Source organism: Amblyomma maculatum, chromosome 2, assembly GCF_055883805.1.
Source record: "Amblyomma maculatum isolate TAMU_Amacu chromosome 2, ASM5588380v1, whole genome shotgun sequence".
Lineage (NCBI taxonomy): Eukaryota > Metazoa > Arthropoda > Arachnida > Ixodida > Ixodidae > Amblyomma > Amblyomma maculatum.
Genome location: NC_139345.1, coordinates 50,963,574 through 51,107,752, shown reverse-complemented (window position 1 = coordinate 51,107,752; position 144,179 = coordinate 50,963,574). Strand labels below are relative to the sequence as shown.

At 46.1% G+C, this 144,179-nt stretch overlaps 2 protein-coding genes and 2 non-coding genes across 4 annotated transcripts; 2 read left to right on the top strand and 2 right to left on the bottom strand.

Annotated features, from left to right (window-relative positions):
- Nucleotides 1-49,149: 49,149 nt before the first annotated feature.
- Nucleotides 49,150-95,992, bottom strand: LOC146198606 (lysosomal alpha-glucosidase-like). The gene is made up of 23 exons (XM_084594109.1): nt 95,715-95,992; nt 81,182-81,568; nt 78,834-78,982; nt 76,345-76,531; nt 73,914-74,089; nt 72,100-72,268; nt 69,192-69,288; nt 68,944-69,056; nt 67,826-67,951; nt 66,500-66,748; nt 64,307-64,420; nt 63,246-63,330; nt 61,902-62,031; nt 58,875-59,046; nt 57,831-57,947; nt 56,780-56,928; nt 55,217-55,301; nt 53,546-53,602; nt 53,279-53,421; nt 51,986-52,074; nt 51,818-51,867; nt 51,495-51,668; nt 49,150-51,009 (listed from the first exon to the last, which is right to left on the bottom strand). The coding sequence occupies exons 1-23, from the start codon at nt 95,847-95,849 to the stop codon at nt 50,941-50,943; spliced, it is 3,222 nt and encodes a 1,073-aa protein (XP_084450235.1). The 5' UTR covers nt 95,850-95,992; the 3' UTR covers nt 49,150-50,940.
- Nucleotides 95,993-125,198: 29,206 nt separating this feature from the next.
- On the bottom strand, nt 125,199-125,280 carry TRNAS-GCU (transfer RNA serine (anticodon GCU)). Its single transcript has one exon. It is a non-coding gene; the product is annotated as a tRNA-Ser (tRNA).
- A 183-nt stretch (nt 125,281-125,463) lies between these two features.
- TRNAS-GCU (transfer RNA serine (anticodon GCU)) lies at nt 125,464-125,545 on the top strand. The gene has a single exon. It is a non-coding gene; the product is annotated as a tRNA-Ser (tRNA).
- A 398-nt stretch (nt 125,546-125,943) lies between these two features.
- LOC146198603 (nucleolar MIF4G domain-containing protein 1-like) lies at nt 125,944-142,800 on the top strand. Its single transcript, XM_084594107.1, has 15 exons — nt 125,944-126,265; nt 126,982-127,122; nt 127,464-127,608; nt 130,285-131,233; nt 131,551-131,621; nt 131,692-131,820; nt 132,976-133,100; nt 134,470-134,563; nt 135,155-135,254; nt 135,854-135,981; nt 136,402-136,512; nt 137,741-137,865; nt 139,381-139,545; nt 140,942-141,073; nt 142,494-142,800. Exons 1-15 carry the CDS (start codon nt 126,110-126,112, stop codon nt 142,773-142,775), a joined length of 2,853 nt encoding a protein of 950 aa, XP_084450233.1. The 5' UTR covers nt 125,944-126,109; the 3' UTR covers nt 142,776-142,800.
- Nucleotides 142,801-144,179: the final 1,379 nt, after the last annotated feature.

The following is a 144,179-nucleotide window of genomic DNA, read 5'->3' as shown; positions in this document are numbered from 1 at the left end:
CGGCTCCCTTTTCTCTATTTCCACTTTCACTCCCACCTACATTCCCTTACGGCGCGGTTCAGGTGTCCACAAAGCAAGTGTGACAGATACTGCGCCTTTCCCTTCCTGTGAACCAACCAACCACAAGAAAAGCATCATATTTTAATGTAGTTTGCGTATATACAGCTAGTTTGATAGTCCGGATCTCCAGCCATTTGGCCCTTGGCTTTCCAGGGAAGCCTGGCCCGGATCTGGCCCGCCCTCATTTTTCAACATATTGCTAGAAATACGGATTGATTTATATTGATGTATAGGAAGGGAAAGGCGCAGTAACTGTCGCACTCGTTTTCTGTGGACACCTCAACCGCGTCGTAATTGACGGGTGGAAGTGGTGAGTGAAAATGAAAAGAGAGAAATAGGAGCCGTAATGGAGGGCTGTGGAGTAATTTCGACCACCTGGGGATCTTTAACGTGCGCTGACATCGCACAGCACACGGACGCCACTTTGTTTCGCCTCCATCGAAACGCAGCCGCCGAGGTCAAGAAATACGGACACTTAATTACTAACTGAAACGGCTCAGCGGCCTCAGAAAAACATTTAATTCACTTTTGCTCTGGATTGAAAATATTCCCAACCCGATTTCCGGCAAGTCTTACTTGCGGTGTGTGCATGACGTTGCCAGGGTGAATATTCTGTCAGTGGTTTGTCCTCCCTATGAAGATTGCGCTCCCACCTTTTCCTAAGTCGTCTCTAGGAGCGGCGAACAAAGAGACGCCTCAGGAGCGCCCGGGTAGTAACCGCTCCGACAGGCCGGCGCAAAGCAATGAGCGTCCGTCTTCCTCTTTGACATCGTGCACTTCAGTACGAACAACATAACACTACAATCAGACCGACAGCACACAAGAGACGGCGTATTAATGAGAAAGCATTACTTCGCTATGATCACAGATTTCTGTCCGCAGACCGCGTCCGCAGACCGCGTCTGCAGGACGCGTACGCAGGCCGAGTCCTCGAGCAGGCCGCGTCCACAAGCAGGCCACGTACGCAGGTCGCGTCCGCAGGCCTCGTCTAGCCGTCTAACCACATCGAAACGCAGAGTGACCGTCCGCAGCGCGTGGTCCGAGAGCCGTTCCGACTGCCCTTAGCAGCACGGAGGCAGCGGTGCGGGGCTAGTGAAAGGCGCGGCAGCGCCCCTTGCGGGTAGCGAGCAGTTTTGCTTCAGCCGTTCCGTTGGCGCGCGCCTCCGTTCGCGCCACTAGATTAGAATTCTGGTTCACTAAGTGGTGGCTACGGAGACAGACGTAAAGAACGGAGGAAGAGGGTACGCACTCAGTTCGCTTTCATTGACGAGAAAATCGTTGCATTGCTTCTGGCTAGTGGTTACGGAGACAGACCCAAACAACGAAGGAAGACGGTATGCATTCATTTATTTTGTTAACGAGGCAATCGTTACGTTACTTCTGGCTGGCGGCTACGGATACAGAGACACAAAGAACGAATGAAGCGGGTATGCCTCAATTTCTTGTTCGTTAACGAGACAATCGTTGCGTTCCTTCTGGCGTTTTGTGCACAACACAGACTGAGCAGCGCTCGCTTTCGCATTTTCAGATTGAATCATCCTGTTGCAATTTACGGCGGAAGCTGTGTTTATTCCTATAATGGCTGAGAAGAGCTTGTTTATCGATGGACTACAACCAGTGGCAGCCACAAGAAACTCGACGGACGTGCCAGGCAACTCGACGCCATGCGATCAGCTCAAGTCGCAATGGACAAAAGAAAAGGAAGGCAAGCTAATCAAGCTTTATTACTACAACAGGTGCTTGTGGGACCCGCGGCATCCCGACTATGGCGACGAACAGAAGCGCCGGTGCGCACTGGATGTCATCGCCAATTCCATGGGACGCGAGTTCGAAGGTAAGGTCGAGGCAGTGGATTATCTTTTACCAATTTTATTTGTCTGGCGTTTAACACAGGGTGGTTGATGTTAGACCAAGGTACCATAAACAACCCTTACCGTTTCGCCTTGGCTTACCGTGATTTGGTATTATTCGTTTCTAGTTTATCTACGACTTGTCTGCTGTGGTCGGTTTTTTGCGCCGAGAAAACGATGGAGTAACTTGCATATCAGGTGCACACCTTTATCGTACGCCGATGAGGTACAGGCGTGAGGAAAAGTGATATAGAACACTCAGCCGGTGGCGGAGCTTGTGAAAACTGCATCCAAACTTATTCTAGCTACAGCTAAGATAGAGACAATAGTGGCGGTGCCTCATTTTCTCCACATGCATGTCCCAATGTCGCTTTTCCTTACGCTGTCGCCAAATGGCATTTCGATACAGTTTTCCAAACTCTGTCACTGTCTGAGTGATACCACTTTTGCTCACGGCTGTACCTGAATGCAGGAGGGAACGAAAAAAGGGACAAAAATCACTCGGAAGTGCTAAGCTGCTTCACCAGGTTCATGTATTGCGAATGATCCTAAATGTCCCCACTTTTAGGGCGAAACCCTTTCTAGGTTAATGAAAAATCCCGTGCGCGAGGGTTGTGCGCGAGATCAGTAATATTTCGCTAGGCACCGCGAGAAGCGTTCTTGTTTAGCGTTCTGCCATCAGTAATCCCACATTTGAACGCGCGCCAAGCAACGCCATGCGACAGGAGCGATGGTGTACCGTTCAAACACACCGGAGGAAGTGTGACAGATACTGCATCTTCCCTTTCCTGTAAACCAATTATAATTGTGTACCACTGCAACGAACTCCAATGAAAGGCAAACGATGAGAGGCAAATGATAGGAGAGGAAGGGTAGGCGCTTTCGACATTCTCTTCTTAGCAGACAAATAAGAGACCCTGTAAATTTTATTGCGAAAGCAATATTACGCCAGGTTTCAAGCCTTCAGCGTAGCATGGTCCGGTGGTCACCACTGACGTCATACCAGCGCGAGAGCTGGGCTACAGTGGCTAGAATAGCTGGGCTACCAAGTCGGCTCCAGCGTAGCGTGGTCCGGTAGTTACGCCGGGCGTTTAGCGCTTCTCCCACTAGGTGCACTGTAGTCTAACAGGTGGTGTGACGTCATAAGCGAGGCGAAGATGGGTTACCAAGTCTGCTCTTCACCGTATACCGTGGCTCGTAGACACGCCGGGCGTTTAGCGCTTCTCCCACTAGGTGCGTTGTGGTCTAGAGAGAGAGAAAGAGAGAGAAGGCAGAGAGGCTAACCAGAAAAGCTTCCGGTTTGCTACCCTGCACTGGGGAAGGGGAATGAGGAGTTTAAAGGAGAAAGATAGAAAAGAATGATAGGAAAGGTAAGGCGGCGAGGAGCACAGTCACAGTTTCGCTGTGGTCTAACAACAAGTCAAGGGGCTTTAACAACAAGTGGTAGGGAGAATCGAATCCCGGCCTCGGCGGCAGCTTTTCGATGGAGGCGAAAAGCAAGGCGCCCGTGTGCTGTGCGATGTCAGTGCACGTTAAAGAACCCCAGGAGGAGGAGGAGGAAACAACTTTATTTAACGCATTGCATTAAGCGTTAAGAATGTCCTGGGCCAGGGTCACCAAGGCCAACTAACTGATCCTGCAGCTGGTCAGAGGCTAACCAAGCCCGCCACGTTGGGGGAGGAGGGTGTGGAAAGTGAGGAGATTGGAGGGCGACAGGGCATGAAAAGATGCAATGCTCCAAGTTTGCATAGTGTTCTGGGCAATTTGGGCATGCAGGGGAACGTATGATTCTGTATAGAAAAGATCGGGCAGGAGTAAGCAGTGTATTTAGTTGTATGCGTCTAAGAATGCGGATTTGCGTGGTAATGAGAGATTTATCAGGAAGAGGAAGTGTACGGAGTGTTTCTCTAATGTTGTCGTAGTGAACGCTGATTTCTTTTTTGTAGTGAAGAGTAGTGTCCCACGTTGGTGGATAAGGCCAGGGAATCCCAGGCGCCCGGTGTTGAAGTTCGCGGGCGAGGCGATGCACTACCTCATTGCCTGGGATTCCAGCGTGACCAGGAATCCACCTCAGTGTTACAGTGTGGGGACGTAGTTTGGTAAGAGCTCTGTGTAGATCATCGTGTAGTCCTTCAGGAATGCGACCCGTGTGAATGACACGTGTAGCTTGTATTGAATCAGTGTATATGGTATATCCTGAAGGGTTAGGGGGTGCTTGTGCGAGGTCTTGAATACTGGTAACTATTGGTAGGGTCTCGAGAGTCGCTGTAGGAGGAGGATCTATGTAAGGACCGAGGGTATGCGTCACTACATCGCTACAGCTCTGAATTGAGCAAGCAGCCGCTCCGACGTTAGTTCGTGATGCATCTGTGTAGATGATCGTGGAATCTGAGGGTGAACATGGTTGGAAACGCGAGCGGAACGTCTGCCTGTGTTAGTGTCGGGTGCAACGTTTCTTGGAATGGGAATTATTCTGAGGTTATCCGGGAGCGCCCCAGGTGGTCGAAATTACCAGAGTCCTCCACTACGGCGTCTCTCATAGCCTGAGTTGCTTTGGGACGTTAAACCCCACAAACCCACCAACCAACCTCGATGCAAACGCCCTCCTAACAAGTGGTAGGGTGCCTCAATGCGCGCGCCCCCCTCCGCTGCTCCGGAGGGTGGGGCATTCCTAGAAATGGTCAGTGCCGCCACTTCGCCTCCATATTTGAGCCCGCGCAAGTGTATCCCGCATTTGCGGCCGCTGTCACGCGGCGTTCCGTGGCGCGCGTTCAAGTTTGAGATTGCAGATGGCAGGAACGCTAGAAAAGATGAGACTTCTGGAGGAAAGGCGCTGTATCTCACACTTCCTCCGAGAAGTGTGCGTTTGAGTGGTACGCCATCGCTCCTGTCGCGTGGCGTTCCTTGGTGCGCGTTCAAGATTGGGATTGCAGATAACAGGAACGCTCCTGAAGCACTATGAGAAGGGTGGGTCAAAATGTGGCGGAGTTTTCTCCACCCTTCGAGGGCGCGAGGGCGTGCGCATCGAGGGACCCTAATAAATGGTGTCTTCCATTGGAGACACTTCGCCTCTATTACTTTCAAAATCCCCTAGGCTTAACTACAGCTAAGCCACTAAGCTTTTTTTTTTCCCCCGCCGGGGTGGCACAGTGGTTACGGCGCTCGACTACTGTTCCCAAGTGTGCGGGATCGAATTCCGGCCTCGGCGGCCGCTTTTCGTTGGAGGCGAAAAGCAAGGCGCCCGTGTGCTGTGCGATGTCACTGCACGTTAAAGAACCCCAGGTGGTCGAAATTACCAGAGCCCTCCACTACGGCGTCTCTCATAGCCTGAGTCGCTTTGGGACGTTCATCATCATCATCATCATCAGCCTGACTATACCCACTGCAGGGCGAAAGCCTCTCCCATATTTCTCCACTTAACCCGGTTCTGTGCTAGCTGCATCCACTTGACCCCTGCGAACTTCTTAACCTCATCCGCCCACCTAACTTTCTGCCGCCCCCTGCTACGCTTTCTTTCCCTTGGAATCCAGTTTGTTACCCTAAGCGACCATCGGTTATCCTCTCTTCGCACTACATGTCCTGCCCATGCCCATTTCTTCTTAATTTCCACTAGAATGTCGGTAACTTGAGTTATTTCTCTGACCCAATCTGCACGCTTCCTATCTCTTAATGTTACCCCTACCATTTTTCGTTCCATAGCCCTCTGGGTTGTCCTCAACTTAAGTAGAACTCTCTTGGTTAACCTCCACGTTTCAGCCCCATAGGTGAGTACAGGTAAAATGCAACTGTTGTATACTTTCCTCTTGAGTGATACCGGTAAGCTGCTAGTCATAATCTGCGAGTGCTTGCCAAATGCGCTCCATCCCAATCTTATTCTACTTGTTATTTCCTTTTCATGGTCCGGATCTGCGGTTACTACCTGTCCTAAGTAGACAGGTACTACTACTTCCAGTACTTCGCTAACTAATGTAAACTGCTGCTCCTTCCCGAGGCTGTTGAACATTACCTTAGTCTTCTGCATATTGATTTTCAAGCCTACCTTTCTACTTTTCTTATCTAGGTCATCGATCATTATTTGCAGTTCATCCCCCGAGTTGCTTAGCAAGGCAATGTCATCAGCAAATCGCAGATTACTGAGGTATTCTCCATCTACCCTTATCCCTAACTGCTCCCATTCCAAGTCTCTGAATACTTCCCCTAAGCAAGCTGTGAATAGTACTGGGGAGATTGTGTCTCCTTGCCTAACACCTTTCTTTATGGGAATTTTGTTACTTTCTTTATGCAAAACTATGGTTGCTGTGCAGCCACGATATATATCTTCCAGCACTTTCACGTATGGCTCGTCTACCCCCTGATTTCGCAATGCCTGCATCACCGCCGAGGTTTCAACTGAGTCAAATGCTTTTTCGTAATCAATGAATGCTATGTATATATAAGGGCTGGTTATATTCCGGGCATTTTTCTATCACCTGATTGATGGTATGGATATGATCGATAGTAGAGTACCGTCTCCGAATGCCTGCTTGATCCTTTGCTTGATTGCATTCTAAGGTTGTCCTGATTCTATTAGCGATTACCTTAGTAAATACCTTATACGTAACAAACAGTAAGCTGATTGGACTGTAATTTTTAAGGTCTTTAGGGTCCCCTTTCTTATGAATGAGGATAATTTTTGCATTCTTCCATGGTTCCGGTACCGTCGATGACACCAGGCACTGCGTATACAGGGTGGCCAGTTTTTCTAGCACGATATCCCCCCCGTCCTTCAGCAAATCTATAGTTATCTGATCCTCTCCAGCTGATTTCCCCCTTTTCATAGTTTCTAATGCTTTCTTGACCTCGTCCTTCGTCACTGGTGGAACGTCTGACTGTTTTTCCCTACCGCCAATCTCATCACGGCCCTGATTACTTTGGTTACTGTAGAGATTCTGTATAGAACTCCTCGGCTACTTTGACTATCTTGTCCATATTCGTGATGACGTTGCTCGCCTTGTCCCTTATCGCATACATCTGGTTTTCGCCTATTCCCAATTTCTTCTTTACCGCTTTAAGGCTTCCCCCGTTCTTTACAGCATGCTCAATGTTCTCCATGTTATACTTACTTATATCGGCCACCTTGCGCTTATTGATTAGCTTTGATATCTCGGCCAATTCGATCTGGTCTGTTGGATTGGAAGCTTTCACACTCTGGCGTTTCTTAATCAAATCTTTCGTCTCCTTAGACAGCTTACCGGTATCCTCTCTAACTATCCTACCGCCTACTTCTACCGCGCACTCAGTAATGATATCTCTGAAATTATTGTTCATTGCTTCTAGGGTAATGTCGCCATTACCCTAGAAGCTGACAGCGCGAAATGCTGATAGCGCGAACTCGGAGCAACCTCTGAAGAAAGTGTTCTCCTTCGTTTTCGGCGCCGCAGTTCACGCTTGTGTGCGAGTTTCTCATCGCAGCGTATTACGTTATGGTATGCAAGCCACCACTTTTCGAATATGCAGAGCAAATTATGACCAGCGATGTATACAGGCGTACGGCACACCAGGGCGTAGACTCATCTCTTCCCGCAGTGCCAGAATTGGAGGAGAAGATACAAAGGCTGCGCGACCAGAAATCCAGGGATCTCAACAAGGAAAAAGGGAGATGTTACAAGCGGTTCGACGACTACCGCTGGACCCACCAGGAGCGTATGAATTTTCCGCAAAGCGACGTCACTGATGGCGACGGCGCGCAGGCCCCATTCGCCGCGCCACCTCAGGTGAGTCGTGTTAGCCATGTCGGGCACCTTACTGCTTCGTTTATTAATGCGAACTCATTTCTTGCCTGGTGAGTGACCTCTTCATAGCATGTCACCTAATAGTGTAATTATTATTCGTTAATATAAAAAAATCATGTCAACTCCACGACTCGAAGCACCATTCATTCGTGTCCCCACCGAGCGCTAAGCCCTAGTCAGCACCGACTGTTTTCCATATTACCCGCCCGGGGTGGCTCAGTGGGTACGACGCTTTGCCAATGAAACGACCAAGGTTCGAACCTGACCGCGGGCGAGAGCGTTTCGATGGAGATGAAACGGAAATGCGCCCTTATATGTTGCGCGACGTCAACGCATAGTCGACATTATTCCGCAGCCCTTCAACGCGGCACTCCTTTTTTATCTTCTCTGAATCCCACCTTCCTCCCTAGCTTTATGGCGCGGTTTAGGAGTCGACAGAGAAATGCGACAGATACTGCCTCAACTTTCCTCTAAACCAGTTTAAGTTTTTTACGTCCCAAACATGCGTTTCCACATCATGCAAAAACTTCCTCAATGCAACCAAATTATCGAATCGGCTCAACCATTCGGGCGGTTCAAGGCGAGTGCTGAGAACGTCCCGAACATATGTCACACTCTCAATGAAATCTTCATATGTAGGGAGAACATTTTAATCGGCGTGAATGACCTCCATTCTTGTCCTCAAAATACCATTGAGACTCAGAACTATTATCATGTCGTTGGTACCCCAACGTCATTTTCTATCGGTAGATTTTTTTTTTAATTTTTTTTTTTACTGCAAGATGTCGCTAACGTGACTGTCGTGACTGTATTCGAACTTCTGCGAACGTGTCCATAACTCTCCATATCTAGCATAAGGACACTGCAGTGTTAATTGACGAAAAGAAAGTATAAAAATGATGAATAGAATAAAAGCAAAGTAAGTACAGTAATAAAGCAAGCTTCGCACGCTTTAGCCATCCGCCGCAGCCAAGTCACTACTGCCACTTTGGTCTTGCCTCGCCGGCGCGTTTGGTAAGCTTCTCGGCAACGGACTAGTATGCCGTCTCGATGTTCGGTGGTTTCGGCACCCTGCCTAGCACGGCTGCGACCTGTCTTTATCGAGATGGAATATGTGAATCGTGGATTTGCCTAGGTTATAATGAAAGCGATGAAGTTCAGTGCTCAGCGCGAAACTATTTGCAGTTGGAACTTGATGAAGACGATGACGACGTTTACTGCTTGGCGCGAGAGTGGTTGCAGGAGTTGTCGACAGAAATGCCATGCTTTTCAATTGGTCGAAATGGTCGTGATTTCACAGTGCGCGAATTTCAAGCGTGACCTATTGTACTTTGGCTAGTAACCATGCGAACTAATTGAAGGGATGGCATAGTTAGGCTCCAAATAAGCGTGACAGAGTTTAGTTATTTAACTAATTATTTAGCCTAATTAACCTAAGACGAATTAATTGTTCATATATGTGGACATAGTCAAGTGAGGATGTACTAACAATTGAGCCTTGAGATAGTCAATTACAATTAGCTAATTAGCATGCTCGAATTTCAAACGGGGCCAGTTATACTTTGGCTAGTAACCATCCAACCAATTAAAGGGATGGTAAGTGATGCTCCAAGTAAGTGGGACTGAGTTTAGTTAATAAGTTTATTAGCCAATTAGCCTAATGAATGTTTTTTTAAATGTGAACATAGTCAGGCGATGGTGTACTTTCAATTGGGCGAAGTGATAGTCAATTACACTAAATAACTAATTTGCACAATAGTGCTAATTAGGCAATTATTGCAAGTTTGCGCTTGCAGAACAGGCACTAAGGTTTACTGATAAGTGTGCCTTTTACTGGTAATTGACTGAAGTACAATACATCAATTAGCTAATTAGTGTGCTTGTGCTAATTAGGCGATTGGTTATAGGCAATTAAACTTTACACTTTCAGAATTGGGACTTTGGTTTGCGGGTAATTACGTCTTACTATCGAACGGCACCCGACTCTAATTACGGTTTCAGCCTTGAAGCACTTCAGTGAGCCAAGGTGCTCCCTGAATTTTATACGAGGCGTGATCGGCTGGACACGAAGAAGACGATGATGTTTGCAGCACAGCGCGAGATGAAACAGTGCGTGGCGCATGACTATGTTGCGCCATATGTGGAACCCATGGGGCGCTAGTTCCATGAATAACGGGGAATAGTGTGAAACTCACATATGAACGCAGTAGAGTTGACGCTCTAAAATGCATGTCACAAGCTGCCTCATATATAGAGCGGAAGTTACGGGATCTCCCCGCTTCTCCGAGCATGCTTCGGCATGATTCTCCGGGGCAGCGACCGGCAAGCGCGCTTCCTTGACAATGAGCCGCAGCGCAACCAGTCGAGAGCATAAAAAGGCAGACCGCAGCACGCCCGCGGCAAGTCTCTCGAGCAACTCTCGCGGCTCCTCGTTCTGGGAGTCTTTCACCGAGCCAGCGATCAACTCGTTTCTCCGCATCGTGTACGGCCGCCGCTACCGATCAATTCTGCGACTACGACGCCTCATCGAACAATAAAGCCGTGAGAATTCCTTTTTGCCACAGACTTGTTTAAACCTTGATCTGGCTTTGTATTTTTTCGCTATGTTTTCTGTGTAACTCTTGCCTTCACTTATTCTATCTGGAATACTTGCTTTGTTATCTTTATAGTCTTCTTTTATCGCACTCTTTTGTTCATTGTCGGGTCTTTTCCCTCTTGTCATTTACCGAGTCATCTTGTATCACTATCGGGTCGTGTCGTTAATTTTTTTTTTTTGTTCTATTATTATGCAGTTCAATTTGGACTACTATCTAAAAATATCCAATTGTTTGAAAAAGAAATGGACTTTCTTGAACTTATTCCTCAATCACGCACCGGCACATGCACTTCACTGGTTGGCCTAACATTTACCTGTGTTCTCAAACCTCAAAGAGGGACGGCGGGTAATGGGGATCCCGCGCCTTTGTTGACCGTAAAGGCGGGGGTTTGTGACAATGCGAAAATAGCGAGGCTCCTAGCGTTGCAACAGCAGCAACGTCCGAGCTCAGGCTTTCGCGCTTCTGCAGTGCAGGTTCCACAGAATCCTCTACACTTTTGTCATTGCAAGCTAGAGGCAATGAACAGAGACGAGGGGGACGGAGTTCGATTAGATAATGTGTAATTATCGCTAATCTGATGTGTTACGTTTGCGTTTCATTACCCTCCTCCCGTGCCTGGGCCAGTTGAACCTGCAGTCTTGTCAAATAAATCGAAAACATCATTACCTGGTTGGCTATACCTTACCCGCGGGAGAGGTATCAATTAAAGGAGCGAAAAAGAAAAGAAGTACTTTGGTATGGGCTGGTTAGTCCATAGATTCTGAGGACGGCGCGAAAGAGACGATGATAAAGAAGGAACACGAAAACAATAAGACAGGCGCCTGTCCTGTTGTATTCATGTTCCTTCTTTGTCTTCGTGCCTTTCGCGCCCTCCCCAGAATCAACACCAAAAAAAGCCTTCTAGTTCATCCTGCAAGAGGAACGTGCACACGCTGCTTGGCCTTTTGTGTTCCGTATGAACATAATGTGCGCAGTTTGCATAGGGATAGCTTGACCTTCGCTGTGAAAAAAAGAATGGCAATAATAGCATGCACTAGAAGCCTTATACAAAAAACGCAGGATAAAAAGAATTACAGGGGTGCACTTTGTCTTCTCATGTACGGAAATGCGAAAGCAATGCAAGTCCCGTACCTAGTTCCGTTAGGAGCTCTTTCTGCATTTCGTTGCTTTTCCAATGTATCATTTTTCTCTTTTTACTTCATACTTTTTTGATTTTGTCATTTTACTAGTTAATCTTTCATCTTTCCTTTTTTTTTTCTGAAAACCACCTAGTTGTTTTTGTTGACGTTATTTTTATTTTATGTTTTGTTTGCTACCGCTGTCCTTGAAGCTTACTATACCGATATTGACCTACTGCTGTTGTCGTAGAACATTGGCGGGAAAGTTGCAGGGATACGCTCACTGGGCTCCCCCATTTTCTGCGTAGTCGAACTGTTGCTTTGGTGCCTCCGCGATGCATCCCCTGTGCAGACTATATAGTCCGCACAGGGGATGCATCGAGACTACATAGTCTGCACAGTCCCGTACCTAGTGCAGACTATATAGTCTGCACTAGGTTCGGGACTCGCATTGCTTTCGCATTTCCGTACGTAAGAAGACAAAGTGCACCCCTGTAATTCTTTTTATCCTGCGTTTTTTGTTTAAGGCTTCTAGTGCACGCCATTATTACCATTCTTTTTTTCACAGCGAAGGTCAAGCTATCTCCGTGCAAACTGCGCACATTGTGTTCATACCGAACACAAAAGGCCAAGGAGCGTGAGCGTGTGCACGTTCCTCTTGCAGGATGAACTAGAGGGCTTTTTTTATGTTGCTTCTGAGGAGGGCGCGAAAGGTACGAAGACAAAGAGGGAACATGAAACCAACAGGACAGGCGCCTATCTTGTTGTTTTCATGTTCCTTTTTTATCTTCGTCCCTTTCGTGCCGTCCTCAGAATCATCCCTGAGCTCATTTACCTGCGGGAGATACGCATGCAGTCAGGGCGGGACATGTCCTACTTGGGTCAGGCGAATAGTATCTCTATACGTGACTTACCACTCAGATTTGGCTGCCGGCTGCTGACCCTGCGATGCAGGCTGTGGCGTCCATATTTCGATGGAGTTGAAATGTAAGGATGCTCGTTTGCTTTGCGATGTCATTGCGCCAAAGAGGACACTAGGTTGTCTTAATAGTTCAAGCTTCGCTTCCAGAGGGCAAACCCTATACATACCACAACATACAACGCCATATCATTCTATACCATATGCAGTACCATGCCATGCCGTATAATGTACCAACCGTGAGAAGGTGCCTACGGTCATGTTCTTGGCTTAAACTTGGAACAGAGTTCCGCAGTGGATGTCTCGATACTTCTTGTATTGTATAGGTAAGAGTACATGACAAGAAAGCTAAGCACGGTTGCTGTTCAGGACAAGCAATTTCACGTGCACCTTTCTCAAGATGCTGTCAGTGTGTTCAGCAGCTCACAATGGCGAGAAGTGAGAGAGAAACAACTTTTATGGCCAGAAAAGTGTGATCATTAAGGCATGTCGGCCTGTTGTAGTCCCCAGTTCGCAGGTGGCGCTTGTCTCGTGTCGAGAGGTACCAAACCCTTCTGACGTACTAAGCTGCGGTTGTAGAGGAAACATCACTGATTCCGTAGAGCAAGCATCACTGCTTGGAATCTTATAACTGGATGTCTTACTTCACGTGTTACAAAGTATACATGTCCGTTAGCCGTTATACCTAACGAATCAATATCTTCTTCTCCTGTGTCAATATACCAGTGCTATTAAATTACGCAAACATATACTATAGTTTTCTTCTGAACGAAGCGTACGTTGTCTGTAGCGGGTATTTGGTATGAGTGAATATTTTCTCGGGCCAATGCCACGTCTTTTAAATGTCGTTTGGCGGAGGAGAGCCCTACAAAGAACACTGCAATCGATATTTAAATGATTTTGCTTTTCACTTTAGTGAAACATTCTTCTCAGCAACGCTGTTCGCCTACCCATCCGTGTCAAAACAACTACGGCGTGCACTATATAGACAGAAATTTCGGCCTCCATGTAGTTTGAATTGCCGCGTACCACAGGCGAATGCCGCCATCGGCGGTTGAGAATCGATGTCTTGTATCGGTGGCATGCAGGCCAAATCTTCATGATAGGCACAACTTGGGTAGTCAGCTAATTACCCTGGTGTCGTGGATGTATAGGAGGCGCTACCGACTGCGCGTGACGGGCGCCCCAGTTTTGCCCATGGTGAAGTGGCGGGCTTTATCTATCACCCGGAGCCGAACCCCTCGTCGCAAGTGCCGCCGCCGCCATTCTGCTCTCGGCCTGCATCGTGGTACGTGCCGCAGTGGGAGTCAAATCAGGTAGGTGATTGTGCTGATTTCTCTAGAACTTTCAGCCCCTTCTGACTTCACTGATATCCTGCACAACCGTGACTGGTCAGGGGATTTCTTTCCTAGAAGAACTACTAGCAATGCATTTGTTCAGTCGTCGAGGTTCTGCCCGTGAATGACTGTGTTAAGTTCGGTTTGCGAAACCATAACCTCCGAGGTCACTGGGGGGACCTCAGAGGCTATGGCGAAGCGTGCGTACTGCCACCGAGTACTGCCTGGTTGGTGGCGCACAGCTGACCTGAAAGACGGCGACGTTTCGCTCTCTTCATTTGAGCATGTTTATTTGGATTTTGCTTTTCTCTGTGCCGGTATTAAACTCTTGGTCTTGTCTGCCAGGCGTTAGGTACTAATGCGTATGTGAAAAAAATACCCAGTTTACTAAGCATTCGATCCTTGGCAATGCAGTTTTAGTTAGTTAGTTAGTTAGTTAGTTAGTTAGTTAGTTAGTTAGTTAGTTAGTTAGTTAGTTATTTAGTTACTAGGTTAGTTAGATGCGTTTGTAAAAATATCCAGTTCTCAAAGCTTTCGACCCTAATACAGTTTTAGTTTGATTGTTAGTAGGTTGATTAGTTAGTAGGTTGGTTATTTAGTTAGTTAGTTAATTAGTTAGTTATAACTGTTAGTTAGTTAGTCAGTCAGTTAGTTAGTTAGTTAGTTAGTTAGTTAGTTAGTTAGTTAGTTAGTTAGTTAGTTAGTTAGTTAGTTAGTTAGTTAGTTAGTTAGTTAGTTAGTTAGTTAGTTATAGTTAGTTAGTTAGTTAGTTAGTTAGTTAGTTAGTTAGTTAGTTAGTTAGTTAGTTAGTTAGTTAGTTAGTAATACTGTTGGCCTGAGGCAGCTGCAATGGTTACTAAATTCGCTACATCAGTTGATCACCATATTCACGAAAGAATGCACTTTTGTAGCAACATCGCCGTACTTCCGCTGTCCGAAGAACGACATTGATGACATGATGATTTTGTGGCCAATCCTTCTTGTGGGTATGCGCCATTTTATGAGGACAACCACAACAACAAGTTAACAACTGACATTGATGCAGGAGCCGGAGCACAAGGCAAATGGCATACGTCCTGAGGCTGAGCACCTTTGTCCACATATTAAACCTTGCACATGCCGTTCCGAGACATGCACAGCAAATACGTCAGTACACAATAACACTTGGTCCACGAGTTAGGAGGCACAAACTTGCACTCTCTTTCTGTAAGCCTGAGCAGATGGGCAGATTGTGAGGCTGACTTGTGAAACTATAGCCCTTGACATTGACGCCTAAGCCGATTAACACGACCTACTCGCCTACACTAGGGTCCAAACGGATTGCGTGAGGTTGCTCTTTGCCACTCTCTCGCATCAAAGGTATTCTATATATCGCCGGAACAATCAGAGGCCTATCAAACTGCAACCGAACGTGGTCATCTATGGCATCTCTGAGCCGTTTCTTTTTATATTTCGCAGGTTTTCTGTGGAACGCAGAAAAAAGATCGCGTAAGGTACATCGTATGGAAAACAGTTTATTCTGCGGTTTCTAAAAGGCTCTATAACTTGACTATCACATTTTGGTTCTTTGGGTTATGCTTAAAAAGCTGACGTAATTAGACCCTGGTGAAGTAATCCCTGAGATAAAAAAAAAATGTATCCTGAGTAACTACAGCCTAGTGCCAGCGTTATTTCCCCGGTTCTATTCGCGCCCGAAGTGCCTTTCGTATTAAAAACCCTGTCCCAAGTTATGTGGAAAAACCTGTTCGCCTGAGAACTTGAGCATTTTTGCTTTTTTAGAGTTCTCGTACAGTCATGGGTGCGCGCATCTCATTTCTGATGATTGGGAAATCAAAGCCGTAACGGGTAAGCCTGGGAGGAATATGCAGCCAATTTTTGCGACACTTAAGATCTAGTTTATGTGTATGACATAAGAGCCCCAATACCTTCTCTTTTCCGGCGTTCCTTGCGGACCATCGTTCGCGTCCAGTCATTTCCCTTCTCGCTTACCCAGCGGTCTTTTATTAGTACCTCTGCTCTAGGCGTACTCACTCGCGTAAGATGCCCAATTATGGGAAAGACCATCGGACATAGGTATAGATATTTGCTTTAATCAAGCTGACAGAACATGCCTCCTGGGCCAAGATGGAACGTGTCCATTCGGGATCAACGGGTCCTGGCAGCCTGTATTCCAACATAATTCTAAGATCTCCAGGGCAATGCCTGAGTTGGTACCACTTGCCAGGTCAGGCATTTATTTTTTCTCGTGATGTCAAATCATCCTACACCCAGTGACTGCACAGCCATGTTACCTGCCAACCCATTAGATCTTCATCTTATAAAGCCGACGCTGGGGAGTTTAACGTTATCGGGTTAGAACTCATTAGCATTGACGATGGAAGCTGCCGCATCGGGGCGAAAATGTTCTGAGCCCTATCCCCAGTGAGAATACGCTATATGCTTAATGAGCTAGTACGTAAGGCGGGCTGCTCTTAATAGCGGGAAACATTGGAGTCTATATGCTGCGTTTTAATTAAGTTGGGGTACATTGCGCGTATGCGGGGTTTCGGACGTGCGTCGAATTTCTATCAACCTCAGTTGTGCCGAATTGATCTGCGTAGCAGACGAGTGGTTTATGTGGCATCTGACCAAGAAATCGTTCTTCGCGGTCGATGAAAACCATAACACGTGTCTTTCCATTACCCACATGCAGTAATGCTTCCCTAGTAGCAAGTTCCGCCTTGTTGCTTCAAGCAGTACGCACTGTTTGCTGTACCAGGACTGCGACAATATGCGCGGGGCCGCTGGTTGAGATTCGATGCTTCACAGTTGAAGGCACGCCAACCTACTGCTTCGGGCAAAACATCGCGCGGGACATCAGGGCTGATGATACGATTTATCATAGACGCAGGAGGTCATCAGCAGTGTGCGTAGTGGACACCCAGGCGCTCCGGGTGATGAAGGAAGAGCCGCTGCTGTTCCGGAGCACGGCACCTCGTCACACTTTCCAGTGTACTCGAGCCTGGCGCAGCAGTTCCTCTCAGGACCTAAGTTGTCGTACGTGCAAAGATGGCTGACCAGGCAGGTAGGTGTTCGTGCTAAAAGCACCGAATCACGTCCTACTCACTTTCTGTGCTCCTAATCACATGCGCTGTCGTCACCTCAGCTTTCTAGCGATTGATCTGATCAAAACTGCTCAAGTTGGCATTGCCGAAAGAGGCCGTTTATTTCGTTCCCGATCCCGCATTCCGCTGCCTCATATTTTTCTCGAGCGTGCCGGTGGCTGATGGTCGTAGGCAGGTGACGTGACTGAGCACTGTATCTAAATTTGGTTTGCATGACCTATCGAGACCTCATATAATGGCTGAGTTGGCAGGAGGCGCCAAATTTGACGTCGCATTTACAGCGTAGCTCTACTGTGACCATTCTCGAAGGTCATTCATCTGCGCAAACTAGACGCTGCTCATGCGTCAGTTTTTCCCGGTCTTCGCCGTAGCTGCATGGCGCGCTTTCGCCTTCGGCTCGCCTCCAGCCAAACCGCGGGCGACGTCAGTGACCTGCACCGAATGACGTGCACCGTGCTCTCCTCCGCCTCGCCACCACATGAGAGCTACTTAGAGGTGTATATAAGCTGCTTAACTACAGCTCGCTTCCTCAAACGAGCCACGAATGGGGCGGTGCCTAGGAAGTCGATGCGCACTTTGTTGCAAGTGTCAGGCTGAATCCTGAATCTGGATGTTCATTCCCAGAGCAAGGCCTACACAGAATAGGCTCGTTAACCAGAGTCAGCTAAGTTGAGCCACGCGTTTTTAAGGCGGGAGCCTTGCTTAGCTCATGGTGAAAATATCGCGTGGGTGAGATCGGTCCGCGAAATTCTGCAGGATTCTGCCTGAGATACAACACCTCGCCGAGATGTTTTTTCGTGCTCTCACAATGTAAAACATTTCCAAAAGAACTCTCAGCCATATTTGACAAGACAGCATAACTAAAATTATTTCTACGACTTTAATGTTTCAATCTGCGATAGCCAGTCAGGTGCTAATTAAGTCTCACCGCTCGGCTGACAAAACCTCTAGTAATGGTACGGTATCGCAGTTGGACATAGCATAATCATAACACAAGAATTCATAAAAGATATGCTTAATGTTTACAGCCTGCAAACGCGATATAAACTGTCAATATTGCAGTAAAGAAAGATTTTTGAGAGCAAGATATACGCTATCCATTATGTAGGGCTGCTTTAGATAAGTAACGATTTATTATAAACCTCAAATTATTGCTGCAATCGCTACATAATTTGTTTTGAATATTCACTTTGTAATGCACTTTTGTAACAACTTCGTTTGCATTCCGCTGCAGAGAAGAATGCCTTAGCCGCACGAGGCACTGCCGAAAACGATGCGCATACGTGGGCGAATTTGACTGACATGTAGAACAATGCACACTGTTTTACATCGAACATACACCATTCCATCCAATATTACTCCTAGGAGAGAATGCACTAGTTGATATGTCCTGTGTTTTAGTTACTTGGACCTTCTACCAAACAAGCACAAAATACCATGTGCTTGGCCCATGACAGTCTGAGTTGCGTATGCGCCATAAAACCCAACACAATACACAGCTCAAAAATTACTGCGCGACAGTGAAGAGCGTTTACACGAATTTATTCGGTTCAGGGTTATTCAGATGAGGATTTTATTTCTGACACGGTCGCAGGAGCCTGAGCGCAGGCCACATGACGTACGTCCGGAGGCTGGCGAAGGAACACGCAGCAGCCTCTCATTGCCGGAGCAGTCGGAGGTCGCCGAAGGGACTCTGGGAGCGACACCGCAGTTGTTTTCAATGCGCACGCAGCCCTACATGGAGAGGTTGGAATCCATACAGGCAAGGGGTCATGCTGAAAAGCTCTGAAAATTCCTGCTCGTTCTGTTGGCTTCGTGGAGACAGCCTCCAAGCTTCGGCTTACTGCGAGGTGCTGCTCCCTAATAAATTTTAGGACTGACAGCTCCTGAGAGTATAGATTTTTTGTTTTGTAGTGCAGCTAACATTTAGGCGATTAACTATTGTGTATAATTAAGCATGCTACAGGAATTCCCATTCTCGCATTAAGCCAAGTAGCAGTTGATACTTTAGCGGGCTGATATACTTATCGCGTTCGCTAGCATTGCAAAAATAAAGCGGATATCTCTTTATATAGTCAATATAAAGCCGGAACCGCATGGAGCGTTTTTCGCGAGCGAAAAACGCGACGCGCTAGCACCTGCACGATAAAAATGGAGCGGCGCTGTTGCGCCGCGTTTTCCGGGTTATGTTGTTTGTATAGTTTCGGTCGCGACGCGACGCTTTTCCACTTTGGTGATTAGGGCCTTGTTAAAGGTTGTCTGGTCCATTTTGGCCAAAATAACACGTGGCTACACGTTGATTGGTAGACGCCGGCTGTGACTTCAGTGGACGCGCCGCGCGGGGCGTTTTTTTTCTACTCCGCGTAGAACCAGATTTCGTGGTGGGCACGCGTCAGAACGACGCGCGCGTCCCACCATCCGCGCCGCAATCGCGCCCTGAATTGCGCCATGCTGTTCCAGCTTAAGCGATTTTAAAATGAAAGGAATGAGCGCCCTTCTCCACATATGAAACCTTGCAAATGCAGTTACGAGACATGCACAACAAAGGCTTTCGTCAGTGGACAATAACGCCTGTTCCTCGAGTGAGGTGAGACAGACTTGCGCTCCCTTTTTATGAGCCTGAGCAGACTGCCGGATTGCGAGGCTGGCTTGCGCAACTATAGCGCTTGACATTGACGCCTGCGCCTGTATAACACGTCCTACTCGCCTACACATGGGTCCAAACGGATCGCCTTCTCTGCCACTCTCTCGCAACAAAGTAATTCTATATATATAGTCTGCACAGTCGATCTGCACCTGTCTGCACCTATCGAACTGAAACCGAACTTGGTCATCCATGGCATCTTTGAGCCGTTTCTTTATATATTTTATTTGGAACGCAGTAAAAAGACCGCATAAGGTATGCAAAACAGTTTATTCTGAGATTTCTGAAAGACCTCTATAACTTGATTGTCACATTTCGGGTCTATGAACTATGCTCAGAAGTAATTAAACGTAATTAATACCCGAGTACAAGAGAAAAAAAATCCTGAGTAACTACTACCTAGTGCCAACGTTATGACTCCGGTTCCATTCGCGCCTGAAGTGCCTTTCATATTAAAAACATTGTCCCAAGTGATGTGGAAAAACCTGTGGACTTGAGAGCTTGAGAATTTTTTATGCTTTTTAGTGTTCTTGTACAGTCGTGGGTGAACGCATCTCCCTTCTGATCATTGGAGAATCAAAACAGTAAATGGTAAGCCTGGGAGGAATATGCAGCCAATTTTCGCGACACTTAAGCTCTAGTTTAAGTGTATGACCAAAGAACGCTAATGCCTCCTGTTTGCCGGCTTCCCTTGCGGACCGATCGTTCGCGTCAGTCACTTCCCTTCTCGCGTACCCAGTGGTCTTTTATTAGTACCCCTGTTCTAGAAGTACTCACTCTCGTAAGATACCCTATTTATTCAAAGACCATCGGACATAGATATATATCTACACTTTAATCAAGCTGGTTGACCGTGCCTCCTGGGCCAAGGAGGAACATGTCCACTCGGGATCAACGGGTCCTGGCAGCCTGTATTACCAACCTAATTCTAAGATCTCAAAGGCAATGCCTGAGTTGGTACTGCTTGCCAGGTCGGTCATTTGTTTCCCTTGATGTCAAATCATCCTACGCCCAGTGAATTCACAGCCATGTTACCTGCCAACCCGTTAGATCTTCGTTTCATAACGCCGACGTCGTTTAACGTTATCGCGTTAAAACTCCTTAGATATTGACGATGGCAGCTACCGCATCGGGGCGGATGTGTGTGTTCTGAGCCCTATCCCCCGTGAGAATACACTGTATGTTTAGTGAGCTAATACGCAAGGCGGGCTGCTCTGAATAGCGGGAGAAGTTAGAGTCTATATGCTGCGTTTTAATTCAGTTGGGGTACATTGCGCGTATGCGGGGTTTCAGACGTGCCTCGAATTTCTATGAACCTCAGTTGTGCTGAACTGATCTGCGATGCAGACGAGTGGTTTATGTGGTATTTGACCAAGAAACGTTTCTTCACGGTCGATAAAACCATAACTCGTGTTTTTCCATTACCCACGTGCAGTAATGCTTCCCCAGTGGCAAGTTCCGCTTTGTTGCTTCACGCAGTAGGCACGGAAAACGACCGTGTGGTTGCTGTCTGCTGTACCTGCAGGACCGCGACAATATGCGCGGGGTCGCTGGTTGAGATTCGATGCCTCATGGTGGAGGGCGCGGCAACCTACAGCTTCGGGCAAACTATCGCGCGGGACATCAGGGCTGACGATACGATTTATCATAGACGCAGGAGGTCAACAGCCGTGTGCATCGTGGACACCCAGGCGCTCCGGGTCATGAAGGAAGAGCCGCTGCTGTTCCGGAGCACGGCACTTCGTCACACTTCCCAGTGTACTCGAGCCTGCCGCAGCAGTTCCTCTCAAGACCCAAGTTGTCGTACGTGCAAAGATGGCTGACCAGGCAGGTAGGTGATCGTACTGAAAGCACCGAAACGTCATATTCACTTTCTATGCTCCTAATCGCATACGCGTCACCTCAGCTTTCTAGCGATTGCTCTGATCAAAACTTCTCAAGTGGGCAGTTGCCGAAAGTGGTCATTTATTTCGTTTCCGATCCCGCATTTCGCTGCCTCTTATTTTTCTCGAGCGTTCTGGAGGCTGATGGTAGTAGGCAGGTGACGTGACTGATCACTGTATCTAAGTTTGGTTTGTGTGACCTCTTGAGATCTCATATAATGACCGAGGTGGAAGGAAGCGCCAAATTTGACAGCGCATTTACAGCGTAGCTCTGCTGTTACAATTCACGAAGGTCATTCATCTGCGCAAACTAGGTGCTGTGCATGCACCATTTTAATATGGGCCTCTCCACAGCTCCATGGCGCGCTTGCGCCTTCGGCTCGCCTCCAGCCAAACCGCGAGTGACGTCAACCTCGCAATGAAATGAGCTCCACCTGCAGCGTGCTCTCCTCTGCCTGCCACCGCGCGCATGATAGCTGCTTAGAGGTGTATATAAGCTGCCTTGCTCAGTCGGGTCACGATTGCTGCGGTGCCTAGGAAGTCGATGTATATGCACACTTGCAAGTGCCGGGCTGAATCGTAAATCTGGCTGCTTAATCCCAGCGCGAGGCCTACGCAGAATAGGCTCGTTAGCCAGATTCAGCCAAGTTGAACCACGCGTTCTTAAGGCGGAAGCCTTGCTTGGCTTATGGTGAAAAACTCGCTTGGCGAGATCGTCCCGCGAAATTCCGCTGGATTTCGCGAGGGATGCTACGCCACGCCGAGATTTTTTTATTGCACTCACTATATAAAATATTTCCAAAAGAACTCTCAGCCGTATTTGATAAGACAGCATAACTAAATTTCTTTCAATGTCTTAATGTTTCAATTTGCTGAAGCCAGTCAGGTGGTGGATCCAGAAGTTTGTTAATTTCGAAATAGCTTGAAATGGCTTGCTTCAGGTATTATCTTTGTGACCGTGTGTAAAGGTCTGCTTGACGCACCACCATCCTCCTTTTCCATTACTGTGCAAGTAAAAAGCCTTTATGAGGTCTTAAATAAGACCGTCCTTATATTCAATAGTGAGATACCTGATAGCATAAGTGTTCATCATAAAATCTTGAGTCCTTTTCCCAGAAAAGAAACTGCGTACCAGCCGTCCAAGAAAACATGCTGAGTAGTTTCATCTCTTTGCGTAGTAGACAGCGGATACCCCTAGGCACAAACGTTCATTTCTTTTGCAAGCACGCTTTAGCCGCTAAAGTCATGTTGTATAGTCTGAAAAAGTGGTTTTGCTACAGGTGTAATGCCCATTTTTAAATCCGGTTGAGAAAATCTTCACATAGGCCTGCACAGTACATGGTCATATGCAGCGGTGGAGAGAACTGTGAGTCACATATATCGCTTCTAAGTTCTTTTCCGTGTCACGTGACCAAACAAATCGAATGGAAATCGTGTACTAAGAAGACGGCAAGCTTGTATAACTTATCTCAAATATCCGTGCACGAATAGCTCCTTGAATACAATATGATGTATACAAGCTCACATGCAAAACAATACCCAGTCTCAACTGAATAACAGCTTGTAGGAAAAGGTCCTTCGCATCCGTAAAGAAGAAAAAGCGGTTATCCGCCGCACTAATCAAGGCCAGGAACAAAGACCTCACAGCGTACGCTTCGAACCAGATTGGTTCGATTTGCCCTTTCCCAAGAGGGAACCCCGCAAACACCCATTCAATCTTTTGTACTTTTAGACAGGAACAGTGTAGAATTCGCATCAAGTACCACAGCTTGCTTGCTAACCACGAGAAGATTGCAAATTGTAGCACGTCCAAACAATGAGAGATTCAATCCGCAAAACCTATAGCGCTTTTTTTTTTTTCATTTCTGTAGCCTTATTTAGCGAATAAGGTTCACTCTCCGAAAAATTGAAGAGACATACCTAACTACTTAGGTGTAGTTTTGGTTCACGATACATTGTCGAAGAGACTCGGTGTCTGAGGCCATTCGCCATTTGCAATTCCCGAACACTTTCTCTAATTGCCGACAATACCGCTTAATTCACAGGTAGATTTCAGTTTTCCAACAACTTACAAAATGTTTTCGTAATTGAAGCAGAAAAGAACTGCATCCACTTAAGCCAGAGCACAAACCTACTCTTTGTGAATTCGATTTCCTCTAAGACATTGGTGGTCGATGATACTTAAACAGAAAGGTTAAAAATGGATGCAAAACAACAGTGGTGAAAGACGCACAAACCGTTCCACTCGAATTCTGTTCCCAGCCTCTCTCTTCACTCTACCGCGTGTTGTACATCCACCATAAGCCATTTCCACTTCTTTACAAACATGACGCTTGTCTATAGACCAACACCGTGTTTACAAACAAAGGGGGCGCTCGCGGCGTCGCAGCCGATTGGGGGTGAAAAATAGGATTAGCGCCCATAGGAATACATGGAACCGAAATATTTCTAAGCAGTTTTCTCATTTCACGGGGCACCTGTGATGTCGTTATTCGGTACAAATCAACTATGAACATCCTAGAACAGATCATGAGAGTATGAAATCTCATTACCGAGGCGAAGTACTTTTAAAACACCGCGAAACATGTTGGGGTGCGAGTTAGGAGGGCGACCCGTAGAAATACATGTAAACACAACTTACCGGAATATTTTTCTCGTTTCGCAAAGCATCAGACGTGGTGGCTGGTCGTTAAACGTTTACTAGCACTTTGAAGAAGTGTGTGATAAAGTATGGTGCGTCATTACGGAGGCAGTCTACTTTTAAAACTCCCCGAATAGCCTGTGTTATGAATCCAGACACCGCCAAAAGGCAAACTGGGTGTAGCGAATCGCGCAGGTTTGCTTACAGTCTGATATGCTGCCGCATAGGGTAAATAAGTTTGATAATATACTGTCGCTCCAGGGATACGTGCTAGACAGAATTGTATTTAAAAAGCAGTTGTCAAACGCCATACGACAATATGAACCGAACGAGATTCGCGCATTGCAGCAGACGACAGCGTAGCTGCCATACCCGTCTGCTAGCGACAGCGGGTGGTACATGGTCGTCTGCAACTGTGCGCGGTCAGTTTATCATGCTGTGAGCGGTCGCGCAAGTCGCCAGACTTGCATTACTTGCAAGAGAATTTAGTGTATCATGCAACATGACGTCGGGGCGTCGTACAAGACGTTCACCAAAAAATGAGAAGGGTTCAACGCTGCTGAACCGAGCGACATGCTGCGGTAAGTTGTGTTTACATGTATTTCTACGGGTCGCCCTCTCAACTCGCACCCCGATACGTTTCGCGGTGTTTTAAAAATACTTCGCCTCAGTAATGAGATTTCACACTTCCACGATCTATTCCAAGGCGTTCATGGTTGCTCTGCACCGAATAACGACATCACAGATGACCCGCGAAATTAGAAAACGTCTTTGCAATATTTCGCTTCCATGTATTCCTCTAAGCCTATTTTTCACCCCCAGTCGGACCACACTGGCGATAGAAGCGCTACCGCATCGTGCTTACGTCACAGATCGGTGTTGGTCTATATTTGGGGACAACTTTCTGTGGCAATGGAGCCAAAGCTAGGGGGGCGGGGCTTTCCTAACTGTGTTACTACGCCAAGGAGTTCCGAGTACGTGACCTCGTCTGCGGTCTCAGCACTGCGCACGACGTACGCTGTCAAAAGCAGAAAAACAGACGCTCGTTACGAACGCGCGTCTGCCAAAAAGAGACGCGCCTTACGAACGCGCGCAGAGTGGCAGACGCATCCCATCCGGCCCCGCGTACGCTGCTTGTGCTTTGCAAGATTGTCGACAGACCGCGCAGCCATCGACATGAACGGTGCGTAATAAACTCCCGCTGTACTTGGTAGTACTGTAGTATAAGCCTGATACAATAATAAGGTTAGTAGTTCCGCAATGATATAACGTTCCAGAGCATCACTTGCGAAATTTCTGTAGCTACTATATTCTTGTGCGGAGCGAGCTGGTGCGTTTCGGCTTCGTAGCTTCTACCACATTGCCACAGTCTCCGAGTATAGTGCTCCTGCCGTCTCCGTGCAAACGTAGGAGCAAGATCACGACACCTTTAGATCAGTCTGCAGGAGGGAGAGTGTCGCATGCCATCTGCCGCTAGGTACAAATATCAAACAGTACAACGATCGCGGGCCATCGCCGCCGAGTGAAGCTACTCACCTTGAATCCGGCAACGAATAACGCGCTCTGGCACTGTGTGATCGGTCGGGTTCTGGCAAATAAACGCTACAGTAATAACCAACCCCAAAGGGTTTCACCTTATACCTTTTAAACGGTCTTTAGTGGCTCTAGAAGTTTCTTCCCTCATCTCTCTCAATTCTCCTCTCTTCACAAGAGGCGGCGGTAGTGGCTCAGCTATAGGGCCATTTGGCAGTGAAAGGGGGGGGGGGGGGGGGGTCATTGTCGGAAGTAGAGTTACTGAGTCTTGTAAGTGGAACAGCCAAGTCGCCAGCAACTGGTGGCTTGTGCCGACTTAGCACGGTTTACGGTACCCAATTTTACACCGTGGTTCATGCTGGGCAGCACTTCCTCCCAGGATTCAAACGAGGGAGCTTCTAGGAGAGCCATGGGAGGAGGTTGCTCCGAGAAATCCATAGATTATGGTTAAGGTCTGCCTTTCCCCTGCATCTAGTGTAGCATAACCTTACGCTGGTCGGACATAAACGTGCGTAAACCACACGGTTAAGGAAGCAGTTTGTCTGTAGTTTCGTCAAGAAGATTTCTTGCCGCCTTGTTAGGGATTTGTGTCGGGATGGGTATACTCTCCTAGAGAGTTCGAAGTGTTGTGTAAAGTCGCTTTATCTGATCTATCCCTCCATCTCGAGTTGCTCGGCATCAAGTCTCACCGCTCGGCTGACAAAACCTCTGGTTATGGTACGTTAACACAAATTTACTTTCCCAAATAATAACAAAATAATTCATAAAAGGTATGCTCAATTTTTTACGGAATGTAAACTTAATTTACGTGGTCAATATTTCAGTAAATTCAGATTCTTGAAAATAAGACGTACGCTGTCCATTATGGAGGGCTGCTTTTGATAAGTAACGATTTATTGCAATCCTCAAATTGTTACTATATTCGCTACATAATTTTGAATAGCTGAGAACAATGCTTTAGCCACTCGAGAAACTGCCGAAAACAATGTGCATACGTGGGCGAGTTTGCCTCACATGTAGAAAACTCAGAACGCAAGAAAAAACTTCACACTATTTTACATCGAACATAGACGTTCCATCCCGTATTACTCCTAGGAGAGAACGCACTTGTTGATATGTCCTGCGTTTTTAGTTTCTTAGAATAAACAGTGTTCCTAAACATGCTATGCTATTCCAACATTTTAATCCTCAACCAAGAAAACGCAATACACCATGGGCCTGGCGCATGGTAGCCTGAGTTGCGTATGTGCCATAAAACCCAACACTAGACACGACCCCGCCGGGGTGGCGCAGTTGTTACGGCCGCTCGACTACTGTTCCCAAGGACGCGGGATCGAATCCCGGGCTCGACGGCCGCTTTTCGATGGAGGCGAAAAGCAAGGCGCCCGTGTGCTGTGCGATGTCAGTGCACGTTAAAGAACTCCAGGTGGTCGAAATTACCAGAATCCTCCACTACGGCCTCTCTCATAGCCTGAGTCGCTTTGGGACGTTAAACCCCAGAAACCAAACCAAACCAACTCAACACACAACACAAAAATTACTGCGCGACACTGAAGAGCGTTAACACGAATTTATTTGGTTCAGGGTTATTCAGATGAGGATTTTATTTCTGAACCGGTCGCAGGAGCCTGAGCGCAGGGCACATGACGTACGTTCGGAGGCTGGCGAAGGAACACACAGCAGCCTCTCTTTGCCCGAGCAGTCGGAGGTCGCCGAAGAGACTCTGGGAGCGTCACCGCAGTTGTTTTCAATGCGCACGCAGCCCTACGTGGAGAGGATGGAATCCATACAGGCAAGTGGTCACGCCGAAAATATATGACAATTCCTGCCCGTTTTGTTGGCTTCGTGGAGACAGCCTCCAAGCTTCGGCTTACTGCGAGGTGCTGCTCCCTAAAAACTTTAGGAGTCGCGGCTCCTGAGAGTATGTAGTTTTTTTTTGTGTTGTAGTGCAGCTAACATTTAGACAATTAACTATTGTGTATAATAAGGCATGCTACAGGAATTCCCATCCTCGCATCACGCCAAGTAGCAATTGATACGTTAGCGGGCTGGTATGCTTATTGCGCTCGCGAGCATCACAATAATAAAGCAGGAATTTCTTGCTATAGTCAATATAAGCGCTTTTAAAATGTAAAAGGTGAGCGCCTTTCTCCACATATGAAACCTTGCACATGCCGTTCCGAGACATGCACAGCAAAGGCTTGCGTCAGTGGGCAATAACGCTTGTTCCTCGAGTGATGTGGGACAAACTTGCGCTACCTCTCTGCGAACCTGAGCAGATGGGCGGATTGTGAAGCTGACTTGTACAACTATCTGGATGTTGACGCCCAAGCCTGTTAACACGACTGACTCGCCTACTGTAGTAGTTAGCCGCATCCGTCAAAAAAAGACACCACTGAACACACTCAGACAGGAGCCTTTATAACAGGGACGTCACCTCTCCTTAAGGGGCAACTCCGGGGGTTTTTTGACAATCGAATATTCTAGTAAACTTTTTACTGTGGATTCTCCTCTTCGTCCTGACGCATTTGACAAAATTTGGGCGCCGTACGATAATCCGTTTGCGCGCAACACGGTTTTAAAATATGCCGTTTTCATGGCTTAAGTTGAGAGTATTTCTGCGGAAAAAACTGAGTTTCTGACGTCACAAGCAGTATACCGGCGTTACTGCCCACTTCCCGCGTGATTATGAAATTGTGAGGCTTATATTACACTACCTCAGACATTTAATGCAGTGTGTCATGATTTCCATACTTTATTTTCACCATCCAGCGCACGTACGAGGGTTTTTCTAATACTGAGTGTGACGTCACCATTTCGTCAACTGGGGCGTCATTTCTGGCCGTGAAAGCAGTTTCGGTTTCGATTCGTTGTTTTTTTTTTTAAATATACTTCTAATCGGAAAACGGTTTTTTGTGTTGGAGTCAGGATGTGCCGAGGAATGTAATTCAACCAAAAACACAAAATGATGTAAAAAACAGCGGAGTTGCCCTTTAACCTGGGGACTAGAGCACAACCATTCCAGTGGCGACGAGAGAAACGGCTAACGCAAAACAACTCCAGAGTACAGAGTTCGGACTAGTGGCCTAGTGCGTAGGCGCGTTCACAGTGTCTCGTTCCACTCACGGTTCGAAGGCAGCACCGAGATCAAGCGAAGACGCTGGTCCGGAGCACAGCTGGCCAGGTATCCGCAGATCATGCAGTCGAAGGAGCGTGCGTGCTGGCGGCAAACCGAACTCGTCGCGTCCTTTGAACTCGCTGAGACGATGAACAGTGAGATAGCGGACCGAAGCCGTTACATAGATGCACTGAACACCAAGGTAACACCCTCGGAGTTCGAACCGTAGCACCTGCCACGCTAATTCACTACGCGCACACCACGTCGTCTTCATCGCCACACCTGCCGCTGCAGCAGCGCCGTCACCGCACTGCACTGGGGTCCAAGCGGATCGCGTCAGATTTCTCTCTTCCCCAGTGGTGAGTTCCGGCTTCTACCCTGCTGCTTCACGCAGTAGGCACGGAAAAGCGATAGTGTGTTGATGCCTGCTGTACCAGGACCGCGGCAATGTGCGAGGGGTCGACGGTTGAGATTCGATGCCTCACAGATACAGCTTCGGGCAAGTCTTAAGGCGAGACTTCAGAGCTGATAATATGACTTGTCCCAGATGCAGGAGGTGAACAGCAGTGTTTGTGGTGGGCGCCCTGGCGCTCCGTGTAATGAAGAAGGAACCCCTGCCGTTCCTGAGCAAGGCACCTCGTCGCAGTTCCCAGCGTATTCGAGCCTGCCGCAGCAGTTCTTCTCAAGACCTCAACCGTCGTACGCGCAGAGATGGCTGACCAGGCAGGTAGGTGCTCGTGATAAAAGCTCTGAAACATCCTGCCCACTATTTGTCCTTGTAATCGAATGCGCTGCCGTCACCTCAGGTTTCTAATGATTGATGTGATCAAAAAAGCACAAGTTGCAGTAGCCGAAAGCGGCCATTTACTTCGTCAGTAATAAAAAACCGTGCTCCTAGATTTCGCCAATGTTTGTCTCGTCTTCTCCCAGACCTTCCCGATGCCAGATGGTAGTAGGCAGGCGAGGTGTCCGAACACTATATCTAAATGTGGTTTGTGTGACCTCTCGCATATAATGGCCGAATTGGCAGGAGGCGCGGATTTTGGCAGCACATTTACAACGTAGCTCTACTGTAACCAATCTCTACGGTCATTCATCTGCGCAAACTAGGTGCTTTGCATGTGCCAGTTTCATATGGTCCGCTCCACAGCTGCATAGTGCGCTTGCGCCTTCGGCTCGCCTCCAGCCAAACCGCGAGTGACCTCAGCCTCGCAATGAGAAGACCACCACCAGCACCGTACTCATCCGCCATGCTACCACATGAGAGCTGCTCAGAGGTGTATATAAGCTGCTTAACTGCAGCTCGCTTCCTCAGTTTAACCATGAATGGTCCGGTGCCTGGGCCGTCGATGTATATACACTCAGTCTGCAAGTGTCAGGCTGAATCGTAAATCTTGCCTCTTATTCCCAGAGCGAGGCCTACACAGAATAGGATCGTTAACTAGGTTCAGCCAAGTTGAACCATGCGTTGTTTAAGGCGAAAACCTTGCTTGGTTCACGGTGAAAATCTCGCGTGGATGAGATCAGTACGTGATATTCGGCGGCATTCCGCAGGATCCCGTGGAATATCGGCGGTGTTCTGTCTAACCTTTAAGAAATTATCCTACACCGAGAATTGAACCCCTACCACTCCGATCATCAACCAAGCGCGTTAACTGTCCTCGCCACGCCGAGCATTTTGTATTGCGCTCGCAATATAAAATATTTGCAAAACCCTCAGCCGTATTTGGCAACACAGCATAACTAAATTTATTTCTATGTCTAATGTTTCAATCTGGGAGAGCCAGTTGGGTGCTGGATCCATAAGTTTGATAATTTTGCAATAGCTTGAAGTGGCTTGCCTAAAGTATTCTCTTACTGGTCGTGCGTAAAACTGCATGATTTCTATGCAGGCCCAACCCCTTTATAACGTCTTAAGAAATACGGGCCTTGTGTTCAATAGGGAGATACGTGATACTGCAGGGTTAACCGGAAAATCTTAAGTCCTTTAGAGCACGTCCCAGAAAAACACTGTGCCAGCCGTCCAAGACAACATTCTCAGCAGTTTTATCTTTTTTGCATATTAGACAGTGTACTCCCCTAGGCACAAATGTTCAATTCTCTTGCAAGCAGTTTATAGCCGGAAAATTCCCGCTATATAGTCTGAAAAAACATGTTTTGGCGTCAAGAGTAAAGCCCATTTTTTAAGCTCGTTTTAGTGCATCTTGACATAGGCCTGTACTTTACATGGTCCTACACAATGGTGGAGGGAGCAGTTAGTCATATCACTCCTAAGATTTTTTTTCCGGTGTCACATGACTAATGATATCGAATTGAAATCGTGTATGAAGAAGACGACAAGCTTGTATAACTTCTCTCAAATACCGACTAATAGCTGCTTGAATACAGTTGGATGTACCAACATGTTCTCAAATTCAGACAAGGATCAGCCCAGTCTCAACGGAACAACAAACGTAAAAATAGGTCCTCAGCATCTCCAAACAAGAAAACGCGGTTACCTGCAGCACAAATAGGTGGCATGAACCAGGTCATTCAGTTTAGGTGGCATTTGACCGAGAAATCTTTCCTCGCGGTCGATCAAAGCCATAACTCGTGTCTTTCCATTACCCACGTACAGTAATGCTTCCGCAGTGGCAAGTTCCGCCTTGTTGCTTCGTGCAGTAGGCACGGAAAACGACCATGTGGTTGCTGTCTGCTGTACCAGGACCGCGACAATATGCGCGGGGTTGCTGGTTGAGATTCGATGCCTCCCAGTTGAGGGCACGGCAACCTACAGCTTCGGGCAAAGCATCGCGTGGGACATCAGGGCTGATGATACGATTTATCATAGACGCAGGAGGTCAACAGCAGTGTGCATCGTGGACACACAGGCGCTCCGCGTTATGAAGGAAGAGCCGCTGCTGTTCTGGAACACGGCACTTCGTCACACTTCCCGGTGTACTCGACCCTGCCGCAGCAGTTCCTCTCAAGACCTAATCTGTCGTACGTGCAAAGATGGCTGACCAGGCAGGTAGGTGCTCGTGCTAAAAGCACCGAAACACGTCCTACTCACTTTCTGTGCTCCTATGCGCCGTCGTCCCCTCAGCTTTCTAGCTATTTCCTGATCAAAACTGCACAAGTTGCAGTTGCCGAAAGTGGCCATTTATTTCGTTCCCGATTCCGCATTTCGCTGCCTCTTATTTTTCTCGAGCGTGCCGGTGGCTGATGGTAGGTGACGTGACTGAGCACTGTATCTAAATTTGGTTTGTGTGACCTCTCGAGACCTCATATAATGGCCGAGTTGGCAGGAGGCGCCAAATTTGACAGCGCATTTACAGCGTAGCTCTACTTTGACCATTCTCGAAGGCCATTCATCTGAGCTAACTAGACGCTGCGCATGCGCCAGTTTTCCCGGTCTTCGCCACAGCTGCATGGCGCGCTTTCGCCTTCGGCTCGCCTCCAGCCAAACCGCGGGTGACGTCAGTGACCTACACCGAGTGACGTGCACCGTGCTCTCCTCCGCCTCGCCACCACATGAGAGCTACTTAGAGGTGTATATAAGCTGCTTAACTACCGCTCGCTTCCTCAAACGAGCCATGAATGGGGTGGTGCCTAGGAAGTCGATGCGCACTTTGTTGCGAGTGTCAGGCTGAATCGTAAATCTGGATGCTCATTCCCAGAGCAAGGCCTACACAGGATAGGCTCGTTAACCAGAGTCAACCAAGTTGAACCACGCATTTTTAAGGCGGAAGCCTTGCTTGGCTCATGGTGAAAATATCGCGTGGGTGAGATCGGTCCGCGAAATTCCGCGGTATTCCGCCTAGGATACAACACCTCGCCGAGATTTTTTTTATGCTCTCACAATGTAAAACATTTCCAAAAGAACTCGCAGCCATATTTGACAAGACAGCATAACTAAAATTATTTCTACGACTTTAATGTTTCAATCTGCGATAGCCAGTTAGGTGCTGGATGCACAAGTTTGATAATTTTGTAATAGCTCGCAGTGGCTTGCTTAAAGTATTGCCTTACTGGCCTTGCGGAAAGGTCTACATAACGCACCGCGATCCTCGTTTTCCATTACTATACAGGTACAAATCCTTTATAATGTCTTAAGGAATACAGTCCTTATGTTCAATAGTGAGTCACATGATAGCATAAGGGTTCAGTAGAAAATCTTATGAAACCTTTAAAGGACGTCCCAGAAAAAAACTGCGTCCCAGTCGTCCAAGAAAACATGCTCAATAGTTTCTTTTTTTCGTACTAGACAGCGGACACCCCTAGGCACAAATCTGCACATCTTTAGCAAGCACGCTTTTGTCGGGAAAATCGTTCTGTATAGTCAGAAAAAGTGGTTTTGCTACAGGAATAATATGTATATTTAAGCCCGTTTTGGAAAATCTTGACATAGGCCTGCTCAGTACATGGCCATATGCAATGGTAGAGAGAACAGTGAGTCACATATATCGCTTCTGAAGAAATCGAATGGAAATCGTGTATGAAGAAGACGACAAGCTTATATAACTTCTCTGCAACATCCGCGAATAGCTCTTTGAATACAATATAATGTGATAAGTTCACAAATTCGGGCAAAACAATACCTAGCCTCAACTGAATAACACCACTTAGAAAAAGGTACTTAGCATCCATAAGGAAGAAAAAGTGGTTATCTGCCACACTAATAAATACCAGGAACCAAGACCTCCACCGCGTACGCTTCGAAACAGGTTGATTCGACTTGCCTTTGCCAAGAGGACCCCACACAAACACTGAAAAAACGCCATCCAATTTTTGCACATTTAGACGGGAACAGTGTAGACGTCTCGTCACATACATCTTACTTGCTGACCAAGAAAAGCTTCGAAATAGAGACAAGATCTCAAAGTTCCCACGTGGGAGACCTAGACCTAGTCGCGTTAAACCCTGCCGGAAGCCAAATGAAGTCATTCCTCGCACTCCTGTGGCACGTCCAAACGTTAAGAGGTTCAATCCACCAAATCCTGCTCTCTTTTTTCCTTTAATCTTTCGCCTCATTTCGGTAATAAGGCTTACTGTCATCTTAAAATTCAAGAAGGATTCCTAACGACTTATGTGCACTCGTTGTACCTTTTACATTGTAGAAGACACTCGGAAACCAAGGCCATTCACAATTAGCATATCCCAAACACTTTCTCCAACTGACCGCACTACTGCTTGCTTCGCAGAAAGATTTACCTTTTCCAACAACTTCCAAAATGTTTTCTTTAATGAAGCAGGAAACAACACCACCAGCGTATGCCAGAGCACTAACCTCTTCTTCATGCAGTCGAAATCCTGTAAGACAGTGGTTGTCGATGATACTTAAGCATAAAGGTTAAAAATTGATGCAAAACAACAATTGTGGAAGAGGGCGCCCTTAGCGCACAGAACGTTATCCAGAATCCTGTTCCAAACCGCTCCTTCACAATATGACGTTTTGTACATTCACTATAAGCCATTTTCACTTCATTGTAAATTATCTTTCCAGCATTGACATATTATAGCAAAGAGAGAAGAATATTGTGAGGGGCACAGTCAAATGCTTTTAAGTGAGAAACATATCTTAGTTCTTGTCTAGCGTTCCTGCGGTCTCCATGGCTTTCATCCCGGCCTCATGTTGATGATATTGACGATGCTGATGTATTAGTGGCTGGCCCCTTTACAACGGGTGGCCACAAACAAGGTGCCTTGGCCAAAAAAATAATGTTACAAAAAGAAAAAAAAAAAAAAACAAGACAGAAAGAATAATGTATAGAAAACAATGTCGGAACGCTGTGTCTGTTTTGACTCCCAGCATGAGGCTCGGTGGTCACAGGGGTCCACCACTCAGTCGCTGCTTGGTACTAGCCATTATTACATTGGTCTCTTGCTGGTTGCGGTCGCACACGCGGACACCGTGGTGGACACAACGAGGGAGCGGGGCGCACGCCATCTGCCGCCAGCTATGAAGACTCCTTGTCTAGCATTCCTGCCGTCTCCGACCAGCGTAGGGACACGACAATGACGCCTTTACTCCGGCCTCCTGGAGGGAGAGTGGCGCACACCATCTGCCGCCAGCTACTAAGACCAAGCGGCGCAACGAGAGCGCGCCATCGCCGCCGAGTGGGGTTACTCACCTCTAATCCAGCAAGGAAGAAGTCGCTCTGCTGCACAGTGTGTTCGGTCGCGTTCTGTCAAATGAACACTGCAGGAGAGCCAGCCGCAAAGGCTCATACTATAGCCCTCTTCAGGGGTCCTAAGTTCTTCGAGATTTTCTTCCCTTATCTCTCAGTTCCCCTCTGTCCACAAGAGGCAGCAGTGATGACTGGGTTATAAAGGCAGCTTACAGAGAGAGAGAGAGGAAAAACTTTATTGTCGGAAGTAGAGTGACTGGGTCTTCTTAGTGGAAGAGCCATGTGTGCCGTCAGCTGATGGCTTTCGGCGACTTCAGCGCGGTTTACGGTGCCCAATTGTAAATCGTGGTCGAAACGCATAGGAAAAAAACACTTCACACTGTTTTACATCGAACATATACCGTTACATCCCGTATATTACTCCTAGGAGAGAATGCACTTGTTGATATGTCCTGCGTTTTTTAATTTCTTTGAATAAACAGTGTTCCTAAAAATGCTATCTATCCCAACATTTTAATCATCAACAAAAAAAAAAAACACCATGTGCTTGGCGCTTGGTAGCCTGAGTTGCTTATGCGCAATAAAACCCAACACGAGATGAAAGTCGCTGCGCGACAGCGCAGAACGTTGACACGCATTTATTCTGTTCGGCCTTACTCGGATGATGATTTTATTTATGACACTGACTCAGGAGCCGGAGCGCAACGTATATGGCATACGTCCTGAGGCTGCCGAAGGAACAAACAACTTCTCATTGCCGGAGCACTCGGTGGTCGCCGAAGAGCCTGCGGGAGGGTCGCCGCAGATGTGTTCCATGCGCACGCAGCCCGACATCGAGAGGTTGGAGTCCGAACAGGCAGGTGGTCATGCTAAAATGCTGTGATAGTTCCTCCCCGTTCTATTGGCTATGTGGGTGGAGACAGTTTTGTGACTTCGGCTTACTTAAAAGTGCTGCTTCCTACAAAGTCTATATTAGTGACGGCTCCTGATAGTAAGATTTTTCGTTTTATACTGCAGCTAAGATTTAGGCGATTAACTATTGTGTATAGTTAAGCTTGCTACAGCAATATACACCCCCGCATTCAGTCAAGTACCAGCTGAAGTGTTAGCGGGCTGGTATAACAATCACGTTCGCGAGCATCGCAAGAACAAGGCAGCAATCTCTTGCTGTCACCAATATAAGCACTTTTGAAATGAAACAGTTGAGAGCTTTTATCCAGGAACCTTTGCACATGCCTTTCCGAGAGACGCGCAGCAGTGGCTTACCCACAATCAATAATCGGCCTATCAAACTGCAGCCAAACTTGTCATCAATCCGCTTTCTTTGGAACGCAAAAAAGAGATCGCTTAAGCTATACGTCGTATAGAAAACCATTTATTCTGAGGTTTCTCAAGGTGCTCTATAACTTTGACTGTCACATTTGGGGCATACATATTATACTTAACATTTGAGGTAATTGCAGTTACTCCCTGAGTTAGAGGGAAAAAGATATACTGAGTAACTACAGGCTAGTGCCAACGTTATGTATCCGTCTCCATGCGCGTCCGAAGTTGCTTTCATGTTGAAAACCTCGTCCCACGTTATGTGGAAAAACTTCTTGATCTGAGAGCTCGAGCATATAGCTTGGTGCCTTGCTAGTGTTCTCGTAGAGTCGTGGGTAAGCGCATGTGCTTCTTTTAGATGATTGCGGACCTGAAGCAGTAATGAGTAAGCCTGGGAAGAATGTACGACCAAATTTCGCGTGGCACTAAAGTTCTGGTTATGTGTGACACAAGAGCGCCAATCCCTCCCGTTTGCCGGTTTCGCTCGCGGACCCTTGTTCGCGTACATTCACTTCCCTTCTCGCTTAGCCAGTGGTCTATTACTAGTGTCACTGTTGTTCTCTACGCATCGCTCATGTAAGATACCCAATTATGTGAAAGACCATGGGACATAGATCTAAATCTCCGCTTTAAACAAGCTGTGTGAGCGTGCCTCCTATGCCATAGGAGCAACATGTTCACTCGGGATCAACGGGTCCTGGCAGGTTGTATTCCAAAATAACTCTGAGATCTCAAACACAATACCCGAGTTGGTGCCGCTTGTCAGTTCGGGCATGCAATTTTTTCATGTGGCATCAAATCATCCTACGGCCAGTCAATGCCCGACCATGTTATGTGCCAGCCTGTTAGATATTTCTCTTATAAAGCCGACGCTGAGACATTTAACGTTTAAAACTACTTAGATATTGACAATGACAGCTGCCGCATTGGAGCCAATGTGTTTATATGCTGCGTTTTCATATAGTGGGGTACATTGTGCCCAAGCGGTATTCGTGACATGCCTCGCATTTATATTAGCCTCAGCCGTGCCGAATGGATCTGCCTAGCAGGCGAGTGTTTTAGGTGGCACTGAACCGAGCTGTACTTCTTCAGGGTCGACCAAATCCAGAACTTGGTGTCTTTCCATTACCCACGCGCAGTTTTGCTTCCCCAGTGGAAAATTTCGGCTTCTGCCTTACAGCTTCACGCAGTAGGCACGGAAAAACGACCGTACGGTTGATGTCTGCTGTGCCAGGCACTGCGGCAATATGCGAATGGATAACGGTTGACATTCGATGCCTCACAGTGGAGGCCGCGGCAGTCTACTGATTCAGGCAAGGCTTCGTGCGAAACATCAGGATTGATATTGCGACTTGTCCCAGATGCAGGAGAACAGCAGTGTGCGTGGTGGACACCCAGGCGCTCCGGGTCATGAAGGAAGAGCCGCTGCTGTTCCGGAGCACGGCACTTTGTCAAGCTTTCCAGTGTACTCAAGCCTGCCGCAGCAGTACCTCTCAAGACCTAAGCTGTCGTACGTGCAGAGCTGGCTGGCCAGGCAGGTATGTGGCCGTGCTGAAAGCACTGAAACGTCCTGCTTAACTCTTCCGCTCTTATTCGAATGTGCTGCAGTCATCTCACCTTTCTGTCGAATGCTCTGATAAAAAAAGAAGCAGTTGCAGTTACCAAAAGTGGCCTTTTATTTTGTTATTACTAAGACCCCCCCCCCCCCCCCTCCCGCATTTCGCCAATGCTTCTTTCGTCGTTTTCTCGAGAATGCCGTTGGAAAATGGTAGTAGGTATAGGTGATGTGACCAAGCACTATCTAAATGTGGTTTGTGCGACCTCTCGATACCTCTTGTATGTAATGGCCAAATTGACAGGAGGCGTTATGCAGCATATTTACAGCGTAGTTCTATTGTTACCATTTTTGGTCCAAGCCCATTACTCTGGAGGTCATTGCTGTCCAATAGCTACACATTCGAATCGCTGCAGATAAGCATGAAAATCGTCACGTCGTTCATCAAACAAAGGAAGTAATTTTTCAGGATTGAGAACTGGAGGATCTAGGCGCACCCGAGACTCGGCACCAGTTTTCCCATCAGTGCAGACTCCATCCTATAGCCTAAGCTTTAACCCCCCCCCCCCCCCCTCCCCCCTAACACCTCTTTCTCTCGTTCATCACCTTCCTTTCTATTTCGGCGACATGCTTCTTCATTTTTGTGGCTTCGCGAATCGTTTCTCGTTCTACTTGCTCGTTCAGCTCGCAGCGCTGTTCCCTCATTCTTGATCCAAGCGCGAAGTTCTAAGCCCGGCAATTCAAACTGAGTCCCGATAACCGCCAACTTTCCTAGCGCCATTTGCACCACTCACGGCGGTGCGAATTGCTCCGATCTGGCACGACTGGAAAGGATGTTTGCCCGATCCTGGCAGGCTCGCCAGATTGGGATGGAATTAAAAGCGTTATTGTCGGCAGGGGCGAGCAGTGTTCAGCTGTGACGTATAAATTGCAGAGTGATCGCTTTCCGCAAGACGCTTCCCACATCTCTATGTTCGGCTTAAGCAGTTCTGACGGTGACTGAACTGAAATGCAGAGCAATGCAGAAGCGTACGCTGTCACGAAGCGGGGGCTGAAAAGAATGTAGCAGCATCGACGCGTTCGTGTGCTCATCAACCGTGTAGACAAACATGGAGGCGCCATGAGCTGACGCCGCAACGCAGGGACAGGCTTGATTCAAAATGAACGCGCTTTCAACAGACCGCCGGCTTCAGGCGGGGTTCTGCGCGCGCGTGTGTGTGGCATCCTTGAAGAGGAAGAAGGATGCGGAAGCCTTAGAGAACGGAGAACTCTTGTCAAATCTCGTTTAGTGTCATGATGTCCACGTTTCGGTGCTCGGATGAAGGGCAATTGGTGCCTGGATTTTCGCTCTCGATGTTGGCACGACGTCACCTCAATATCGCCGAAAACCGGAGCTTAAAACCTCACGGAACCCACGAAAGCAACCCGCCAAATCCCTCGTGATTTCCGCGGAACCTCATTTGTGAGTCATAGTCTAAATTATCGCACCAAAGGACGGTCGTGAGCAGTCCCCATAGCCTGACGCACTTTTGGAAATTAAGCCTCAAGAACCGAAAGACTGCCGGGAGAACGTTTTGCACGATTCATATGCTGCCGTGAGGTTTTCTGAGCAAACAGCTGTTAAGTGATGATGCTCGAAAGACGGATTTCCGCTAAGTGAATCGATGCATCTGAAGTTTGTTTACCTTTGGTACTTCTTGAATTTCAACACTTCTGTCAGTAATGGCGAATCGAGAACTTTTTTTCTCATGGCGGTTAAGGTCCAAAACCAATTTTTAATATGTGTGGGGTGCGCTCATTTATCGCAGCTGCAACAAATTATTGTGTGCTGGCGATATACTGCAGCGGCAGCATCGCGAGCGCACGATAATTTGGTTTTCTTTACCCGTTTAAAGCCGGCGCTTTTACTGACTGCTCACTTCAATTTCTTTTTCGTTTTCAAGAATTTCGCGCCCACAGCCAATATATTCCTATTGAGGCAATACGTCACAAATGGGTGAAGACATCGGCTGATTGGCTTAACAATGATCATTGCAAACTGTATCTTCATAGCATGTGCCTCAGCTGGGGAGGTCAGGTTACTTAATGATTCCTTCCTGTCATGAACCCAGGAGTCCCAATACAGCGCCCCGATCGGATATCAGAGGGCTGCCGATTTGGATAGTAGGAACGTCATCCTTGGCCTGCCGACACCCGTAGAAGTCAGGCAGCCGACGCAATCGCGACAGCAGCAGCGGACGCAACAGTTTCTGCCCTTATCTCGACCACCGGATGCACGGAACTGGGAAGCTTGCAAACAGGTATGTGTTCTTACCGAGCGCCCGTTGACTGTCTATTTAACTCCCTTTTTGAAGGGATAGTGTTAAAAGGCCCGTTTCTATATATATATATATATATATATATATATATATATATATATATATATATATAATATGACGTTGGCGTCGTCCCGGGCACGCCGTTGACGTGGCCGGTTGCTGATTGGCCTGCAGGCTGCGTGACGTCACAAGACCACACAATATGACCGAGTTGGCAGGAGCTATGGGAACCGACCATTCCGACACTCTTGGATTCCGATTTACACTCTAGAGCACGCAGGTGCATTTGTGAGGCTTGGCTAAAGCGTGAATTTATAGCTATGACTGGTACGCTTTCACAAAACTCTTTCTTACAGATGTGTGCTATGGCTATTTGTAAGATAGTATAGACCCATAATAAAGGATTGGCGTTTAAGAAAGTAAATTGTAGGGGCTTAATCATGGCTTGAGCCTACAGATAGAGGGAAGGCTGTAAGTGTTGCAGCCATAGCGTCTATAACACCGCCTTTTCAATTTGCGCGTTTTTCTCATAATTTTTATTTGAATTAAAATTGGTGAAATGAAGGCGTCATATACTTTTGTGTGGACACTACAAAAGGTCAAGATCACGTTTTCATATCTTTTCTTGCAAATTGTGCATTGGTTTATAAGAAAAGAAATTCGCAGTATATGTTAGACTTCCCGTGGACACCTTTTCGGCTATCTGGAGGCCTTTAACGTGCGCTGACGTCGCACAGTACAGGGGTACCTCTCCGTTTAATTTAGGTTTTGGGCAAAGGAAGGAAAGTATACCTTTTTTTATGAAGATAAGGGGGGGGGGGGGGGGTGATCACGGGACATTGACATCCACTCCTAATTAAGTCACGGTCACTTGAAGGTCAAATTTAGTGCTACGGGAAGACCGGTTCTACCTAACGTAATGAAGCTTTCGCCTCAAAATTGTCAGGCTTATTTGCAACCTTTTCTTAGGCTGTCTGGCGCCAGTATTTCCCACCCAAGTCCGTGACAAGTGTTCCTGCTACTCACAGGAACATTTCCGGGAAGCATTGAAACACAAATTTACTTTGAATTTACTGCAAAAAAAAAAAAAAAACAAAAAAAAACAGTAGTTTGGACCTAGAATGTTTCTCTTCGTAGCACAGCACGTAGTACTTTCCTTGCCAAAATTTTGCGGCTCTTTGGGCGGGTGTTATGCAGAGAAGGCTGAAGAATTGTGAGCTGGCATCATCAAGACTTAAAGGCTGACATATCCGTCTATGCATATTTATATAAATATATATATTTCTTTATGACATATAAAGATTCTGTCACACCTGACAAGAAAATAATCAGCTAGCGGCAACTGAAAATTTGCTCATAATTGGACAGTAGTTAGCGGTCTAGTGACGCATATATATACTGATCGAGCTGAAGTCGGCGCTTTCAAAGACGCCTTCTGACTCTTCGCTCCGCATCCCTTGCCGGTAAATGGCGCGATGGTTTGTCTGAGGGACCTGGCGGGAATTACGCGCCCTGTTTCGCTAGCTCGACCGCCACCACAGTGCGGTTTAAAATCTTAAGCGTCGCCGCCTATTGCGAAAAAAGCATATTAGGTAAACCCCGAAAGTTAGTGTGTCGAACTGTTTTTCTAAATGGCAATACGTGTTCTAGCTCGCAGAAATTCGAAATTGTCCAGTCTGAAAAATCTACATACATTTTTCTATGTTGAAGACAGAATTTCTGTGTGATTTTTGACAGTTAACCTGTGTGGCAACAGAAATTTACGTAGTAACATCCGAATTTTTTGGTTACAAAAGAAAATTACTGCAGAAAAACCACTGGCAGGTACTACAGAACTACAGAAGATGCCGACCTTAAGGACAGAAATTTTAGTAAACGTCAGGACTACAGAATATTTTGTCGTATTTTTGAAATGGTTCTAGTTTTCTTGACCAGCGCATACAAAATCTTCAGCGACCATCGGTTATCCTCTCTTCGCACTACATGTCCTGCCCATGTCCATTTCTTCTTCTTAATTTCCACTAGAATGTCGGTAACTTGAGTTATTTCTCTGACCCACTCTGCACGCTTCCTATCTCTTAATGGTGCCCCTACCATTTTTCGTTCCATAGCCCTCTGGGTTGTCCTCAACTTAAGTAGAACTCTCTTGGTTAGCCTCCACGTTTCAGCTCCATAGGTGAGTACAGGCAAGATGAAACTGTTGTATACTTTCCTCTTGAGCGATACCGGTAAGCTGCTAGTCATAATCTGCGAGTGCTTGCCAAATGCGCTCCATCCCAATCTTATCCTTCTGTTATTTCCTTTTCATGGTCCGGATCTGCGGTTACTACTTGTCCTAAGTAGACATATTCGCCTACTACTTCGCTACCTAATGTAAACTGCTGTTCCCTTCCCGAGGCTGTTGAACATTACTTTAGTCTTCTGCATATTGATTTTCAAGCCTACCTTTCTACTTTTCCTGTCTAGGTCATCAATCATTATTTGCAGTTCATCCCCCGAGTTGCTTAGCAAGGCAATGTCGCTGAGTCGCTGAGGGAGCAAACTGGATTTCAAGGGAAGGAAAGCGTAGCAGGGGGCGGCAGAAAGTTAGGTGGGCGGATGAGATTAGGAAGTTCGCAGGGGTTAAGTGGATGCAGCTAGCTTCTCCACTTAACAGAACCGGGTTAAGTGGAGAAATATGGGAGAGGCCTTCGCCCTGCAGTGGGTATAGTCAGGTTGGTGATGATGATGATGATGATGATGATGATGATGATGATGATGATACAAAATCTTATCCGTATTTTGTACTAGCCTAGAAGCAGCTCACTCTTTTGCTCGAAGATACGTCAACCAAGCAGGGACTGCCACCGCCTGGGGAGATGCTCGCGAGTGCATATCGTATCACGAAATCTCTATCCATTACCGTGATCAATGAACCATCTACCAAAAAACAGCGCGAACAAACGGGACGAAAGGAAGAAACCACAGGAACAAGCGCTGACTCTCAACTAAAGTTCAATCGCAGGAAACACATTTATATAAGGAACAGAAACAATAAAACATCAAAACCAGAAAGCACGTGTTACTATGTGATATCCAGATATGCAATCTCACAGTCACGCAGGAGCAGGGAAGGTTTGCTGACACACAAGCATTCTTTCTTAGCCATATTATACGCCTCGATGATTTCCCTGGTCAACTGGTCGGGATGTTTGTACAATAGTGATTGTTTTCATCTAGTCCTCGCGATAATGCAGTGCTCCTCGCCCTAACTAAAAAAACTCTTTGCAGCTCCCTCGCCACTGCCAGTTGCGTGGGAACGTGTTCCCTTTCAACGACGGCAGCCAGTACCAGACCAACGTTCCTGTCGTGCCCACGATACCCGCCAAGACAAAACCTGACCTCGCCCAGAGCAACAAGCGTTTTCCCCAAGACCATGAGGACCCGGTGCAGCATGGCACCAAGCAGGCGGCTCCTCCGTGCTCGGACCCGATTGCGTCTACTTCTTCGCCGCAGTCAACGGATCCAGACAGTGCCGGCACTGCAATGTTTTCTCCCAGTACTACCCCAAAACCGGACACGATGCGCACGCAGACAGAGCCGTCGGACAGCACTTCGGCACTCGCAGTGCCTGACGCAAAGAGGGCCGACGATCAGAAACCGCAGGGACAGCGGAAGAAAAAAGGCAAGCGCGTGAGGATGAGAACCGTCCATGCCTGCCCGTACCGCGGATGCGACGTACGCCACACCAGGCGCAGGCACTTCGAGGCGCACCTGCGCTCGCACACGGGCGAGAGGCCGTACGAGTGCGGCTGGAGGGGCTGCGACTGGAAGTTCGCTCGATCCGACGCGCTCACGCGCCATTACCGCAAACATACCAGGGACAACAAACGGGGGACAAACCGCACCTGTTCCAGCAGTGCGGGTGCTCCTGCCGCCGATACGACAACTTGACGACGCACCGGAAGAAACAAGCCCGATGAGCCGCCCTTGTGGACCTTTTTCCCCCGCACCGAGCAGAAAAGTTCGTGGAAAAAAAGAACTCAGCTTGAACAGGTTGCATCACTGTGAGCGTCTCCTAGGATTGCTATTCTTGGTTGAACCCGCTAGCTTTCTTTCCCTCGAATTTTGTAAGAACTGGAATTTGATTGTGATTTTTGTTTATGCAACGTACCGTTGCTGTAGTTCCTAGATTCTCTCAACAGATATCGAAAGTTGGCAGCCCTGACGATGTTTGCTGATAAGGCCGCAATGCATCTATATTAGCATTGTCATCTTCAGAATGAGCGAAAGCGGAAATAGTCTTCTCTCCGTATCGTCTGCTTGCATGCTCTACTGTTAACGAATAATGATGCCATCGGTGTCGCGGTTAAGAAAACTTCCTTTTTCGGTTTGGCATTGCTGAAGATGTCTTCTTTTTGCGTCACATTCTGATCAAGGGCGAGTTTTGGCTTGGGGATGATTTTTCCTAGTTGCCGCTTCTTCAGGGGCCGTTTCTTCCGGGGACGTTCCGGGGCCATATCTTCCGGTGACCTTGTCTCAACTAATATGCATGAACAAGCGTTGCAGACAGAAGTCTCGCGCAAACACTGTTCTCCAAATGATATGGACTCCAAAACATTCTCAAACTAGGCATGCTTGTAAGACTTTGTTTTGTGGCTAATTTCGCTCAATTTACGTTTGTTTTGTCTCTGATATGTTTTTATTCTTTTTGTTGGTATTATTTCACCGCTTAAGCCCGATCTGTTTAAGACAAGCCGTGGCCAACTGCCTGGATAAATAAAATATATAATGAAAAACATCGTCTGCTTGCGTATTCTTCAAACCCAGTAAGTGAACAGACGCGTGCTTCTCAAATTACGTTGCGTCGTGTACGATAATGCTTCTTGTTTTCAATACTTATGCAATATTGGCGTGTTCAGTATCTAATCGAGCTCCAACCCCAGATCTGGTCACTGACGGTGTATCACCTAGTGGTCGTTTCTAGCAGCTCGTGGGCTTGTTCGAGGCAGTAGCGGCTATTCCTATGGAGGGTAAATGCAAAAACGCACCTAAATGCGCTGTGCGATGTCGGCGCACGTTAGAATAATTACAGGTGGAGATAGCTAGAGAAGTCAGACAAAATTTGGTGATTCCCCCGCTGCCAAAAAACATGCACCCGGAATATAACAAAGACAGGAGGAAAAAACGAGCCGAAGCATTAGAAATTAGATTCGGCGAAATTTCGGAACATGAAGTGGCCTATGTAGACGATACGTATGTAGACGCAGATGATATCACGGTATGGAGCACTCACCATGATCTCACTCAAGAGGCCGCCCTTCAGTCAGCATTGGACGTAACCTCTGATTACGCATCCTTCATTGGCCTTCAACTTTCTGTGTGTAAAACTTCATACACGTCAGTCGCCAACCGCTGGGGACGCCGTAAACTTGCCTCAAATCCAATTCGTCTCTCTCTATCAGGCACCCCAATACAAGAAAGTTCGAGCCTGAAAATTCTGGGCTTAACAATTCACCAATCAGGATCAGCGACTGCTTGGCTCTCTCAGGCAAAAAAGCAAGCACTTCAAACTATAAGTTTAATAAGAAGAATTGCACCTAAAACGGGTGGCGCTGGCTCGTCTGTTGCACGCCAGTTAGTGAGGGCGGTTCTGCAGCCCCGTATTGTTTATCAGGCCCAGTTCCAGCATCTTACAAGGGCACAATGGGATCGCCTTGAAACCGTAAATCGAGAAGCTATGAGGACCATAACATGCCTCCCACGAATCACACCGGTCGTAGCGTTACAGGAGAATGCGCAGCTCAACACCATCGATGAACTGGTGCAGCAGCGTCGTGATGCTCGCAGACTCAAGGCCACTTTGTCACATTCCACGCAAGCACTGAGGGCGTATGCAACGTCGCACATTATTATTCAGCCACCTGCGCCAGTTCTCCCTCCCTGGAAATTTATACAGTTAGGAGACAAGCCAACTGGCATCCGCAGACCGACGTCTGCCAACTCTGCATCGTTGCTACGCCAGAGATTTGAAGAGCAAGATACTAAACTGCCTCAAGATTCCATAGTAGCGTACGTAGATGGAAGCCTGCAAGGCTGTGAAGCCAAAACGGCAATCTACTGTCCACGGAGACCTAGCCTGAATCAGACGACTACGTTTCAGCTTTCGGAACCACTTACATCTTTCTGCTCTGAGCTTGTGGCAGTTCAGGAGGCACTCTGCTCCGTGGCTTCTATAACCATGCTCCCTACAGACCACGTTGTCATCCGCGCTGACGCACTTCAAGCAGTACGTCTGCTCCGACGTGTCAGCCGCTGCCCTAAAATTTGCCAGGACATCCACCAGCTTGAGGCGCGCATCCCACAATCAATACGCATTGAGTGGGTCCCACGGGATCTGCTGCCTTCCCAAAGTCAAGCTGATTTTGCAACCCGCCTCGTGAACCAAGACGCATCAATCCCACGGCTTCTCGAAGTCGACGACGCTACCCACCTTTTGTCAAGAAAGGAGCACCTCCGGCGCCGCACACGTGCACTTATCCCTCCGTGTGCGATATCCCTTCCCCGCGGTCTCACCCGTGCAGAGGAGGTTGCGCTTAGGAGGATCCGGGTCGGTGTTGCCCTTACACCAGCAGTTACCAGGACGTGGTCATACTTCCAACACTTATATCCTCGCCCAGGATGCCCGATCTGTAACAACGAAGATGTCGAGGCCGACATCCACCACTTGCTGTGGGACTGCCCAGCACTCAAGCCAACACGAATCCGGCACCTGAGCATAGCTGGCCTTTCAGCAACCAATCCTGCCTCATACGTCACTTGGACGCAGGGACCTCATCATCGCTCACTTCTGGACTTCATAAAATCAGCCAACCTTTATCCATTCATTTAATCATTTATTCATCCTTCATCTCATAACCTACTGATGCCCTGAGGCAATAAATATCGACTAAAAAAAAACTGCGATCGCGTTAGCTTGCGTCGGAACGGAAGCGAAGTTTGTCATCAGTGACAGCAAAACTGCCATACAAAATTTCAGCAAGGGCAGGATCTCGCCCTTAGCAGCCAGAATCCTAGGCCAGAAAAAGTTTGATAGGAAAATTGAAATAATTTGGACTTGCTCACGAAGCCGTCCCCGGCAACGAGGCGGCCCATAAGCTGGCTCGAGATCTCTACCGCCGAGCCGCTACAGGGCCACTTGATGACCGAGAAAGCGGAGAGCGCTTGCTAAAATATGGGGAGATCACGCAGCACTACAGATTGGATCGTAGACTGGTACCCCCACCAGACCCGAAATTAAACAGCAGACAAGCAGTGGCGTGGAGGCGACTGCAAACTTATACATATCCGCACCCGGTTATGGCGAACCACATGTTCCCTGAGGCTAGGAGTGACAAGTGCAATCTTTGTGGGGCGAGAGGGACCCTCGACCACATAATATGGGAATGCCCGTATTCTCCCAGGAGGACGAACAATATAGGCTGTAGAGACACCTGGGAGACCCTGCTGCGCAGCTCGGACCCTGAGCTCCATTTCCTACTCGTCCAACTGGCTGAAGAGGCTGCTGGGACCCAAAACCTCCCGGCCTGCCTTGAGGCGGCGGCACCCGCCCCTTGACCTGCGTGTCGGGGGGTGGGTAGATCACCTTATCTGTTGGACATTAAAGTTTAGTCCATCCATCCATCCAACCGGTTTAAATTAATCCAATACCCTCCAGTACGTCGTTCTTCGTAGCATATTTGTCGCTTCGGCTCGTTAAAGCCCTGAATATATTTTCATAATACACGAGTTATATGCGCAAGCGCATAATCGAGAGGTTCAACGCTTCTTCTGGTCGTGGTCCTCGGTACAAGACCCCTCTAGAGACGGCGATAGCTCGGGCGCACTGCGTCTGCCGTTGCTGGTCGTCAGTCTTCGAGCCGTGCAGAGTGGCCACACAGGAATCGGGTATAGAATCAAAGATGGGGTCTGCTGTACCCAGAAAGCAGCGCTCTTATATTTTGTACGATGGGGGTCACGGGCACGTGTCTGCTCAGTGTAACGGACTTTTTTTTCCTTTTTTTGCGAAAGGCACTTAAATATAGAGAAACAAGAGAGAGAGAGAGAGAGAGAGAGAGAGAGAGAGAGAGAGAGAGAGAGAGAGAAAGAGAGTTTGTGGACGCCTCTCGAGTAGTTGGGGTTGTGACGAAAAATCAGCTGCTTCCGTGATAACTTCTAACGCCTGAGGATACCACTGACGTGCGCTGCCATCGTACAAAACACGGGCGCCTTAAGAGTTTCTTCATCGAAAAGCGGCCGCCGGTGTCGTCTATAGCCCGAATTACCGCGGCGGGTACATTTAGAGAGGGAAATGGAATGCAAGTAAAATACGAGTTGGGGCGTCCTTTTAGGTGTTTCTTTTTTTGTTTTTTTTTTTTTTTGCTTGTTCGTTGAATTTTCTTTGTTGAAAAGAACTTTATGTGCTAGCTAATCTATGCAGTTCTGTTTATATATGATTAACGGGAGTTTGAGAGTGAATTTTTTACCCTTCACCTTCGTTTTTGTGTCCTATTTCTGTATGAGGGTCCTCAAGAATGAGTGCTGTCAGATCGAAGATCAAGCACCAGCGACGAAGCAGAAAGCAGTTATAAGTCATAAATCCTTTATTCGCTCGGCCTCTTTGGTGAATGACTTAGCGCTTCATGTTCTGTCCTTGTCGCACGCACGCTACATTTTTTCCGGAATAGCGGTGACTCGCTTGTTTCATCACAGATAACAAATACCACGCAAGCTGCAAATATTTCATTTGTTCATCTCAACCCCCTCCAAGCTGCTTCGCACTATAACTTCCTACAAGCTAGAATGCATGTTCTGCGCTTTTAAATATGGAGCAGCTTGTATTAGCAAGTAAAACAGCGTTTAAGAGAGGACATTCTGTACAAGACGGTAACAACTAATGCCCTAAACAGATGCATAGCATGCTTCGGCGGACATTACTCGTAAATATATGGTCGATAAACTTTAAAATAGCTAGTTAAGACTGCCAAATTAGAGGTAAATACTTCGAGAAGGCGAGCCAGTAATTTCCTTCTAGGCAATTAATCAGAAGCTGCTTCTGGCGAATCGGAGGCTTTCTCTGGCAAAAAAATTGCGCGTTTGAGAGGGATTCAATTACAAAAATCATCCCCTTGAACTGTGCGGGGAAAATTGTCTTCCCTTTCTTACCATGGGGGAATGTTTTTTTCATGTTGTTTCTCCAATGCCTTGGAAGCTGAAGAAAGAGTCATCTTTTTCGCCGCTTTTGCTCATGGTTTAAAGCTGCTAATGCGTCGTACGTTCACTGCACGCAACGAAGGACCTACGTTATAAATCACATAGGATTGTGGTAAACAGTCGCGAAATATCTACCTGGGACGAAACCAGATCCTTATTGTTATAATTGCACTGTTCAAATCGTCCTTTAAACAATTCAGCACTCACCATCAGATTGAGGAAGCAAATCTGAAAGTGTACAGGAACCGTCTGCGTTTAGATTGTTGATATCAAGACATGCACATATCAATAAAATGCACTGTATATCTTCGGCGTAATCTTTTCCCAACCCAAAGCTGCGTTGTTGTTTTTTTTTCACACATTTTCCTTTTGAAACATCCAACTTAGCCCGCTAGGCAAATTGTACTAATGACAGCTAACGACAGTGTCGATAACAGGGATTTAGTTTGCCGAATACGTACTAATCTCTCTAACCTCTCACTCCTCCGTGTAGAGGGTTTCATATTATTTGCGTACGCTATCGGTAAATGTTCGAGAAAGAACATGTGGAAGCGTAGCACCTGTCAAGTTGAAGGCCAACAGAAGTACATTAAGGTATTCGCCGGCAGTCACCGCGTGAGTGGAGAGGGTTCACGTAAAGCTTTCGTAAGTACTTTGACGCATCTCCAGTAACGTCCGATACACGCAACGGAACCATGACACCTTTTGATGAGGTGATCGATGCAGTCCTCGTGAGGATCAAAAACACTGCAAAAGCTCTTCCCCTGCCCCCATTTCTTCTCTCAGAGTACAGGGAAGTTAACAAGAAATAAGTGTATTTGCAAACTTGTCTGGCGTATCTGTCAACTACTCTTTCCGAATATTCATCTTTCTATACTGCAATCCATCGTCCTGCTACATCTAACCTTAAACATTCGTTCGTGTACACTCGTTCGTGTACACTGCCCGTCACCGACGTGCCCTTTGGTAAAAGCTTAAGGCCTAAGGCCCCTCATATGTGCCTCTATTTATTCACATATACTCATAAAGCTGTAAGCTACCGCAATATGTGAAAGGCCACCAGGCGTAGGTATAAACTCCGCTGTAACGAAGCCGCAAGAACGTGCTTGAGCGGCAAGGAGCAACGTGTTTCAATTTCTATCTCACCCCATTCCAATTTCTTCTCAGCGCAAACCGCTTACTTTCCACAATGATATGTAATGACGTTTTATTCATGCTGCTACTTTGTAATCGCATTCTAAAACATGCTTTAATCTCTCTTCGATTCAGTCGCTTCATGTGTGACGCCCAACCAACGGCACCAGCGCAGGGGCTACCAGGTTCTCCGCTCAACAAAGGCTTCATCGCTATCGCATTAAATAAAAAGGCCATCCTTCCTTACTGTCTAAGAGGGCCGCTAACGAAACATGGCAAAGTGTGATGATCCGATAGTCTTGTGATGATTAAGAACTCATAAGGAACAGACAGACAATCCGGGACATCACGCAAGAATATCCACAGCACTACACTCCTCTGACTCGTTTAAGTCTATATCGTTCACAATTAAGAACCACGCTGTCTTGTAGCAGCGACGACGAGCTCTAGCCGCCCACGTTGGCACACTCCTCACAGCACTTGAAGTTGACTTAGAACAATCATGGCGCGCCCGTCCTCCTGGTGTCGCCAGAGGAGCCGACGGCGCACCACGCAGACCTCGCAGCACCGCGGAGCGCTGCGGGCCGTTCACTCCTGCTGCGGCGTCACGGGCCGCTTCACCCTTATCTCTCAACGGACACGGTCGCCACGTGTTTGGTCAGCCGCAACGGAGCCGAAGAGCTTTGGGCCGTCGTCAGGACATAAACCATCGCACTGTGGTATTTTTCCTCAGAGGCATAAGGATCTGCTTCAAGTCCATGACCTGTGATACAGGAAAAGAGCGGAAAAAAAAAAGTACTGAGTATCAGCTCGGCGATCGCTTTCACATGTCAAGGGGTGGTTCTTGTATCGGTGTTTACGAATCGAACTATGACGAGATGTAGGTAACGAGCACACAAAGTAACAGAAAACTGAACAAGGGTTAGGGGGGGGGGGGGGGGGGGGGGGGGGGGGACAGTGAGCAACTTTTTGATGACTTAGAGGCAGGGAGGGAGCAGGGGTTTCTAAAACCACATATTCAAGGGCGTAACTGTATTGTATTATATTATATTATATTATATTATATTATATTATATTATATTATATTATATTATATTATATTATATTATATTATATTATATTATATTATATTATATTATATTATATTATATTATATTATATTATATTATATTATATTATATTATATTATATTATATTATATTATATTATATTATATTATATTATATTATATTATATTATATTCCATACCTTGTTGTTGTGGTGCCAGCGGTACTGCCTGCGCGAAAGCTGGTAGTAGCCGTCCAACTCGACTCTTGTGGGCCTCCGGCGGATGCCCAGCACACGTACTGACATAATGGCCAGTTCGTCGAACGCCGAGTTGAATAGCTTCTTATACTGGTAGCTGCAGATCTCCAAAGTGTTCTGCGAGGGTGTCAGAAGTTTACGCGAAAAGGAAAATAGATGTGACTCATGCCCTCAAATGTAAGTTTGCGTTATTACCTGCATAAGGGCTGAAAAACAAAAACAAAAAACAGGACACTTCCCACACAGGCGCCCCAATAGGAACTTACATTGGCCGCACGGAATTTCAAGTAAACGTACTCCTCCAGGAGCTGTGCATCTGCGGAAAAAATAAGCAAAAAAATATATATCAATAGGAATGATTAGCTCGAAGGAGCATAGTGCGCTACGTTAATCGCGTATGATGATTTAAGCGAGCTGCATGCAAAGCGGATTACCCAGAGTCTCGCCGTCATCCCAGTAGAGGTCACCGACCGCTTCGCCAGAGGCATTTAGAGCAACTAGGAGCTTCATCGGATTCCTGCGGCTGAAGAGTTTTAAAAAGCATATTTTGTCACTCAAAGAAAATCATTCTCCGGTTCACAGGATATGACGAGCGGTTTCTCCACAGCAGCTGATAACGCGGAAGAACTGACTTCTGTGGAGAAAGGTCCACTCATATCTCTGTTTTCTGCCTGGTTTGTTTTGCACACGGGTTTTCATTTTTTTTTCTCGCTTGTTATACTATGAAACTTTCGTCGGTACCAAATCCAAGTGAAGCCACTATTTCAACAGGGAACATTCTTGTGCAAGTTGGTTCATTGTTATGGGAAGGTAGTTGAAAAAAAAAAAAAAGACAATCACGAGAGAAGACAGGACGGGGGTACGCTCGTTCCGTCCTGTCGTCGTGCCTCGTCTTTTTTGCTAACAACATTCACATAACGAAGCCGCTATTACCACATTTGCTGACCGAAAGTGCTCAATTTGACATAGGTAGCGCTAAGTAAGACGAAAACCTTACGCCATTTTAAAAGCAACAAATTACTGCATAATCCCAGCATTCTTTTCATATTCCAAAACTTAATCGAACCATTAATTTTGAAACAGCGTGTTCTAATGTCACAGAATTTAAATTCAGATATTCTACAGAAGTTTTTGACGTGCCAGAGCCAAAAACGAGGCATCTTTTCGTTTCTAAGAATTCGGGAGCTACGTTTCGAGGTACCAGTGGAGCCATGTGCCCATCGATTTACTAATCTGTATAAAATATTCGCCGGCCTTGTGTTTGGTTCATATACCAGGTAAAATACTTGGAAACACGGTCTGGATCTCAGCCTTTGCATTGACGGGTCAATGATTCATTCCACACTCAAACGATTGAATCACATTCATGTGGCAAAGCCCACTTGTGGGCTTTAAGGGGCAGTAGATGCATAAAATAATACCTCAGGCAAGAAATTATGCTACACTGCTAGAACACGAAAGCGAACTCCGGTAGCTCCACCAGAGTTTCGTTTGGACACAGAGTGACTCTGTCGCTGAGACTGCAGGAAGTAAAGATCCTTACTTCTTCCGTTTGCACTATCACTCAACGAGAGGAATGTGACGTAATTTTTTCATGACGTAGAATATATTGTGCTCTCGCCGAATAAGAGAAATAAATTCCCAACTGACAAAGGGAATAAAAGAGGTTCGATCCGAGCACGGCGTTCTTCTGTTCCCTTGTTAGAGCACCCAGCAATAGTGTGTACCTGACGGCGGTGGAGTTGGCGTGACCCTGCATGGGTATAACGAAGCCACCTCGGACGTGCAAGTTGCATGGCCGGTCAGGGTCAAGCAGCGGTGAATACACCGGAAGCCACTGGCCGCTATCGTAACTGGAGAACTCTCGGCCCTGCGGCGCAGCCATCGCACGCAGAAAGAAATAAAGTTGAAACGAATACATTCACATAATATGAAATGTTGCCGTTTTCCCCAAATTATACTATTGAGAAGAAAGGGCGAGCGTGGCTCCTTACCGTGTGATAGTCGTACCACACTCCTGCAGGGAAGTAGCCTTCCACTGACAGAACGCCCTGGACAGCAAGAAAGAGGAAGACGCTCAAATTTTTTCCAAAGATAGCAGGAAAGTACAGTGTGTTGAGCAAACGGCCTGCCGGCCCATTTGCACAAGAACTTTCAGTTAAACCCAATAGAATTCTGGGGCGGACCTGTGGTGAATTCCGGGAGACGCCTCGATTTATACAATGCATTTCTTGTTTCTTCCATGCTTGAAAAGCGGAGATCAATGCGTTTTTCAACAAAAAAAGTTTCCGCTTCAAAAAAACGCTCGATGTACCTGATTTATCAACTAGCACTGATTAAGCAGTCAGCTGTATCTACAGTTGAAACCTCGGCGGTGATGCAGGCATTGCGAAATCAGGGGGTAGACGAGCCGTACGGGAAAGTGCTGGAAGATATATATAGTGGCTGCACAGCAACCATAGTTCTGCATTAAGAAAGTAACAAAATTCCCATAAAGAAAGGTGTTAGGCAAGGAGACACAATCTCCCCAGTACTATTCACAGCTTGTTTAGAGGAAGTATTCAGAGACTTGGAATGGGAGCAGTTAGGGATAAGGGTAGATGGAGAATACCTCAGTAATCTGCGATTTGCTGATGATATTGCCTTGCTAAGCAACTCGGGGGATGAACTGCAAATAATGATTGATGACCTAGACAGAAAAAGTAGAAAGGTAGGATTGAAAATCAATATGCAGAAGACTAAGGTAATGTTCAACAGCCTCGGGAAGGAACAGCAGTTTACATTAGGTAGCGAAATACTGGAAGTAGTAGGCGAATATGTCTACTTAGGACAGGTAGTAACCGCAGATCCGGACCATGAAAAGGAAATAACAAGAAGAATAAGATTGGGATGGAGCGCATTTGGCAAGCACTCGCAGATTATGACTAGCAGCTTACCGGTATCGCTCAAGAGGAAAGTATACAACAGTTGCATCTTGCCTGTACTCACCTATGGGGCTGAAACGTGGAGGCTAACCAAGAGAGTTCTACTTAAGTTGAGGACAACCCAGAGGGCTATGGAACGAAAAATGGTAGGGGTAACATTAAGAGATAGAAAGCGCGCAGAGTGGGTCAGAGAAATAACTCAAGTTACTGACATTCTAGTGGAAATTAAGAAGAAGAAATGGACATGGGCGGGGCATGTAGTGCGAAGAGAGGATAACCGATTGTCGCTGAGGGTAACAAACTGGATTCCAAGGGAAGGAAAGCGTAACAGGGGGCGGCAGAAAGTTAGGTGGGCGGATGAGATTAGGAAGTTCGCAGGGGTCAAGTGGATGCAGCTAGCACAGAACCGGGTTAAGTGGAGAAATATGGGAGAGGCCTTCGCCCTGCAGTGGGTATAATCAGGCTGATGATGATGATGATGATGATGATGATGATGATGATGATGATGATGATGATGATGATGATGATGATGTATCTACCAACTGCACGTTTGTGAATCTTAAACGCTTCCACAGTACTGATCTATGATAGAAAAGGGGAAGGGGATACGGGGGGGGGGGGGGGGGGGGTCTGTGTGCTAACTTTGGTAGGCGCTCCATTATTTTGCAGGTACCTTCTTGGGAAGCGTGTCAAGTGACGCGGCATCATAGGGAGGAAAAAAGCTGAAAATGTCGCAGTTACCGGTTCAAGAACAGGAGTTATCAAAAGTGCTTCGCCCCACATGAACTGCTTGTCAATTTCATAGGCCTTCGTATCGTTGGTGAACCTGCAAGAAACAGACAGATAGAAAAAAAAACATAGGTAAAAACGACGTCAGACGAAGTATTTATGCTGGCTCTCGATATTATTGACTTCGACAGAAAAAATCAAATAATTGAGGGTATGTAGCCATTGTGCTCATTCTCAAATATACATGCACATTTAGTTTTTGTGAATTTCTCTCGCATTTCGCATAGTACCCCCTTTTGCAGCTTTCGTGAGGAAAGCCTCACATCCCCCGTAAACATTCCTTGGTCGCGGAAAGAGGCCACGTCCCATATTGGAAAGTATAAGGATAGCTAGAATGATCGGCCGATTTAAATTCAATTGTATCTGTGTTGCGGCGTATGGGGAGCTCTTTTCTGTTTCCTGAGCATCCGTTTTTCGGTACCGCTACGAAAAAATATTGTCGCTGGGGTAAAAGACCGCTATTTTTCAATATTGTGCTTCACCAAGGCAGCAGAGTAAACTATATATATACGGTTTTTTTTTTATTTGTTTGAAATTCATATCAAAGACGTTGTGCTTGGTCGCGTCGGTGGATACGTCTTGCTGCAGGAACGAATGAAAGCGCACAGATACTGACAAAACATATGACCAAAGCGGCATGCTAACCAATGAAACGGCGCAAGGAGACGAACACAGAAATAAAAAGGCGCTCTTTTTATTCCTCTTCTTTTCCTGTGTTCGTCTCCTTGCGCCGTTTGATTGGTTAGTATGAACCAAGCAGCCCTTCAGCAAGTAATCCTACAAAGCGGCATGGCTACATTGGATATAACACGGTATACTAACCCTAACACAATATAGGTCAACCCCACCGGAGTGGCGCAGTGGTTACGGCGCTCGACTACTGTTCCCAAGGGCGCGGGATCGGATCCCGGCCTCGGCGGCCGCTTTTCGATGAAGGCGAAAAGCAAGGCGCCCGTGTGCTGTGCGATGTCAGTGCACGTTAAAGAACCCCAGGTGGTCCAAATTTCCGGAGCCCTCCACTACGGCGTCTCTCATAGCCTGAGTTGCTTTGGGACGTTAAACCCCACAAACCAACCAACAATATAGGTCAAATATTGTAACCACTTTTTGTACGACGATCCCTGCAAATAAAGTGAACACCGAGCGAGTGACACAAAGGAATGTAATTAAATTCCTATTTACATGAGTAATGTTCGTAATAAAACAAGCATTCGCAGCTGCAATTGTAATAAAAGTGTGCCAAACCTTTTACTGTAATTAGCATCATAGCGCAAACAGCTATGAAACGCATGCAGTAACACAGTTGTGCTGCACTGCAAATTTCGTTTTTATATCACCCAAGGGTATGTTACGTAAGTGGACCTGCTAGCTGTCAGGAACGTTTCTTGGACTCAAAAAACGTTATGCACGGAAACTGAAAGCGTTTTTCTCGCTCGCATCCGCCGCGGCATTTTAGCTCATTTCGATTACAGGACTAGGTTCCGTATACGGTTAGTGGATAAGAATCGCCCTCACACGTGAAAGAGCGGCCTGGCCACCGTGGTGCCCTTGGTGTGGGCGTGGTGGAAGAGGGTGTACAGGAAAGGCAGCAGCTCGTAGCGGAGCTTCAGTGCATTGCGCACCACGGCTTGGAACTCCTCGCTGAATGCCGATGGGTCTTGAGCCTGCGTTCAGTAAATGACGAAATAAGACCAAGCAGCCGTGGTCTATGCTAAAGTGAATGATATTCGGGGCAGAAAGGAGCGCATGTTTTTGCATAGCAAGTACAGATAATATAGTGCATCTGACGTCATCTATCACCTACTGCTCCACGGCTCTGAGTGACGCAGACGTGGAAGCCGCAGCATGTATTGTACCTCAATTAATATTTGTCTGTCGGTCAAATGGCACGATTACCCGGCGTTGATCCGACATGGCCACCGAATATGTGAGGATTTTATTTCTTGTTTTTCTTTTATTAACGGGGGGAAGGGGGGGGGGGGGGGGGGGGTTGGAAGAGGTGAAGCCGACTTCATGCCGTGAAAGTGCATCGTCTCATTTTCATAGCCTGTAGTAGGCGCTCCTCGTTCGCTCTGCCGGTTGTGGAGCCAACGCCGCCGCCGACGCTCAGCCCACGAACTGGCGCTTTTAAGTGATTTTACAGTGAAGGAGGCACCACTTGTACACTGTAGGTGTGTCCGGTATCGTGTCGTTGAAAATTACTGCTGCAAAAGGCTGTTTTCATTAAGGAGGAATCGAAATTAGATTAAAAATACATAATTTTACAAGACAGAAATTTTGTGCTCTTGCCACGAGAATCGTTTAAAAAAATTAAATAAAACTGCCGCCCTTCCACTCCTGCCCTTACACCCAACTCTGGAAGGAGACCCTACTCACCTGCTTCGACCTTAAATTCCAAAAGGTGATGGCAAAAAATCAGCATGGCAGCAACGGAAGCTACGGGATCCAACTAGTGTTTGTGACGGGAAGGGCACTAAGCCTGAACCCTAGAGCAACTTCCATGTAACTCCTTCTTTTCAGAGGCAATAAAACATTTTGCCACCAGCTGCTATGGAGGAAGACTCACATTGCTTTCAATGGCGTTGTAGTTTCGGACTAGAGGGTAGAAGACACCCAGCTGCATCCAGCGCAAACAGAGCTCTTCTTGGGCATCGTCGTAGAAACCACATATGTCGGCGCCTACCTGGTGGAAAAGGCGGCTTGAATTATTACGCTGTTACCAAGGCGCAAGACGCTTAAGATCACATATATAATGAGCCCTGCCGGAACGAAAAGCCAGTAGGTATACAAATGCGCTGATGTACTTCTTAATCCTGCCATGGGCCTATTGTGGTTACAGAGAGCTCTGTGGACGGGCCGGTGCAGAAATAAGTACTGCAAACGAAAGCAACTCATTTCGACTTACAGCGTGAGCTTTCTGGTGGGGATTAAATACATATACAGTATTCTTTTTTTTATACCATATGCACAAACAGGATATATTTAGGTAGTATTTGTGCTTGCATTCGTTCGGTGGAGTGAATTCACCCTCAAGAAAAAAGATCTTAGAATAAATTTTCGCCCCCTATCATAACATCCCTGTGGTCTCGATGTTACATTTTCATGGCTGCCATCTTGCACATTATGTAATGCCTGCCTGAAATCGAGAGATGCAGTTTTTTATACAAGTATTCGCTATTGCCGAAACTTTGCAATTATAGAAAATGAAAGCATGATTCAGCATGAGCGTTTTTGCTAGCTTAAAACAAGATGACCGTGCGAAGCCAAATCTTTCGTGTACGTAGCGAGCAGCTTTCACTTCGACGATCGTGCCATATGTTTTCGAGGCCGGAACATACACCGCCCCTGCAGTGCACACAAATGCATGCACGCAGGTAACAAGCGCTGAAGTGCAAGGCAAAAAAAAAAAAATCCACTGAAGCAAAACACTTTCCGCCCTATACAAAAATATCGCAGCAGTTCTTTGGGTAAACACTCCTGCGAATGAACGCCCGTCTAAAGCGTTTAAAACTTGCGTGCTTAAGTGCACGCGCTGTCAGAGAGTAAATAACGTCAAAAGTATTATACGTTGTCATAGAAGTCACCGGAGAAGTCAATTTGTTCTCCTCACCAGCGGTATGCCGAAAAGGCCGAACTCGAGCATGGAGACGATGGAGTGGGCCATGTCTGGCCAGCGGCTGGCGTTGTCCCCCAACCAATGGCCCACGAAGCGGCCGCTGCCCACGAACGTCGAGCGAGACATGACTAGGCTGCGCCGGCCACCGGACAGCGTTTTCAGGGCACTGCACGAAAACATTGTAGCGGAAAAACAATAAAGAAAACGTTTCGTTATAACTTCGCTGTCTTCTCTTATTGGCAGTTCAGGGACCACATTTTCACTTTTTTTTTATTTGTTCCTCAACTATTGGCATCTGCCTCAGGTAGTGCACACGCCCATGATGTCGCGTTTTCGTATAACACTTCCCATCTCCATGCCGCACTGCAGATCGCGTCGATTGTGACGAAACTGGCGGAGCATTACGACTCGTTTGAGCGCCCGCGAATTTCATCGGTGCTAATCGCGGCCTTGGGAAATAAACTGGGTGGCGCTTGTGCGATGGATTGGCGCCGTACAGCCTTTCTCAAAAGTTTAGAGCCCAGGAGTTTGCTTCTAGACCGTATAGTATCGTTCCTTTAGCAATCATGCTAGCCTACCCGTTGGAGATGGTATAGGGAGATTTGGAATGCTCGGGAGATTTGGAATGCTCTAAATGCATTACGAGACACATGATGTGCCACGGAAGCAATCCCTTCGGACTGTAAACTCTTGACAGCGAATTTTATATAAAGACTGGAACCAAAAAGAGGTGAAAATAATATGGGCGCCGGCACACTCGGGGAACAAAGGAAACGAGTTGGCTCACAGTATAGCTCGAGGTTATGTCAGCTGAGCAGTGAGCCAGGTTGATTCCCCCAATTTCTCGAGAGATGCGCTAATCTCATTTCATGACTACACTAATCACTTTAAACTAAAAAGGCGGATATATCCTCCACCAGACAAGAAACTAGACAAAAGGCAGGAATTAATCTGGCGTCGGCTCCAGACGCGTGCCTTCTTCAGTCCTTCGAAATTAGCGCACATGTACCCAGCACAATACAATCCAAATTGTAAACACTGCAGCGAAATAGCAGGATATTATCACATATTATGGAGCTGCAAAAAAGCGCCGCCACCAGCGGACCTCCTACTACCAGTCCCTTCTTTAGAGCGGTGGGAGGCTATACTGGCTAGCTCAGACCAGTTAACGCAAGTTCGGGCTACTGAGTGGGCTCAAAAGGACGCCGAGAGCAACGGACTTGAGGCCATCTAAGTGTAGCGCCCACAAATCGCTCATTGCTGACAATAAATGTTTTCCAATCCAATTGACAAGGACTATACATTCTCTGTGACAGACAGCGTCATGACCAGACCGACCGTGAATGTGGCAATCTCCTGCCACCGCACCTGCTGTTGCTTTCCTCCCGGCTAACGTCACGACCAAATGAAATGAATAGGAAATGATCATTAAGAAAATACGGCCTCTTGGACCGCAGGTACATAAACCGCATTGAATATTAGTCTGCATATAGGGTAGTCGCGCACATAATTAAATCACGGCAACAATGTCGCATACTGCCCAGCCTTAATGTACAAAGTTCCCACTGCCTTTCCTTCCTTCCTATTGCTTTCGTCTGTACTTAACCCTCGCTATCCTCTCCCTATCCCTGTTCTTTCCCGCCGGCCGCCGCTCAGGTGTTTCAGATTTTTAGATAGCAATTGCCGCTGCCGGCTACACACCTTTCCTTCTTTTCGATTATTTATTAATAAACCACTACCACCACCCGGCACACGTGAATTCCCATGCATATAGTACACTTGCAGGCATACGCTGGAATTTGGATTGTAGAATCCGAAGTTCGCATTCCCCCGTAAATATAGTTAAAGTACTCTGTCAGACACACATTAAGACATCTCCGTGTCTGTCCATAGTAGACCACAAAGCAGTGGAATGCGATAAACCACTTTTTTGTTTTTGTTTTTTTGCAAGTGATGAGCTTCGTATTATGCGGCACTGTGCACTGAAAACGATCACCCGTTGTTTTCTCAAGCCTCCTTTTGCCGCTGGCGCAAAGGCCTCCTATCTTGTGCTTAGCTGTGAAGACAACATCAACATCATACTTCACCGAAAGTTTCTTGAGTCGGGGCGAAACAACGTGGAGGTACGGTATGGCAGCCACCTTTTTGCGCCTCGCCACCACGTGAGCATTATCCGGCCGTGTGTTCCTTTTCCTCAAGCCAGTCAAAACACGCTGCGGCAGGCGGGCGAGATGGGCAGTTGGAAACCCAGCTGCCAATAGCTTCGAAACTTGCTGCGAGAATGCGTCCTCTACAAGGTGATGACATGACTTACGTAATGCGGACCTGATGCATGCGATTGCTAACTCGTCCTTCACCAACCTCGAGTGGTTCGACTCATAGCTAGGAGGAGGCTTCCTTGATCTGGGCCTGTAGCCCCAACACACATGATCGTCCCAAAGCACAGGTCCAAAAAGCACTGGTGTATTGCACGTGCAATCTCGTGAATTCAAATCGGAGGATGGCCCGTCTCTTTGCACGCCTGATTTCAGCGACACTATTGTGGTTTAGGAAAATGATAAACAAATTAGTCGGGAGATACCTGAGGCTTGTTACATCTCTAAGGATAAGAACGCGGAGTGGCTGCGCCGTCAGTGAACCTTCACTGTAAGAAATTTGTTTTTTATAGATAATTCACTAGTACGACGATGACATTCGATTGTTTTCCGCGCTTTCACTGCTTTGGATTTTGTGCGCACGCATCTCAGTGTGAGTCTTCGTTTTCTTCTTTCAATTAAATTTCAGCTGTTAGTCCAGCCTCGTGTTGTGCCGCAAACTTTATTCTCTCCGCTTCAACTGCGCTTTCAATATGCTTTCTCGTTTTTTGTTTTGTTTTTGTTTTTTTACTTCGCAATACCCATGTTACCTTAGGAACATAACCTTGATTAAAATAACAACGGGAAGTTCGTCTCCTACTATACTCAGCTGCAACGACATGAAACGAGAAGTGAAAAAGTAAAGAAAAGGGAGAAGGCTGCGTACTTGACTGTGGCTTGGCTCATCGCTTTGCCGTAGAGGTTGTGCACGTTGTAGTGGCGATACTTGGTGCCCTTGAACCAGTGCAGAGCGTCCATACACAGCGTCCGCTCGAACAGACGATGTCCTTTCGTCTCTGCGCACGCATGTGGAAGTACGATTAAAAGGATTAAAGCATAAAATGCATAAAAGTAAAAAAAAAGGGTATGGGGGACACTTAAGCTCCGCCTTTAAGGGCATGACGCGATAGCGTATACCTCCCCACATATAAAGCCCTGCTTCAACCAAGCCGTACGAAGGTGCCTGCGTGGCCTAGGAGTAGCGAGTCTGCACTGCCATCCAGGAGCTGGAAGGTTGATTCTTCTTCCACCTTCCCAACTCAAACGAGTAGCCCTATTGGCAGCACCTCCCAACTTTCTGATCTCTTGTCTCGTTATAAGTCACATTTACCATTGAAGCATCGGTGCTCGGCCTTATCTGCTGCAAGCTCCTTACCTGCCAACGTCTTGCCCGTGATTTCTCGCTTACAACGCCGACGCTGGATTTTCTTTGTTACGTCCCTTTTGCAGCTATCGCGTTAAAATACCGGACAGAGCAAGCCTCCGACCTCTCGCTGTCAAAGGTGTGAAGTTGAGGATCAAATGGCAAAGCAAAGGGCACTTGGAAACATCTGTTTCGGCATTTGTCGTTATCTTATCGCACAAACCTTCAGGGCAAATCATCCCGACTGTCTGAAACAAAGGTTTTTAGTATCCAATGTGACCGGACAGGCACATCTACCATCACTGCGTGTGAGTCATTTTTCTCCATTTTTTCTTATCATTTCTGTACGAACGTACCTTAGTTGTGGTCATAGCACAGGGTAAGCACAGGGGGCCATGAAGGTAAAAATCAAGATAACTTTAGCATAGGCCTAAAAATATGCCCTTTCCTTTAACTTAAGTAACGAACACCATAGATGGCATTATTTTTGTTTGTTTGTTTGTTTGTTTGTTTGTTTGTTTGTTTGTTTGTTTGTTTGTTTGTTTGTTTGTATTCTCATGTCATTCATCTGTAGATGCGACTACTTGCCACAAGGGGTGCCGAAGGGGAGCTTCTGTTAATTGCTACGAACAATCTCCCCCTGTGGACGCGACCGTCACTGGACATAATTGAAAAGCACCTTGGTTGCTTCAGCTACTTAACTATATGACTGAATGTATGCACTCTTGGGTATTTGGTTAATGTATCTACAAATGTACAAAAAATCGCTAAACGACTATGTCGAAATGCGGCGTCTTTTAAGACTGCGACGATGCTTTTCCTGTGCGCCAAGATGAAGTGACGTTACCAGTGTATATGCGTACTTACTTGGTTTATATGGCGGCTGGTTTAGATTGTCCTGAAGGCACCCGTTGACCGAACCGTTGGCGTAATTCGACGGTTCATTGGCTGTCTACGGGAGAAAAGAAGAAAGCAAGAAAGGATACAGCTGCTGACGTCGCCAGAGGTTCCGTTGGTGTTTCAGCTGTCTTTGAGACAGGCTTAAATATATGCACCTAAGTGAGCGGGGACAAAACTCGGATGGTGTTTTCTGCAGTTCCTGCTCCTTAATCACTAGATTAGTTATTACTAATTCGCTAACTTTTCAGCCACTCGAAAGAAACAAACAAGCACAGCAGATATTCATTTTTTACTCACGCTGGTACTGATCGACCTATGCTGCGTTCAGTAATCAAGGCACCATCATGCGCAGGATTTCCAGTAGCGACTATTACGCCACAGGAATTTTATATTAGCACTCTCTCTCCAAGACGCAGAACAAAAATAAAGTTAAATCCGTCATTACATAAAAAATTCTTGCCAAGAATGTCTTTCGGTTCTCAAATAGCTTCCTACTGAAAATTTCCTCTTTTCCTGCAGCAGTCAAAAAGTGAGCGGCGTTCAGCGCATTGTGCAGCTCAAGATTACAAACGTGCAAGGAAACCGTCTAAAGTAGTGTTTCAGTTCAAACGTCGCTAAATGATACCACACCTTGCTGTACAAACCCGGTGAAAGCAATGCGAAGCACGCCTATAGGCAAGAAAAAAATCCTTTTTACGCGTTACCAACGAATATTAATAAGCGGCTTATATATACCTTAGCATATGCCGCTGGTTCATGGATCCATGTAACTATCAGATCTTCCCTAGCCAACGCGGGAGCAAATTCCAAACACAGCAGCGTGCTTCGTAATATTTTGGCAGCACTTTTGGACTGCATACGTAGCCTATCACATATGCACATATGCACATATCGGAGACCATAATTTTGTTACCTACGGTGGTGGAAAAGAAAGGCAAAAACTGTTAATTTGGCTCACTTGAATTAAGTGTACATTTACAAAGCGAATCCGTACTATGCTGCTCCAGGAATTCAGTGCACATGCTTACAATCCAGAGGCCGTCGAAAGGAAGCATTTGATGGAACTCCTTTAGCTGATCTGCCCACCAGGCTTGCGTCACGGGATTCCCGAAATCGGGAAAGACGATGGTTCCAGGCCAACCCTGATAACAATAACACAAAAGAGAGAAAGGGCCGACCCTAAATATCGGGGCAGGAAAGTAAAGCGAAAATAAAATGAACAGTAAATCCACCAAAAAATAAGTGAGATTAATTGGGACGTGTGAGCGGAGCTCAGTATACGCGCGATTAAACACGTAACAATGAGCCGTGGTTAAAAATAAATGCCGCTTTGAGAGTGGGATCATTGTTAAACTCCTGTCTTCGTGGATTTGTTGTTCGCGGGCGGGATGTTCTGGTCTAGAAATAAGCGCTTTATTCCGGGTCGGTGAACCTGCGTGTGGAACACCCCTTGTAACTGGTACTCCTGGTCTAACCGTTAATACTCTCTGGCGAGTGTTCATTTATTCTTTCTGCAATGATCGCTCCTCGTCAGACGATATTGGGCGCGAGGATTATTATTATTATTATTATTATTATTATTATTACTATTATTATTATTATTATTATTATTATTATTATTATTATTATTATTATTATTATTATTATTATTATTATTATTATTATTATTATTATTATTATTATTATTATTATTATTATTATTATTATTATTATTATTATTATTATTATTATTCAATTTGAAGTGTTATGCCCACTCCTTCGGCAAGAAAGCACCTCATAGAGCCAACGAGCAGTCGAAGCGTAACCCGGCGAGTTTCAACTACTGCGACGACAAAGCGCACCGGCCTGCGTTATTGCTGCCATTATTGAAAGAAATGAACGTGCCACGCAACTAGTCAGATGCAAATGGTCATTGAATCTCGATAATCAGATTTCTCTGCAAGACGAGCAGAACTGTCCGTGTCTGAGAAATGCGGAGTGCTTCGGATGGTGCCGGAGGAAACGGCGCTATTATACTCTTTTAAACATAGTATAATATTAAGTTATACAGTGCAGAAGACGCGAAGAAATATTTTAATGCAACTGTGCAGATGTGTGCACCATGCTGCGAAATCATGCGCAATGACTGCGACCATTGCCACTCGGGTTTTGGGCTAATGTTTGTTTTCCTCCCGTGAGTATTTTGTTGACCTTTACCTCAGCAGATAAAGACGCGGTTACTTACCTCCTTGGTCATTTAAAATTACTACTTCAGTACTGTTCAAGTTACCCAAGACGACCTCTCGGGGATACCGCTGTGGGTGGCGGCAGAATCTTCTGGTTTGTTTCAGTGAAACCTTCCTTGTCGAAGATCAAGGCCGTGTCATTGAGAAAAATCGTGAGACCTCCCTGCTTTCGGAAAAACCTTCATTGCTCTAAGACGTTACTGATCCATGAAGAAGACAGCAATAACTCATGGTTAATCTTGGTTAGCAATAAGGCATGGTTAGTCTTGACGTGCTCGCCGGTCATATGGCTGCTAATCAGCGGACTGTTCGGCACCAGTATCTTTGACAAGATCTTGCTCACTGTAGTGCTTGCTGCACGCATAACAATGAACACTCGCTCCTTTGCCCGTTCGAAGCTTGATTAGTGTCTCTAACCTTATTTTTCGGGCAAAAATAGGATATTACGCCGACTTCCGTCACGCTTAGGTAGAGGCATTTAGGTAGAAAGCAGCACCGCACCATGACAACAGCTTGAATAGACAGCAGCAAACTCACGACGACGCGAACTGAAAGTGTCCATTCCAGACACATGCAAAAAAAAAAAAAAAAAAATAGAGAAAAACGCAACATTTGCATTTAAAAATGCACAAATTCAATTGAGTGTCTGCCTCAGCAGCAGGAGTCACGTGATCCCACTTCTTCCCCTAGGTCGACGCTAGCGCCGTTCGATCCAGTGGTGGATCTCGCGCCCAACACCGTAAAACCCGTGATTATATCGCTACTTTCGCCATCTATCTACACTCTTAGTCTGGTTCTACGTAGATCTCAAAAACGTTACAGTTATAAGTCCACTTCCACTACCACTTATTTAAGTGGAACTTCACTTATTTAAGTTGAAGTTCCACTTACAAACAGCTGGAACATTTGTATCGCGTATGTAGAACCAAATTAGGAGTGTATGCAAGTGCAAGTGTTTTATTTCTGAAATAACGCAGGAATGTCGACGTATCTCACCAGGCCTTGTATGGGCTGAGTACCCCAGGTGTCGTTGACGAACACTCCGAGCCGCTCGCCGCTCTCCAGCGGATCGTACGGAGAGGGTTCCCCCCGAGGCACAGCCACGCCCGGTTCCATCACGAGCATGAAACGCTGGCCACGGCCGCGTAGATCCCGCACCAAGTTCGGGAGCTTGGCGAAGTTGTTCTTGTCCAGAGTGAACAGCCGGTGCTTGAACAGGATGTCCCTGTCCACGTCAACAACATCCTGTCGACAGAAACGTTGCATTGGCAACGGCACCACCTCCTTACACATTGACAGTGTGCTAGCTGTAACGTACTTCTTTTTTGCTTGTTTTATGGACAGTATATTACACCCAAGAAAAGTTATTTGAGCGGTATTTAGCTCAACTGTTAGGAAGATAGTGAGAGACTGGAAAGCGTGGCGTGATGTGGTCCATAGGGTCACGAAGAGTCGGACACGACTGAACGAGTGAACTGAACTGAACTGAGCTTAACTGTGGGCAAAGAGCGAAGGTTTGGTCGAAAACTCTGTTGCAATTTTTACAAGAGTTTCAGTTCCGAGAAAGCCAAGCATTTGGGTGGGGTGCTCGCACCAATAAGAAGATCGACAGGGCCCCGCCAGCACGGGGACTCGAACACAATTCCTTTCACCTACGAGACAGGTTCCTTACCTCTACGTAATTTCGCTTGTCGCGTAGAGCAGATATGAAGCGGATGAATATTCACGGAAAATCAATAGCCGTGGAGGCGTTCATGTTGTGCTGTCTCGTGACGGTGTCGTGTTTCTGCGATATGTAGTTAACATGCCGCCACCTATATTCCTAATTAGTGCCTTTCTTTTATACTTCACATCCGCCTTTTCAATTTGCAACCCTTCCTTGCCGCCAGTGCAACTCGTGCTTAACATCCTCGTCTTCACTCTCTTTATAAATGAACTAAGTGAAATAGCGCCAAGTAAAGAAAACCAATCGCTCGCTTGCAGTCACAAAAAATTCCTTTGTATCACTCCCGGGCTGAGGCTGATAAAACTTTATTCACAATAAGTGGGAGGAATAGGGGAAGTCAGCTAGCGTGCCGCAGGCCGTGAAGACTTTTGGCAACGCCGGCCCATTCGACGGCCTTAAACTGAATGCGAGGGTCATCGCTGGACCTTAGCTTGTCCCAAGCTTCTTTAGAGGGATAAGGCAAGAGTTCTGAGGGAGACTTATGGGCTTTGCACGCCCAGGTCATATGCTCGAAGTTGTCTTTCTCCCCGCAAAACCGGAGAAGCACTGGGAGAAGCACGTACATAAGGGTACATGTACTGAAGAGTAGTACCCACCTGCGGTATGTTCATGTCGCGCATCTTCTTCTGCGTATCGCGCACGTAGTCAGTTGTCCGGTATCCCCAGCGACCCAAGTGGAAGCCAAGCGCCCAGTACGGAGGCATCATTGGACGACCCACCGCCTGCGAACAGCGTGCATCTATATCCCGCCCCCTTTTGCCTTGCATCCGTTGCGTCTGCCTGTTCCGTCTTTATAAAGGACATTGAAAGAGGTAGTTCACCACGCATGCCTTAAAACGAGGAACCGCCTACAAATCTCATATCTCGTTTCAGAGCATTAAGTGATGGAAATGGGCGTCAGGAGTTTCAAAAAAGCATGCTATTTGGATGGGCAGGATAGTGTGCGTTTATAAGAAGGTGCTGTAAAAAACAAAATTAAGCAATATTCACACAACAAAAAACTTAATTTCTTGGCCGTCATTTAATGCATTCTTAAACAAATATATGAAGTCTAACTGTAATTGCGCGACTTGTACAGTACGCAAAATAAATTTCGGCTATTACGTTTTGGTCTCAAAGAAATTACAAATTTTTGACAGAGTCGCCTCCCATTCACTTCTGATGTAATCCGTACAGACGTCATTGTAATGAATAAGCGAAGGTAGCGACCTTACGTTCCCATTTCAGAACAATGCAACGTAATACCCTGCTCGACACAGAATCATCTTCACCGTAGTAGTATTATAAAATGTTTGTTTGGGAAAATGAAGAGCTTTTTTGTGTGTCCTATCACACACAAAATGCTCCCCACTATGGAACCAACCTCACTGTACCACGCGCAAAGCACCGCAAGTCAACCGGCTCCACTACCCGTGGACATGTTCAAATCCAGTGGTAGTATCTCCTTTAACTCCGTCCCGTCCCCTTCACCCTTCCTCTTCACTGGGAATATGGCCGCTTGGTCATATGACCGAGCTGCAAGCAGCAGCCAAATAGTTCCTAAGGAGCCGGCGTGTGCTTTCATTTCCTATAATAAATCACATTGTTCCCTTCCTGTAATAAAGTTCTCCGACACGCAAGTCAACTTTCAAGCTTTCTGATCATTGTATAAATAGGTGTTACGGTCGCCTCATTTGATTCAGCCTTGCATGTATGGTGGATGCGCAAAGCTCACCTCTGTGTACTGCATGACCACGTCTTCTGGAGTGGGACCGAGAAAGAAGTAGAAGTCGAGGACTCCACCTGTCATCCGAAATGTTACAGCGGGGGTCGACTGAAGCTGAACCTCTGGGAAAGAAAGTGCGAAGGGAATGTCTGAGGTCTTTCCGAAGCAAGACAACTGTTGTTTCCAAAATTGACGACTAGCGACGTCATATCCGGCGAAGCTTTTTCCTTAAGTGCGCATGCGTTATCAATGCTTACCCATTGCGTTACTGTTGAGCAGGAGCACGGCGTGAGCGTTGTTGTCCTTCTCGATGCACATGTACATTGGGTGGGAGCTGTACAGGTTCGAGTAGTCCTGCGTGGAGTAGCAGTGGTTCGTCGGCACATTGCGACTGTGCACACAGCATCCCTGGAGAAGCTGTGTGCCCTCCGTAAGAAAAGAATGGTAGTACGCTTAAGCTGCGCCTTTAAGGGTAGTACGCGATAGAGTTACCGGACCCCGCTCGCATTGCGTTCTCATTCGTTTCTCTTAATCATAAGCCGCATAGCGGCCTAGTACTCATGACACAGCACTGTTATTTGCCCATAGCACGAGTTTGTTGTGACACGTAACTCGGCCTGCTTCTGGCACATGGCGCCCGCCTCCCTCGCTCGGTACTCAGACTTTTCTTTCTTTCTTTCATAGATTGTGGATTTTCACGTTACAGCGATCAACGACGACAATGCCGACACCGGCTTTTCTGCAACACGGGGCCCTTAACACAGCTTCTCAGGCTGCCTCATAGTAAAAAAGTTATATCCGTTACAAATAACAACAGCCGTTTGTACGTGCAAGTCAGCTCTATAGATAACATCACTTGTCATACCGGCAAACGTGGTGGGTGATCAAGTGAACAGCTTGCCTCAGTTCTTTAACAGATGCGAAGTGCTTGGCGGTCAGCACATGCAAGTAGTTTTATCAAGCCAAGTCACCGAACGAGCGACCATAATCAGGTTCACTAAAATACCAGGCTATCGGCAGGGGTGTCCGTCAGCGCTGCCGTACCATGACTATGTCTGGCCGTGTAGGGCCGCATTCCATAAGCTTCCATTTTTCGTTCAGTCATCTGGCATTGGTTGGGTGACCAATGCGTGGCTCCTAAGAGTCCGTACAACGCGGCCGGGCCACTAGCCCACTAGCCCAATAGCGACCGCATCTCAGCATTGGCTACATGGGGCAGGCTACTACGGGCTACGGCGAGACCTGCTTATATTATGATTTTAAAACGGTAGCTTCACTACTAGAGGTTCGTCTCTATTCGGCGTACGCTTCCCATGACCGCCAAGACTCAGCCAAGGTCAAACCTGCAGTTTATAAGTTTGGAGAACCACTGGATGGTCAATGGTTGCACCAGGAGTAAAGCCATTGCATAAACCAAAGGTCAAGGTCAAAGGTCAAGGTCACTGCAAGGTCAACCAAAAGCTAGTCACGTGATCGACTCTTTACGTGATAGAGCTTGACGTCACACCATCCTACACCGAGTACATGACGGAAGGACCCCCGCCGCGCCTAGGAATAAGCCGATATGCGGTGTTCAGTACCAGGCCGTGACGACACGGTCTCCTAAACCGAGTACATAACGGAAGTAACGCCGGTGCGCCGGGGGCACAAGCTCCGTCCGCATGGCCTAGGAGTAGCGTGCCTGAATCCGGGTCCCAAGGGTGCCGAAAAGTTGATCCTCATTTCATCCCCTCCCCCTCCCATCAAATTTCAAATGAGATATGCGCGTATATATCCACCACTAATCAATTACTGGTCGTGTCGCCTACCATCTACCAACAAAATACCTGATTTTCTAGACAACTTTAACGTTATCGTTTGAAAAGCGCTAAACAAAGAGGGCATTGCACAAACATTTTTGACAGCTCTGTGTCATGTTGGAGAGAAATGCTAAACGAATTAGTCAAGTGTAAAACCCTGGCAAAATGAAGACTTCAGAACCTGAACAGTCATGTCTAGACTTGTTTATGTTATGCACGTGAAGATTCGTAGACTCACGCTTGGCGCAGTAACTATCAGCACTTACCATGGTCTGAATTGTAGACCATGTTCGACGAAATGTTTTACTAACAGTGTCGGAAGCATCGTCTCCAATTGTACTCGTTTATACTGCGATATGAACAGATTATTTCCCCAGTTTGTTTATTGTAGTTTTTTGCCAATTGCTCACCAAGTAATCCAAAGCATTTAATTAGGTTTGGTTTGTGGGGTTTAACGTCCTAAAGCAACTCAGGCTATGAGAGACGTCGTAGTGGAGGACTCCGGAAATTTCGACCCCCTGGGGCTCTTTAACGTGCACTGACATCGCACAGCACACGGGCGCCTTGCTTTTCGCCTTCATCGAAAAGTTGCCGCCGAGGCCGCAAAGCATTTAATTATTTCAACGCTGTATGTATGTTACGTATGTAGCGCAAGTAAGAATTCTGAGACAAAAAAAATGACTGAGTTCCTTTCCTGGTCCGGGAAGAAGCATGTGTTGAAATGAACACATGTGTCGGACTGCTTTCCTCAGTGCTGTTTCCTGCTCGCGGCAGACTAATACGTGGCGCAAACAGAGAACATGCCACGACCGTAACATCAAGCAGCACGCTTTTTGTGGAAAGAGCATTCTAGCGAATGTGCGACTCCCGTAATTTTGGCTCCCACGCGAATGAGTAATTTTTCCTTGCGACTCCGAAGCATTAGTATTAATCATCCACTTACGCCGCAAATGGGCGCTCGGCAGCGTTTCGTTTCTTTGCGTACAGAATACGCCCCTACTTCCATGCGTTGCGTGCGCGAAGCCGAAGGTAGCATTCTTTACCGGCTACATTTTTAACTTTATGGGCGTCCTCTGTGTCGTAGATAGCGAAGCACCCACGACCCAAGGACACGATGGGCTAATTTTGTTGTATCTTCCCTTTTCCTCCATTTACGTGTCTCCCCGTGTGCAGGCGTATACATGGCACCCGAGCCTTGTACCTGGTTAACCTCCTTGCCTTCTTTTACTCTCTCGCGCTATCTCGCTTCGTGCAGAGCAGACGGGGTGATAAAACAACGCATTGCCTCAGTATTCTCTCTTTATGACGTAGCCCGGCCGTTGTCTTACTACCACGGTTGCAGGGCTATATACAATCACCAGCTTACCTCTGGGAATGCGTCCCTATTGAAGATTGGCCATGTCCTCCAGCCGGTGTCGTGCTCGAAGTGGTCGTGCACGTGCTCGCCCAGACCGTACACCCGGCGGCTGGGAAGGCGCGCCGAAAGCTGCAGGAACTGGTGCGAGAACACTAGAGCCCCGACGGCCGTGTCGAAGCTGCGTCCGCATCAGAAAGGGAGTGGCAAGCTAGAGTAACTGAGCGAGCGAGACTGAGTAAGAGATGGTGAGGTAGAGAGCATGAGTATGGGAGCGATAGTGAGCGAGTGAGAGTAGGAGTAGATGAACGGAGTGAGTGAGTGAGTGAGTGAGTGAGTGAGTGAGTGAGTGAGTGAGTGAGTGAGTGAGTGAGTGAGTGAGTGAGTGAGTGAGTGAGTGAGTGAGTGAGTGAGTGAGTGAGTGAGTGAGTGAGTGAGTGAGTGAGTGAGTGAGTGAGTGAGTGAGCGAGCGAGCGAGCGAGCGAGCGATGGAGTGATACTGAGTGAGCGTGAGTGAACGTGAGCAAGTCAGAGGGAAGGAAAAGTGGGCGTATTGGGTGTTGGTTGGTTGGTTTGTGGGGTTTAATGTCCCAAAGCAGCTCATGCTATGGAGGCGTTCCGGCAATTTTGACCACCTGGGGTTCTTTAACATGCATTGACAGCGCACAGCACACGGGCGCCTTGCTTTTCAATCTCCATGTAAAAGCAGCAGCCGCGGCCGGGATTCGATCCCGCATCCTTGGGCACAGTACCACCACGGCGGGGCCGTATTGGGTGCGCTGGTAAGAGCGAGTGAGTGAAAGTGAGTAGTCGAGTGAGATGGAGTGGACGAGTGAATGATTGAATGAGTCATACAAAAGCTCGAATGGGAAATACAACAAAAAGAAGCTGTGTATGAACAACTACGGACGTTTTACTCTGACAACGAGAATGAGTTTTGAGTTCGTGATACCATTTAAGCTTGTTTTCTATCCCGAAACAATTATACAGTATTATTCAAAACTGAATCATAGCATTGCGAAACCTGGAAAATGCAAACGCAAGTGTCCACGTATAGTGGAGAGGAGCGGCTGCTAAAACATTGAAATTTCCGCTAAAAAAGTAAACTCTACGCTAGTTAAGCCGCTATTTTCCATAATCTCAAATATTTTAACAAAAAAAGCCAAATCAGTGATGGAGTCTCTCTCGGGCGAACACAAACCCGAGGGAAGCATTACAGGCATTTTCAATAGGTTGCTTAAGGAAAGTCTTTTCCCTGAAAGTCGCACTGAAGCGAGCGCTCTGCGCAGTTTCGTCAGTATGAACCAAATACTCGTTAGCCAACTTTTTTGATATTGCTAATTTATGAAGTGTTCAATGGCTGAAAAGCAAACATGCTCGATTTGAAAGCGACAAAACGAACCACAAAGTCTGCTTCTCTTTCTTTCTTCCTTTCTTTATTTATTTATTTATTTATTTATTTATTTATTTATTTATTTATTTATTTATTTATTTATTTATTTATTTATTTATTTATTTATTTTTCTCTCTTATTTCTTTCTTCACTACCATCACCATCGTTCAAATATCAGTTTCAAGATCATATTGCACGCATCTTGCCTGTTACAGGCATCGAAACTGACAACACGTGACATCTTCCAGATCGTCCTTATAGTACTTATGATGAACAATGGCGACATTTTGGCTTATTAGTTGTGCGCAGCATGTTTACTAATAATTTTTTAATGGTGATAAACTGCTAGTCAGCAACTCTATTTGGAGAAAGTAACGATGACATTAATACAAGAACATATACTTAGGTCATAAAGCAATTAGCGTCCGCTTACATGACGATGCCAGTCTTGGTGCGTCGCACTTGGAAACTGAAGGGGTCGCTGGCCAGGCTGTAGCTGGTGGCGTACATCTGGACGTGCCCTTCGTGGGCGAGTGGAGATCCCAAGTCCATCTCAACGGGGATCACGGGATCCGGAACCTCGTAGCGCTCCTCCGAGGCGTCGTAAATCTACACGCCGGGCAATGCGAAGCATAAGGAGTGGGCATCGGATCCCCGCTCTACAGAGAGACTGCTCTTGAAGGAGTCAGGTTTTGGCAACGAAGAATGGCGTCCAAGGCCTCTTGTGTACTGGGCTGCGATATTTTGCTACTGTAATATTTTTGATACGGAAAGGTGTATGTTTCCTTGGGAAAGGGGCACTTATTTGGTACAACACAACCTCTCAAAATTTCACCACTCTTTAGTTCATTAAGTCATATGGGATGAACAGCCGCTTCTTAAATGCAGCTCAGGAAATATTTGATCGTGGCGCTCACTGAAAGTACAAAAAAAAAAAGAGAAAGGGAATTCATGGACATTGCCAGAAGCAGTGCTCGGTCTACTGCCCTTTTAAAGGCCAAGCCCTACTTAAGGATGGGAGCGATAGGAACGACGACAATTGGCGTCTCTTCTAGCGTGAGTCACTTTGGGTCGTTAAACCCCATAAACCAGAAAGGATGACAAAGAACGAGAGAACTTCACGGGAAAATATATTATTGCAGCGAGGCTTGCGGGGCCGAGAAATCGACGCACAGAGCCGTTGTTACATACTCGACAGACGGCTGTCCAGCGGCCGCTGCTCAAACGACCCGTGACGGTGACCTACCGACCAAACGACCGAACAAGAGAACGGAGTGCTACACTATATGGGGAACAATGGAAAAACGATGTGTGTGCGCCACTGTTTTCGCACCTGTGCATACGGCACTGATTTCGGTCTCTCTATGGCTGCTATCGGCATGTGCCCTTACAAGCCGTTATCTGCCACCACCGATAAAGGCGTGCTGTGACAAATTAGCTGAACAGAGAAAAGTGGTAGGTGCATCGTCTTTGCGAACACTGTAACAAATCATCGGACGAAATTAAATACCAAAAGTGAAATTGTGATGAATGGACACATGAGCCGGGAGAAAAAAAGAACGAAAAAGTGAAGAGAAATAGAAATCCGCAACTACTTGCCGATGGCCGAGATGAGGAAACTTTATTTGTACGCAAGCTTTGAACCATTTAGGCCCTCTAAGTCAACGCTCTTTCTGTATTGTGCTCCCGTTTGGTAATAAATGTAAGCGCTTGCTATCTAAAGAGAGTGGAAAATACTATAAACAGTGAATGAAATGAAATAAGAGTTATATTGGGCCTAGAAAAGCGCGGGTAGCCCAAGCGGGAGGCTCGTGCGCAAGGGATCAGCAATGACAAGAAAGCTCCTCTGGAGCGTCTTCTTCATCGGCTTTGTTGCAATGTGTGCCACAGAATTTACAGGTCGGTATTGCCGGACGGCGCCGCAGACAGCGACGCCGACGGCGCAAAGCTGAAGAACGAGATAAGAGGTAACGTTTTTAGACGGGCGTTTTAAGTACAGCGGAACTATGCTCGATCACCTGCTCATTAGCATTAATGGCGTCGCTGCAGTATAGTTATAATGGCAGCGAAACCAGAACCCTACAGATGATCGGAATAGCTCATTATTAAGAAGAAACCAACTATGGACTGTACTAGCTCACAGCGTGGAACCTTAACGCCGGTCGCACGCAGTCACTTGAAATGACATGAATGAACACAGGATGGCGGCGCATCAACTAGTGTGGATTGGTTGCTGCCGGATTCAGCATGCGACCGTGTATTTCGTAGCATGCGATATTAGAAATAACAAAATAACCAATAATACTTCGATATTTCCTCAAACGAGGGTATAAAAATGTAAACCAAAAAGCTGAATGAATGAAAAATATCTGACAGCAGGAAAAAAAAAAAAAAAAAAAAAAAAAAAAAAAAAAAAAAAAACAGAAGTCGTGGATTCTGACACTGGTTAGCTTTGCAGCCATAGACCGATGCTTCAGAACCCCGATATGTTTACCGTGGGTTTTGACGATTCTGACCTGCAATAGTTGCGCATGGCGCGCGTTTGTATATCTAGCACTGATGCTTTCATGCGCCTTCTACGGGCCAGAATTTGTTAACCGCGTCCACTTAACCTGAATACGTGCAAAACCTGCAACCCTACAAGCGAAGCAACCGGGCTCAGTGAGAGAAAGGTATTCGCCAAATTTTAGGTTTTCCTGACGGCTTCACGAACTTCTGAACGCGCTCATATTTCGCAATCTAAAACAAAAAAAAAAGTGTGTTTTTTCACAACAAGTATATCGCGAGGCGGAGTACAGTGCAGTCAAAGCCAATCGATTGTTGTACCGGAGTTTTCAGATATCGTAGAGTGCTGAGAGAATTACCTTGACCCTGAGGCGATATGGCGTCTGCATGTGGACGCGCACCTTGAGGTGTGTGATGTCATCTCCATACCGGGAGGGAGAGGGAATCCTCTGCAACGGAAGCTCGTAGCCCGCAAACAGGGGCTCCTCGGGTCCCGATATCCGGTATCCTGAGTTGAGCGGCAGTATGCACTTGGGCACCGGGTCTCTGAAAAGAATTAGATGAATGCGTTCCGGTGACCCAAAAGAACCAGGGAAACTTTTCGTTACGAACGTCACTGAGACCCACCTCTGCGCTAACCAACACTAAAGAAGCGCGCGCCCTCGGAAGCTCATTTCCATAGTGAAAAATACCATATGGGTCACAATAACCTCATACTGATTTCTCATACTAAACTCATACAAATGTCTTACAATCTCATGTATTTCTCATACGTTGAATGATACTGTATGAGATGAATGATATTTTACGAGTTTAGTACGAGTTAAGTATCAGAAATCTGTATGAGGTTGTTGTAACTCATAGGGCTTTTCACTATGGTTTTGATGCTCTTGTGAGTGCAGAGGGAAACAAAACGCCGTAAAGAAGTAATTAAACAAGAAATAAATAGAATAACTAAAGGAATTAAAGGAAACGACTTACGCCGTCCTAAATATGTTTCCTCAGCTGCAAGCATGCGCGCACTCTATAAAGTGAGTGTCCCACCTAAAGTAACGCTTTTTAAAATATCGTGACGATCCATTAGATTAGTGCGAATGAAGTCAGAAAGTAGGCACTTCTTCTACTGCGCTTTTAAAATTCCGGGTCTTTAGTTATCTCCGTCCATCGTTACACCAAAGGTTTTTGTTATATTCGAGCCTTTCATTCGTTATATCGCCTATTTTGTTTCATCCGGATATTTCGCTATATCCAAGTTTTTCATTATACCGAAATCTATAATTCTGCCTCAGTCTCGCTATATCCAAGTGGTTCGTTACGTGCAGACACATACAGCTGAAATCACAAAGAACCTCGGCCCATCTATAGGCTTCAGACATGATGAGCTTTAAACTTCATGGCAGTCCTCATACTTTCGCAATATAAAAGGCGGAGTGCAATGGCAGAGTGACACACAAACGCGTACTGATGAGGGTCGCGTGGCTTACTATGCAGTATTTTCTCATTTTTCAAAGTTAATTTATCTGTGAATACCACTTTACTAACGTTTAAACATACTGACTGCAGATTGTCGACTTAGGATTTTTGGAACACTTAAACACAGCTGGATACAGTGCATGCACCAAGGTGCCCTTTTAGCTCAACCAAGCTTTATTTACAGCTCTTAAAAGAAAGTCTGCGAAATGCAAAGGGTATCTCCAGACAGAAGCTTCCGCTTATTTTTAGCTTAGTGCATGGTGACCTATAGTGCACGCGCATAGCCCCAACGGTGACAGTACTTCGGTGAGAGGAGAATTTCACTCTCTGAGATGCCTCCTGAGACGCTGAAGTAGCACCGCGTCCGCATGGTAGGTTTGTATTGTGTTTTCAGGCCAGAAAAAAAGAGCTACGTCAATCTAACTTGTAAGCATTTCAGCCAGTTGTTTATAGAAACGATCCGCAACTCTTAAATTTACACTATACTAATTAATTCACAATCCACCCTTCATGTTTATATATATATATATATATATATATATATATATATATATATATATATATATATATATATATATATATATATATATATATATATATATATATATGTATGTATATATATCTTGTTTACATTTAGCTGGTACACCCGACATAGCACCGCAGAAGAGCATGTGAAGTGTCTCATTGCTTTAAAAACCAGTACTATACGCCTTGGATCAAAGCTCCTAGAAAGCGTAACCTTTACATAAGTATCATAAGGGCATTTTTTATAGTAAGACAGCTAAACTAAAACTTTATTTTCCAGCCCAACGCAACTCTTATGTTATGACGCCCTTACTGCAGTGCACCCAGCTGCGTTGAAGAACTTCAGAATACACTGAAACAGAATACTGTGTGCGACCTGAAAAGCATAAAATGCTTTAACCTCTCAGTCTCAGCAATCTCCACGAAGGTAATATCCGTCAGAATTGTGTACAACATAAAAATAAACTTATCCGGTACACCGAAGGAGATTCAAACGAACTTAACGAGAAAAATTAAGGAAATTTGTATTTACTTTGAAGGCAATATTATGAATCTTCGTCACTTAATCTGTATTACGTTCATTAATACTATCGATCAGTTGAGTTGAACAAATGCAACAGCGGCGATTATAATACGAAGTCTGGTGAGCGCATCGCAGTGCTTGCACACACCACGCTGTTAAAGGCATAAGTGCTGCTGGCTCCATCCAGCGTAGCAAACAATACAGCGCAGCTATACTTTTTTTTATTAAGTTTTTCTTGAAATAGAATTCAAGATGCACCCTTAGCAGTTAGGCGTTCCAATTATTTGCTGTACTCTAAGGGCGATCCACCTTTAGGGTTAAGCGGACCTGTAGTGTTTCCTGGCAGTGGGACCGTTGTCGACGGCATTTCCGACGTTGGTGACGGCCCAGCAACATCCCCTCTCCTCACACGTGCTCACGTCTACGTCACGGTTCTCTGGGTAGCAGTCGAACCTGTTGTACTCAAGCACCGGGGCCTGCGGACAAAGCGGCGATGACGTCACTCTAGGCACACATAAAGTACTGAGCATACACAGAGTCCAAGGTACTACTCAACCTTCATTTAGAAACAGTTTTACTTACCAAACTACTCCGGAGTCCCGCACACTCTTACCCATACAATATAGTTGTAGAAACAGAAATGTTGCGAATTAGCTGATGCCGGCGATTCGAATGATAAAAAGCAGCCCGTTTCAGGACACCAAGCCTGCTATGCCTTTTAGCGCGTGGGCTATATATAAGGTATCACATCCAAATATTGATGTATTTTCATTATTTGCGAGAAAGAACTATGCGCATTTAACTAGACCCTATATGGGTCAGTTTACTCTGTCCTTCCCTGTTTAGGTTGTGTTTGTGTGTGTGCGAAGGGGGGGGGGGGCGGTAGAGAGGGGAGGTAGAGTAGTAACTACACCGTGGTTGCGACTCAGGTTATGAGGAATGCCGTAGATGAGGGCTCGGACAATTTCGGCAGCCTGAGGTCCTTATGCACTGACATCGCACTGTTCACGGACACGTTGCATTTCCCATCTACAGAACAGCGGCCTGGATTGAACCTGGGTCGCCTGTTCAATAGTAGAGTGCCTTAAACACTAAGCCACCATGGCAGGTCATGTGGTGTGTGTGCGTGCCTGCGTAAAGAACCGATGAGCTCTCTGATCACGCCTGACCACACTCGCAAGGATTTCCTGAGATCCTATCCCTCGCGGAAACAAAACGCCTTACTGGTTGTCCGGCATCCGGTGTACTGAATATTCGTTGTTGGCAGATGAATGCTGGGCACCGTTATAAAGAACATTTGGTCAAAAAAGTACGCAGACTAGCGCTCGCCTGTATGTTTCTGTTCATTCATCTTTCGTCTGCCTTCGCGCTATGCCATCCACAATGAACTGTTGCAAACTCGCCCAGCTGTATACCCACCGTAAGCTCTCGCGCTTTTATATCGATTTAACAACTTTTAATTTCCAAGAGGTGGACATAGCGGGAGAAGCGAACACTTTAGCTATTGTTTGTTCAACTCTACCGCTCAAATTCCTTTCACCCCATCTGTACACTTTTCTTCTCCCTTCTTCTCTCCGTGTTTTTTTTTTTTTTTTTTTTTTTGTTCTGCGTCATGACTGATATATACTTAGTATTTCGGTGGCAACACCCCATATAGCTTGAAAAGGCATAGAAGTCTTTGTTCTCTGGAACAGGCTGCTTTTTTTCAAACCAGTCGCATGCACCAGCGTGTTCGCAGCATTTTTATCTATAACATCTATATTTCACTGAGAGCAAGCAGAACTCCGAAGGAGCATTCTAAGGTTGTTTATTTTTATTTTAATGCGACAGCATAAAAGGTCCCTTTTTCCAGAAAATCTGGCCTCAGCACATAATCAAGATCGCGCCTCCAGAGTAGCTGGCAGCCGATATGGCCGACCACTGATTGGTCGGCGGGTTGTGTGACGTCACGGGACAAGATGACGTGGCCGAGTAGGCAGGAGCAGCCAAGTCAGGCAGCTACTTTGATGTGGTAGGCTAAGATGGAAATCGAATCATCCAGGACCTTTGGGTCTTGAGTCAGAAACTGGCTTCCCTTAAGCCACGCACGCACATTCGCGCGTCTTGGTCAAAGCAAGGGTTTGAGTCTACGCCTTATCATCTTTCTCGTAATGTGGTCGCTTACAACTGTGTGCTATGTGAACGTATGTGAGATAATAGAGTCACAATTTAATGAATTTGTGATTAAGAGAGTGGCATGCGCATGCGCTGATGGAGCAATCAACGCTGGTCGCGTCGTACCCTAACAAGGAACCGAAGTGCTTTATTTTTTTATTTTTAGAAATAAGCCAGAGATGTTACTGCAGAAGGGGACGACCAGACATTGTCCCTTTTCTGGGCTACTTGTTAGAGCCAGAACAAAGATACAGGCTTTTTTCGTTTTGATTAGAAGACGATTTGGTTCGCATTCGTACTTTTCCTGCCGCAATGTCTTAGCGATCATGGCGTTTGCCGACTGAGCGCAAATTGGTGGGATTGATCCCGGCAGCCGCGAGGCTGTATTACGATGGAGGCGAAAGGCCGAATAGGTGAGTGCGAGGAGCCGGGTACATTCGCTGCAGCGACCCATCAGGCCAGCGTGCACCTTCGGGACGTTATACCCCACATAAGAAAGAAAAAACCTCGAGACAACTTACATCGGGGCACTTTGGCTTCCACGCAGGCGCCAGAAAGGGCGGTAACGTGTCGTCCAACGTAGAGATTCCTGTCGAACCACCCAATGCAGTTTCCGCCGAGGCGGAGGCATCGGCGGAGCGCGCCGCGAACAGGGCTCGCCACAGCGGGCCCAGGTGCTGTCTAAAGACGAAGTAGTAGAGCGGCACGAAGATCGCCGTGAGCACGAGCAGCACGATGACCACGGCGAGCAGACAGCGTAACCTCGTCGACAGCGCCGAGAAGTCATCATCGCAACAGCGCTTCCGGTGCTGCTGCTTCAGAGTAGTGGCCCCTCCACCGGCGAGGGCCGACTCCGCGCTGGTCCCGTCCTCGGCGCTGGAGGAAGACACCTCATCATCATCCTCCTCCTGCAAAGACACAGCACAGTACGCTGTCACAGTTAAAAATGAATGTTCCAGATGCTGTCCCTAATAATGGTTGCAGGTGTTTGCATGAAAGGGTACAGGAATGACCAAAATTTCATAGTCCGCTGCTATCGTGGCCAGAACCGAGGGGTTGTACACTCGTCGCTACCTAAACTGCGTTGAATGGGGAGGGGCAAGGTGGGAGACATGCCCCGCTCGCTCTCGTCAAACCTCACTGTCAACGAGAGCACAGCATAGAGAGGAACATCAACGACACCGATAGGAACATATATGCCTCCCGCTTCTGCTACGATCGCTGTGGACTCCAAAACTACTTCGCGCGATACTTTATATGAACACTAGTGTATAAACATGAAATGATTGGCACTTAGATCATGAACGTCCACGCGTACGCATGCGACAGCTCATGGTAAGTGATAAAAAAAAAAAGAAAAAGTTATCTCGAAAGGAGGACCGATGTGCAATACGCAATCCACTCTCAAAAGAACGATTCTTGGTGCTACATTTCGCATTCCTGGCCTAAAGTGGTTCTTCTTAGGTAGTATAGGAAAGGTTGAAATTATGACCTCCGACCCTTCTCGGAACTGTGTCTTCAGTAACGGAAGCTGGCGAACAACAAGTTGCGTACAGGTTCGTGTACGCTGCCACTGAAGGAAACATTACAGCAGTGTGTCATCACTAACTTCACAGGCGAAGAAGATACTAATACATGTTAGTGGTAAGGAGCATGATCAGCGCCACTTGGTTTTCTGGTTCTGGTGAGCGCACATAAATTCGATATATATATATATATATACATATATATATATATATATATATATATATATATATATATATATATATATATATATATATATATATATATATATATATATATATATATAAAGTGTTATCGCGTGCGCACGTGTGTGTGTGTGTGTGTGTGTGTGTGTGTGTGTGTGTGTGTGTGTGTGTGTGTGTGTGTGTGTGTGTGTGTGTGTGTGTGTGTGTGTGTGTGTGTGTGTGTGTGTGTGTGTGTGTGTGTGTGTGTGTGTGTGTGTGTGTGTGTGTGTGTGTGTGTGTGTGTGTGTGTGTGTGTGTGTGTGTGTGTGTGTGTGTGTGTGTGTGTGTGTGTGTGTGTGTGTGTGTGTGTGTGTGTGTGTGTGTGTGTGTGTGTGTGTGTGTGTGTGTGTGTGTGTGTGTGTGTGTGTGTGTGTGTGTGTGTGTGTGTGTGTGTGTGTGTGTGTGTGTGTGTGTGTGTGTGTGTGTGTGTGTGTGTGTGTGTGTGTGTGTGTGTGTGTGTGTGTGTGTGTGTGTGTGTGTGTGTGTGTGTGTGTGTGTGTGTGTGTGTGTGTGTGTGTGTGTGTGTGTGTGTGTGTGTGTGTGTGTGTGTGTGTGTGTGTGTGTGTGTGTGTGTGTGTGTGTGTGTGTGTGTGTGTGTGTGTGTGTGTGTGTGTGTGTGTGTGTGTGTGTGTGTGTGTGTGTGTGTGTGTGTGTGTGTGTGTGTGTGTGTGTGTGTGTGTGTGTGTGTGTGTGTGTGTGTGTGTGTGTGTGTGTGTGTGTGTGTGTGTGTGTGTGTGTGTGTGTGTGTGTGTGTGTGTGTGTGTGTGTGTGTGTGTGTGTGTGTGTGTGTGTGTGTGTGTGTGTGTGTGTGTGTGTGTGTGTGTGTGTGTGTGTGTGTGTGTGTGTGTGTGTGTGTGTGTGTGTGTGTGTGTGTGTGTGTGTGTTAGAGAGAGAGATACTTTAACCGGTGCGGGCTCTCACGCGCGAATTGGAGATCGCGTGTTCTCATTTAAAAAATTGTTCACGCCTTATACGTTTGACCTCTGCCCCTCGCTCAAGCGCTAATGCTTGAGGCTGAGACTGCTCTTACTTCGCTTGCGCATCCTCAGCTCGGCAGCCCTGCCCACGTGTTTACGCACTGCATCCTCTGAACTTGCTTCTGGATTCGGTTGTTGTGAGGTGTCCGCTATCCAGGTTGTCGTACCTTTTCTTGGTGCTTCATTTTTCCGAATTCCATTTCTCGACACCTCTTCGACGCTTCGAATGGCCCGTAGCTGCGGGTGGTTTAGTACTTCTAGCCGTGCCCAAAGCTGACGTCCATGAGACGTAAGTCATAGGCGCTTGTGCACGTATACCTGCATATAAAAGTGTGCACGTATATAAGCTTAAGCAACATTTTATTGAATCATAAAATAAAATAGAAGCCTGGCTTCTTCTTTGTCATATCCCCTAAAGTGTTCCAGAGCCCCAGCGCATAAAGCGTTTGGGGATTCTTCGACGGGCGATCCTGCGCACATTATACGCAAGCAAAGATGTAGAATATATCAGGTCTGTCTGCGTCCTGTACGACTTGCTATTCCTGAGACTGTATTACATTCTGGGGATACATCGTATGTCGTCCGAATAAGGCTCAGGAATGGCCCCTTACTGTTAAAGCGTTTAATAAACACAGGTCAGCGGGCCTCGCTGGCGACGGGTGGAAACCTCCAGCCGGAGTTTGAGCGCTGCAAATATTACCACGAGTGATTTTTAACACCCCGAAACGCACTGCGGTGAGCCAGTCAGTCATGTAAAACGCTATTGTGAAAGCACTGCATGTGGTCCGGGTTTAAACCGACAAAGGTTCTTTGCAGTACTTTCGAGAGCTAGGTGGGGCTCTTAGTAACGAACGCGTCTCCAGCTTTCAACTTTGAGTCGCAAACTTTGAAGAGCTTCACTTTGCGCATCCCCATACATTATGGAGAGGCTTGAAGGAGGTGATTCAGTATTTTGGCACCTACAGTTGTTAGAACAGATTCTACGAATGGCATTTAAATATGTACTACATTGAATAAGTGTGGCAACAGCGGAGAGCGCATACGTGTGCCGTGATTAATTAGCCTCACATTTCTGCAAAGGTGTGAGACACAGTACAGATACCATCGTCCTAATTTCATTATCTGTCAGTCGCATGCAAGAATAAAATGAAAAAAGTAGGAGATTGTTAGAGGTCCTATATATGAATTTTAACGCCTCGAACGTGCAGGGGGTAACCTAGTTGTCGAGGGCTAGTGAATAATGTTTACTTAGTTAGGATTCTTTTACACACAAGACTCCCGTATGCATTATGATACGCGGTATCACACAGCACACGGGCGTCTTTTGCATTTCGCCGAATTGTAGCCACAGTTCAGCAACCCGAAGCCATAGCAACTATACTGCTGAGGGTAAACTGGAGAAAGAGGCGATCAAAGCAATTCAAATGTTTGCGCGTGTCAACCAATTTTTTTACTCTAAAGCGAACTCAATCTGCACTTGGAAGGATAATAGGTGGCCTCGTTGAATCTTTTTTTCCTCTATGTGGTGATGTAAACCAACCGCTATCAAAGCGAATGCAGAGTTTAGAATGATCAACGCGCTTGCATTCTCATAAGCATCGGATGCGGTGACGACCTTCGCGCGCAATCTTCACGTATAATCGTCACTATCAGGTGCGCGCACATTTGACGACCTCGTCTTGTCCTGCTTCAACATGCGTGCACTCCTGTGACCCTTGTCCGTTGCTTGCGTCTGCGCCGCAGGAGAGTCCTTGTTTTCGAGACCGCGATGCAGCGGGCGGTATATGAGTGCACGTTCGCGGTCGCCGCTGCCGGGTCCGCTCGCATGGGTGTGGTCACTGGCGGTGGCGGGAGGTCGTCGTTTTCGCGCTCTGGCCCCATCCGCGATTAGAAGCGGTCGTGAGCGGCAAGCCCGCTCCTTCTTTCCCCCACCATACTCGAAGCCTTTGCCGAAAGCGCTGACTATGTGGCTGACTGACACACTTTCCGGTTCGCCCACACGTGTGTTTATCAGCGTGCATTCATTACTGGTTTGGGGAGGAATAAATTTTCGCTATGTACTCGCCGAGTAGCGATTGGATTCTGATCTCTTTTTTTTAAAAGCTAATAACAAAAAAAATATGTCGGCTTTAAAGTGTTTAAATCCCTACTGAGACTTAAATAAAGATTTGTGACGTTCCTTTGCGCCGCTGGTAATTGTTATGGCATGCGGAGTGTGAGGACCGACGCAATGGGGGATGTGGAAATTGGACCACATGATTTCAACTTATTGGAGTTCCTTATGGAAACTTGCATTAGAAATACACGTGGGCGCCTTTAATTGTGCATCTATCGAAATACAGGCACCACGGCCAGTATTTGAGCTCGCCCCGTCGGGTTCAGCAGCCAGACGCTGAAGCCAATGGGACACAATATGTAATGTTCCTTGTTGTGGAGCGTCACCGTGTCTTATGCAGGGGATTTTAGAGGACAGTTAATTTATTTTAGCACCAAAAAGGAAACAGCACGAACAAGTTCTACTCTTTTTAGGCGAACAAGGCAAACTTTAGACCAGAAATGTGCTACTGCCCCCCAAAAGAAAACGGAGCACATTAACGAAAAACAAATTTAGTCATGAGTCATGACACCTATAGCCTTAGTGAAAAGTTATCAGGTTACGGGGTATGGTTTTGGGTCGTTTTTGTACCCCTGGAGATACAATCACAGTAAACCGAAAGTAAATATCGTACTGTCTGTCTCACAAAGCCTTTGGGGGATAAAGCGATCATGAGCGCTTCATAATCCGGCTCAAGAACAAACCATGTGGCCTGAAAACTTCCAGTCAAGGCTCTATACTTACGGCTCCACCTTTACTCCTTCACCGGTCTTCCGTTCACCGAAGTTCCTCGGCGTCTAACTGGCCTTGTACACCCGCTGCGATGGATTATAGTGGCTACAGGGTTCGAGTGCTGATCCCAAAGGGTCGGGATCGAATCTCGGCTGCGGGTGCCGCGTCTCAAAAAAAAACGAAGTGTATATGCACCATTGAGCTGTGCAACGTCAATTTTTGTAAAGAAGCGCATTCAAGTGGTCGAAATGGATTCGGAATCCCCCACTGCGGCGTCCCTCATTGCGCGCGTGGAGCTGAGGCAGTTCAAAGCCGGCATTCATGTCATATACACCTGCCGTGGTGGTGCAGTGGTTAGGGTGCTCGACTACTGTGCCCAAGAATACAGGATCGAATCCCGGCCGCGGCAGCCGCCTTTCGACGGAGGCGAAAAAGCAAGGCGCCCGTGTGCTCTGCGATGTCAGTGCACGTTAAAGACCCCTAGGTAGTCTAAATTTCCGGAGCCCTCCACTACAGCATCTCTCATTGCCTGAGTCGCTTTGGGACGCAAAAGCTCACAAACCAAACCAACTATGTCATATATTATACCATGTACCGTACCACATCATACCATGCCATTCCATACAACTCTCACCTTATCATCTGATCCAGCTGACGGCCTCTTGACACGTGATTATAACACGAACGCAACGCTATTTTTGGCGCTTTACGACTAAATTTACCGCCGTTCTCAGTGCGCGTTTTCTGCTATAATTTCCGCAGTATACTGGTTGTACACACAGGACGCCATGTGTACATCCAGCGCGCAATCGGCTCAGCAGACGATAGGCAACTTCCTGAGCCGTCGACTAATAGCAAGCACGGCCGCTGGAAAAGAGCCATAAGCGGAAATCGTGCACGGAATTATGAAAAAAACTTCCTCCTTCGTGCAAGTGTCCTCTTTAAGCGAAATGTCAGGCATGGTCCTCTATAACTCCATGTATCTTTGACATACTGCGAGAAGTAATTATGTAGATAAATTCGTTGCGCGATGTAAACAAATCACATAGTTGCTTGTGCTGGCAGCAAATTTGTGTAACGTTAAAATTAATCCAATAACACAAAGCACTGAAAATAACTCAAAGATTTTTTTGGTAGCAGCCAATTAAAGGTTTCGCAGGTAGCTCGTCAAAACAGCCACAATATTAGATGTCACTTTGCTTCGCTTAGACGTGTAACGGCGGCTACGATTCGCATTCCAAGGAATTGGTTATTGGGCCGACATTTATAACGATATTAACTTCGAGTGAAGTGATTTTAATACGAAGCTAAACTCGAAGGTTTAATTGAGCAGACTTCCATGGTTTCAGTTTCGATGAGCCGAATAGACGAAATCGTCGGTGTACAACGAAGCGAGAGCGTTTTGTAACCTCTGAGAACAGATCCGCATTAGGTCCTGATCATCAATCTGACTGTGAATCACATAGCACTAATGCCTGATAACCCATTTACAAATCACGGCTGGCGTAGGTCATGAATTCAGCGCTTTGCGGAAGCGACAGAACCAAAGTAGCTGCATTGAAACCATCATCATGAATCGTTCATCGCCTGTTACGCACCTTGTATAGCAGCCTGTGCTGCAGAGATTGCTGGTGCGATCCTTCGGCTGTTTGGAAGTTCGAATTTGCATTTCTTTGATAACAGACTTTCATTTCTACTCTTTTAATCCAGAAATTCAAGACCCCAACAGCGTCGCTTTGAATTCCGACACGTGAAAAGCAACACCTTGCACCGGCCAGGATTTGTGAATGAGCTGTTCTGCGTATAACGCTTCCGGAACTTCGTGGGGCTTTCGAAAGAGCGCATTAACTATACCGTCCTTGCCTGCTAGATGTGGACCTATAATGTGCATCTGAACCATTTTTACGAATATTCTGTTATGGCGAAAGTATTTAACGAGCTATAGGTTTATTTTCATGAATCATGCAGTACCATTCTGTCGCGATTTTTCTTATTTTGCTCCTGACTAACCTTCATGAGACTACATATAGGATGCAGCAAGAAACGGCTCGTTCCAGCACTTCTGTTTGTTCCCAAAGGAGCTCGTGATGCATTAGAATGGGGCGGATACGAGCACCCCGCAAGGCCATTCGGGGGCAGTGACCTCTCACGAATGCGCACATATATAAGATGGATGCTCATTGTTTAGCCCGTGTCATCGACTGCGGTGCATACCTCGAAGCCGGGCTTTCCCGCAGCTGCATTCCAAAGGTAGCAACCGAGTCTCGCTTACAGGCTAACCGTGCCCTCTCCGAACTCGCTGTGTAAAAACAATACGTCATACACAACATTAAAAGAACCGTTCTTGCTTAAGAGTTTGAACATGTGCTGCTTCCGAGCAACATTCAAAGGACTATGCTCTTAAAAAAGGGAGATGCGCAACACAGACAATACAAAACTAAGAAAGACGATGCAACTGTACGTGCTTGTTGCGAATGTGTTTGCACATCTTCTTTTTTTTTTATTTTTTATTTTTTAAGACCATGCACCAACTAGACCCCCGAGTGTACAAGCAAGAACCGTGCTATAGTGAGAAAAGTCGACAGTTTGTTTGTTTGTTTGTTTGTTTGTTTGTTTGTTTGTTTGTTTGTCACTGAAAGATATTACGATGTCACAAAGCAAAAATACCGGCGTCAGTCGATCTGTTGCCACGGAAAGTAAAGCCCCCCCACCCTCCAGAACCTGTCCTCACCGTGCAGACTAGCTCATGTTGGTGGACAGCGTGAACCACCCGGGCCCACGGCCTCCTGGAACTGAGGAAAACGTCCACCGAAGACGAATACTCTCGCCTGTCTATGCTAATAATAAAGTTTGTTTATTGCTACTACAGCGGGTGGGATGTGCACGAATGTGTAATATTGCCAACTATGCAAAATATTTATTTTCTTTTTCTCTACAGCGTGGCGGTATCTCTAAGTAGTCTACTTTGCGCACGACCGGAAGTTTCTGCGTCTTCAATTTTTCAGTGAACGAACAAATAAAGTGTTCAGTGTTGTGCTTCATTGTAATGTGAGGTATGCGCTTGGAATAAACCGTTATCTGAATGCTGCTGAGTGCTCAGTCCCAGAAGGGACTCGTACGCAAGATATCCAGACCTGTCATCGAGACTTTAACAAATGCCAACCATTCGATGTTTAAAAAATCAATAAAAAGCGGTGTCTTGGTTTCAAATTATGAACTTAGAGTCGTTTAATACAAATATCTATTTTTCATTTAAAGCACCGCGTTTTTTATTTGATTTCTAGATGCCCACAGTCAACAAAGGTTTTGATGGTCTTTTAAATGCTTACTAATATATAAACGTAATTGTAAACTGATTAGGAAAAAGATTCAGCACGTTATGAAAAGTATTACTGGCTCATTAATTTAATTTCTAAGCTTTCTAGAAGTTATCATTAGTTGATAGCGAGACGCTGTCAGATCTCTAGATGACATAAGCGTTATGACATCTGCCAACTTGGATGGACGGCGTTTATTTACAACCTCTTCGAACCAGGGCGGTTTCGAGCACCACCTTGCCTGGCAGGTAATGTGGCTCCTTTATTTATTTCGGGTGAACCTTTCTTACGTACTATTCTGGTTCTTCGTCATACTAATACTATTTGCTTCATCTGCTCTAAGTCAGCGGTTCTTTTTTTGCCTCAAGAAACCTGAACAGCCATCAATACATGCCCTCCCCCCTCTCCCTTTAATCGACTTGTAACTACGGACGCCTTACAAGTGGATTAAATGCTGAGTCATTTGCCAAACAGTCTTTCTCCTTCCCAGCATCCTCCTCTATTTTCTTTTTTCTCAGAAGCATTTTGCGACTATCTGACACATCATTATAAACCAGTGATTTGATCACAGCTGCCAATCCTTGCCTATTTTTTGCGAATAATTGCACAGGATCACTTTTTGTGCCTATATACCATAGAAGCTTGCCATAACCTGAATAAGGGTGCATCCTGGTTTGAGAATGAATAACCGGAGGGTAGTTATATATCTTGTGAAGAGGAAGAAGTGCACAAGGAACATGCCAGTCAGTGGCATCGTGATCGTCAGTGCCGCTGAAGATGGCGGGGTCTCGCTGGCGGAGGGAGCCGGCACAGATGATGGCCGAGCCAACTTGTACAGCTTGGTGGTTGACGTCCTCAGGCATCGCAGGAGGTGGTAATGTACGGCTGCGGAGTTCCAGGGCGAGAGGATAGATCTTGACCGGCAGCTCCACCAAATGTAAGAAGGGGGGGTTTATTCAGTAGATCAACAGGACTTGATCGGCAGGACTGAGCAGATCAGCGGCGAACACAGCGGCAGCGAACACAGTCAGTTGATCTACTGAATAAACCCCCCCTTCTTACAATTTATATAGGTATAGCTGTAATGCGCGTTGTCATCCGAACATCAGAAACATCAGCAGACGCAATTTGCAGAATCCCGCCTTTGCGGCACCCGCCGGTTGCATAACGCGTGAGCGACTGCCGTTGCTCAACCATTGCCCAACGAAAGACACGCGACCCGATAATTGGTCACAGCGGTAGGAGACCCAGGTCATCCTTGGCTTCGTTAGCAGAACCCGTGTACACTCTCAGTCACTCGATGCACGCTTGCACTGACAGCTGTCAGAGCTCGCGTTTCATGTAAGCAACGTCCTAAAAAGAGCAGTGATGTGAGTGAGTTTGAAAATAATTAAGAACACAATCGCCGGAAGCAAGCGGTTTCCTAATTTTGTAGGTCAGTCAATCATCAGCGTCCTGTCAGTCGAGTCGGCGATGTTGAATGACAAAGCTGGCGCATACACGCCCAGGAGTCGATCATTACCGATTTCATTTTGTAAAACAGATTATTGTTATCCAAGTCCTTAATCTCCCTAGTTGTTAAGTATTCTTCTTTCTATACTATGTTGCAACAGGTGAATGTACCTGTGCATTACAACTTCGGAGAATCTAGCTCACTCACCGACACGACACCATGCGGTAACGAGTCACCAAGCGTTGTTAAAACCATAATAGAGCAAGGCAGCCACGAAAGAACATAAATCGAGCGAGAACAGAAATAATTGGCTTTCATGCGCTCCATGAACCACGGCATTGAAAATTTCGATAAGAAATTTCCTGTCTGTATAGCCAGGTCACTTTCGCTTGATATTGTAGCTCGATTTTTTTTTTTTTTTCATTTTTGAAAGATGTACATTTTTGCTCGTCTTACGCGAGTGCTTTTTTGTTGGTTCTATTCGAACCTTCATATTTTATTGATTCCATGTAATCGCCCCCTCAGTAACAACAATAGGCATTAAGGGTAAATAAATAAATAAAACTGTATGGTCGGCTTGCACCCTGCCGCAGTCCTGCCAGACAACGGTGGTGCTTGGTCTGTGACAGGTTCCGTTCAGTTAATGAAGCTCGCAGTTTATCGGCGACCGATATCAGCGTGAGAGCAATTAATCCCGAATTGCAGGCAATGCTGATTAGCTGTATCTCCTCGTTCGAGGTGTTGTCATGCAGTTACCCTAGCCAGATCAACGGGATGACGCACGGTGTGACACATACAGTCGTGGCGGAAAACTAAAGAACTCAACCGAGACAGGCACAAAACCGCGGTCACGAGAGAACAGCCACAATGAAGCATGTGCAGCGCAGCTCCACTCCGTCAAAGCTGAACGAGGACGGGGAGGAGGAGGGGAAGGGAGGAAATGGGCGCCTGTGCATGGCTGGCTTGACAGCTGCGTGAAACGGGCGCGCGGCATGCGGGCGGCCGCCTGTGCGAGCATATACAGTACGTTTGCAGGCGCAGGCCTGTGTGCGTGCAGGCTTGTGTACCCAGACTGTCGTCGTCGTCACAAAAGCACGTTGCATGCCGCTTAGAAATGTTGTATGATACAGCCTCGCGCTGAATCACGTAGATGAGCAATTTTAACGTCATAGAAGTAAACAGCACATTACGTAAAAAATCCGACGTCGGTGTCGGCATTGTGGGCGAAAAATTACTGGCATGGCGCTGGCAGGTGGCAGCTTACATGGCCGAACGCTGCTTCGTCCATGGCTTGCGTGACGTAATGCGATCACATAATATCAGAAAGACGGGAGGCGCTGCCAACTCCAAGCTGCTCATTTGAGGTGGGAAGGTGTTATAAGAATCAACCTTACAGTGCTCTTGTATTCTGAGTCAGGACCACTATACTAGACTACGCAGGCACTTTCATACGGCTTGGTTAAAGCGGCTCCTTATATCTCGGGTGATCGCCTACGACCTGGATAACATGGTAGCTGAAAACTATCGCGTCATACCCTTATAGACGGAGCTTAAGTGTCCGCCATAATTTTTTTCGTCCTTGATGAGCTTTAGAGCATCAAAAAACGAACAGCGGACATGGGCGAGACAAGAACACGCGAAGCTCAGACGGAGTAGCAGTGTTCACAATGTTTTTAAGTCATTATGTACCAACTGCACCTCGACTAATTGCAGCCTGGACCTCATGAGCTGTTTTCTGCCTGCAAATCTTTCGGTGTCAAGGGAGCTAGATGCGGGCGCGATAAACGCCCGTGGTTGTGCAGTTTAGAGGGACAACTGCTTGCGTTTCATACGCGAAGCTAATTCGCGGGCAAGAAAATGCTACGTGCAGGCTTTTCAGAGTTAGGCAAGTCTTCCTCCCCACTCTTGGGAACCGTGGGAACGATACCATGTTTGAACTTCTGACTGAATTACGCGCGGCTTTGCACAACGACACATTCTTTCCACTCGTTCTTTTGTTCGGGAACAAAGCATTCATAACGTATCATAATTAGGCGAATTTAGTTGTGGTTTCAAGCCATCAATTTTACACCGTCAAAAGCGCACTCTCACTGGTCACCGGAAGCAATGCGGTTGCTTTGATTGGTTTCGGCAAATCGTTGCCTTTTGAAAAAAAAAAAAAAAAAAAAAAAGGTGGCTTTTGCTTCAAAAACTTACACTCTTTGGCTGAGGCCCCCATATAAACACTACAGTAAGTGCTCGTTGCTACGAGGAATTCAGTTTTCCGTATTCGCAAGAATGTTAAGGGACACCGCCGTGCGGGCACTACTCTTATGCGGGAAAGCAAGCTTGAAGGCGTCAGTGGGGCGAGCAGGAACGATACCACATATACTGGCAAGTTCATTTAAAACGAATGGTTCAAAACCCCGACTATTAACATGCATAAGATGAAGCAAACTCGTCATTTTAGTCCGTTTTGCTGGCAGGCCGACCTTTAACCTCTGACTGATCAAATTGCGGAAAAGGACAGCAACGCGGTGCAAGCATTCTCCACGATAAAGAATTATGTCACGAGGGTGCCCTGCTCTCTCTGCGTTTTTTGCTGACGTGTTGTGTTTAGGCTTCTGTCATACGAGATAATGCACGTGTGGACCCATTAATCTACATCTATATTCCCTTTTTTGTCATTATTTTACTTGTGATGCTTGTTTTATTCGTACGTAAAAAGCCGCGAAAGAACTGCAGTGCAGTTTTAAAGGAGCGGGCTTTATGCTAATCTAATCTGCATCTATCTAAACACAAAAAACGTCTCGAAAAATTATCTCCTTTCACTCGCGCGGTTAAATTAATTTTATCACTTACAATTGCACTTCCACGCCACGCGAGAATCATAGAATTGCTCTCGTTGTGTCAGATGATATGAATTGTTGTGCCTGGCCAAAGCCGCCTAGAAATTCAGCCGGACGCCAAACTTCTTCGGCGAACGGCTCCTTCACAAACTTTGGATACTTCTCTGCAAAGCACCAATGCACTGGAGGCGAGCCGTACCAAAGGGACAGAAGCGACGTGTTTCAGCATGCGCTGAACGTCCAGACAGCACGGCGCGCCGTGGCCCTGACGGTGAACCCCTTCTCGCCCCGCGGCATATTTGAAGCGAGAGCGCAGCAAGCTCTCCCATTGGCCCTGCGAAAGTGCTGCCGTCGGATTGGACCATTTTGAGCGTCAACGGTTCTCGGCAACGGAGTCTCAAGTGCTTCCGTTCGAGACTCCGAGTGTGAGTTCGTCACTAGCGTCCATCGGGAGCAGTTCGCCTCCTGACAGTGCGGACGCGGCGGAATCTCCCCGGCCGTCGCTGCGCGAGAAGAGTCGCGTATGGCTATGTTAGCTTTCGGCCCCAGAGCCGATCTTGTTGTGTAAATGCATGTAAATAGTGTATAAAGCCTTTTCTTCATCTCACCAACGCCGACTCGGATTCATCGCTACCGCCCAGGGAGCTGACAGCCCTCGTTCACGAAACGGGTGACGAGCGCTGCGTTACCAACTCCTTGGCACAACCCTGTTGACGGTGGGCTACTGTGTGATAACCCCACCGGCACAACAGAATGCAAGCACATCAACCAAAATACTCTGAGACAACAGATAAACTCTACGGCCATTTGCTTTTCTTCTTTTGATACACAACTGTGCTTACACTGCTGTCAGGCGTTATCAGAGCTCCAACAATTCTGTGAACCTGGATAAAAAGGTGCCTTGTTTGCCGCCGATTACAACTGAACGTCCGGCCAATCTACTTATAACCTTTTGCTCAGGCTCGCTTTAATCTTGCGCGTTTGCTGGTTCTGTTGACAATTCAGAGCTGTAATATATTCTCGCGCACAAACTTCAGTGGACGCAAAACTCTCGCCAGAAGGCACCACGACGAAGTAAAGCTAGAAAGAAATCCACTGATGACGGGAAGCACTACAGCTCATTGCTCCGAGTGGTAATAAACTCCATTTTCCGAACTTTTCTGCGCACTACAAAACAACGGCTCATCTGAGGAGCCGGAGTTCCCAGGGATCGAACCCGACCGCGGTGGCTGCGAGACGAGGCGCGAGTAGAGGCGAGGTGCAAAACAGACTGGTGTCAGTGCATGGTAAATATCCCCAGGTAGTCGAAACTAATCTGGACCCTTCCACTACGGCGCCCTTCATAGCCTCAGCAGCTTCGGCACATTACCACCGCCCCTCCAGGTCCCTCTTATACCACGCAGCATATATCAGACTTTAAAAGTCGGACCTCCGGTTAAATGTAGCAGAGAGACAGATAATCCTGTTACCCTCGCACAGTATCTATTTCATGTCTTTTTTATTATTATTATGAATAGCACCTTTAGCAACACGTTGACATTTGAAAATGGAAGAGACTCTGGCACCAGAGCAGTGCTATTTAATTTGTATACACATTTGTACATATTTACAAAACAATTGAGGGCAGCTGTATGTATATGAATACAACGAATGAAATATAAATAACAAATAGCGCCCGTTACGCGCTACTACGAAGCTCACTGCACGGCATCCCGACACCCAATACTGACTCCTTCCTCTAGAGTTACGCTCAGGGGCTTTCCATACTTTCTTTTTTTTTTTTTTTTTTTTTCACTCAACTTCGCAGTAGTTTCGCTGGACGAATAGCCACGGTGAAGAAGCATCTCGCTGATCCGGCCGAGCCGTGTTGAGTTCAGGACGATTCGACAGGAATGGCCACTTACCTCGCTGTAGCGGTCATCTCGCCCCCTGGAGGGGTGTCGTGAGCGGGGGCGCCAGGCGCGGTACTCGGTCGACTTAGACGAGGAGCACGAGCAGGGACTGCACTCGCACGCACACAGAGGCGTCACAGCCCGCATGGGCGACCCGCAGAAACGGCGCCAGCGCCGCCGCGAGAAGACGACGACGACGCACGCTGGAGCGAAGAGAGCAACAGCCCACGAGCCAGCGTAGCGCCGGGCCAGCAACACGCACACAACCTTCGCGTCGCGCGCACGAGCGCGAACGCGGCGGTGGTAGGAAGCGCGCCGCGCGAGCGTGCGGCGGCGGCAGAAGCGTCCCAGCAGGGGAGGGTAGCGGCAGCAGTTACAGTTGCATCACCTCTGAGAGAAGGAGAGAGAGAGAGAGATACCGCTATGCCCGCGCCTTTTCCTATGCAGCGGAGCCGGGGCGCGAATCCATGGAAGAAACTAGACAGGAGGTTGATCTGCAAATGAATGAATGAATGAATATCGCTTATCCTCTGCCGTTTTCCCCTCTATTCTAGGTGCTTGAGCGTAAAAACTTCCCAGATGAAAATAATTTTTTTAAGGACTAAAATTTACTTTCACTCTTCACAGATCAGTAGGTAGTACCAGTCATTAGTTAGAAGTCACGGACGAGGAGACGCCATATCTGTGTATCATGCGAAGAGAAGGTCGTCCTCTTAATTAAGCTCTACAATGCGAAAAGATGTGGTGATTCTTACAAACAAAATCCCACACTACAAATGTTTAACGAATTTGTGTAGTATAACGATAAACACAATTTTCTTTTCCCATCCAAGGTATTTTTTGTGTGCTGACGACGAATTATTGTTGTATGCTGCTGGATAATAAATTGGATTCCAAGGGGAGGAAAGCGTAGCAGGAGGCGGCAGAAAGTTGCAAGATAGACGGATGAGGTTAAGAAGTGCGTAAAGGTCAAGTGGATGCAGCTGGCACAAGACCGGGTTAATTGGAGGAGTATGGGAGAGGCTCTCGCCCTGCACTGGGTTTGCCCGGATGATGATGATTAACGTCCCAAGGCGAAGCAAGCTATGAAGGACGCCGTAGTGAAAGACTCCGGATAATTTGGATTACCAGTGCTTCTTTAACGTTCATTGTCATCAACCGTAGTCGGGCGCATTGCGTTCCTCCCCGTCGAAACAAAGCCTCCGCTGCCGGGATCGAGCATGTGTCGCCCGTATCAACAGTCTAGCGATGCATTTTTCTCTAGATCAAAACTGGAAAAACTGAAAGCCGCGGCAAATGAGTGGTAGAGTCAGTTATACAACTGGCTTATCTGCTGTGACCAGCAGCCGAACATAACGAAGACAAATATGTCAGCTTCAAAGCAAGAAACACTCACACCGACGAGGAAACAATAATTATGTAATTTTGCAATTTTAAAAGTTTCTGAGCTAAGATGAACATGGGAGTCACATTCAATTTTAAGTGTTCGAAAGCAGTTGACGCATTTCGGTAGAGGAAAATTATAATTCCCAATAGATAAAAAGGAAGTATATGTTACGCGATTATTCAATAAAATTTAAGTTGCATGCCTCTCGGCAAAGGAAAAATATCATGTTATTACTTTCCGAAATCAACCCCCATGTAAATGAAAGTCATTAAGGCTACGTAAAATTCAAGTTTCAACGAAGTATCTCCACGAAAAACATGGGCTTTTCTTTCATGATCAGCTGCATTTTCGGAAACTATAGGTTTAATTATATACTGTATATCCAAAGGGAACAAAAGATCAAGAGCTTTGAAGATACATATCTCGTAAAAAATGTTTTTTCCTGAGATGAGTTAATTAAAATTATTTCCAACATTATTTGTCAATTCTTTCCACTATATTGCCAACATTCTAAACGAGAACGAACATTTAGCTGTATAAATATCTCTTATGGAAACACTAAAAATTATGTTGCGCGAACATTTGTCTACGCAGGATGTGTACTGGGTGCGTTTACCGGGTGTCTCAAGGAAAGCCGGCCACTAAATTTTAAAAAGAGGCTTTCTGAAATGCGAAGACGGCGGCAAAGTTTTACCATTGTTGGTGGACTTCAGAAAACCGATATCAACCAATAAAATGATTCGCTAATATCTGATAACTATAGCTATTAAAGTCAGGTATCTATTTGCAATCAGAAATATGTAGCCAGCCAATGTTATTAGCCATATCAGCTTTTAGAACTTTGAAAACATAATTACCCCCGGCACTGTGGCTGAAGAAGTTTCCGCTACGTCATGCCAAGAGACACGCGCTTTCGAAAAACCCGCGCTCAAAGCAACGTACCAGCGACGTCAGTCAATGGCATCTGTGCCCAATGAAATTATCTGGCCCGCGTGAGCTGGAGCAGCAAGCAGCGCCGAGCACCGCAACGCAAGCGGGGCAGAGAAGGTGTCTAAGCAGTTGCGCTATAGATTGACGGCGCTGGGAGTAGAGCCTATATAGGGCGAAAACTTATTGAAAGCAAGCGTCTTTTGGCGCGAGATAGAAGAAAATTATTTATCTACAGCGCCGAGGGTTATCGCGTTTTCTCAATTCTAAAAACTGATTTGGCTATTAATAATGGCCGGATACAAATCCCGAATTGCAGCTAGACAGCTAACTGTAATAGCTAAACAGTTAATAATAATAAAGTTGTTTACAAGCTCAGTGGTTAACATGATTTCTCGGATTTCTGATGTCCGTCAACATTGGTGCAATAGTTGAACAGAAGTCGTCTTCATATATAAAAAGTTTCTTTTTTTTTTTTAATTAGTGGCCGGCTGGCTTGAAACACCTTGTATGTAATGCTTTGTTTTAAGGTGAAAGCCTATAATGGCTCATAATGGCGGCGGCTCTGATTGGCCGAGGCGGGATGACGTCATAGAGGTCTCGACTAGTCACAGAGCACCACCTCAGTGTGCGCGAATGCGCGCCTTATATGGCCATATGTCAATCAACGACCAATTACTAATTATTCACAAATTGATGAAATAATTAAATAACTACTAATTGATGACTAATTTTGTCAGTCTGAGTTTATAAACAGTAGATTTGGTTCTTTACTCTAAACTCTAAGTCAGGCCGAGTTTCGTCCCTAAAGCTTTTGACAGTGTTAATTCAAGCGCTATTTGAGAAAATAATGCTTAAAAATAATTGTCATATGTGAAGTAAGCAAATAACTTATTCGTACATTCAACGTGTGCAATCAGAGCGCTACGGTACTTCACTAGCAAGAACAAGCAAATTTGAATAGCAAGTTTCAATAACAAGCACAGAAGTGGCAGCCTTCTTTTCTTATCTTCCCGCTCAGCCAATAAAAAAGTAGTAACGAAAAAATAATTTAGCTACAATTTATGGAACCTAAAATGGAATTGGATCTAAAGCTTGTCTTCGTCTGGGACCCGACGGAGACAAGTCTCCTTGTCGAAGCTGTGGCTCGGCTAGAGAACTGAGGCTCCCCTCAACTCTTGTTCAGTGCTCTTGCATACTCTGCAGCCATCTTCTTTCTCTCGTTCTACCTTGTTTGTATTCAGTTAACCGTCTTATTAGTTAAAGTGACTCACCTTTCTCTTTCTCACGTCCACCAGCACTAGCATTTCGTAGTTGAAAAAGTGATCTTTTTAGCTCTAAAAACCTATTGTTTTAAATCTAGTAGCAGGCTTTCCAGGAACACCTGGTGAACAAATAAAAGCTTTACAACTGAATAAAAGATATTAATTACCAGGTGAGGAAGTGTAGCATGAAGTTTATCCAGTGAACATGATAGATTTTTCTATATAACGCAAAAATTCCCCAGTAGCAATACAAAAAGAAGTAATATGAAACAGAAAAAGAAAGAAATCCATAATACCTGCAAGAGGCGGCCCGGTATACGAAAAGCTGATCTAGTTAGCCACGTCCGGGCCTTTATTAGAAGTAAAATAGGTTTTGTTGCTCCCTTCCGCTGTCTTGGAGAAAGAAAAAACAGTCACACACGTAAAAGCATACAGCATGCGCTAGAGCTTTCTCTCCGCGCTGCTAACAATATTAGCTTTTAAATTCAGGGCTCCAGAGCACTCTTGGGGAGATTATTGAAGCAGTCGGAATCTCGCAGTATCAAAGACTCGCGTAAAGTTCGTACAGCCAGAAAAATTAACCGGCATTAACTATGAAGGGCAGCAAAGCATCAAAATCGGCCTGCCGCGAAGCGTGTAGAATCGGTTCATAATCCCACCAGTATACAAATACATGTGATCCGCAACGGTGGTTAGGGCGCTCGACTTCTGTGCCCAAGGATGCGGGATCGAATCCCAGCCACGGCGGCCGCTTTTCTATGGAGGCGAAGGGCTATAGGTGCCTGTGTGATGTGTGACGTCTGTGCACGTTAAAAAACCACAAGTGGTCGAAATTTGCGGAGCCCTCCACGACGGCGTCTCTCATAGCCTGAATCGATTTGGGACGTTAAATCGAAACTAAACCCAAGCCTAAAAACATGCGTCCATCCATCATAAGGAACGCAGAGAGAAACTGACTGAGGCTTTTAAAAGACGCTTCAAAACATCAAGAGGCGTGGTCTGTGTTTACGTCGCAGACCATGGGAGCGGCCGAAGGGTCGAAGTTGTAGCTGCAGAGCTGGAACTGAACCGTAACAAGTTTGGAGAAGAATCTGCCATCCGACGTGCAATTGCAAGTACATCTGCTCAAATTGTCGTCAGTGACTGTTGGGTTGTAGTGATGAGCTTAGCTAGAGGGGAAAGTTCTCCCGAGGCGAAAGGAATCTTGCAGAGCAACGAGGACAGCAGACATATTCAATAAATACGGGCGTTGCGCACGACTCCTTCGCAAGGAACGATGCGGCCCACGAATTAGCTCCAGAACTTACCTCCCGAGCTATTGGGCCGAGGGCTTCATGGGGAGGAACCGCTTAGTATGTTATGGAGAGATCACACTACAACTATAGACTTTGGCCAGTTACATACCCTCAGTCGATACATCCTCAGACTAGAGACAGGTCATCCTTGGCATCACCTGAAAACCAACTAGTTTCCAAATCAGGTGTAGTGCAGCTTCTACTATTCCCTGACCAATCCTCTATCCAGTGTATGTGAACTCAATCACATCCTCTGAGACTGCCCTCAGGCTCCCTCTGAAGGAAAAAGCCTGAATTATTTAGACCAATTGGAGAGATGGAGGCACGGGCATTGAGGCACCCTATAAGTGTGAAATTTGGTGCCAACGAAAAGAAAAAAATATGTATACTAAAAAAGGCGCATGCTTCTTGAGTTTCTAAGAGCAACCGCATGGGAGAACCAATCGTCGTTTGGAAAAGTGGGCGAAAAACCGTTCCATGGGGGAAATAAGGGCGTGCTAAGGGCGTGGAGGTGGCAATGAGATCGCGCGGCGATGACAAAGTTCAAAGCTTGACAGTACTTTCAAATTATGAACGGTCTTTAAGCCAGAATGCACTTACAGCACCTGATGAATCAATTATGAGCAAGTGTCTCGTCTACGACACTTGTTCGCGTGCGCACTCACTTCGCCGCATTCTTCCCGTTCGCAAATACACCGATACGAAAGCTGATATCATAGCGGAGTTATACGTGTGCCATGAACGCGACTTTTGAGATGTAAGGTGACTTCAAACGCGATTGTCAAGAGAACTGGTTGAAAATTATCCGGTATTAGGGGGAAAGTGGTATAGAAAAGCAAAGAAGTAAATAGAGCTAGTTGCATTTTATTCTTTCTATTTTTGCTGAATTTCTGCTGCATTTTCACGATCCTGTCACGCTGTTACATCAGCGTGAACGATTGCTACATCTCCTCGCTCAGTTGTTTCAAGTCTCCCTATCAGTGTATTGTCCTTCTCTAACCCTTTCCAAACACCACCATTTAAAGTATTACTATTTTTAATATGTTCGGTTCTGTCTATGGCATTCGTGCAATTTATATCGGATAAAAAGCAGAGTTTCGCCATATCCACGCAGCCGACTGCCTTACAATGCGGCTTCGGGAAACTGAAGGCACTGTTTTATTCTTATATTTCTGGGGTTCTATGCAACGATTTTTGCAAATCAGGCGAATAATTTACAGCTTCTCTCTCACACCACGCGGCTCTTAAAGACATGAATTACAGAGCCAACTAAACTTTGCAACTACTATATAACTGATTTACTGAAACACCCAAAACATAGTGGAACCAGCACAGATAAGCAGAGGTCTTGCAGGGGACCCTCTAACATACCTACGAAGTCTTGGAAGGCTCTTGAATCGGTGCTCTCCCTTCCTCTTTACTTATCTGGCACATGTGTTTAATCCTTGGAACACGTACACGGAATACAAAAGCAAAAAAGCATACAAAATTACTAAATTGCCCCATCCGCTCTTTTGTGCCGCGTCGAAAAATATACATCCTGTGCACATCTCAAGTGAATCTCGTTTAATTGCGCGACAGGCAAATGCAGGAGTTTCTCTTCCCTCGCGGGGTGCTGCATAAACGCGACAAGCAGCAAGAGGAGCCCTTTGCGGCAGGTCACGTCCTGTTGAGTCTACGGCAGTGCGAAGCGCCTGTCAGCCTATAGCGGTGGCGAAAATCCGGCCTTTGTACGCAGCGCGTCAGCGGGAGGGCCGGAAATCAAAGCGCTGCCACCGACGACCTCGGTGGCGATCAAACCCCTCGCGTTCATATATGCATTGGCCGGCGCGGCCGGGCTAACTCCCTGCGTATACACAGGCTGTGCCACGTGCCTATCGTAGCGCAACCGACCGACGACTGCCGACACCGCGGGAGACGTGCTGTATCCGTAGCTGCTGCTTTCACAGCTCGCTGCCTCTTGTCTGAATATGTAGACTCGCATATGAGTGCGACAGTAACCGCCTGCAGAGAAGCGTGGTGCGAATTAACTATCGGGTACCATAGGCCCAATACCACTCCCTATCCCATAACCCGTCCCCATTTTTCCATCAAATAAAGGTCAAAATGTATACGATGCATTTGAAACTGCCGCCCTAGCTCTATAGCTGTAGTCTACAAATTCGGCCCCGGATTATGCCCATTGTGGCAAATCATAATGTTAACTACTGCTCTTACTGTTCGGGTCGTCAACACAGACAATGCAGCAAAAAGCATGAGGCATTGTCAATTTTAATGTTGATTATTGAATTCTAGGTCCATCGTTATTGTTTTTTTTTTCTTATTCGTGGCCGATTAACATTACATGAAACGTTACAAGAGCTGTGCGGTGAAATGCATGACAAACATTACATTTCATATCTATCCCAGTCTCGCAACTATGATGATGATGATGTTGGATTTTAATGGCGCAAGTGCATCTCAGGCCAAAGAGCGCCAAACACAAGTCTAGCAACTATAGCCATGCAATCCCGTAAAAGGCTCGTAAAGATAACAAAGTGATGTGATCGCGCGAAATCCAACAAGAGAAAGGTATCAGCACAGGCAACCGATGTTTCCGAAACAGCGATAGCCTTCATTTTATATGTGCCCGTATGAAGACCGTGCCCTCCTGCCTTCTTGTGTCATGTATAAAAAGCGTATCATCTGCGCTGTCTTCTTAAAGTTACGTTATGTATCGTAACCTCCAGCTCTTTTAGCTAGCAGTAATCTTGCATGCACGAGCTGTGTAGGCATAGAAGTAGGCCCAATTTATTCAGAAAATGGACAGGGAAATAGAGATAGAGAATAAACTTTAATTGGTTCAGAAAAGGGATTGAAGGGGTACTCCTCAGGGTAGCATGCCTGAAATTTGGGGAGAAAATTTGATAGAAGAAGGATGCATAAAAGCTAAATAAAACAATTGTGGAAGCTGTGAAAATGTGGTGTCATTGATTTTAGAGAAATACATATAGAAAGTAAATCATTCTTAAAGGTGGCGAAGAAGTCTGATGTGCGGCATACAAAGGTGTTTGTGCAGGATGATTACTTAGCAAAGGAGGATAGAAGAGTTGTCAACAAGTGGCCAACTCAAACATCTATCGTCCTGACATGCACGCTAGAACAGCAGTTGCCCTGATGTCCTTCCTGCTCCCATTGCAGCTGATTCCAGTAAATACATTCGATGTCAAAATACTCCGTCTCGTCTTTCCATCAAAAAAGAAAGCACAAATGCGTCCATGTGGTGTGCGATGTCAGTGCACGTTAAATATCACCAGGTAGTCGAAATTACTCCGTAACCTTCCACTACGGCACCTATTTCTCTCCTTCCGCTTTCACTCCCATCTCCCAACCTTTCTTACCTTTCCATGGAAATCATTAACCAAGGCCCAGGAGATACTCTGGCACCGGCTATACACACCCATTTCTTCCCTTGCCAAAAAGTATTTCGCACATAACAAAAAAGCGGGTTGACCCCAAATGCAAAGAGGGCGTCGACGCCCCATCAGACCACATTACTGCAGGCGCGCGGCTTATCCGCCACACTCTGATTTACCGCCATCTCCGTCTCTAGAGGAGTGGGAGGCCGTACTGCACTGCTCTAACCCGGACGTCTCCAGGCCCGGGTCACTCAGTGGGCCGAAGAGATCGCCGCCAATGACGCAACTGGCGGTCATCTGGCGCGGCCAACATTCTCACCAATCCGTCGCCCCTAAAATTAAAGAAATTAAAAGTTTTACCATCCATCCATCCATCCCTAACAGCCCGGTTCAGGTGTTTCCGGAGGAGTGTAACAGATACTGAGCCTTTCTTTCCCAAGAACAATTTACATATTCGCACTAATATCCATCGCCCTGCATCCTTCAAAACTTGTCTCCTGTACCGTCTGAATTATCAGTTCACAGAATCAACGAAAAAGTTAACATTGGCAAATTTTACTGTACCATCTAATCCATCACGTCAATAGCATGCTGTGGGAAGGGGGGTAGAAACATGATTAGCGCAGGATACGAACCTATAATAAAATTGTTAATGTATTTGATAAATAAAATTATTCCTCGCTAGCTCTTAGAAAAAGAAAAGAAAGGAAGGTCCTTACCAAATAAAAACAAACATTTGTTTAGCTCTGCACAGCAACCGAGTGTCTCGTGCCACACAGCGAACTGGCATCGGATTGCAAACACGCTTCATACTGCTTCTTGCTGTGAAAGCAGCAATAAACATCGCTGTCCCCAGACAGTGCTAAGACATTTCACTCTCGGAGTAGAGTGTGAATGGCGTAGCAGAAAATGTAGGCGGAATACCCGCATGAGAAGAACTTCCTTTGCTTTAACTGCCATGGCTAATAAATAGGCACTTGCTGTGGCGGTAAATAAATAAATAAAAAAAAAACAGATTTCCCGTATGACCATAATGCTTTCTTATTATCCGGAACAAAAAGCCCTCACTCAACGCAGTGTCAGTTACATCGAGTAACACAAGTTGCGTAACGTTTGACGTTCTACATGAAGCTGGCCTGAATAAAGACCAGAATGAAAATGAAACGCTTAGTTTTGCTTTCAAAGTTGTCACAGGTGTCATTTTTGACCCACAGCAGATCAGGAAGTGCGAGTAATGGTTCCAATATTGGATGACCTGTGTGCCATAAAGAGGACGACATTATCGTCCGTTACGTTATATGTGTTCTAAAAAACTGAAAGTGAAGCGTAGTCCAGCTGTGCCCGTCATCCGGACTGAGCAATCGTAAAGCCTTCATGATATGCAACAGATATCGGGCCGGCGAAGAGAGCCTCCGGAGTGCAATTTTCTTTGCGGAAAATGACCAGGCTGCAGGTACTCGCGTCCGCTCTCATTCTCTATAAGTTAAAGCTTGAAACATTTGACTGATGGCGGAGGTGGCGGAAATTCATAGCGTACATACGCTCGGCGCTGCTTGGAGCAACAATCAAAAGGATGTAGGAAGCGCGTTTGCTCACAACAGTGATTTGCCGAGTATATTTCTTAATTTTTAAACAGGACATTGCGAGAAGTGCGGTGCAAGTGTCTAGAGCTCACGACGGCCGTTTCTCTACTTTTGTATTTCGCGCTGCTCGCATTTGAGTAACTAGTACAGACAGAGTGGAAGCACCATAGAACAAAGAATTCGGGGGACTAACAAGTTTATAGCACCTGCCAAGTCGTTAGAGGGCATAGCAGGATGGTTTTCTGAAAAGCTCTTCTTCGAGACTTCCGGTAAGGAGATTGTCGGCTTTAGTTTATATTATCGGGTTTAACTTCGCAAAGCGGCTAAGGCCATGAGAGTCACCTTGGTGAAGGGCCCCGGATATTTCTACCACCTAGGGTTCTTTAACGTGCACAAACATCGCATGGCACACGGGCGTCTTGTTTTTGCCTCCATCGAAAAGCGGCACCGCCGCAGCGAGACTGTCGGTTTTAGCGTTTTAGTTATTGTTAAGGCGCATCATTACTGTTGATAATTCTTAGTTCTAACGTGGTGAAACACATTCGAAATAAATCAATCTGATCGTCCAGTCAGTAAACATCTACGTACTATGAACGGAGTGTTCCGTATAATGCGGGAAAAGGTTGTTCATACATATTGCCCCCATATATATATTTCTCTTCTTATATTGCGCATTCCTTGTCGCATAAAACGGTTACTTGCGAATAGAGATACAAGCCGGATCCCCGAAGGTAGTCTAGCAAGAGCCGGTGATGAGGTCCTGGTATCCACTCATTTACACCCGGTCCGCATCCTATAGATTCATTGCAGCCCTATCTTCGCATGCCAAACGTTGTTGAACAATTTCCTCATGACGTGACCCCAGTTAGTTGGACGAGCGTGGTAATATTCCTTGTTCCTATAGGACATTCTCGAGCATGCAGTCAACAACAGCATCATCAGTCCACATCGACTGCAAGAAGACCTCTCCCATACCACTTCAGTTAACCCTCTCGTTTCCCTAGCATCTTCCACATGTCACATGTCTGACAGCCATTTGGTCAATTGCTCTGCAGCCACTGGGTACTGGGGGTCTATAGATAATTGGCCAAGTACTACGTGTCGCTAAATTCTGCTCTGTTCAGAGGGAACCTTTCCGGCACCGGCATCGAAATTTTAGCTGTTCATTTCTACAGCCACTCTGATCATTTAAATACATAAGGCGTATATTTGCGTGACACTGATTTTTGAACTGTGGTCTCTTTCTCACGCAAGCCTGATGTTCTACATATACGCAAGAGCTGGAAAAACATGCATAAGTGTTCACACATAGAGCTGCCTACTTAAAGTAAGGCATATCTCAATTAATTTTTATTAGGTGGTAATAGCGCCGCTTCCGTGCAAAGGGGGCTTGCGGGAAACCAGAAATCTCCGACCTTTGGGAAACACCCAGCGCCGTAACCTAGGTCTCAAGAAACATATCTTTATACCGCTTCCCAGTTCTCCTAGCTCTCGACGTACACCATCTGTCTGCTTACAGAAACGCTACTGCACGTCCAGTGCACTTCCGATGGGTGCATATTGCCTCTGTGTTCAGTGAGCGGTCGCTGTTCGCGGTCTTCGACAAAGACGCTTTGTACACCTGCCCAGTCGTCGCGAAAGCAAGTGCCGAACGGGCATTCCTCGTGCGAGCCGAGTACGTTCCTAGCATTCCTACGTCGATAAAGCGTGAACCGGCTCAGGACCACCCCGAACTGGGCCACGCGCGGATCGCGTCGAACCCGGGCCAAGGGATCGACTCGACCGCCGACGCCTGCCGTACACGTGCACGCCGAATCCGGCCGCGACACGGCGGGCGGCACCGGAGGAGTCGGAGGCCGGCTGGAAAACATGGCCACCAGCGGCGCCGTTGTCTGTGGCCCGGCTCTCGGGCATCCAGCCAGGCGTGACTCGGATGGCCGGGACAATGGGTCGCCGCCACCGTCGATGCAGTAACGGGAGCTGCGCCTGTGTGCACTATTCTCCTGCGGCACGTGCGCGAAGACTGACAACGTACGGACAGCGCTACCAAAGGGCCCTAAGTTTAGCATACGCACAGTCTTTGTCAAAAACAAACAGACCAAGGGGTTTGGTTCTGAGCTCCCTAATGGGAGTTCTTGGAGCACTTCTCGAAAACCTGAGCTCGAGAAGAGTGAGCACGAGACTTTTCGTCACCTGCGAGATTGCGAAGGCGGGAGATGCGCAACGAGCCCCTTTACAGCAAACTTCTTAGCATATTTTTGACAAAGGCTGTACACTACTAATTTTGAGCCGTAATGTGGTTCTCGATCGCCTGACGTTTGAAAGGGTAGTGCGAATTTTAATAGTTATGTTTCAGGCTCTCAGTACCCACGGTTCGAATAAGCCAGAAATTTGAATTAAACTTAGAAGAAAAAAAAAAGATGGTTTGTCATTTTTGGCGAATATAGACCTTTTCACGACCCTTGGAGAAACCGGTTTGACTGGGCTGAGAACCAGGTATGGGGGGAGAATCCGCAGCTTTTTCTTGTGTTATGAGCACAGCCCAGTCTCCAATATGGCAGCGCCATTTGGCCAATTTTGAAAACGTCTATAGTTGCAGGCAATTTCAGAACGCAATGGCAAAGGCACTAAAACCGCAAGACTAAGGAGGCTGCAGTCGGAGACCTCCAACTTTATATCAAGTGGCACTCGGAAATTTCCAGCCCCAGGTGAAAAAAAAAAGTTGTGTGGTTATAGCGGATATGATACACATGATGTGGAAGTATCCTAGATTTGGAGAACCTGACTGAGCAGATGAGTCTTGGGAGGCACTACTTCTCGAAACAGGACAACAAAAAAACGTGAAGTGATCCGTCTCGCCCTGGACGCTGCTGAGATCCAGGAGATCCCGGTCGACGGCTGAAAGGGAGGACACGGCTGGGACCGACCTGCGTCTCGAATCTTCGCCAACCTTTTCACGGGTGCAAATAAATGTTATTTCTCTCTCTCTCTCTCTCTCTCTCTCTCTCTCTCTCTCTCTCTCTCTCTCTCTCTCTCGACAGTCGCAATTAACCAGCATACGGTCTCAATGCGTTTTAAAATCAAACGAGTTGATGACCGCACTATATTCTACAACGGCATACTGTGCGCTCTTGTGGACCACTTCCATTAAATGTTTGCAGCCTTAGGCATTACTGCTAGCTATGTAACCAGAACAGAGCCCTCATTCTTGAAACTTGTTGGTCTCAGCCTGTTCCGAACGGCAGGGGGGAGTTGGGTCACATACATACATACATACATACATACATACATGCATACATACATACATACATACATACATACATACATACATACATACATACATACATACATACATACATACATACATACATACATACATACATACATACATACATACATACATACATACATACGTACGTACGTACGTACGTACATACATACATACATACATACATACATACATACATACGTACGTACGTACGTACATACATACATACATACATACATACATACATACATACATACATACATACATACATACATACATACATACATACATACATACATACATACATACATACATACATACATACATACATACATACATACATACATACATACATACATACATACATACATACATACATACATACATACATACATACATGCTGGGCATTTTCTGGAAAAGCTTATTAGAAAGTTTTTTTCTTCGCATATTGTATAACTTCACGACAATCAACATATCATCAGATCCTCCTTCGGCAGACATCTACATTTTGCTATGAATTTTCTAAACTTTCTCATTGGTTTTCTATGGTAATCTGATTTATTTGTTGCGAGCGCAGGAGTTAAGAAGAAGAGTTCGGTACGTACGTGTTAGGAACTTAGACTATGTCTATCAATATATGTTCATAAAACAAGTTCTACAGTGTTCCACGATTATTTTCAAAAAGTCATGCCTTTCTTTTTCTACGGGAGGTTTAACTACTCGGTGCGATCTCAGGAAAAACTTCAGAAGGAAATTTTTCCGCGCATCGGAAGCTTAGATCTTTCCCGTCAACACGTGCATAACAGCATATTAAAATATCCCCAAGTTGCCTGATAAATGAAAGATGTCCCAAAATCCTGGACTTGAGTTCGCTAAAATATGATGCCGCGGTGCCTCTCGTGGATCCCGAAAGGCGGGGATGACGTCTTGGAAATGGTACGATCTTCGAAGATGCCCAGACAAGAGAAAGGCATAGTCGCTGTCAAGTAAATGGAAATAAATTTTATCAAAAAATTAATTGATCGCCCACATTTCCTTTATTCTTGAATAAACGTAAGCAGCTTAATTCAAACTATGGCAATCACGCAGCGCACATGTAAGCCTAAACCGTTCTAATTTGAATTCAAAGAAACCAATTTTCTTTTTTACAGAGTCGCATTCCGTTTATTTTTGACATCCCCTTCGCGTGCAGCGTAGTTGCAGTAGGCGGCTTTTTGATTCCATTGTCATATTTTGTGAAGATAACGGCAAGGCAGCCTGGGATTATTTTCTTTCAACACGTGTAACATCTCAGCTTAAGCACATTTGCTTAAATGCCTAAAAACAAAAGCGCAAAAATATTCAGCGAGGAATAAAGTTGCGCAAAGCGGTTAAGATAATTTGGAAGCGCAGACCCTGAAGGCCCCTTGCGGGCCGATATAGTAAAATTTCAAACTATGGCTCCTTATGCAGTCAGCAGTGCTATAAATAACTCACGTCATTCAAAATCCAGTTGTAGTGACGACGAAATATGGCAGTGCAATGTTTGCCATTTCTGTCATGGCATATGGGGTCTCATGACGTCACAGATACCACCGATCAATCATTAATCGGCCATCTTACCTGCCAGATACCACCTTCAAGAGGCACCCTTAAAGGTCAAAGCTCTATATATTACTGGAGGTAGTTCGAACTAAGCCTATCCTACTAGAGTGCTGCTACAACTTAAGGTCCTAACGACCTCGTTTTAAGCTTCATCTCATCCTTCGCCAAGAAATCCCGAAGCCGCGTGCTACTCAAGCACGTTTCTGTGTGGCACGTACGGTACGTGCGAAGGCCGTCTTACAGAAGCACGACGTGTTCCGCAAAGGACGCCATCTCACGCGGCTAAGCACTCTAAAATCTATGTGAAGAATGAATGAAACCAAGCTAGCCTTGAGACGAGCGATCCGTACGTTACTTCCTCTGAAACGATGTGGAGTGTTACTATTGACCTCGTTAGATCGCCTTGCAAAACACGTCTCGTCTCAAGGACAGGACTGCCTCCTTCAAGAGAAGTATACCCCTGGAGAACGGAAAAGCGAGTTGGCTGCCGTAGCTGCACGATGCGTCCAGTATGCCTGCAGTGGACGGATGGAAGGAGGCCGAACGAAACAGAATCTGACGGGCTTGCACGCAGCGCGCCGCAGTGGATGCACGTGCCCCACTGGAGCGGCTGCGCGATTGCGATTCGCCGCGCACGTTGGCTGGCCTAAAGGAGGCGCTTGTGTAGAGCCGCCTTCAGTTGCTACCTCTGAAATGGCGCTGCCTCACCAATCAAAAGGACAGGTACTCGCAGCTGACACTGCCACAAAGTGGGCTGATATCTCTCACAGCGGCGAGAGGTGCACTGCTGGCGGCAGCTCTCAGCGATTAGTGGTAAGTTCATGCCATGGTGGACGGAAGGCGAACATTTGGAAAAGGCTATTATATCGGCCATGTGTCGCTGATTGGGTTAATATTGCCATAAATACAGCGTTTACTCCGTATAAAGTACATGGACCTCATTAGCTCGAAGTTAGTTGCCCATACCTATATAGGCAGGTCTTGAGACAGAGGAACACATTGACAGCCTACTTTATTGTTTACTGAAATGTGCCACACACCGGCAAACACCTAATTATGGGCCGTTAATAACTTGCAGTTTTGCAGAAAAGACTGTCTTTGGTAAAATTCTACGGCTGTTTTGCCAACAAATACTTTCCAAAGGCCCGTTACAAACACATCGTCTTCGAAAAGGATCTTCATCTGCATATTTAACGCGATTGCGTTTAGGCCCCTTTCTACAGAAAACCAACAGCCGCGTCCACGGCACCTTACTACACAGAATCTCGCCCACCACCTACAGATATGAATGCGCATTTTGCCATGTACCAAACACCCTACAATATATGGCGCGGGGATGCAAGGGGAACTGGTACTATAACCACCATGGCCATAACTTAAGAGTAGTGGGAGACTCAGCTATCAAGCCCCAACCTGGAGGATTATCGTAGTCTGGTCAGCTGGACTCGGGAGATGGCTCGTGTCGACGGCTTCCTGGACTGAGGAGGCTGCCCACCTATAGGGCTGAATATTTCACGCCTGCTCGTAATAAATGTTTGTCTCTTTCTGCGTCTGACGTTACGTATTGAATCTTTTGTGCAGACTCCGACCGCCCTCTCTGAAACACTGTTTTCCTTCTGCTCGTGCTCAAAGACTGAATGGAACTAGCATACCGCCAAGGGGCCCCGTCTTCTTTCCTCATGTATATAGCATAGAAGCCTCGTCGGAGCAGAAATCTGGCGTCCGCCGGCATCTTCATGCCGTGACATTGCGTGGCCACGCGACATGATCGAGTTAGCAGCTTCACTCATCACGTGACATAGCAGAGCGCGGTGGTGGCCTCGTTGTTAGTTGCGCTCGGTTGTGTGCAGATGTGTCCAGCTACGGGTACAAGGCTGGAATGGAGACTGAATCAATGCCATGTTTGTCCACCGCAGTGAAAAATCCCTGCAAGAGGAGAGGGCGACCCCGGAACTATGTCGCTAAAGAGGGAGTATCGGCGGCTACCTCTGCGCATGCGGCGAGCAGCAGAGACAAGAGGAGGAGAAGCAGGCAAAAAGAACTTTAGACTAATGCTATCGGACTCTAAACCCACAATGTGATTAAGTGTCCCTTACATTTTTTGGTGGTGGCGTAGTGGAAGGAGGGGGGAGGGGGTGCATATGAAAACACAATTGGATACAGAACAAGTCGGCAGTGACCGTCACAAACAATTACTGCGTGACAAAAATTAGTGCGCTGCTACAGCTTTCCTGGTTACTTAAACAAAAAGCTAACCATCAGACCAAATTATAAGCTCAAACCTTTTCATCGTCAAATATCAAAAACAGGTTCTGCTTACTGTACCATAGTGTATATATTTCTTTTATTTTTACCTGCCCTTTTCTTTCTCCCTATCGCTCACCTCTTTGATTTCCTCTACCTTCTCCTCGCTATCCCTTTATTTCCGCCGCCCCAGTTCAGGTGCTTCAGATATAAGATAGCAGATACCGGGGCTGGCACACATCTTTTCTTTCCTTTTGTACATATAATAAATAACCACTACAACAACAACTGTTCAGCAACTGCCCTTTTTTTTTATTATTTACGTCATAATATAGCAAGGTAGGTTGGGGCGGTAAATATTTGACCCTGAAAGATAGCCAATCAGATATTTTAGCAAAAATCTTTGTCTTACGAATTCAAGTTTCTTTACGCAACCTACAACAGGGTACATACTAGCCATTATACTAGGCTTCCTTGGTGCTGCCGCCTGGTCAGCCACACGGTCAGTCCGCTCTGACCGGGGCTCGCAGCTCCTCGGCAACAAGCACACCTGTTCGTCGCGCGTGCCGAACTGTGCCGAACAGCAACTGGCCCTCGGCAGGGTGGCCCCCCCTGCACCTGCCCCACGCGCAGATATGCACGTTCGTCCTCCCTTGCTCGAACGCCAGCAGCGCGGCGACCCAACGGGGGCGCAATGCACGATCGAACGCGTACCTTTCCGTTTGCTTTTGCTTGTGCTTTTCGTTGTCCATCCTTTCTCTCCACCCTCTTGCCGCCCCTCTCTGTTTTCTGCGGCCGTGCGAGGCACGGGCGAAAGTACGTCAGAGTGTCGTGACCCCTGAAAAGAGGCAGCGCCTTTGGCGCAGTGGGTACAGTAGCACAATATATGTTTCGTGCTTCGGCGTGTGTAGGGGTAGGGCCAAACGCGAGCCCGCACAGCGCTAGATACGATGAGATGACACGTAGCCACTCGCGTTTGCAAATTTTCTTGTCATCGGAGCCAGCCCCTTTGTCGCGAAATCTTGCTGCTGGGCTAACGTGCTCATCTAATGAAAATGACAGAGAGAGAGAGACCCTTTAATGAAAAACAGATAATTTTGCCGGTGTTCAGATTTCGCTGGCATGCTACTCTGTGTAGGAAGGTGAATTGGGGACAGAAAGATTGAGAAATAATGGTGAGGAAAATAAAAGAAATGAAGAGGGGGACAAAATGCTGCCATTAAATGCGTTGTACGGTGCATCGTGGAGTAATGATATAAAATAAAATCGTGAAATGCATTATCCGGCAAATGTGCTTATAGAGTTCACAGCTTGAAAAATGTCGGAGGTTAACATGTAAGGTGAATTCAGGGTTTGTCAAGGAGTTCAATATCTTTCAAATACGTAAATAAAAAGTTCTTTGCAAGTCTCTGTTGCCTAAGGCAGGCTATAGGGACTTAAAACAGTGTTCATTGTTAAAGACACTGGGGAGAACTTTTCCATGCTATGTTCAAGTACGCACGCTCGTAAGCATACGCAGGGCACTCAAGTAGGATATGTTCAACAGTTTCAATCGAGCCACAGTTGTCACAATGCGGACTGTTCATTTCACCGAAACGGTAGCGCAAGCCATTTGTATATGCACAGTTCAGGCAAAGTCTGTGGTAGAGAATTTTCTTCAGCTGGTTATTCAGGATTTGCAGAGATGCTCCGGAATCAGTGAAGATAACCCATCGTCCGGGAGTTTGGCGCAGGATATAGGAAACAGCTTCTTTAATGCCATGGAGCTCAGCTGTCGTAGATAATGGCTTTTGCTGCAGCCGGTAAGGCAGGACATAGTTTGTTGAGGGTACATAAAGGCCACAGGAAGAAATGTGTTTGAACACATTTGAGCAGTTAAACCGTCGGTGAATATGTGGGTGTACTGCGTATATTTTTCCTTGACTAAGTAGGCGAGAGCGGCTTAGAAGTGCTGCCTGTGGCATGCGGCTCTTCGCATCCACGCCAGGAACGGACATATTCCCCTTTAGAAAACGATTGTGTTCATGGGGGAAAGGTGAGTAGTAGTAGATTTCGTGGCTTAGTAATAGTAGGGAGGGGCAGAAACTGTACAGCTTGGCCAAAGCCAGAGTTGCAGTGAGTTATGTGGACACGGTTTAAGAAGTGCTTCTTCCATTGAAGGACATGTCGGAGATGTGTGCGCATAATTTCTTGGGCGGCAATCACATCTAGCGGGAGACATCCTGCTTCTGCAAGTGTTCCTGATGCAGAGGATCTCTTTGGGAGTCCAAGGCATATCTGCAAGCAGTTGTTCCGTGCAGCTTCAAGAATATTTTTGCTTGTCGGAAATAATCTTTGAAGCACCGGTAAATAATAGCGTAACGCTTCTTCAATGTAGGCCTTTTCAAGTAGAACCATCGAACGGCAGTTGCTGTCTCATCGTGTTCCCGCCATGAATCTGAAAACCTGTGATGCTGCAGTAATTCTCTCGCGGAGTTTTTTTTAAATCTGAGGTGCCCAAGAGAGGTTACTGTCAATCATAACACATAGGAATCGACGTGTGATCGAGACCGTCCACCCAGAAGGAGCGAGTATCGATTCATTCTTTTTCTTGTAAAAGCAACACTCTTTTCTGATGAAAGGCGAAGACCCCGGGAAGCCAGGTTATTGAAAGGTGCAGTAACGCTCTCTGAATTCGTTGCTGCATAGAAATCGAACGTGATGCACTCCAGATGCAGATATCATCTGCATAAATTGTTATGCGTACTCCTCGTGGAAGGTCTTGCTATATGTATAAGGGCGATATTGAACAGCAGAGGGCTGGGCACAGCTCCCTGAGGTACGCCCCTCTTCAATGCGTGAAAGAGAGTTGGACCATGTGGAGTGCTCATAAAAATTTGCCACTCCAGTAAATAGTGTCTAATCCAGTTGTGAAGCTTTCCTCTGAGGCCAAGGCTGGCTAAGGCTGCGAAAATTGCATTATGAAACACAGAGTCAAAAGCAGCCTTGACATCAAGGAAAACGGCTGTCAAGATGTACGCAGCTTGAAGGTACTCTTCAAGCGATGAAACACGGGTAATAACATTATCAGTCGCAGACCTATTCTGGAGAAATCCGTTCATTTCTTGAGGATACTCATTTCGGCTCTCGAGGAACCAGGTGACGCGTCTGGAGATATTTTGCTCCATAAACTTATCTACGCAGCTCAGTCGGACGATGGGTTGAAAGGATGCATAACTTGTCTGTTTAAAAGGTTTTAAAATGGGAACTTTTGCCAATTTCCCTTCCGTGGGGACCTCACCAGACATCCAGGAAGAATTGTAATATTCTAGGAGTCGAAGAAGGAAATTGTAAGGTAGCTTTGCGATTGTGCCATAGTTCACTTAATCATGACCCGGAGACGTCCGTCTGAATTCCGCGATAGCTGTGGATAGCTCTTTAATTGTGAAAGGTCGGTCCATCGCTGGCACTGCCGCCTGGGAGATGCCTGACAGACCCTCTGTGGAGTGTACGGAAGGCCCTGACCCCACTGACAGTAATCTTCTTCTGAGACTTCTTTAATGGATGTTCGTTCATGCAGAGACAGTGCTGTGAAAAGGTGAAGCTGTTGGAGGGTCGTGCGCAGCTACCGCCAAATTTTATCTACTGATGGCGCACATCCAGCTTAGAACGAAAGTCATGACATATTTGCCGACTAAGCTTATCCAGTTAGCGTCGAATGTGACGTTGTGCGCGTCGGCAGGCACGAAGGTCTTCAATGTTTTATGTGCACAAAAGCTTTCCTTTCAGCTCGCCTGCGAATAGCGCACAGCCTTGGAAATGTCTCATCATTTGAGGGTATAAGCTATCGCTTTTAGCTGTGATTCCTGTGCTTTTTCTCAGGCAATAAGACTGTCGATATTAGTTGCTAATTTCAGGTTGCGGCGGTAATTCCTATGCTTGCAGCGTCTTTGTATACATCCCAGTCTGTAGACTTTATAAGAAATTTCTTTGGCGCCATCTGCTCACAGACAGCTGATATGAGGATTGGGTAATGGTCACTTCCACGTGTTTCCAGATTGGTGGGCCAACCAAAGTTGTGGGCAGCTGAACTTGTCACAAAGGTCACGTCAGTGCGGCTGGCAGTCATCAGGCCTCGGAGATAGGTTATGCTGCCGTCATTTAGCGGTTCGATTGAATGTTTTGCGAGAAGTTCTGCAAGCTTGGCACCTTAGGCACATGTTTGTGAACTTACACAAATTTCATTGTGAGCGTTGAAGTCTCCGTAAATAATACGTTTATTTGTTTATGTCCTTGTTATCAAGTTTTCAAGCCTCGAAACATCGAATGGCCTGTCTGGCTCAAGATGTACTTCAGTAAGAGTGTACTCTTGTTTCCAAATTACTGTTACGGCGCACACAAATTCGTTGTCATTGTGAGGCAGAAGTTCAACCAGGGAGGCCGGGATATCCTTGCGAAAGCCTATCAGCAATCTGCTGACATCATCTGGTCGTTGTGAATGGTGAAAATAGTATCCGTGTAGACTGAAAGTTTCCTCCACGCGCGATTCAGAGATGACTATGAAAAGGAAAGGGTACGCTCGCACAAGCTGCCGAAAATCAGATAGTTTCGAGCGTAAACCACGAGCGTTCCACTGGAAAGTGGTGCATGTGCGAAAGATGTTGTGGATGGTCAGCTGTGGTGAAGCTCTTCCTGTCGAAGACATGATTACAGATGTGTGATATTAGGCCCCTGCGGGATTTTTTTTTTTTTTTTGGGGGGGGGGGATAAATAGATCTAACGTATTTGTAAAAACCACGTCAGGGTTAGGTGGTAGATCATGACGCTTGGGCGGTTTCCCTTGTGCTTGCTCCACTGAGCGTGCAAGTGTAGCAGCTATGTTTTTAACACACCCTCCTTATGAAGCAGGGTGTGAGCCATCGCAGTTTGCTCATTTAGGTTCCGCTCTCGAGGTGCACACTTTGTGCGAATGGGGGCCAGCACACACTTTGCATCGCACGGGACCGGTACAATGTCTCGATATGTGGCCATGCCTCTGGCATTTGTAGCATTGTTTCGCTGCTCCGACGTACTCAGGTACAGGGTAACGAAACTAAATCGGTGCATCATTTAAGAATTCTAATATAAAGGAGCGACGGCGTACCTCTTTGAACTTGCCAGGAATGTACTAACTTAGATTCTGCAGATCTTCATTTGAGTATGTTACAGGTACGTCTTGAATTTTCCCGTAACTGGCTGTGTAAGCATACGGTACCTGGGCCTCTACAGCCACTCCAGGTAACTTACTTACTCTGAGCAAACGGTTGGCAGCAGGGAATGTCGATACTGTAACCATTAAGCTCCTGTCCTTGTTAAAGCGATGGCTGAGAACTTTTTCTTGAGCCAGCGCTACAACTGCCGAAGCCACGATGTTAGGGTTGGCTTTCCATAGATTGCCTCCTACCTCGGTGGGCCTGAAGACAACCGAAACACTCTACCGCGGCCGCTCATCTTTCCGGGCATTCATACTGTTGCTTGAGATTGAACTGTTTTCTCTAGAAAGATGCAACTTTGCTGAGACAGCATACCTATATGCTGCATGTTTTAAACATCATACAAGGAAAACTCTTCGATTCTACGTACTTTCATACAAGAAAAGAAATTGTTATTTCAGCGCAGGTTTTGTTATTCTGCGAAAGCGGCGAATATATTCTATTGTGATTTATGTACTCAGGTCACCATCGAAAAATGGATGTCATATGCATTGCTATCTTGACGTCACATTAATTCACTACTTCTTTACCCGCTTTGGTACTTTCAATTTGCGCGCCAATCCCTTCCTATGTAGGTGTGGGGGGAGAGGTGGTGAAGGGTGGCTGTTCCTGGCCCTACGGGGCTGGGACGGTAGGCCGCTTGTAGCGGGGACTAGCCAGCCACCGAATTTTTATCTGTTGTAGGCCGTCATTGCACCCGCGACCGCTTAGGTGGTGGACGACGGCTGTGCGGCGCGCATCTTTTCTTCTTTTTCTTTCTCTCTTCTGTCCGCACGAGGCAGCGGAGGCAGCTCAAATGCCCCGCCGGGGTGGTGCAGTGGTAAGACGCCCGACCACTGTGCTGGAGTACCCGGGTTCGAACTCGATCTAGGCGGCTACGTTTCGATGAAGGCGAAACGAAGAGGCGCCCGTGCGCTGTGCGATGTCAGCGTTGTTGTTGTGGCTGTATGAAGAAAGAAAAGAAAATGCACGGGCCTGCTACTGGCTCTGTAGCTGAGCCACCTCCGCGTCCTCGATTAAAAAAAAAACTGATTTTTAAACTGATTTATTTATAGGAAGGGAAAGGCGCTGTAACTGTCTCACTTGTTTTTCTTTGGACACCGCAACCGCGCCGTAAGGGAAGGGAGGAAGATGGGAGTGAAAGTGGAATGAGAGAAAGAGGAGCCGCAGTGGAGGGCTACGGAGTAATTTCGACCACCTGGGGATCCTTAACGTGCGCTGACATCGCACAGCACACGGACGCCACTTCGTTTCGCCTCCATCGAAACCTCGTCGTTTCGCCTCCATCGAAGCGAAACGCAGCCGCCTCGTGCGGACAGAAGAGAGACAGTAGAGAAGAAAGAAAAAGAAGAGGGAGAGAAAGACGCGCGCCGCAACAACAGCCGTCGTCCGCCACCACCAAAGCGGTGGCGGGTGCAGTGACAGTCTACAACAGATAAAAAATCAGTGGCTGGCTAGCCCCTGCCGCATACCGTCCCAGCTCCGTAGGGCCAGGAACTGCCACCCTTTACCACCTCTGATGTCAGCGCACGTTAAAGATTCCCGGTGGTCGAAATTATTCTGTAGCCCTCCACTATACGACTCCTCTTTCTCTCTTTCCACTTCCACTCCCACCTTCATACCTTCCCTTGCGGCGCGGTTGTGGTGTCCACAGAAAACGATTGAGACAGTTACCACGCCTTTCCCTCCCTATAAATCAATCAATCAATCAATCAGGCAGCTCAGCTACAGAGCCAGTAGCAGGTCCGTGCATTTTCTTTTCCTTCTTCCTACAGCCACAACAACCCTTCCTATGTCCTTTTGTGGCTCGACTTCAGGTTGAATGACGTAACATCTTTGACGTCACTCTGACTGATTTAATTAACTATTTTAGTATTTGCCCCGCCGGGGTAGTGCAGTGGTAAGACGCCCGACTACTGCCCGGAATTCCCGGGTTCGAACCCGACCTCGGCGACTGCGTTTCGATGGAGGCGAAATGAAGTGGCGTCCGTGTGCTGTGCGATGTCAGCGCACGTTAAAGATCCTCAGGTGGTCGAAATAGTCCGTAGCCCTCCACTACGGCTCCCCTTTCTGTCTTTCCACTTTAACTCCCACCTTCATCCCTTCCCTTACGGCGCGGTTCAGGTGTCCACAGATGAAGTGTGACAGATACAGCGCCTTTCCCTTCCTGCGAACAAATTATTATTATTATTATTATTATTATTATTATTATTATTATTATTATTATTATTATTATACCATCAAATGTTGCTCCAAACTATTCGCTAATAGACCATTTTCGCCTTTACTTTTTCATTCTTTGCCTATAATTAGTTACCTAATAACCTATTGGCCTAATTATTTTTTTCGCACACAACATTACACCACTTTCTATCGATTAACACTACTCATTAACCTCTACCGCTTGTCAATTACTCGCAACTGCTGCGGACACGATTTTGCGGACGCGGTCTGCGGACTTGGTGTAGGGATGGAAAAACTTTATTTTCGTCAGAGAACATGTGTGGATGATTCCGTGTTAGATGACCATCAACCCATGGCTGACGGCGACCTGGGTGGCCTACTCCACGGCCCTGGTCTGGACGACCGGGTCTGAGCTGGCCAGCACGGCCTCCCACTGCTCGAGGGAAGGATCACGCATAATATCCGCCGGTGGCGGTGCTATGCTACAGCTCCATAATATGTGGTCATGGGTTGCCAATTCCTGACACCATTTGCACTCCGGCTGAATGTCCGGGTAGATTTTGCTCAACACGTATGGGTTGAAGAAACATCTAGTCTGCAATCATCGCCAGACGCATTCCGGCGCCTTCACCAATTGCTTGTCCGGGGGTGAATAAATCCTCCGCTCAAGTTTGAAATGATTAGTAATGTCATGAAGGGATACCAGCCCATCTCTCGTGGACCTTCCCGGAACGTCCGGCTCACCTACTCGGCTGACGAAACCTCGAGCATTCATGTGAGCCGTCTCGTTCCCAGGATTCCCAGAGTGTGCTGGTACCCAGACAATTTCCGCCTCCGTAGTCCCTCGCCCCGTGGCCCGATTCAGCAATCGCGCCGCTGTGACAGATGTTCTGTCCCTCGCCAAATTTCTGATGGCTGTTTTGGAATCGCTGAAGATCAAGTCAGCATTACTACTAGTGATAGCTAGTGCTATCGCCGCTTCCTCTGCAGCTTCTGGGGAGCGGGTTTTGGCTGATCCGGAGGCGATCAGCCAAAATACTCCGTAGCGTCCCCGCCCGTCCACCACCGCAATTGCAAATGCGTCCTTGTCCTTATACTCGGCGACATCTACATAGACTGCCCCGTTGTACTTCCCGTACTTAGCATGTAAAGCTTTGGCTCTTGCCTTCCTGCGGTCCTCGTGATGCATTGGATGCATGTTCTTGGGCAAAGGTTTTATGTACAAGCCCTTGTGCATTTCCCGCCTAATCTGAATTTTAGTGTCACCAGCTGGAGCGTCAACCCCAATGCCGATCCTTTCTAATATGTCCCTTCCTGCTTTTGTTTTTGAAAGCCTACCGAGCTGCATCACCAAGTGCGCCTCCCGTAGTTCTTCTAAAGTGTTGTGCACCCCTAATCCCAGCAGCCTTTCGGTAGACGCATTGTGAGGCAACCCAAGGGCCGCTTTATACGCCTGCCTAATCATAGCCTCTACCTTGCCTTTTTCCGTCGCGTCTAACTTCAAATAAGGCGTCGCATACACTATTCTACTGAGCACAAACGCCTGCACCAGCTTACACAAGTCCTTTTCCTTAACACCTCTCTTACGATTGGCGATTCTCCTGATTAGCCTCACGGTAGCATTGACCGTATTTTTAAGCCTTTTCAATGACTCTCTATTCTTCCTGTTAGTCTGCAGGTACATATCCAGGATCCTGATCGTTTGGACCTCAGAGACCGGTACGCCCCCCACTTTGACCTCTAAAGGCGGTGGCGGCACATAGTGCCTCGCATGTATCCCTCTTGGTTTGTCCCTCAGCACAAAAAGCTCGGACTTGGGCTGAGAGCACGAGAGTCCTGCTTCCCCTGCTAGCTCCTCAACAATATCCACCGCGTGCTGTAGAGTTGGTTGTTTGGTTGTACAACTTTTAATTCCATCAGAAACGGGGAGTCGTGCGCCCGCGGATTAGAGGCTGGCAGGATAGCCCTTGGCTTCTTGCGGCCTCTTCCGCCAGATGGACGGTGCGGTGCTGGATCGCAGGGTCCGCGCTTCGCAGCAGGGTATCCCAGGCTTCTCTACTTGTAATATTTTGCCCTATTCCTGGAGATTGTGGGCACTCCCAAATTATGTGGTCGAGGGTCCCTCTCGCCCCACAGTGTTTGCAGAGATCATTGTCCCTAAAGTCTGGTAGCGCGTGAAACGCCCAGACAGGGTTCATGAACGTATTAGTTTGTAGCCGCCTCCACGCGACAGCTTCTCTATTATTTAGTCTAACATCTGGCGGGGGTACCAGTCTACGTCCTAATTTATAATGGTCGATGATTTCCCCGTAATTTTGCAGACGCTCGTCGTATGCCCAGTGTTCGGGGGGCTCGACGGCTACCCGGAAGTAGAGAGCTCGGGCTAGCTCGTGAGCCGCCTCGTTACCAGGGACGGCAGCGTGAACGGGTGTCCAAATTAACTGAATTTTCCTATTTATTGTTCTTTGGGTGAGGATTTTGGCCGCCTCCGGCGATATCCTCCCCTTCCCAAAATTTTGAATGGCAGTTTTGCTGTCGCTAATTATGAACTTGGCTTCTGTTCCTACGCAAGCTAGTGCTATCGCAACTTCCTCCGCAGTCTCTATGTTGCGGCCTCTGATGGCTGCCGCGGATACCGGTGCTCCTCAGCCATCGACTACCGAAGCTACCGCCGCACCTGTTCTGCCACTTGCCGCATCAGCATAGACTACCTCCTTTGCTCCCATGTTCTTGAACCTTCGCTCTAGAGCTTCAGCTCGTTTGGCCCTTCTTTCGACATTAAATTCTGGATGCATATTCCTAGGGAAGGGGGGGACTACCAAGGCATTCCTGATTTCACTATTAATTGTGACTTTTCTTTTAACTACCCTGTCTGGGTCGAGGCCTACTTTTGCAAGGATTACCCTGCCCGTCTCGGTCGTGCTTAGTCTCTCTAATTGGGAGACTCGCACTGCCTCCGCCAATTCTGCCCACGTGTTATGCACCCCGAGTTCGAGCAGTCGTTCGCTCGAGGTACCCATGGGCAGTCCTAGCGCCTTCTTAACGCATCTTCGAATCAGGCAGTCTAACTTCTCTTTTTCGCCGGCCTTGATGTCCAGGTAGGGCGTGGCGTAACTGATTCTGCTTATTACGTATGCCTGGATTAGTTTTAGTAAGGTTCTCTCCTTGAGGCCTCTTCCTTTAGTGGCGACCCTCCTCAAGAGCCCGAGGGTTTGCATAGCGTAACTTTCTAATTTTTTCAGGACCTCTCCGTTGTGACCGTGGGATTGAATGACCATCCCCAAAATCCTGATCTGATCTACTTTTGGCACCGGTTTGCCCTCCACCTGAATATGAAACTCCCCGCTATTCTTGCAGCGGAGGTACTTTGGGTAATAAACGAACAACTCAGATTTATGCGAGTTTCTTCCAAATGTGCGTCACTGCCTCTTGTTACCCAAAGGGTAATGTCATCCGCATAAAATGTATGTTTAAGTCCCGATATCCCTTGCAGCCTGGGTGGTATCTTGATCAAGGCGAGATTAAATAGGAACGGCCAGAAATCTGTGAACATAACGAAGTAACGCTTTCGCGTTAATAACCGGAATAACAACGTCACATCCGGTCATGACGTCATTACTGATGATGACGTCACCAGGAGATTAAAAGTAGAGAAGCCTGGGTAACCCTGCTGCGAAGCGACGTCCCCGCTGACCAGCAAAAAGCTGTCCGCCTGGCGGCTGAGGCCGCAAATAACCAATGTATATTCGCCAGTCCTTAGTCGTGGAGATTCCAGCCCCGTTCCTCAGGCCTGCGTGCCAGGAGCGGGGAGTAGGGGGCCTCCTAAATCGGTGTAAATTAAAGTTTTAATCAATCAATCAATCACGCACATACGAAGCTGACCCCGCCGGGCGTCCGATCCAGGCGTCCGTGTGACGCCTTTCATTTGGCGCTTCCTAGAACGCCGCACCACAGATCATATAGAAATAGACGCAGTACAGCAGGCATCAGCGGTGTTTGAAATTGGTTGACATCAAACAAAAAGGCGCAGTATCTGCGCACTCCTTAACCGAACTGTAAAAGAAAAGGAGAAAGGTGGCAGTGAAAAAAAGAGATAATGAGGTACCGTAGTGGAAGGCTTCGGACGACCCCAAAGCTTCCTTCATGACACTCAAGAACTGTAGTGGAGTGTTTCTTGAAAGAATATGTGTGAAAAATTAAAACAAAAAACGTCTGTAATTGTACATAAAAAACATGTATGTACAATTACAGACTTTTTAGAAATCTGTACACTGTTCAAAATTTTTGCCTCAATATATCGAAAAAGATAAAACAGCTGATGGCTGCTCTCAAATTTCGCATTAGGAAGTAACGTAATCGTCGGCAAATTTTTAAAATCTCCTTTCTTATTTTTTATTACTTTTTGAAGCACCGGTATATCAGCAAACATTGCCTTTTTATTCTGCGCAGTTTGACCCTTTTGAACGCATTTTGTCTCTTTTTTTCCATTTTCACTTGATTAATTTTTTAATTACACATCTACAATTTTCCTAATTAGCATCATAAAGCATTGGCTTTTCATTCTGAGCATTTTGACATCACTGAACGCCATTTTTTTCAATTCTTTTTTTATTTTTCAGTTATTTAAATCAATTCTTGATCAATTACATTATAAATTTTCTTAAGTAGCAGATCAACAAGCATGGCTTTTCATTCTCAGCATTTTGGCGTCTTTCAACCCCTTTTTACAATGCGGGATCGAATCCCGACCTAATACACTAACTTTCCTTAATTAGCATCATAAACGATTTTCTTTACATTTGGAGCCTCTTGACACCTTGAACTCCTTTTCTTTTTTTTATTTCTTTAATTTACCAATTAATTACAGTTATTTCATGAAGTCATCAATCACTGGAAACACAAATTAGCATGGTACTATTTTACTAGATTGCCCCGATTATTTCCGACACGCGGTGCATGCGAAGTACAACATCGACCATGCCGCCAACGGCTTTTGGACCAAACGGGCTGAAATAAGCTATCGCTAATATTTCGGATTGGTACGATAGCTGTGCATGGTGCTCCAAATTTGCTTAGAAAAAAAGTTATAAAAGTGTATTCAGAGAAGGGTGCACAAAATGAACACTTTCCCGACGAGGATGGGATTCGAACCCACGCGGGCAGAGCCCATTGGATTAGCAGTCCAACGCCTTAACCACTCGGCCACCTCGTCCGACAGCCGCGGCTACTTTACCAACTTAACAAAATTGATTTGTTCAAAATCCATCGGTGGCATTTTTAAGAATGGAAACGTGGCCACCGCGGTCGATACTGAAAATGCCGGCGATGAATTTGCCGGCAGTGAATTTCAAACAATTCAGATTTTTTTAACTTGATGCACGCGCTTCAATCGTCGGACGAGGTGGCCGAGTGGTTAAGGCGTTGGACTGCTAATCCAATGGGCTCTGCCCGCGTGGGTTCGAATCCCATCCTCGTCGCAAATTGTAGGCTGTTTTACTTTTTTCTCTCTTCAAATACTTTTTATTTTTGTCTAAACAAATTAAGGATTTAAAATATTTTACAAAGCATCTCGCTTTAGGCTCGAGAACGTGGGCTCGAGTATCGCACTGCGCTGTAATCCTGTAATCAAACGAAACAAGGCATATCGGTACAGCTGCAGTTCGACAGTGGTTTTCCGGATCTTCACGTCAGGCACTTCAAGCTTTCATCAAGTTGCACGGACGGGGCTACTATTACACTCTGTGCGAATTATTTTTCGTGTTAGCTGATCGGGAAGGGAGTGGCATAAGCGTAAGCATAGCATAAGAGCCGGACCATGCCGGACTACAGAGTTCTAAAAGGGCGGACGCACTAAACAGATGGCAGCACAAAGCAACGAAAATGGCAACATTGAATCTAATATGGCAGCGCCCATATCCTGTGCTTCCATGTGTGCGTGCATGGGCTGCTGTTGGTTCGTGTGTACTGCATGACGGCATCATGCTGTGCGATTTTAGCTTTGTGTCAAGTGTCTGCAAGTGATTCTTATATATCGACCAAACATGAAACGTTCCCGCAATGTAAGAGGTGCAATGCGTACGGGCGCACCGCCGCAGAAGTATGGTGTTGAGGTCTCCGGGCTGTCACGAAAGAAACGACGTAAACTTGAGAGATCTGAAAAAAAGGTCCGGCGGCATGCATTTCATATGAAGAACAAGGTATGCATACTTTTCTGCAACTGGTGTCAGTGCAGTGGTAAAAGTTATATGATTCTCTTTTATTTATTTCTCTATTGCGTACATAGCTTGACAGACATTTCTCTCCTTCCGCTTCATATTGTCTGCTTATATGTCCCTCCTCCCTTTCCACTTAAGCGAAATAATTACTGTGCGCTTCTTCCCTGAGACATCAGATCGTGCACTGGCCCTTTCTTGCTACTCATGCCTGTTCTTTCCTGTAGTAAATTAATACGACTGCTTGAGCTAATCAGCAAATGAGAAAAGCCAAATGTAATGCGTGCCTACAGTTTCGTTCTAGATTTTTTTTTTTTTTTAATGCCGAACCGATGTTTTATTATTCCTAGCAATCATAATTATTTGTGCCTTCTTTCAAGTGACTGAAACTCGTAGGTTTTTCTGCCGTTTTGGATAAAATTCGTGGGCCACACACACAAAGTAACAGCTTCTGTTGCATGGAAGAGACATCTAAAAAAAGTTGTTACAGCAGGTGGTTCAGCACGAAGCTTCAGAGACTCTATTATGTTAAACATCCTAAAGTTTATTTTTTACTTGCAAGTATGTAGATGCAAAGGTGTACCTGAGAGGTTGTCATTTTGCTTGACAGTCACTTTGGGCTGGTGCTTAAGAGCTGCACACCTACTACTCTGAATTAACACAGTTCTTTGGCTACTGTTATTTTTATTTGTGTGCTGTAGGGAATCATACAAAAAGAGATGGAGAGAATATGCCAGAAGCTCAACATCACACAAAAGCCAAGTGGAATCGAGCCACCTGGCAAAAGCCGTGGGCTGCCTAAGAAGGAAGAGGAAGCTGCACTGAAAAAGCCAACGAAACGTGTACGGTTTCCTTTTCTTTTTTATTTTTCTGCGTATCATGGATGCATCATTTTTGTTCTGTAATGTTTTGCGAAGTGTCATTGTTTTTTTCTTAGCATCACTCTCGTGAAAATTGGTAAAGTATGGTGCTAAAGGTGTCTGTGTCAAAGGTGCATGCGTTGCTGCATACATCAAGAATGTTAACCTGTTTTGCACACTATAGGAATGGCTTATACGAAGCCTGTGCAGGGAGGAAGTCACACATTGCTTCTATTGTGAAGGGAGCTTCAGCTATGCCTGACAACTCCTAGCGGAGATGGCCAATCATAGGCTTATGCTTCTTTTACTCTCCCTTTGCACAGGAACGTGAGGCAGTTCGCAGAAAGAATCTCCTCGATGACAACAAGCAGGAAGACAGGGTGATCAAGGAAATGGAGAAGCGGTTGTTTCTCAACAAGAGAAAAAACAAAAATATGCCGAAGTCATTTATAGATGAAGGCTTGGACTGTATCCTTTCTTGTCGCTTGTATTGCCGCAACTATGTATGCCCGATTACATATTCTTTCTGGTGATTACCAGAATCCGCCTTTTGCGCGAGGATGTGGCGCCATCATGCGGGAGCGGGCGGGAAACACATTGAGCGGCAGTGTAGCGGACGAAGCGAAAGCGCACCATAGGAAATGGCCACGCTTCCCCCCTTTTTTGGCCTCGGAGCGGAAAGTAGTGACAGTGATTGCAGCATATCATGTTCACGCAGTATGGGGGAAGGTAGAGCGTTTTCACAATCCACTCATAACGCACGTACGCATATACTATTTTCGTATTGTAAGAGCGTGTAGCGCGGGCCGTGTTCGACGTGACAGAATGAGACGCTCTCAGCGTGCAGGTTTTCGGCAGACAGGAGAGCGTGGGGGCAGAGAGAGAGAGAGGGATCTCAAAGGGCAAAGCAGCCAGGGGTTTGTTGATGCTGCAGAGCTAGGTGGAATCGTCTCCTGTGACTTTGAGCGGCGCATATGCGCGGGGTGTCTTGAGTTACCGAGCACAATGCGGTCACCGCGGCGCCGGCATGATGCAATGGGCGTCGCTTCCTCCTCGCGTCATCTACAACCGTGCAGCTATAGGATTTCATCCACGAAGATCGGCAGAGAGGCACATATACACACCCCGTGAAAAGGGCATTGTCCCGGCCGGAATGCACACCTGCAGGAAACGCGCTGCATTTTTCTGGCAATGGATGATTCAAAGCTGTAGCCGGTTTCTGGCCTCAGGAGTCAGAACGGATGTGGTCGCAGTGGTGAAAAGGTTCTCGGTGCGCAGATAATGGTCATTCTGTTGTGAAAGGATCTCCAACGTTCATTTCTGCCTCCGCCGCGATTTCTGCGGAATCAACAACTTGGTGACACATGTGAATCTCCTACATATCGGATGCGCATCTCGGTCAGGAACCAACCCTGTTCTACATCCAGAGCGATCCACTCTGCAAGTGAACGAGCATGAACCCTCCAGGAGACTCATTTATTGTGCCGGGCGGTTTCCTTGCCGTTGCAAACGGTTGGACGTAGACGACGATTATCAAGCTCCCTAACGAAGTGCATCTGATTGCGTACACCAAAGGAACAAAATCTGGATGCTTTGGCGTGCACGAAGGCGAGCCTTTAATTTAAAAAAAAATACTGTGCGTTGTGCAAGAGTGTCAAGTGCGTCATATGCTCCGAGCGACAAAAACACAGATACTACAGGTTTTTATGCATCTAAACGAAATATGCATGATGAAAAGTACCTACTGGAGTTTTCACCCAGGCTGTAGCGCACCAGGGATAGCTGCAATGAGGATTTTTTCGGTGCATGATTGCTTTAGTTGCACCGGGGCCTGAAGGCGATGTATTTTGTCGTTTGTTTTCTTCATGTGCGAAGGGGCCGGGTAGCGCAGATATCACAGGTGGCTGTGTGCGCTAGACCGTAATATTTAGAATGTTTTATCGCGACTGCCGCCTGACTAAAAAGAAAAGAAAAATTGGGCGTTTGTTGTGATGCACCGCCGTTCGCGAGCCGAATGGTTGAGCTGGTCATGAGGCTCGCGAACGGCAGTGCATTAAAACGCCGTATTTCTTTTCTTGTTATCAGACGCGCCGAACAAATGCTCATTGCGGCTATCACTGGTGGGTTACAGGCTTGGTGCAAACTCCGGTAGATACTTTTCATTATGCACATTTCCTTTAGATGCATACATACCTGTAACGAAGTGTTTTTCGCACAGTCGAGAGTACGCAGTAGGTAGCTAAGGTCGGCCATTCACATCTTGACGCTTGGTGGCCCTAACTGTAGCTTCACGTCGTTGTTGGCCGCGGCTCGGCGAAGGAAACCTGAAAAACCGCGTCTTGCATCTTGGCGCGCTTAGAGAGTGGCAACCGTACGCGGCAGATGTGGTTGGCATCGCTTTGCCAAGCCTGTGACGGCCACCGTGCCGCCCGGTGCCGCCAGCCCCCGTGCACTGGCGGCGCCGAGAAACGCCGTCGACGCCGCTCAATGTGTTTCCATCGGTCGCCGCTACGACTTCGCGCATGCGCAGAAAACTCGCGCAAAAGGCGGATTGTGGTATGTTTAGTTGGCCGCAGGTAGTGATGTGTTGTGTAAGTGAACGAACAGAGACACCTTGAGATGTCAGGGATAAACTGCACAGTGTTACATTAAGCTGAGGTGCGTATGGATGTGGGTGATACACTACAGAAGCACATAGGTGGACACTTGGAAGAAAGAGGAAAATAAGGCAACGATAAGTGCTGACTAACAATTGCATTTTTGTTGTCACAATGCTGCACTTGTCTATGGACTATGACTGTGAGAAAAGACTATCCCACATCAGTCTGTTGTATACAAGTGCATCAAATCAGATCGCCCAGCAGCTTATATATTAGCCCACTGAAATGCATCTGGATTTTCTCAGGTGAAAATGTTCATATGTGCAGGCCATTGAATATGAAATCTGTAAGTGCATTCTGCCCACAGCAGTTTCAAATGAGTTGCTTAAAATTGCTCATTTGTGGTACAGAAATCATTGCTCTATCACTTTGCGTATGCTCGGAGGCTGTTGTCTGTACTCTACTGCTTGGAAATATAGCTGCAGTTGTTTTGTATTCAGTGTCATCTTTTCTTTACGAAATGCCTTCACTTGAACTTGTGCAGACATTTTAGAAGTTGTGGACAAAAAGTACCAGAAGAGTCATCAAGAAAGTGACGATGACGACAGCAATGTATATATGAACCCAGCCAAAAGAAAGAGAAAGCTGGAGGAGAGCAAGTCCTCTGGTGACACAAAAAGGCAGAGGGTAATTTCAGACAGCGGCTCCTCTGGTGGCGAAACCAGCGAAGATGAGTTCAGTAACGACGACAGCAATGATTTTGATGATGATGACGGAGAATCTGCTGGAAAATCTTTAGCCAGGAATGCACAACTCAATGCAAAACATCAGCATAGTGATGAAGGCTCTGACAGTAACGTGAGTGGTGGGGAAATTGGGGAACACAGCAGTGATGAAGGAGATGACATGGAAGAAAGTGCAGATTTTGATGAGGATGATTTCAGTGATGATGAAGGCGACGTTGGAGATGATACTGATGAATGCAGTTCCAATGATGAAACTGTATCTGGTGCCAGACCCAGTGTGTCCAGAACAGCTCCTGATAAAAGTGGAAAGAAAGCAGTGAGTGAGAAGAGAAAGCCAGCTTCCCGTGATTCTGAAGAAAGTGGGCTTTCTAGTGACCAGAGAGTTGCCAGAGCAATAGCCACAACAGAAACTCGCAAAGCTGTTCCCAACAAGAAAGGCTCCAAGAACACTCTGGAAGAGGGCACTGACCTCAGTTCTTTTGACGATGAAAGCGATAGATCCGAGGAAGAGGAAGAAGCATCTGATGCTTCAGAAATGCTTACTGAAAGGGAAACCAAGAAGCAAAAAGCAACATCTCCAGATGGTATGTGGGAGGACATATACGGACGGTTGCGTGACAAAGAAGGCAATGTAGTGTCACAGAGGTACGTCCCTCCTGCCAAGAGGCTCCAGGGCATTGACCTCAGCTCAAAGAAGAAGGAGCAGCTTGCCAGACTCAAGAAACAAGTGAAAGGACTGCTCAACAGGTGAGTGCATTAGCTTTGTTTCTGTTGTAGTGACCTGAAACAGTATTGTGAAAGCAGTCAAAGCAGGCAATGTCACTGCATGAAGTTGGGACATTGAACTCATTTTTGTAATGCCACAATCCACAGTAGAGTATCTTGTAGTTAGGAAGGTGGGATAATGGCTTGTAATGCACAACCTTCGAGCACAGCTTGCTGAACTTCGATCATAATAGTGCTAACTAAAATAGTGCCCAATAACTTGCTGTGCCATCAGATTTACAGCGAATAAATAGAAATGTGTCGACAGTGAGCTAAAAACCTTCTTTTTCTCTCTCTAGGCTTAGTGAAGCTACTGTACAGCCCATAGGAATGGAGATGGAAGAGCTATACAAGAAGCACAGCAACAATGGTATGTCCTTAATTACTGTGGTGTCATTTTTCACCGTAGTGAAATCGTGTCACTCTGCTGCTCATTCCAGATGTTAACTCAACACTGAACCTGTGCCTTTGCGAGTCAATTATTGCACCTTTCCGGACCCCTGAGCGCCTTGTCATGGAACACGCCATGCTCGTTGCATACCTGCACTGCAACGTGGGAACTGAAGTAGGTCAGTTGCCATTTTAGTCTCCACAGCTGGCAGCTTATATATTTGTAATAATTATTGCTTTTTTTTTTTTTAGCACACTGTTCTTTTTTACTGTCAGAGCATGCTTTATCAAATATGTTTTAAATATTGTTACATGTATGCCCTGCGTCTCTGAACATCCATTGAAGAAGACGGCAACAGAAGAAGCTGTAGCAACGGTTGGTGCTAAGAAGAAAGTTGGTGCTTGCTGAAACATTTCATTTACGCAAGTCATTGGCTTTTGTGCTTCCTGGAGGACCTCCCCACACCTCCACCAAGGTGATACGTGGCAAAAAGGTTAGCTCAGGAAACACAGCAGAAAATGACTTGTGCAAATGTTCCAGCAAGCGCCAACCTTCTTCTTAGCACCAACCGTTGCTACAGCTTCGTCTTCTATCGCCCTGTTATTGATCGTCATCTTCTTCAATGGATGTTCAGGGAGGCAGGGCATATATGTAACAATATTTAGTAAAAGGCATTGACTCTTGTCAAAGATGTGTGAAATACAGTTGCAACTAACATTATATGTCAATTAAATTATGGGTTGTAGCCCTGAGGGTGAGTTCTAAGGTATTGCCGTCTTCAATTTTGTATTTGATTGCACTACTGCCTCAGTAGTAGTGATATGAATGCATTTATTTATTTGTTTGTTTGTTTGTTTGTTTTTTTGTTTGTTTGTTTGTTTGTTTGGTAACTGCCCGGATCGTAGTGAGCATTACTTATCACTACAGATAAGAGTATTAAGTAAAATTCACGTCTTTTACCTGTTCACACACATACGTGTGAACAAGTAAAAAAAAAAGGGATATGATGCAATAGCACTAAAGCATAGGGGGCATAAGTGCAGCGTGTCTAACTCACAATCCCAAGGGTCAGAGGTTAGATTCCACTGCTTGAAAACCCAATTTTCTTTTGAGTATAGTGCTTAACTATACTTCATAATGAGGTTTGAGTTATATTATGACCTCATACAATAGCAAGTTGTAAGATGCTTTTGATGACTCCCTAATGGTGACCAATCAGGATTTCTAGTCACACTGACGCCAAGTTTTTGTGCAAAAGGGGACCTAACGCTGTTTCTTAAAAATGAAATTGAAACAGTCAAGTGCACTGTAAGTGACATTGCTTCTTTATTAGGCGCACAGATACTCCAAGACATGGCAGAGAAGTTCAACGACCTGTATGAGCAACAGAAAGGCTCCGATTCAGGGAAAGAGGTCGACAACTGCGCTCTGTTTATATCATACCTTTTTGTGTTCAAGGTACCTGCAAATTTTCTTGTTGCCTGTTTACTAATGTATTTTTCTACTACATAATATGTTGCGTTTTGGTTTTTCAGACTATATCCAATACATATATGATTTATAATCTTCTGCCTTTCTAAGCTGATTCTTGGCCTCAATATAATAGATTAGAAATCTGGAGCTTCTTCTCCTAACAGCGATGGTTCATTTGTGTTCCTTTATTAAATTTTAATGCTGTGGATTGTAAAGGGAGTTAGGTGAGGAAGGTCATTGATGAGACGGAGATAACTTGCCATAATTTGTTTTTTGTGTAAATTTTTGCTCAGTTGCTCACCTAGTAATGGTTTTTACAAATGATTTGCAATGGCTGACTATATCTGTCAATATTCCTGAATTTATTAAACAGATGCATAAATTATTATTGAGCCTTCAAGTTGCACACACAACTTTATTTCTTCTGATACATTTGCACCCACTTTTTCCAGAATTACTCCTGAAAAAAAAAAAGCAACATTTATGCATACTAAGCAGTTAATAACTGCTAACATGTTTGTTATCCAGTCAAAGTTAAAGGCATCTGTAGTCGTTGCCAATTTTTTCAGGCTGAAACTTTGGACTTTATATTCTTACCTTTACTTTCATCCAGATGCACTTCACAAACTTTTTCTGTAATTGTGTCATTGCAGTGACCAACTAGTCTTGTGTGTGAACTATCTTAAGACACTCACTGCCGTTTTTACCTTGCTTGAAATATGAGGCTTCAAAAAAAAGAAAATTGGCAGCAGGGGCTGCCGGAGCATAATGGCATTAACCTATAGATGGGGATGGCGTTGGTGGGTGCTTCCAAGATTAGGTTACATATAGCGTAATACCCATGACAGTAGATAATTGGATGGCTGCTGCTGCAGCTCACTTAGTAGAGCATTGTACATGAAATTTGGAGATTGTGCATTCAGGTTTTAGCAGTAACACATGGTTGCCTTTTCATTTTTTTTTTTTAATCTGTTATCTTTCAGCCATGAAATAATTACATTTTTGATTTTGCATTGACCAACACCACAAATAACAAAAAAAGAAATCTCCCTTTACTTTCTTTGGTTTTGGTAGTACTAGTTGGCGTCCTTCATTTGTGTGCTATAGCAGTCCCTTCATCTCCCTACCTTTATTTTCCCAACTCCAAAACTTCTATTGGTGAAGTGTCAGCACATTTAAACATGCATTCATAAAGCCTCTGTGGAAAATTTTTGAAGTCAAAGAAGACTTGTATGTTCTAATGAATATTTTATGTTTTTGTCTCTTAGTGTGCTTCACTTATGGCATGTTCACTTGTGACAGTTCCATGCGCTGAATATGGTATATTTTCTTTTGCCACATTTCCTCTCTTTAGGTGGTCCATTCGAGAATAGTCTATGACATAATCCGCAAAATGGCAGAATCATTTAATGAAAAAGACGTTGAGATCATTCTTCTTATTCTGCGTTGTAAGTATGCACAGAATGTTGTTTACCGCTTATTCCATGCTGTTTATCCTTCCGACTTTTTATCTGTTCCTCCCTTTTTCTCATGTGGAGCATAACCTGTTAGTATACTATGCAACAGTGTAGAAAAGATTATGGCTTCATGTCTGTTTCAAAAAGATGTATCCTATTTGGTTTGCCTCCTAATCACTTTTTGTAAAGTAACAATTTCTTATATCTACGTTTTAATATTTCTTACAGTATTCTAGCGAAATAATATACTAGTATATACTTTACAGGGGCATGAAGAACTGTATTTTGTTTATGCTAGTTTTTGACGCACTCTTAATGTGTTACTGTAACTGTATATATGTTTGTATTTAATAGATGTAAAATACTGGTTATGTATGTGCTACTAGCTTGAGCAGAAATTTCGTTAAAGTAGTTGTTTGCTTGATGCCTGCAGTCTGCAAACACCTACCTGTTTCTGTGCATAGAATGCATGCAGTTTGTTCTTCTCCCTCCTTTTTTTTTTTTATTTTGTTGCAAGGTTTTTTCATTGCTTCTCTCCACTTTGTGCTCAATCCATGCACGATGCTGGAACATTTACTCCAGCCGTCGGCTTCATCCTTCGAAAACACGACCCTTTGGCATTGAAGGAGGTTGTCTTGCTTCTGCAACAGAAGAGTGCCCAAGACACTGCTGGAGCACAGGAGTAAGTGCACTCGTATTCATGGCTTATCAAACTTAAGACTTCGTCGTGTCACATTAATGGCTTACTATATTCTGTTTTGCTAGTTAGGTAGTGTAGCTCTTCAGTGTTTGTAAGTCTGGCCAAGCATAGGGCATTGTGCTGAATTACAAGCTGAAAAATTGCATGTTGTGGCAGTGGTTATTTGATTGGCAGCAGTCAGGAAAAAGGGGAAGCCAGAACAGCACTGTGAATGTTGAGCTTTCCTCTGTTTGCTTAATCTTTTTCTAGTCTAGTAAGCCTTCTTACTCAGGATGCACTACTATACCACTGCTGTGGTAAGAGTTTGCTTTTTTAGTACACCTCCTCTGGCTGCCTTTGTGTTGTTGTTCTTTTTTCTACATTCGTTCTGATAAACCTTTTTGCTAGCATTCGTTCTGCTAAGTTTGATTGGTACCATAGTATAGCCAACTCACTTGGCTGGATTTGAAGATGATGACGACCCTGAGGTCAGAGTCTGTCTTTCAGAATGAACACTAGGATTAGCCCATGTGCACTTCTCAATTCCAAAGACTATCTGGACTAAGCTCCTTTTTACAGATTCAATTCTTGCTTATTTGCAGTTCCAGAAAGCGGTTCATGATGGAGACCCTCACGGCTGTGCGGAACAATAACATCCAGAAGATCCCGAATTGTGACCCAAGCATGGTGGAGCATGCATCTAAAGTGTTGAGGGGACTTTTTCGGAAAGGCAAGTTGCATGCTTGGTTGTCTCGCTTGTTTGTTTTATTGTTTGGCTGATTGCTCTTTTATGCATTGTTTCATGCAAAAGACCGCTATTTGCCCTAGCAGAAGAAAAAAGAATGCCATTCTGCATATAAACTCGAAGAGCAGTGAGCTGTCACTATATTTGCACAGTGCCCTAAGCACATATTTACAGTTTGCACAAATGTATCATATCAAGAGTCTTCTGATCCTTCTTGTTGATTATGTGTGTTTCAGTCATAATTTTAGATCTTGAAGCTTGGTTTAGTAGTTTCAGGGCAAGTAGTTTGACATTGAACAGGTGCCTGATTTTTTTTTCTTCTTCTAATGCATTGTTTTCTTCCAGTGGCTTGGAATTAAAAGATGCCTTAGTTAACTTTGCATTGCGGGTGGTGGTTCTATGCAGGTTGTTTACTGCATGAGCTGAACATCTCACTCGAAGACCTGCTGAAGGCACATGAGCGGGGCAAGTGGTGGGTGGTTGGCTCAGCGTGGGTGGGAAATGAAGAATCCTCAGGTAGGTCACTGGACTGCAGTCTTTGCTGTTTGGTGCATTGCGTGACATCGCATGAGAAGCCGGTCACCTGCGTTATAATTTACGGCTCTGAATTTCATTTCTAACATTTAGGGACAAGTGTTAGGTTTGTATTGTAGTGCTAGGTTTGTACAATCAACGCCCTTTACTAAATATTGTTACATATATGCCCTGCGTCCCTAAACATCCTTTGAAGAAGACGACGATCAATAACAGGGGGACAGAAGACGAAGCTGTAGCAATGGTTGGTGTTAAAAAGAAGGTTGGTGCTTGCCGGAACATTTGCGCAAGTCATTGGCTGTTGTTTCCTGAGCAAACCTTCTTGCCACGTATCACCTTGGTGGAGGTGCGGGGGAGGTCCTCCAGGAAACACAAAAGCCAATGGCTTGCGTAAATGAAATGTTTCAGCAAGCACCAACTTTCTTCTTAGCACCAACCGTTGCTACAGCTTCTTCTGTCGTCGTCTTCTTCAATGGATGTTCAGAGACGCAGGGCATACATGTAACAATATTTAAAACATATTTGATGAAAATTCCAGGGCTGGAAGCTATCATGATGTCCATAGGCATTGTGCCCACAAAGAAGTTGATGAAACTGAACTGCAGTCATCTAAATTTGTGATGATATGCTAATAACAAATAAAGTGAGTGACTATGCTACAAAAAAGCAGAATTACTCGCACATAAATATCTAGAAAAATTTGCGACGGACGGCATGCGCATCAGAGACATGGAAGAATTTGGATTTCATAGGAGAACATAGCTATAGAATAAAGGGGTATGGCTCTTTCAGCGACTATGTTTCAGTCACTGTTGTGAACAAAACCCCTGTAACAGGGCCGAAACATCTCTTGCTTGTTCTGACAAGCGGTCGGCGCGTGGCATTTTTCTGCTGTAAATGTTTCGTGTGAGTAAAAGCAATAAAAAGTATGCTGTAATAGTTTTGTGTATTTATTAATAAAGTAATTAGCATTGCTTCTATTAGCTTGCCTTTTATTTTGACTTGCTTGCTGAATGAATAAACATTTTGACATGAGTGTTTGCACGTTGTAGCACTAGCTGTGAACAGCTACTTGAAGCATTGTTGCCAATAATGAAAAGCACTGTTCAGAACAGCTTTGTCTTGGCACAAGTTGGTGCTGCGGCTTGGAAGTGTTCTTATTTTTACTTAGGACACCTTAGAATTATCTGCTCTTTTTTTTTCTACATAGACAAGAAAAGTGATGCTCCTGTAAAGCAGCCAGAGTTTTCAAGCAAAATCTTGAAGCTGGCTCAGAAGCACCATATGAACACTGATGTCAGGAGAAACATCTTTTGTATCCTTATGACTGCTGAGGTAAGGAGACATAAGAAGCTGTGGTGGCATTATGGTGTCTCTATTTTACTAGTTCCTCATTAACCATCACAAGCCTACAGTAGCTAACGTCAGAAACGGAATAAGCAGGTCGAGGAAATAGTAGCAATACTTTGGCAAAAGTTTACCTTTGGCCACAGGTCAAACTGTGTCATTAACATAAAGCAGCAAGGGGAAGGAAAAAGAGCGATATTGTATGCTGGTTTTACTTACATGTGCTGGAGACATAAAGAGCTATCAATAAATGATAGAACAGAAAGGGTATAAGATGAAAAGTGATTTGTTTTTTAGAAAAAGAATTCCAAATCTGAAAACAGGCAGGGGATTAAAAGGAGCACTGATTATATAGTGTTTGCAGAATGCAGTGAATTGGATGGTAACAGATGCTGAAGTTACTGTGATCTGAACCATGTAAAACTCTGTGAGCTTACGGTGAAGTGTTTGTTGGACATGAAAGTTCCGCATGTGAGAAAGGGGCATTAAAAAGATGCAGCTGGTTACTTGCGAACTAAACTGAAAGTGTTTGGGGTTGTCTGGCAGGAAAGAAATGCAATGCTGGGGTATGTAAAAGTATAAAGATCCATTAGGTGCCTTGCTGGTTAATATATACTGGCAATAGCAGGGCCAACTTGGTTTGCCGTCATTTCTTTCAAAGTCATTCTAAGCACAAAATTGGAAACCTGTCCTCTGCATACATTGAGTTCATGCTGTAGGCAGCTTAGTTTCGTGTGGCACTATTCAAACATGCTTAGTCAAGTTATATCTGGTGTGATTCCTGTTTCTCTAGCTCTGCTGTCCCTCTGCACAGAGGAGCAGTTCAGTGGTAGTGCTTATAATCTTCTTTAGCTCAACTTAAATCACACTAAGAACAATCATATTGTTATGGGGACGTACACAGATGTAACTGCAACAGTCCTCCGCCAAAGATGCGCTATCAGGACCAACCCAGCCTAGCTTCAGCGTCGTTATTCACCACACCACACCAGCATGTCTTCGTTGTCTCCATACTGCATACCGTAACAATACCCTCCCGCCCCTGTAGAAGAAGCACAGTCTCAGTGCATACTATATGGAATAGCTCAAATGGTACAATTTGAGATGAGCCACATGCATGACTTCTAGGTGACTGGTTGTAGAAGGATACTTCGGATGCAGAGGCGTGACCTCCATGTACATCCCTGTAACAATATATATGTCGTAAAATTTGCTTCAGTCACATAAACTACCAGAAAGCATTTAACATTTACTAAGTGCATGTTTATGACTTTAGTTTCTTCTTTTGTGTGTGTGTGTGTGTGTGTGTGTGTGTGTGTGTGTGTGTGTGTGTGTGTGTGTGTGTGTGTGTGTGTGTGTGTGTGTGTGTGTGTGTGTGTGTGTGTGTGTGTGTGTGTGCGCGCGCGCGCGCGCGCGTGTGTGCGTGTGTGTGCGTGCGTGCGTGCGCATTTCACTTCTAACTGTCTAGGTTGAAGAGGCTGCAGCTGCTTCTTTACTGTGCAGGACTACCTGAGCGCCAGTGAGAGAATTCTACACCTCAACCTAAGTGCAGCGCAGGAGCGCGAGTTGTGCTATGTCGCCCTCCACTGCCTGTTAAAGGAGAAGCAGCACAACCCTTTCTATGCCTACCTGGCCCAGTTCTTTGTCAAGCGAGACCGGCGATTCTATGTATGTCTTTTTCCCAGAAATGTAAAAACTAGTACTTTCCAGCTCTGTAGCTAAATTTTGAGCTCTCTAAAGTTCTACACTGTAGGTCATTAGTAAGATAAAAGCCAAATAGTTGCCACCTGTCTCAACAATGAAAAGAGAGAATCATTCATTTTAGCATGCTTTACTGACTGTTGTGATCCTGCTGCAATGTTGGCTGCAATGTCCTTGACACGTGTTGCACTTAAACGTCCATAAAATTACTCCCGCTCTATAACCTTCTGCAGATCCTGCCATTGACAGAGTTGTATATGGCACTGGTTGGAGAGATGAGATTAATAAAATAAATTGGGGGAAGGGTGGCTGCTTTAAAGGTAAAGGAGAATTGCTGATTGAGGGATAAATGCTGATTGATGAGAGATTGCTTTTGCCTGTAATAATAGCCTGAATAGTGATGATGATTGTAATAGCACAGTAGTGCTCATACTTGCCGATTCAAGCCCATTATTGGCCTTGGTTATCCCCTTTTGCTTGGCATGGTGGCTCCTTGCCTGCCCCAGGTGCAGCTCAATTGCAAGGAGTACTTAAACTATACCTGACAATGGCTTGGCCCATGCATCCCACAGCGTTCTCCTGGGCTGTTGGGTTCTTCATCTCCAACAGTGGACATAAAGACAAGGAAAAGGATGGAAAATAGCATTAGTTTTCTTCCAAGCTAGACGTTTTTCTTTTGTTCATCATAGGCAGTTTCACAGCCTTTTCCTATTTGCTCACAAGATGGTTTAAAGTTAACAGAGTTAAGCTGCTGGCATCAATGTTTTAGCTGAAGGAAGTGCCTTGAGAAATTCTTCTGTTTTAATTTTATATTTGGGTAGTAAGCACAGTAGCACCTGTGATAGAAGAGCTTCACATCACGCACAGATGACATCACATTCTGCATATTTTGTCAAGGGTACTGAATTAGTTGTTGCACAGACAACAGACATAGGCTAGCGTGAAACCTAGACTAACTCCTTGGCAGATAGCTTTGTGACTGTAAAAAATAGGAAACAGGTGGCAGTAACCGTTACAAATGCACTCGTTTATCATTGGAATCCAAAAGGCTGAACGTGATCTTCATCTTGCAGTGTTTAAGTGCGACTTTGCCAGAATTTGACACAGGATGAATGCCTTCGCGAAAAGTGAAACAACTCAGAGGTATCCACACTTTATCAGAAATCTTTATAAATAGTCAAGCAACATTAGTAGCCATATAGAAGATAACATGCTCTTTGCAGCAAACAAAAAAATGGTCACTAACAGTCTTAAACAAAACAATCGGTTTAAGAATTAAGCACAGTGAGCTTTATGTGGCGATATTACTGTTGCGCTTTTGTCACCTGACTGCTCAGAGAACTGTGCTCTGTCTTCATTTCAGATGAGCCTGCAGTGTGCAATCTGGGATAAGTTCAAAGAGGTGGACAAGCTTGGCCACACTGCATTATCCAACCTTGCAGAGTTTCTTGTCATCTTGCTTATGCAGGAAGCACTGTCATTGGCTGTTCTTAAGGTAAATTGAATCGTGTACTTCTGTCATTCGCCCAATCTAATTCTACATATTGGTCAACGTACATGGTACTGCACTGCAGACCACACTAGGACAGGTAGACATTTATAATTGGAACGCCTTCTGAACAGTTATTGAAGTCTCGGACAGTGAATGCGTGCATTTATATATAAAATTTATACTGCCAGCCTTGCTGGAAACAGAGGATAGTACTTCATTTGCAGTATCATTAATGAAGCACTGGTGCAGCCTTCACAGCCCTGAAATTAAATAAAGGCCTTAGGTATTAATAACCTTCACCTGTTGCTTGCGGTATAGAACTTGCACAGAATGCTGCTTTGATGGAACCGAGGTGTTGTGGATGGAGAAGTTCATGGATTGCAAAACTTGCTAGAGACTGATTTTCATAGCATCCTTAAAACATAGTGAAGAGTTGAAAGTTGCATTCTGCTCAAATATTATCCCACAAGTAAATAAATTCTGTCTTATAAAAGTTTACAGCAGCTAGTGCCCGCAGGACATGTATGCACAGTCTTTGTCAAAAATATACATCTCGAGGGGCTTGCTCATAAGCTTTATAAACTGGGTTCGTTGTGCATCTTCAGCGTTCGCAATCTCGCAAGCCCCGTTACAGGGCTTAGAAGCAAACACCTTGGGGTGTATATATGTGACAAAGACCACACATTGGTAACCAAATGACCTGAAATGATCACAGTGTTCTGCACTACTGCTCTAGGCACATCAACTGCACAATCTGAATTGTTTTGTGTGTGTGTGTGTGTGTGTGTGTGTGTGTGTGTGTGTGTGTGTGTGTGTGTGTGTGTGTGTGTGTGTGTGTGTGTGTGTGTGTGTGTGTGTGTGTGTGTGTGTGTGTGTGTGTGTGTGTGTGTGTGTGTGTGTGTGTGTGTGTGTGTGTGTGTGTGTGTGCGCGCGTGCGTGCGCGCCGCGTTTCCATATTATACCCTGGTAAGCTTCCTCTGTAGTTTACATATGGTGTACATTCTTCTTTGTATATTGCATGAAGACACTTGTGTAGCACAGACACAGCAGACAAGGTAGCTTGTGACCACTTGAGTGTGTTGTCTCATCACTGCATCTTGCGCTACAAACATGTTTTCATACACATCCAACTCACCTACTCTGTCACACTGTGCCATCAGCTTGCTTTCATGTTAAATTTTTGCTTATGGGTAAAACCACTGTGGATGAAAGTTTCGTTGCTGTGCCTCCCAATGCACAGTGCTACAGATTTCCACAAGCAGCTGAACATAGCAGTGACAATATTTTTATATTCATGACCCAATGTTTTCAAGATGGCTGCACCTTCCGGTCAGAGCTAGAATGGTTTACATGATAGCCTTCAGCTTATAGACAGTGCACACAGGACTCCTGACCCAGCAGCTCTTTCCCATATCTGGTGCAGACAATCCAGTTTGTGGACATGAGCCCTGCATTGCTGAAGTTCCTGCGACAGCTGTTTAGCAGCTTACTGCTGGGCCGGTCTCAAGACGCCTGGCAGAAAGTTTTCATCAAGGTCGCAGATGCACCCAAGCTGCGACTGCTGAGAGAAGGGCTCTGCCTCTTCCTTCGGCACTTCTTCCTCAAGGGTGCCGACATGGACCCCGCAGCACGCAGCACACTGCAACAGCGTGCTGAGCTCGCTGAAGAGGCCTTGACCAGCAGCGACAGGAAGGCCATCCTTTAATTGTAAATAAAATGGGACTGCTATAGCTACTAGTGAATAGATGTATGAGGGACTCTATATGGGCTGACTGTCATTTCCATCATTTGGTGATGAAACCTCCGGGGAAGGTGTTTTCCTAATGGGCTAGAGAAAGCCCTCTCGAGACTCTGCTGTGCAAGAGAATGCATGTTAAATAAAGAAACATATCCAGAAGGTGATATGGCCAAAATAGCGCTATCCTGTCTCATTAACATGGACGCAGTGTATCTTAAGTAAGGCTATCCATAAAGCAAGCCATCCATAATAATAAATCTTTTTGAAGAAAAAGGAATAATATTCTAAAAAGAACAGTGATTTAGATCGTTTTAAGCACTTTAGGAACCTAGTTTTCCATGCTATCTTGAAAATTTCCAGATTTAATTAAGTATTCTGCAGAATTGTGTGTTCGCATTCTCTACCCTCTGTTGTTGCGGACATTGGTAGTAACGCTAGAAAGATGACTAATTTTTGTTATTTACACGAATATGGAAGAAAGGGGAGTTCGAGAGCACGGGGAATTTTCAGAAAAATATGTTTGTAATAAAACTTCTGCTGAGGCCAAGTATAGGCCAGGCCCTCTGCACTGAAAAAAAAAAGATCCACATATGGCACACTGAAATACGGAATCAATGGCCATGTCAATGTTTTCCAAAAGGCAATGCTTCAGATTCCTGTGCCGCAGTCGAGCAAAGCAAAGCCCTCGATGTGCAGCTGCAAGCAGTTTCCCATGAAGCAGCAGCCTTTGTTACCACTGTGTGTTTTAAGCTGCCCAGTCCTACTCCCTATTGCCCTTTCTTGCTCTCACTACTGCACAAAACTCTTTCAGTGCTTTCTCCTGCTAGGAGACCCATGCAGACTTCTTTCCATATCTGTAGCTACCTTCACTGCGCACAATTTCCACAGTGTTTCCCCCCTCCCAAAGTCATTGCTTCTCACGGTGTCTCTAAGCCTGGCAGTGAAAGTTACTTTATCTGTCTTGAAGATGGTGTCAGATATAATGTGAGGTGCATTGTGAAGCATTCTTTGATGTTTTCTGCATAATATTTTGGATTCTTTGTTCTCGGCAAGATTTAAAATTTTCCACCGCAGACAGTAGGGAGCCTTGACCATGAGCAGTGAAGTGGAAATTAGACAAAATTTCAGCAGCTCCAAATGCATTATCTTGATCACCGTCGTAAGAGTAAATTGAGTACAGTTAAGGGTGCTTATAGTACAGGCAAGATTACATGATGTCTCCTAATCAAACTTTTTGAGCCTTGCAAATCACGAGTACATGCCTGCATTCGTTCAGCGGACAACTGCTGCATGCAGCTTTCAGTATAGCTAAAGATATACAGCTTTTTTCACAATCGTTCAAGCAATACTGCTAATGGAAAGAAGCCCAGA

Coding starts and splice junctions, on each gene's coding strand:
- LOC146198606 (XM_084594109.1), bottom strand. CDS start 95,849: ATGCGGGCTGTGACGCCTCTGTGTGCGTGCGAGTGCAGTCCCTGCTCG. Junction 63,331..64,306: donor CTTTCGACGGCCTCTGGATT/GTAAGCATGTGC, acceptor TTTCTCCCGTAG/ACAGCCAATGAACCGTCGAA. Junction 55,302..56,779: donor GCCAGGCCGCTCTTTCACGT/GTGAGGGCGATT, acceptor TGTTTCTTGCAG/GTTCACCAACGATACGAAGG.
- LOC146198603 (XM_084594107.1), top strand. CDS start 126,110: ATGAAACGTTCCCGCAATGTAAGAGGTGCAATGCGTACGGGCGCACCG. Junction 131,234..131,550: donor GTGAAAGGACTGCTCAACAG/GTGAGTGCATTA, acceptor TTCTCTCTCTAG/GCTTAGTGAAGCTACTGTAC. Junction 134,564..135,154: donor CATTCTTCTTATTCTGCGTT/GTAAGTATGCAC, acceptor CATTTACTCCAG/CCGTCGGCTTCATCCTTCGA.